General features: G+C 41.1%; 12 protein-coding genes, 12 long non-coding RNA genes and 5 pseudogenes across 35 annotated transcripts; 20 read left to right on the top strand and 9 right to left on the bottom strand.

Annotated features, from left to right (window-relative positions):
• Positions 1-581, top strand: part of LOC123470703 — a 697-nt pseudogene extending 116 nt beyond the window's left edge.
• A 3,003-nt stretch (positions 582-3,584) lies between these two features.
• On the top strand, positions 3,585-6,958 carry LOC123470702 (annotated as a pseudogene).
• A 30,347-nt stretch (positions 6,959-37,305) lies between these two features.
• Positions 37,306-38,002, top strand: LOC123470701 (annotated as a pseudogene).
• Positions 38,003-40,203: 2,201 nt separating this feature from the next.
• LOC116934770 lies at positions 40,204-43,378 on the top strand (annotated as a pseudogene).
• Positions 43,379-53,075: 9,697 nt separating this feature from the next.
• On the top strand, positions 53,076-54,510 carry LOC123470353. The gene is made up of 6 exons (XM_045170566.1): positions 53,076-53,223; positions 53,300-53,422; positions 53,487-53,721; positions 53,789-53,976; positions 54,034-54,216; positions 54,280-54,510. The coding sequence occupies exons 1-6, from the start codon at positions 53,146-53,148 to the stop codon at positions 54,418-54,420; spliced, it is 948 nt and encodes a 315-aa protein (XP_045026501.1). The 5' UTR covers positions 53,076-53,145; the 3' UTR covers positions 54,421-54,510.
• Positions 53,966-54,964, bottom strand: LOC123470356. Its single transcript, XR_006644010.1, has 4 exons — positions 54,826-54,964; positions 54,645-54,756; positions 54,269-54,357; positions 53,966-54,180 (listed from the first exon to the last, which is right to left on the bottom strand). It is a non-coding gene; the product is annotated as an uncharacterized LOC123470356 (long non-coding RNA).
• A 2,492-nt stretch (positions 54,965-57,456) lies between these two features.
• Positions 57,457-58,213, bottom strand: LOC123470354. 2 transcript variants are annotated; one of them, XR_006644007.1, is made up of 4 exons: positions 58,066-58,213; positions 57,902-58,003; positions 57,759-57,846; positions 57,457-57,693 (listed from the first exon to the last, which is right to left on the bottom strand). It is a non-coding gene; the product is annotated as an uncharacterized LOC123470354 (long non-coding RNA). The 2 variants fall into 2 exon arrangements; XR_006644006.1 differs by having other exon boundaries at positions 57,457-57,846.
• Positions 58,214-58,281: 68 nt separating this feature from the next.
• Positions 58,282-59,031, bottom strand: LOC123470700 (annotated as a pseudogene).
• Positions 59,032-59,974: 943 nt separating this feature from the next.
• LOC123470355 lies at positions 59,975-64,246 on the top strand. Of its 2 annotated transcripts, XR_006644009.1 has the most exons (3): positions 62,346-62,645; positions 62,750-62,865; positions 62,939-64,246. It is a non-coding gene; the product is annotated as an uncharacterized LOC123470355 (long non-coding RNA). The 2 variants fall into 2 exon arrangements; XR_006644008.1 differs by having other exon boundaries at positions 59,975-62,645; positions 62,750-64,246.
• Positions 64,247-64,908: 662 nt separating this feature from the next.
• On the top strand, positions 64,909-76,806 carry LOC123470699 (extensin-2-like). The gene is made up of 3 exons (XM_045171256.1): positions 64,909-64,936; positions 64,995-66,335; positions 76,661-76,806. The coding sequence occupies exons 1-3, from the start codon at positions 64,909-64,911 to the stop codon at positions 76,789-76,791; spliced, it is 1,500 nt and encodes a 499-aa protein (XP_045027191.1). The 3' UTR covers positions 76,792-76,806.
• LOC123470756 lies at positions 67,201-69,965 on the bottom strand. 5 transcript variants are annotated; one of them, XR_006644531.1, is made up of 3 exons: positions 69,592-69,965; positions 69,324-69,530; positions 67,201-68,915 (listed from the first exon to the last, which is right to left on the bottom strand). It is a non-coding gene; the product is annotated as an uncharacterized LOC123470756 (long non-coding RNA). The 5 variants fall into 5 exon arrangements; XR_006644532.1 differs by having other exon boundaries at positions 67,201-69,530; positions 69,592-69,724; positions 69,821-69,965; XR_006644530.1 differs by having other exon boundaries at positions 67,201-69,530.
• On the top strand, positions 68,093-69,067 carry LOC123470753. Its single transcript, XR_006644524.1, has 4 exons — positions 68,093-68,235; positions 68,310-68,471; positions 68,548-68,718; positions 68,784-69,067. It is a non-coding gene; the product is annotated as an uncharacterized LOC123470753 (long non-coding RNA).
• Positions 69,969-71,066, top strand: LOC123470757. The gene is made up of 2 exons (XR_006644534.1): positions 69,969-70,756; positions 70,817-71,066. It is a non-coding gene; the product is annotated as an uncharacterized LOC123470757 (long non-coding RNA).
• LOC123470755 lies at positions 71,095-73,899 on the top strand. Of its 2 annotated transcripts, XR_006644528.1 has the most exons (3): positions 72,004-72,298; positions 72,404-72,519; positions 72,593-73,899. It is a non-coding gene; the product is annotated as an uncharacterized LOC123470755 (long non-coding RNA). The 2 variants fall into 2 exon arrangements; XR_006644527.1 differs by having other exon boundaries at positions 71,095-72,298; positions 72,404-73,899.
• Positions 76,807-77,464: 658 nt separating the features above from the next.
• LOC123470752 (claspin-like) lies at positions 77,465-78,536 on the top strand. Its single transcript, XM_045171504.1, has 4 exons — positions 77,465-77,861; positions 77,936-78,097; positions 78,174-78,344; positions 78,410-78,536. Exons 1-4 carry the CDS (start codon positions 77,511-77,513, stop codon positions 78,500-78,502), a joined length of 777 nt encoding a protein of 258 aa, XP_045027439.1. The 5' UTR covers positions 77,465-77,510; the 3' UTR covers positions 78,503-78,536.
• Positions 78,537-81,431: 2,895 nt separating this feature from the next.
• Positions 81,432-83,525, top strand: LOC123470754. 2 transcript variants are annotated; one of them, XR_006644526.1, is made up of 3 exons: positions 81,515-81,925; positions 82,031-82,146; positions 82,220-83,525. It is a non-coding gene; the product is annotated as an uncharacterized LOC123470754 (long non-coding RNA). The 2 variants fall into 2 exon arrangements; XR_006644525.1 differs by having other exon boundaries at positions 81,432-81,925; positions 82,031-83,525.
• Positions 83,526-84,316: 791 nt separating this feature from the next.
• Positions 84,317-85,647, top strand: LOC123470698 (extensin-2-like). The gene is made up of 2 exons (XM_045171255.1): positions 84,317-84,468; positions 84,523-85,647. Exon 2 carries the CDS (start codon positions 84,532-84,534, stop codon positions 85,645-85,647), a length of 1,116 nt encoding a protein of 371 aa, XP_045027190.1. The 5' UTR covers positions 84,317-84,468; positions 84,523-84,531.
• A 2,622-nt stretch (positions 85,648-88,269) lies between these two features.
• Positions 88,270-89,341, top strand: LOC116922015 (claspin). Its single transcript, XM_032928399.2, has 4 exons — positions 88,270-88,666; positions 88,741-88,902; positions 88,979-89,149; positions 89,215-89,341. Exons 1-4 carry the CDS (start codon positions 88,316-88,318, stop codon positions 89,305-89,307), a joined length of 777 nt encoding a protein of 258 aa, XP_032784290.1. The 5' UTR covers positions 88,270-88,315; the 3' UTR covers positions 89,308-89,341.
• A 1,509-nt stretch (positions 89,342-90,850) lies between these two features.
• On the top strand, positions 90,851-92,606 carry LOC116920610 (nicotinamide N-methyltransferase). Its single transcript, XM_045171511.1, is given in 5 exon segments — positions 90,851-91,001; positions 91,391-91,730; positions 91,894-92,140; positions 92,236-92,256; positions 92,258-92,606. Coding segments are annotated over 5 exon segments (942 nt in total). The 3' UTR covers positions 92,441-92,606.
• Positions 92,539-94,831, bottom strand: LOC116921964. 3 transcript variants are annotated; one of them, XR_006644539.1, is made up of 6 exons: positions 94,727-94,831; positions 93,851-93,998; positions 93,620-93,777; positions 93,350-93,490; positions 93,154-93,269; positions 92,539-92,908 (listed from the first exon to the last, which is right to left on the bottom strand). It is a non-coding gene; the product is annotated as an uncharacterized LOC116921964 (long non-coding RNA). The 3 variants fall into 3 exon arrangements; XR_006644541.1 differs by lacking the exon at positions 94,727-94,831 and adding an exon at positions 94,097-94,112; XR_006644540.1 differs by lacking the exon at positions 94,727-94,831 and adding an exon at positions 94,092-94,108.
• Positions 93,666-95,057, top strand: LOC123470759 (28S ribosomal protein S7, mitochondrial-like). Its single transcript, XM_045171512.1, has 4 exons — positions 93,666-93,808; positions 93,868-94,056; positions 94,117-94,180; positions 94,255-95,057. The coding sequence occupies exons 1-4, from the start codon at positions 93,747-93,749 to the stop codon at positions 94,642-94,644; spliced, it is 705 nt and encodes a 234-aa protein (XP_045027447.1). The 5' UTR covers positions 93,666-93,746; the 3' UTR covers positions 94,645-95,057.
• A 30-nt stretch (positions 95,058-95,087) lies between these two features.
• Positions 95,088-95,981, top strand: LOC116921963 (DNA-3-methyladenine glycosylase). The gene is made up of 2 exons (XM_032928328.2): positions 95,088-95,747; positions 95,839-95,981. The coding sequence occupies exon 1, from the start codon at positions 95,094-95,096 to the stop codon at positions 95,733-95,735; it is 642 nt and encodes a 213-aa protein (XP_032784219.1). The 5' UTR covers positions 95,088-95,093; the 3' UTR covers positions 95,736-95,747; positions 95,839-95,981.
• A 68-nt stretch (positions 95,982-96,049) lies between these two features.
• Positions 96,050-101,268, top strand: LOC116921961. The gene is made up of 14 exons (XM_045171510.1): positions 96,050-96,214; positions 96,275-96,433; positions 96,494-96,614; positions 96,678-96,853; positions 96,931-97,030; positions 97,149-97,244; positions 97,312-98,111; positions 98,170-98,773; positions 98,851-99,065; positions 99,127-99,913; positions 99,967-100,140; positions 100,198-100,630; positions 100,717-100,867; positions 100,975-101,268. The coding sequence occupies exons 1-14, from the start codon at positions 96,050-96,052 to the stop codon at positions 101,104-101,106; spliced, it is 4,113 nt and encodes a 1,370-aa protein (XP_045027445.1). The 3' UTR covers positions 101,107-101,268.
• A 90-nt stretch (positions 101,269-101,358) lies between these two features.
• Positions 101,359-101,929, bottom strand: LOC123470760. The gene is made up of 2 exons (XR_006644538.1): positions 101,786-101,929; positions 101,359-101,685 (listed from the first exon to the last, which is right to left on the bottom strand). It is a non-coding gene; the product is annotated as an uncharacterized LOC123470760 (long non-coding RNA).
• A 628-nt stretch (positions 101,930-102,557) lies between these two features.
• On the bottom strand, positions 102,558-104,509 carry LOC116935804. The gene is made up of 3 exons (XR_004401444.2): positions 104,376-104,509; positions 104,266-104,308; positions 102,558-103,754 (listed from the first exon to the last, which is right to left on the bottom strand). It is a non-coding gene; the product is annotated as an uncharacterized LOC116935804 (long non-coding RNA).
• Positions 104,510-118,973: 14,464 nt separating this feature from the next.
• Positions 118,974-120,529, bottom strand: LOC116935806 (protein obstructor-E). The gene is made up of 4 exons (XM_045171500.1): positions 120,334-120,529; positions 119,924-120,106; positions 119,550-119,740; positions 118,974-119,481 (listed from the first exon to the last, which is right to left on the bottom strand). Exons 1-4 carry the CDS (start codon positions 120,383-120,385, stop codon positions 119,194-119,196), a joined length of 714 nt encoding a protein of 237 aa, XP_045027435.1. The 5' UTR covers positions 120,386-120,529; the 3' UTR covers positions 118,974-119,193.
• A 1,155-nt stretch (positions 120,530-121,684) lies between these two features.
• On the top strand, positions 121,685-136,165 carry LOC123470749. Its single transcript, XR_006644521.1, has 3 exons — positions 121,685-121,928; positions 127,863-135,752; positions 135,833-136,165. It is a non-coding gene; the product is annotated as an uncharacterized LOC123470749 (long non-coding RNA).
• Positions 125,680-133,569, bottom strand: LOC123470748 (endoribonuclease Dcr-1-like). 2 transcript variants are annotated; one of them, XM_045171498.1, is made up of 19 exons: positions 133,427-133,569; positions 133,198-133,313; positions 132,988-133,140; positions 132,594-132,923; positions 132,289-132,521; positions 131,976-132,102; positions 131,493-131,913; positions 130,920-131,428; positions 130,346-130,856; positions 129,608-130,293; positions 129,385-129,534; positions 129,164-129,267; positions 128,802-129,062; positions 127,398-128,734; positions 126,760-127,300; positions 126,473-126,693; positions 126,264-126,411; positions 126,123-126,198; positions 125,680-126,038 (listed from the first exon to the last, which is right to left on the bottom strand). In XM_045171498.1, exons 1-19 carry the CDS (start codon positions 133,487-133,489, stop codon positions 125,867-125,869), a joined length of 6,159 nt encoding a protein of 2,052 aa, XP_045027433.1. In that variant the 5' UTR covers positions 133,490-133,569; the 3' UTR covers positions 125,680-125,866. The 2 variants fall into 2 exon arrangements, with proteins under 2 accessions (XP_045027433.1, XP_045027434.1); XM_045171499.1 differs by lacking the exons at positions 132,594-132,923; positions 132,988-133,140; positions 133,198-133,313; positions 133,427-133,569 and having other exon boundaries at positions 131,976-132,154; positions 132,289-132,430.
• Positions 136,166-139,026: 2,861 nt separating the features above from the next.
• On the top strand, positions 139,027-139,683 carry LOC116928317 (uncharacterized mitochondrial protein AtMg00860-like). The gene has a single exon (XM_032935407.2). It carries the CDS (start codon positions 139,027-139,029, stop codon positions 139,681-139,683), a length of 657 nt encoding a protein of 218 aa, XP_032791298.1.
• The last annotated feature ends 730 nt before the right edge of the window (positions 139,684-140,413 follow it).

The following is a 140,413-nucleotide window of genomic DNA, read 5'->3' as shown; positions in this document are numbered from 1 at the left end:
CGACAATAAATGTGCCTGGCCCATAAAAGATGCACAAAACCGCGCTGAAAGGGAGGAAGTTTTCAGCACGTGGTGGCCACGCTACAACGCTAAAGTGATTCCATCGCACGGTAAGTTTTACATTATACAATTGTTTTACTTAATTTTCAAATTTGTTTTTAGATCCGCATAATCCGATCATTGGGGGGAAATGATCTGGGGAAAGTTTTAAGAACGGCATGGCGTTACTTTATGTCCGACAAACTATTGAATCAGTTAACGTGGAAAGGACAGCATAAAACCAATAGAAAAAAACCAAAGGACATTAAAGGCTTGCAAACCTACCGGCTCCCTTCGGTTATTTATAGTAAATATCAATTTATGAATCCGTATATCCAATCGATATTTTATGTATTGTTTGGCGTTACAAATGTGATGTAATATTTCTAAAAATGTTACAGATGCAATTAAAGAAGAAGGTGGAATTTACGCCAACGTTTTGTTTGAGTGATCTCAACAAACTCAGCGCAGAATTTGTCACGAAGGCAGGTACTCGCTTGGCTGCTAAGCAGAAAAAGTTGGTGGAAAACAAAGATATGTAGTTTGTCTTTATTATTGCTGTAACCGCCAGGAAAAACTGCCTATCTTTGATATTGTTGTATGTTAATACAAAATATGCAACATCGTATTCATGTATACCTTGTTTTCATTATATGTATATATATAATATCTATATATATATATATATATGTATACTATATAAAATTCATAAATATATACTATATAAAATACACATATATATGTATATATATATAGTACATGTATATCTTGTAGGTAACGTTAGGTTATCTACAGTACGTATTCTTAGTAAAGTATCGTTCAGACTACAGCTCTTTTCTACGTATAACGTATAACGTATAACGTTAAAAGTTTACGTTTGTACTTCGTAAATTTCGCTGCGTTTTTTACGGAGCCATATTTACGTAAATGTGTTCGTAGACTGTTCAGACTACACTGTCAAATTTACGTAGAGTAGGCTAGATTCTGCGGAGATTCTAGCGTCTGCTGTAGATTTTTGTACCTGTTGTAGCTCTTTGTTATATTTATTGATAAAAGTTCTGAGGACGAAACGTTCTTCTTCTGACCAATTTCTTGAAGACCTAAAATAGAATAAGCAATAAACAAAAATAGTTGCAAAAGATTTCATGACAAAATATTTACTTTTTGATTTTCTTTATCGGTGATTTTTTGGGGGGCGACTTGAATTTGTTAGGGGAATTCTTTTTGGCAACTTTAGTAGGCCCCATATTTATTTTTAAAATTAAAATTAAAAAAATTAATTATTAAATTTACAATTCTACACCTGACATATCCCAGAATGAATAAACAGGAGAGAAAACCTGAAAAAACAAAAGAATGTAGACAAGCGTAATAGATTTTGGCTACGTAGTGCGTAGAACGTCCCAAAAACTTATGTAAAAATGAGATCAATCTCATTTTTACGTACGCTCAGTTTTGACTTCGTTTTGACTACGTTTTGAGTTTACGTATTACGTACTACGTAGAGCGTTGTGTCTGAACACTCTTCCGTTCCCAGCTACGTAACTCGGAGCGTAAAAACGTTATACGTAGTACGTAAAACGCTCAAAAAGGCTGTAGTCTGAACGTGGCTTAACATGTTTATAAATAAGGAAACTTTAAGATAACGTTTTGCTAAGATTTGTACAAGAAAGCTATGATGTTTATTCTTAAAAATGAACATTAGACAAAAAAATCTATGGGACAAACGTACTTTTAAAAATCTTTTTATATGATTTGCCCGGACATTTTTTAACACAATAGACTGACTTTAAGATATAAGCAAGTTATATAAAGTACAAACTTTTTTTTACAACTTTACATCTGTTTCACAAAAAAAAAGATATCTTTGTGCCGTGTGGGTTGTCCATAAGAACCCTTACAGGACATCTTAAAGACATCTTTATATTGTCCTTAATTACTTTCTTCATAAGTGTCCCCTACAGGACATCTTAAATACATCTCTTTATAGTCCTAAATTGCTTTGTTTAGAAGTGTCCCCTGCAGGATATCTTAAAGACATCTCTATATAGTCCTAAATTTCTTTGTCCATAACTATCCCTTGAAGGATATCTTAAAAACATCTTCATATTGTCCTTAATTGCTTTTTCCATAAGCAGAGTTGCCACTTTAGCAGAATGGTCAAATTCTAGTCGTTTTCCCTGACTTCCAGTACCAAATTTAATCGATTTCCAGAATTGTTTCCGGAGCCCTCTAACACTACGTTGAAAACAATACAAGCGCTTGCACTCATACGACCTGGTTTAATGAACTGACTTAGTCTTTCTTGTCTCAAAAGGATATCACAACCAACAACTGATTGCGACCAATATGGGAAATAACACGGGAATAAATATTTTTTCTTGAAAAGGTTACTTTCGTTGAAAAAATTGTGAAAAAATGGGGGCTGATCAGTAATTTCTTAACTCTATTTGGAGCTCTCTTTTTCTTCGTTTTAATGCGGAATGATCTTCCGCTGCGCGGTGAGTTAGTTCGTTCAATTCTTCTGTTACGCTTTCAAGCAACAATTCAAGTTTTTTTTGCCGCTTTTTCCTCAGACTCCTTACAATCATTACTTATCTTTTTGGCTTCTTCCAAAAAATCTTGTATCTCGAAGATGAACGGCGGGTTTCTTGAATCATTTCTTGAGAAATTTTGACCTTAAGTGAGCCTCCACACTCTTGGATACTGTTATATACGATCCTTTGACTTACTAATGATTGGTCACTGAGATTTTCAACCAAAAGGTTTTTGTTGATTGAAAAACCTGATTCAACAGCTGCGTTTCCGAAAATTCAAACAGTCCATGCGAAATGCTTCTATATTTTTATCATCAGCAAAAGGTGAACTTGGTCCTTTTTGCTCAGAAATCTTCTTCTTTCCGGCTTCCGCTTTCTTTAAAGCTTCCAGTTGATCAAACGTAGCCATTCCGATGGCAACACGTTTGGGAGGCAGACAAATTTCTGAATCATCTAAATTGTATAGCGGAACCCATTCCGCTCTACCCTAAGGGTGTAGACTCATTTATTTTAGCCTTTTAAAGATTTTGAAGGCCACCTTGCCCTCTTCCCCCGTACAACGCCTCTTTTATCTCAGACTAATTTTTGATTTCGCTTAGGAAACAACGCTCAGACATAATGTCAAGGATCAGTAGAAACCGACCACCGCCGAGTAAATTTTTTTACTGTCGGGTTTTCGATCCACGTGCCGGTGGCTTCGAGCAGCGGAACGTCGATCGATAGAGAGTCCGTGAGCGTCAATTTCGAATCGACTCACATCGTGGACATCCTAGACTCCACGAGAGAGATAGATCGCCGATTGCTTCGCCACGTTACGTGCCGCAGTGGGCTAACAGAGATTGTGGATATTCCGAGCACGAAGGTTTTGCTTCGGAATTTAACTCAGATTTCCACAACAACCGATCTTACGACCGGTTCGACCAATTTTTTGAACGTGACGGTCGTGGCGATTGGGAAAGACATTTTGGCAAAGCAAACGATCGCAGGTGATCCTGGCAGTCGTCCGCAATGCGCGATGACCAGGGCGAGGCACGTGAGTACCGTTGCGGCGAGGACGGTTTTTATCTGTATAGATACGATGGGATTTGCTACGACGACGAAGGATTCTCTTATCGTTTTGGTGAAGACGGTTTCTACTACGATACTGAGGAGGGCCGCCCTTACGATTCAGGAGGGTTTTGTTGCGACGAAAACGGTGTGCGATTAGAATACGCCGAAGGGCCCCAACCGAACGAAAGTTTTAATTTAGATGAGCACTCTTTCGTACCTGGAACGCCTCGTGTCATGAGTGCCAGAAAATCCCCACTTCAAAAACGTGTGAACGTCGTCGATTTAGCTGACACTGAACCAGAAGAGATACGACGCCCATTGCATTTTCGCGCATCCGTTAGTTCAAGGCCGGAAGATAGTGAAGTAGTAGAAGCTGCGGAATCGGCCGACGACACAATTCCGACACCACTTGTAGGAGGTCTAAGTCTGCCAGGCAATTCGGTCGCTCAGCCTCTGGCCGTCTCGAAAGCCATCTCCGGTGAGATTTCATGCTGGATGACAAACGGTATTTCGACTGAGGCCTCCAAGGCAATATCGAAAGAATTTCCGCTTGAGTATGTGGACCCAGAATTTGCGATCAAACCACCTATACTGGACGGATGGATCGGCCAGCGGGCGAAGTTGAGACCCGACAAAGGTCTCCTTAAAACAATTAATGCGACGGAAGACTCTTTGATTAAAGCCTGATCGATCTCTATTCTCGTTTAAGTTCTTTGCCAGGTAGTGACGCAGCGAAAAGATCAGTACAGGCCGCGCTTCAGCAATGACCCCGTGAATTTTTTCATATCACACGAAAGCGTCACAGCACCGTAATAGCGTTCGCCGAACCCGCATCGGAATATTTGTTGCGTGATCCGGATGCGTTTGAAAGCGGAAAGGAGGCGCGTTCCTTCCTCTTCACAGAAAAATATCTGCAGGCAATGTTGACGGACGCTAGTCAGGACAATACTCTGGCTCAAGCAGCTAGAGTAGCGGCAGCAGCTGCAGCCGCTATTGAACCCAAAGCTCAGAATCCGAGGCGGTTTCGTTTTCCCCCAGAGCAGACGGTCGCATCGTTTCACCAGACCCCACGTTTCGACGGCATTCAAGTCAGCCGAGGCGGAAGAGGTGGCCGGGGCAGAAGGAGCGGCAGAAGCAGAAGTCAACGCCACAATACGTGGCTGCAAGGGGGCCGAAGGTATGTTTATTTAAATCCTGATCCTTTGGCGTCTCGCAAAGATCACTCTAAACCCCGTTCCAAATCAGTCAGTAAACCAGCGAGTATGTTTCATTCCAGTCTTTACGGGGGAAGTACGACTCCGATGGGCGTCGCGTCAAGACTAAAGAATTTTTCTTCCCATTGGACGTCGGTTACGGATGATCTTTGGGTCCTTAAGACAGTTAGCGAAGGTTTGCGTCTAGAGTTTACTGCCGAGCCTGTTCAAAAATTTCTCCCGTCTGAAATTACTATGTCAGAAGAGATGACGGCCATTTGTGACAAACAAGTTAACGAACTTTTATCCAAACAAGCGATAACTGAGGTCATGGACGGCTCCGACGGCTTCGTGTGCTCGTTTTTCTGCATTAAGAAAAAGCAGGCGGGAAAATTTCGACCGATAGTTAATTTGAAACCGCTCAATCGTTTCATTAAATATCAGCATTTTAAAATGGAGAAACTTGACTCGGTCCATTTTTTAATCAGGGAAGGTGATTGGATGGTCAAAGTAGACCTGCAAGATGCCTACTTTACAGTTGAGATCCTTCATTCTCATTAAAAATTTTTACGGTTTAGGTGGAGGACGTGCATATTCGAATTTAAATGTATGCCGTTCGGACTTTCTTCGGCTCCAAGAGTCTTTACTAAAATCTTGAAGGTAGTCATGGCGTTTCTGCGTAGGTGAGCCATCCGGATAATTATTTATCTCGATGATATTTTGATCCTGAACGGTTCAGCAGAAGGGCTCCTAGCAGACCTTAAGGTAGTGGTGGAATTACTACAAGCTTTGGGGTTCATAATTAATCAAGAGAAGTCCATTTTTACTCCCTCTCAGGTGATAGAATATTTGGGACTCGTCGTCAGTTCGATAGACTTATCATTCGCGTTACCCACATCAAAGGCAGAAGCAGTAAAGAAAATGTGCGAGTTGGCCCTAGCCGAGGGAACGGTATCGTTGCGGACGCTAGCTTCCATCCAAGGAAATTTTTGCTGGGCTATACCGGCGATACCCTTCGCTCAATCGCACTACCGTAGCCTACAGCGATTTTATATTTCAAACGCGCAACGGGCCAACTCCGAGTTCAACACTAAGGTGCGGCTATCCCCCTGCGCCCAACTGGATCTCAAGTGGTGGATAGCCAACATCGAAAAATGTAGCGGCAAAACGTTTTTCCCGAGGGATGCGGACATAGAAATTTTCTCTGATGCGTCGTTATCAGGATGGGGGGCCGCATGCAACGGTGTCACTACACGGGGCCCTTGGACACTAAGCGACAGAGAGAAGCACATAAACGAGCTTGAGTTACTAGGAGGTTTATTCGCGATTCAGGCCTTCGGGGCAAATTCCAGCAACGTAGCGATCAGCATCTTTTTGAATAATTCAACCGCAGTTAGTTACGTAAACAAATGCGGTGGCACCAGATCAAGAGCTCTTACGGCCACGGCTAAAACTATGATGGACTGGTGCGAGATGCACAACATCTCACTAGAGGCAGTACATCTGGCGGGCGAGCTGAATGTTGTCGCCGATCGAGAATCCAGTGCGGAAGCTGACGCCAGCGATTGGCGGCTGAGCCCTTCGGCTTTTATCGAAATCCGGAAGGTTTGGGATATAAACACAGATTTATTTACCGCTCCGTGGAACGCCCAATTGTCGAAATTTGTGTCATGGAAGCCACAACCCGGTGCAATGGCCGTAAACACGTTTTCAGATAGCTGGGATCGAGTTAAAGGCTATGCGTTTCCCCCCTTTTCATTAATTTGTAGATGATGTATTGAAAAGCTGTGGTGGGAGAAAGCGACAATCGTTTTAATTTGTCCAATTCAGCAAGGCCAACCGTGGTTTCCGGTGCTACTGGAACACGCTTGCGATATCCCTCGCCTAATGTTACCATCGGAGAGCCTCGTAACGTCGGTACACGGCACACCTCACCCATTACTCCAATCAGGTGCGCTCAAGCTGGCCGCTTGAAGACTCTCCGGAGTTCCCACAGCCAGCAAGGGTTTTCGGAGCCAGCTATCGAGCTTCTCTTGGAAGGAGGCCGCGCCAACACCAACGCAGCGTATGAATCGGCATGGAACAGTTGGTGCGATTTGTGTGTTTTGCGGGATAAAAATCCCCTTTCTAGCAATGTAAATTCAATTTCAGATTATCTGGCCCATTTGCAAACGACCTGCAAATCGTACAGCTTGATCAATATTCACCGGTCCATGCTTTCCGTTACCCTACAACCAATCGACGAGTGCCCAATTGGGCAGCCCCTGCTTATCATCAAATTATTAAAAGGGTGCCATAACCGTAACCAACCCAATCCCAAGTACAGGTAACATGGGACCCTACGCGTGTTTTTGATTTTAATACCTCCGTGGGCGATAACTGCGCACTCCCAATAGCCGCGCTGGTAGGAAAGTTGGCTACCTTGTTGGCCTTAGCTACTCTGCTTAGAGTGTCGGAGCTGGCCTCCATTCCGTTTTCATCAGTAAAATTTTCAGAAAATTCGGTTAAATTCGCCCTATCAAAACCCCGAAAAGCGCAGTGAAACGGGCCCTTGCAGTCATTTTCGCTGGCCACCTGCCCGGACTCGGACGTGGGCCCAGTAGCGACTTTACGGTCTTACATTGACCGTACAAGTACCAGCCGGCCAAAAAATATTGATGGAATGCTCTTTACTACTACCATTTAGACCTTCGGGCCAGTAAAGCCTCGCTTACACTAGAGGTTTTTCTTAAGCTTTTAGTTCCTTAATCTTTTAATAATATAATATACTTAAATAATATCTTATAATAAATAACATTACATATATAATATCTTATAATAATACCTTAACTTCTTAAAATTAAAAGCTTAAAAGCTTAAAAAAACCACTAGTATAAGCGAGGCTTAACGGGCAATACAGTTGGCCCTTGGATTAAAAACTTTGTGAAATCGGCGGGGATCGACACAACGATATTTAGCGCTCATTCGACTTGAAGTGCGGCATCCTCGTTGGCCGTCACGCGGGGACTTCATATAGATGTGATATTACAGGCCGGCCATTGGGCCAGCCAAACGACATTTAGTCGGTATTAAAATCGAGGAGTCGACGCAACATTTGCAACATCGGTCTTAAACGACGCGTAATCTTTAAAATCACCCTTAGGCTAGAGCGGAATGGGTTCCGCTATACAATTGAAATTACCGGAGTGATCGCGAAGCGATCACGAAGGGTAATTTAAATTGTATGAGGAAGAATGAGAGAGACCTTAAGGGTCTTCTAACCCATCCCTAAATCCTCCCGTCTCATTCAAACCCTCACATATTTTTTTCCTAAATGTTGCGTATTTGTCGCCACGGTCAGGATCGAACCGGAGAGACAGTCGAAGAGGGGTTGAGGAGCCAGCCAAACGGAATGAAGAATAATATCTCCAATCAATTTTTGTTCCCCTGTTTCATGAAGGCACCATATGCCAAACTTTACCTTTGTTCATAAGAAGCGGCTTTTTCTGGCAATGCCGGCCAGTTTTTTATGCCCATCTGTTTATGTTCCATTTTATTACAATGTTTGTTTATATGTTGTAACCCGTCTTGCGATGTTTTCCCCAAGAAAAATAAGTCTGAGAGAGAAGGGGCGTTGTACGGGGGAAGAGGGCAAGGTGGCCTTCAAAATCTTTTAAAGGCTAAAAGAATCGCTTCGCGATCACTCCGGTAATTTCCAATTAAGGCACGTTAGTTCTTCAGATGACAAGTTTTCCAGCTATCAGGTTTCAGAATTCTTTTTAATATGTTCCGAGTATTTTTCCAACTTCATTGTAGATGGATGGAGCTAGTGGCTTCTGTGATTGAAAACGGCGCAAAAAAAGCTCCACTTCGTTTGCGGCGCTGATGAAAAAGGCAGCTTTAGCGCGAAGAAAGCGATCCTTAAAGGAGCCCTGAAGTTTTTTCCAGCTTGGCAAACAACACAGTCTTCGTCTGTCCACGGAAACAGATCCGTTTAGATTGTCGGTTATAAACGGATCCTCCAAGTGGTGGGGAACGGAATTTTTTCCGATTAAAAAATTACCCTTCGTGATCGCTTCGCGATCACTCCAGTAATTTCCAATTAAGGCGCATTAGTTCTTCAGATGACAATTTTTCCAGCTATCAGGTTTCAGAATTTTTTTTAATATGTTCCGAGTATTTTTCCAACTTCATTGTAGATGGATGGAGCTAGTGGCTTCTGTGATTGAAAACGGCGCAAAAAAGGATCCACTTCGTTTGCAGCGCTGATGAAAAAGGCAGCTTTAGCGCGAAGAAAGCGATCCTTAAAGGAGCCCTAAAGTTTTTTCCAGCTTTGCAAACAACACAGTCTTCATCTGTCCACGGAAACAGATCCGTTTAGATTGTCGGTTATAAACGGATCCTCCAAGTGGTGGGGAACGGAATTTTTTCCGATTAAAAAATTACCCTTCGTGATCGCTTCGCGATTACTCCGGTAATTTCCAATTAAGGCGCGTTAGTTCTTCAGATGACAAGTTTTCCAGCTATCAGGTTTCAGAATTCTTTTTAATATGTTTCTGAGTATTTTTCCAACTTCATTGTAGATGGATGGAGCTAGTGGCTTCTGTGATTGAAAACGGCACAAAAAAGGCTCCACTTCGTTTGCAGCGCTGATGAAAAAGGCAGCTTTAGCGCAAAGAACGCGATCCTTAAAGGAGCCCTAAAGTTTTTTCCAGCTTGGCAAACAACACAGTCTTCATCTGTCCACGGAAACAGATCCGTTTAGATTGTCGGTCATAAACAGATCCTCCAAGTGGTGGGGAACGGAATTGTTTCCGATCACTCTGCGTACGGCTTATTCCGATTCGTTTTCGTTCAACATAGTCTCCGTGGCGGGCGTTCCAATTTTGTTTGATTGTTTAGCTATATTGTCATTATTTACGTTTATTGTTTTTTTTTTCTTTTGATTTGGTTTTAAAGTTTGTGTATTTGTGTTTGGATTTTAAAAATCTATATATATGTTCAAAAAGAATAAACTTTTTTTGTGAAAAAAAATTGCTGTATTTCATTTCTTTTAGAACCACGAAACAAATTTTACATTAGAACAGAAGTAAGAATTATTATTATTTGATAGGTAATATTAATTTTCACCGGCAAGATCCGATGAAACAGGTCGGAGTTGTTTTCATCTTAGCTTATCCGAAGACCGGTGTGACAACTTGCTGCAACACTTCATCGAGTTCGACACCTTCGGAACGAAGCCAAACGTCGTGAAGCCCATCAGTAGAGACGAGGAAAGAGCTTGGTAAATCCTGAGAGATACTACAAAAAAATGCCGCAACGGAATCCCAAACTTGTCTACAAATTAGACACTGACTGTCTTCTGTGTATTTGTGGGACCTTTTTGCATTCTTTGTTTGCTCATCAGTTTCTCGTTTGCAATATCGAATCGATTCAAACAGAGAATTAAAGTAAATTCGTAATAAGTGAAACCAATTGACCCCAATTATTGCGATGGAATCGGTACACTTCCTACGAGGAAGTACGTTCAGTGGCAGGACGCATTTTTGGCCGGAATACTCCACGTTGACAAAGCATTTTCCTTTCACCCCTGTTTTTCGTCCGTTGGGAGTGATATAAACCAATTTAATTTTTTCTAGCTTTGGTTTTCCTAAAGCTTTCCATACACTCCGACCGATAGCAGATATTTTGGTGCCACTATCTACAATCATTTCTATGCCCACACCTTCCACATTTACTTTGATGGTAAAATTTGGACTGTTGCATGACGTTTTTGATTCCAATGCTAACTTCTTCATACTTTCAGTTTCTTCTCAAAAATCTACACTGACTGGATTTATAACCTTGTTCCAGTCCACGTTTAGACTAGAGAGCCAGCATCACCCCATGACATTTGGGCATTCATATTTCGAAACGTTTGCTACTACCAGTGGCAAACGAGACATCCATTGGCCGTATTGTACATCAGCCATAAATTTGCCCATTAGCATGATTGTATGGCTACTAAAGGGGCCTATCACATCGAATTTGATAGGCTCCAAGCTAGGTTTCCCCAATTCCTTCCATTCATCTCTGGTTACAAATGAATGGTGAATACCAGAATGCATTTCCATGAGGAGGTCTACTCCATTAATCTTTAATACGAAAGATGGTCTTTTTTTTAAGATAACGGCTTCTGTTTGATTAACATTTAACATTGCGGGAACATTCTCTTTTCTGTCAAGTTTATCCTCTGGAATGAGTATAGGATCCCAAATATGTTCACATATTTGACACCTTTCTTTTGGATCTGGAAAAGGGGTTTTTTTATTAACTTTTCGTTTCTTTGCTTGCCGAATATCACTTCGTGTTTTGCAGTACTGAATCGTTCCAAAGATGGAATTTAAATCGAGGGGTAAAGCTTGAAACCAATCAACTCCAATTACCGCAATAGAATTGTAGTGCTTATTTCGCTCTAGTACAACCACTGGTAAGAGTCGCCTATGACCAGAATACTTGACGTCAACTAGACATTCTCCTTCGCTGGATTTGTAAAATTTTATGTGGGATAGTAGCTTAGGCTTTCCTAATTTTTCCCATACATCTTGACTGATATAAGATCGCATATACCAACTGTTTACTTCCATCTGGATTGGTGCACTATTCATACTAACGTTGATCCGATATGATTGGCTATTACAAGACGATTTCAATTCCTGAGTCAATTTCCTTTGAGCTTCAGTTTCTTCTCGGAGATATGTACTTTCCGGATTGAAATATCTATTCCAATCGAAGTTTATCGAACACAGCCATTTTCGTCCTAGGATAGGCATATTACAAAAATAACTTTGAGATTTGTAATATGAATTCGAGCCTCTTGTCACCAGCAGCGGTAGTTTAAACGTGTTTTTGCCGTACTGTACGTCAGCAATAAATTGTCCCTTAAACCTCATGACACTGCTTTCAAGGAGAAATCCCACGTAAAAGTTTTTGCGACGCTCTAGTTTTGGTTTTCCCATCATCGTCCAACTACGCTTGCTAATAAATGATTCATGAGCGCCGGAATCAACGAACATGTCCACTGGTAATCCATTGATCTTCAATCGTATTTGGTATGGATATAGGTGTAATAGGTTTGGGTATGGGTCGTATCGGTAGTTGGGGTTGGCTGGTGGCTCTTGAAACTCCCTATCAACTTTTGTCTCAGACAGATTTCCATTCAGGTTTTCAAGTTTTAATGACGCACTGTTGTTTGCACTCTCCAAATGCTTTGTTAAAAGTTTGTTTTGTTCAACAATCGTTGGACTAGCCATCACCGTATCCATAATCACTTCTGGTGCTGGTAATTTTGGGTCGTTCATATCTAGATTTTCATCATTACGAGAAGTAGTCCGGTGTTTAATGATCTTGGTGGGCTTCCACCATTTTTTCTTCTTCTGTACATCTCGCTGATGTCTGGTATCGTCAGAAATAGTTTTCGTTTTCTTGGTTTGGATGAAAAAATTTTCCACCATTTTTTCTTCTTCTGTCCATCTCGCTGCTGTCTGGTATCGCCAGAAATAGTTTTCGTTTTCTTGGTTTTGGATGACAAAATAAACCACCACTTTTTTCCCTCCGTTCTAGTAGGCTTTTCATTTTCAATATCAGCGACAGCATCTGGGTTGTTGTTTCCGTTTTCTCTGGTTTTTTCTGGTGGCTTTGATGTGCATGTTTCTGGTCCGGCCTTGTGAGATAGCTCCTCTGGTGTCTCTAAGCCATCTTTGGTGTCGTTAAAAACAGGTTTAACTTCCACCTTTTTGGATGAACTTAATTTCCACCATCTTTTTTCTTTTATTTTGGTGGCGTCTTGGTTTGGAGCATCATTGGCAACGTCTGTCTTGTTTTCTCTGGTATTTTCTGGTGGCTTTGGTGTGCATGTTTCTGGTCCGGCCTTGTGAGATAGCTCCTCTGGTGTCTCTAAGACATCTTCGATGTCGTTAAAAACAGGTTGGGCATTTAACGCAAAATGGCAAGGTTGGGCCAAAGCAATCGATCGCGAACTTGCCAAGTTTCCGTCTGAAGATAGGCTATCCCGCATTAACCCACACCGGAGTGGCTTATTTCGGACCAATAGAGGTCACCATTCTACGAAGAAGTGTTAAGAGATGGGGCTGCCTGTTCACATGCCTTACGTCTCGTTGTGTCCATCTAGAAATGGCATACAATTAAAGATAGCTCCTCCAACTGTTGTTGGTCTCTGTGTTAGTAGGCTGGGAGAATACCCTTCAGGACACTGGTACATGGCCAACGCCATACAGATTAAACCCACTATACATCCAATGGCAACCATTGTTGAACCTATGGCCAACAAAAGCTTCAGTTCCCTACTAAGGTGCATTTTATGTGAATGAATGATTCGAGTTTACACAATTTGTTTCTTTTTGCTTTTAGATTGTAACATAGGCATGACAACTCAGAAACAAATTTTTCCCATTTCATAAAAAAAAATAGTTGTTGAACATTAACGTTTTTGGCAGTTTCCAATTATTTGAGCTACAGTTAATGTTTTCACATATTTTTCATCTAAAATGTTTTTTAGAAAATCTAAAAAAAATTATGAAATCTTTGTTTTATTATGTCGATTCCTCTATGAACGCGACGAGTGGAGACGGAAGTTCGAACTGTAAAACGCAGTGTTGTCAAAATCAAATGATAAAAGGATTTAAATCAAAATCAAATCATTTCACCATAATAGCTAAAATCTAAATCTTAAATCAAATGAAATAATTTTCTAGAACTGATTTAAATCGTCATTTAAATCATAAATAAACTCATGAAAAAATTGATTTAAATTGCTATTTAAATCGATTTCGAAATCAAAATCAAAATCACTTCAACTCTTTTTCATTGAATATAACCATATGTTTGTTAGCAAAGCAATGGAAAATCTCTTCGTAATTTTCATTCACAAACTCATAATTATTTTTTGTAGTTTTTGTATTTTTTGGCAATTGATTGATAGCAACGGAAAAATTAGTGTAGGGTAGAATGGGTTCAAATGAAACACTTCATGTATTTTTGGTCCCCCAGACTAAAGTACTGATTTAATTCAGCAAAAAAGTATGTAATTGTGTAGGAAATTATTTATTCTTTAACTCATTTTTCAAAAATTTTGTCAGACGACAAGAGCTAGATTTTTGTTTCAATTGACCCCGCTTTTCAATTGGTCCCATCCTCCCTACAAAATCAGTACAAAACTTAAAGTATCAGGCACGATTCCCACAATGATCGTTATATTTTAGAAAGAATGATGAAGATTCTTTAATCTATATTAAAATTGATAAAAAACGGTGATTTTGATTTTTTTAAATGATTTATTTTCGCATAAATCAAATCAAAAATCACAAAATTTCAAAATGATTTAAATCAAAATCATAAAAAAATGATTTAAATCGCGATTTAAATCATTTGTGATTTAAATCGCAATAGATTTTGACAACACTGAAAATTTATAAAAAACGGTGATTTTGATTTTAAAAATGATTTATTTTCGCATTAATCAAATCAAAAATCGCAAAATTTAAAAATTATTTAAATCAAAATCAAAATCATAAAAGAATGATTTAAATCGCAATAGAATTTGACAACACTGAATTTCAGTTTATTTCTGTTTTACTTTCCTTCAAAGTTGGAATGTTTAAATAAAATCAAGTGAATTGCAGTGAACAATTTTTTCGATGTTTTTGCGGGACGATCGATCCAACAACGGCAGCATTCCCCGTTTAATGAAAAAAAAACTAGTATTTCAAAGTTGAGATCCGATAATCGAGTTCTTTTTGCTGTGAAAATAAAGCCAACAGTGCTAAAGACACGTTCGCATGCAGCCGACGATGGCAATGCACTATTATCAGAGTTGCCGCGATCGATTTAATGATCGAGATCGATTGATCGATCGATCGAGATTTTTGCGATCGAGATCAATCGATTGATCAAACCGATTTATCAGGATCGAGATCGATATCGAAAGGGGTTGAACGAAATCGATCTTGACTGTGGTGACACCTAGTGGCGGATGCAGAAAGTTTTTAAAACATTCATTAATCAGATGACATAAAACTTTTTAAAGAGTTCAGATAGTAGACGAACTTCACGTGTTGTTTTTTTTCTATTCCTAATTCTTGCTCATTTATACATTATTAATTTATATTTATGTTTCCATTAGGAAGTATAATAGTGGTCTACCTTCTTCAGCAGCTTGTGAGAGATTATTTAGTACGGCAGGCTTAATTTTCACTTCTAAGAGATGCAAGCTATCTAATTTGAATTTCAATATGTTGCTGTTTTTGAAGTTAAATGGGTCCTGCTGTCGTGAGTGGGAAAAAAATCCCTCAAAAACGTCTGGTAGCCCCACTAAATAATGCTGTTTATTGCTGTGTAATTGCTAGAAAGATTTAAACAGAAATACAATTTTAAAAAATTTAACGTGATCGATTCGATTTCGATCATCGATCGATCATTTCATTTTTGATCAATCGAAACGATCGAAACGATCAAAAATTTTTTTGATCGAGATCGAGATCAATCGATCGCGAACTAGTGATCGAACGGCAACTTTGTCTATTATAATGTGCAATATTCCCTAATAAGGAAAAAAATTTAGGACATTTGTAAACAATAAAAAAATATATATAAAAATATGTATTATCGACTTCAATTACCTACAATCAGTGATCAAAATTGATCACACCCTTTCAATCTCGATCTCGATCTCGATCTGGGTCGTGGATCTATCGCTCGCTCACGATCAGCAAAAAGTGATCGAACGATCAAATCGATCTCGATCAGAAATCGATCACCACAAGTCTGCATTGAAGAGATCGATTTGTTAATAAATAGTTGTTTCATTTTTAGTTTTGACAGAGCCATAGACCCCTGGCAGAGTCCTCCACTATGGCTATTTTCCTTCTCAGAAAAGGGGTACTCTCTTGCGGGTAAATCTATACAAAAAAAATGGGGTTTTGGGTCGGGTTTGTCGGGTCGAAAGAGTGATTTTCCGCCCGGTGGGAGCGTCTCTTGCGGGTGTGTTCGGGCCCGGGACGGGTCCAGCGAACAAAACATTTTGATTTCCGCGCGCCACACCAAGTGGAAGCTGCAGCTGGCTGCACCTTTATTATGAATTTGTTTTATACGAACTACCCATATTTTCAAGCAATTCCAGAAAGAAGTTTTCTCTATCACGGATTCAAGTTTAGGCTACGTTATTTGACAGAATTGAAAATATTTAAAGCTTGAATCTCAAATTGTTAAGTCAAAGTTCAAAATTAACTGCTAGATGGCGTTATGGATCACGAAGATTTAAAAAAAATAACAGCGATCATTTCTTTAGTTGAGCGCCGCCCATTTCAAAATATAAATGTGTAGAACACCGCATTTATATTTTTGCACCCATTAATGTTGCAAAACCTCGTAATTTTCACGGCCCAAATCACCTACAGCCCGATGCACCGCACAACCCGCACCGAAAAAGGTGAATGGGAACAGATCTACGTGCGTTATTCTTCTGCAGTGCGTAGTCTTCCAGTGCCCTGGGGTTGAAACTGTAACGGAAATGAAACTGCTCATACGTTGGATGATTCCATATGGAAACGACCAAAACCTGTGGCGACCATCTCACGGATTTGATCGCCACTAGGCTTTTTCGATTCATATAAATAAACAAAAAATGTCCTCGATAGATTTTGAAAAAAAATTGCGCGTTCGCTTGGCGCGAAGGTTTGAATTTTTAAAAAGCCCTCTTGACTGTATAATTCAAAAAAAATTTTAAGCACATTTGAATGAGTTGATTGGCTAATATATCATTAGGAACATGTTGTCATAAGGTTAAACTAATTTTTAAGACAAGGCGCGACAAAATTGAACTTTGCGCCACTTGGTGGCGCGCATTCAAAAAAGTATGAAAATGGTCAAATTGGACTCGATAAAAGATTAAATTTAAATGAACACAGGTTTATGAAATTTAGTGCAAATGTGAACAAGACCCCTGTCAATGTGTGGTCCAAATTTAAAATTCATAGCTTAAATTTAAATTATTATTTCTTAATTTTAAAAGTACAAAAAATGTGTTTTTTCTCGAAATTGACGTTTTTCAACTTAGAAAACGGGAATGACAAGCCAAAGGAATTTCTTTAAATTTTTTACAGTAGAATGCTTATTATGTGTTCTTTATCATTAAAAAAATTGAAATCATGTCATTTTTTGTTTTGGAAATATTTTACATTTCATACGAGTGGTTAAAAAAAATTTTTCTTCATAAAAAGGAATTCTTTTTGCAACAGATACGGTTTTCAGTTGCCTTTTAGTTTATTGACATACTCAGCTGGATCAAATTGAATTGGACGCCCAATATTCAGTGAAATCATTGTAAACATCGCAAACTTTCTCCTTTGTTGATGGCCTAAGGTAAAAAAATTTACTCCTAGCACTTTTTCTTTTCAAATCACTAGGGTTAATGACACAGATAATACGATCAACATTCAAGGTTAGTTCATCGCGCTCTTTAGGGAAATGAAAGCCAGCTGTTGATTCAGATCCGGTAGGATGATAAAATATAACGATTACTTCTTCAGTTTCATCAAAGATTTCTTCAAGTTTTCCCAACCACCAATCGCCGTCGTATTCTATAGCTTAACAATTATCAATTTCTAAATCAGGACAGGCAATAGGACGAAACCATGATGGGACTACAATAAAGGTTTCACGTAGAGTTTACTGAGTGTATCAGGCAGAGTTGATGCTATTATCACGTGGTCAATGACCACGTTATGTGATCCGGTATGCAATGCTACCGGACGTGTGACGTCAGTGTTTCCCCCCCATATATAGTCCCCCGTTGTCGTGTATCAAGCCCCCAGTCTTAGTCTTGTGAACCGTCAATACAACTTACTGTTACATGGTGGAGATGCAGAACCTCTGGTAAGTCTCTTTTTTTGGTTGTGTTTCTGTTCGATTCTGTGCTGCGGAGGCGGTGGCTGTCAGGGACCCCTGAGAGTCGACGACCCAACTGGTCTTAGCACCTTAAATTGTTGGGGTACGGGGTCACGGCTCCGACCGTAGGGCAATCGGGGGAAGCATAACGAAGGAGAGACGCCGGGGGGAAAACGGTGGAAAGGGCTAAGGCGGGGCAGACGGGTACATTGAGGGAACGTGGATAGCGGAAACCGTGAGCCGAAGTGGTCGGCAAGAATCAGGGCAGTGAACCGTGAGCCGAAGAATTCGGCAAGAAGCGGAGAAGTAACCGTGAGCCGAAGTATTCGGCAAGAATCGGGGCAGTGAACCGTGAGCCGAAGAGTTCGGCAAGAAGCGGAGAAGTGACCGTGAGCCGAAGTGTTCGGCAAGAATCGGGGAAGTGAACCGTGAGCCGAAGAGTTCGGCAAGAAGCGGAGAAGTAACCGTGAGCCGAAGTGTTCGGCAAGAATTGGGGAAGTAAACCGTGAGCCGAAGTTTACGGCAAGAATCGGGGAAGTGAACCGTGAGCCGAAGAGTTCGGCAAGAAGCGGAGAAGTAACCGGGAAGTAGATGATAGGAGAGGAGGACGTAAGGAGCGGGGAGAGAATCCGAGACGCTCGGGGACGGTTCGTGGCACGGGGTAGTTGGGGGATACCCGAGATCGGGAGTGCATCCCAGGGGCGGGCGAGGACGCGCAGTCGACCGCTGAGGGAAAGCGGAACGGAAGAGCGAGGAGAAATAGAGGAAGGGGCTAACGAACCCCAACAGGGGCAGCGACCGGCATCCGTTCGGCAGGAGTATCATCTCACATTCAGTGAGGAGGAAACTGAGCGGTGGGAGGACGCCGAAGAGGAAGAAGGATCGGGAGAACACGAAGAAGAGCAGCCAGAGTGGGATTTCACGGATTTGAGAAGAAGATCATCGAATATCAGAAGCTACATCCGGGGATTCAGAGCAGCTCAACAGCAAGTGGGCGCAAGGCATGCGATGGCCGCACAGATAAAATTCCAATCCCCACCCACCTTCGGGGGGAAGGACGGGGAAGACGTCGTGCAGTGGATGCATCGATACGAAAGAATCGGGAGATATAATCGATGGGGAGATGAAGAACTTCGCGACCACGTGGAGCTGTCGCTGTCCGGGGCAGCGCAGAAGTGGTACTCATACAAAGAGGCCGCGGGACAACTAGCAGCCGAATGGGAGGATGTTGCAGGACCGCCAATTGTACCCGGAGTTAAAACACAGCTGTTGGAGCAATTCAAGCCAGTCAATCAGAATCGATTCAATGAAGCGAATCTGAGAGAACGCAAACAAGGAATCGAGGAATCCACGATCGAGTATTTTTACGACATCCTGGATTTATGCCGCAGAGTAGACCCGAAAATGACCGAAGCTACGAAATTGGCGCACCTATGGAGAGGACTCAAGCCAAGTTTACTAGAGAAGCTCTGGAGTTTGAAACCCAACTCGTGTGACGAATTCCTTCAAGAAATTAAGCGGTATCAGGAAATGACGTCCCGAGCAAGACACGAGGAATGGGCGATGGGCGTGGTCGGAAAACAAACACCAACGACGGGAGATGAGAGAATGGATCGAATGGAAAAATTGCTAGAGGGACTAATGGGAGCCGTGGCATCAAGGAACGCATCAGGGGCAGCCGCACAGCAAGGAGAAAGAGCGGAGAGTCAACAGTATCGGTCGGATAACCGATCGATACTGAAATGGACTTCGGATGGGAAACCTATCTGCAGCAGATGTAAGACGGAGGGGCACATCGGGAGAGAGTGTCCAACAAGAGAAAACGGTCAGGGAGGCCTGAGGGGTCGGACGCAGGACGGAAAGGTCGTGTGCTACGGGTGTGAAGGGATAGGACACATACGTCGCGACTGCCCGAGCTCCCAGCGAGGAGGGGGGCACCACAACAAAAACAGCATCAGCAGGTGCGATTCGCTGGAGAGGGTTAGCAAGTAATTGGTCTAGTAGGGACAGAGCATGGAGACCCGGAGGTGCTAGCATGGCCAATTCTGAAGATCGACATCCAGAGGATGGTAGTACTGGATGTGTTGTGCTGGGGAAAACGGGTGGCTGCCGTGATAGACACAGGGGCGGTAGTGTCCGTGTGTTCGCCCAAATTAGTGAGGGAACTAGGGATAACAGTGACACCATGGCGCGCAAATCGTCTAGTATCAGTTGACGGCAAGGAGATTCAACCGGGAGGAGCCGCAAGGCTGTTAGTATCGGATGGGAAGATGACCGTCGAGGGGGAGGCTTTGGTTCTGGACGGCGACATCGACTTACTTCTGGGGAAGGACATGTTGGAGAAACTTGGAACGCGGATGAAGATTGGGGCGCTACCGGAGATCTTCATTGGAGACATTGCCCTCGGAGCACTGGGGGAGGAGATGATGGAGGAAGCACCGAAACTAGTAGTCCAGAAAGGATGCTGGGTCCCACCCCGATCGATGAAAGTGGTCGCAACTCAACCACTAGATTTGAAAGGGTTTGGCGAAAGTGCACTGGTGGAACCATCCCAAGCATTGCAGAGGACGAAAAGGGTGTCGACGGGAAAGGTCCTGGTTAGCGGCATGGGAACAATCGAACAGATGGCGATAACCAACTTATCGGATCACCAACAATGGATCGAAGAGGGGACGGTGTTAGGAATAATCGAGCCAGTGACCGAAATCAAGGAGGGAGACTCGCCAGTAGCCGTCGCGACAGCAGGGGCAGAGAAGAAAGCGTTTCGGGAGCACGAATTTGAAAGCAGGATTGGAGAAGGGGTAACGCCGACAGACAGAGAAAAGATCCGAGAAGTGTTAGTGGAATATGGCGACTGCTTTTCGTGGCCCGGAGACCAACTAGGACTGTGTACGGTAGCAGAGCATACAATAGATACCGGGCAAGCAAAACCAATTCGACAATCACCCCATGCGCGGGCATGGAAGGAGAGAATCATTATAGAAGCTCAGTGCAAGGAAATGGAGAAAGCAGGAGTTATCGAACCCTCGAACAGCCCATGGGGAGCGGCAGTGGTCCTGGTCAGAAAGAAGGACGGGACGCGGAGATTTTGTGTTGATTACCGGCGCCTAAATGCAGTGACGATAAGTGATGTGTATCCGCTGCCGAGGATAGAGGAGACTCTGGCACGATTGGAGGGTGCGGCGTTCTTTTCAACCATGGATTTGCAGTCAGGATACTGGCAAGTGCCCATTAAGGAAGGTGACCGTCCGAAAACGGCGTTCGTCACAGCGGATGGGCTATACCAATTTAAGGTGATGGCAATGGGGCTGTGTTCAGCACCCGGAACTTTTCAAAGAATGATGGACGTGGTATTAAGTGGTCTCAGATGGACAACGTGTCTAGTTTATCTGGACGATATTGTAGTGTACTCTCGGTCGTTGGACGAACACGTGCAAGGACTGCGCGGGGTACTGGGATGTCTGAGAGGGGCAAATCTAAAAGTGAAGTTGGAAAAATGTACGTTCGCCCAGCCACAACTACGGGCGTTGGGACATATCGTGGATAAAAATGGGGTGTTACCGGATCCGAAGCAAGTGCAGGCAGTGAGAGACTTCCCGCACCCATCGGTGGATGGTTCCAGAGCGGCAAAAGTGAAGAACATAAGGGCGTTCCTAGGCATGTGTTCGTACTATAGAAGATTTATCGACGGATTCGCGAAAATCGCCAGACCACTACACGATCTTGTGGGCGAAAAAAAAACATTTACCTGGGAAGCAGAGGCCATGGAAAGCTTCGAGGCTCTAAAGAACGCGCTAATGGGAGCTGCGCAGTTGGCGTACCCGGATAACACAAAGCCCTTCGAAATCCATCCCGACGCTTGCGAATACGGGATCGGGGCGGCCTTAGTACAGAAGGGGGAGACAGGGGAGAGGCCAGTTGCCTTTGCCAGCAGGCTATTATCCCGAACAGAGCGGAATTATTCCATTACGGAGAAGGAGTGCTTAGCCCTGGTTTGGGCGGTGAAGAAATTCCACAGCTACATCTGGGGGACAAAGGTGAAAGTGGTGACGGACCACCACGCCCTTTGTTGGTTAACAACAAAGAAAGAATTGGCGGGCAGATTGGCACGGTGGGCATTGTCCATACAGAACTATCAGCCCGAAATTGTGTATAAAAGTGGGCGGCTCCATGAGGACGCTGATGCACTATCTCGGTATCCGATGGATGGGATAGAAGACAATGACGACGAAGAGGACCTGCTACCGGTATACACGACAGCATGGGAGGAGGAGCGTCGTTGGACGAGAGAAATGCAAGGGGCAGTCCCGGGATGGGTGGAGGTACGCAGGCAACTGGAAAGGAGTACAGCCGTGGCCTACAAAAATTTCGTGCTGATTGATGGACTACTGCATCGCCGAACCTTGGGTAAACAAGGAATGAGGTTGCGTCTATGCGTACCCCCGGATCAACGGTTGGAGATTTTAGACGCGTACCATGGCGATCGTTGGGCTGCGCACTTAGGAGTGAAGAGGACGCTAGGGCGGATAGAGGAAAGATACTACTGGCCACGCTTAAAACAGCAGGTACTAAACTACGTGCGGGCATGTCCGCAGTGTCAGGCAAGAAAAAGTCCGCCAGTAGAACCTCAGGGACACATGGAAATCATCCGCGTGGAGAGACCTTTCGAAAAAGTTGGGATGGACATATTGGGGCCTTTTCCCGTGTCGGTGGGGGGCAAAAAGAATATCATCGTTGCGGTGGATTATCTCACCAAGTGGGCAGAGACGAGGGCTGTTCCAACTGCGACAGCCCGGGACGCAGCTGAGTTCTTCGTCGAGGAGATTGTCTTACGGCATGGGGCGCCGGAGGGTGTGGTTACCGACTGTGGAAAGTGTTTCGTCGCGGAGTTCACGAAGGAAGTCATGCGTCTAATGGAGGTGGACCATAGAACGACAACTCCTTATCATCCCCAGGCCAACGGCCTGGTAGAAAGACTAAACCACACGCTGGGGGACATGCTATCGATGTATATAAACAGCACACACACTAACTGGGATGACATTCTGCCCTATATTACATTCGCGTACAACTCTAGTGTTCAGGAATCGACCGGAAAGACACATTTTTACCTTCTCTACGGCAGAGAAGCGCGGTTGCCGGCGGATGTAGTGATGGGAGTACGCGCGACGCCTCTTGCAGAGGATCCTGATGCACTGGCCCGGAATTTGGAAGCCGCGAGAAAGATGGTGAAAGAACGATTGGTACAGGTACAAGAACGACAGAAGCGGTACTATGACGCGACTCAAAGAGCTACACCGCAATTCAGCCCAGGGGAAGAAGTACTGGTGTACAAGCCGTTCCGGAAGGTGGGGAGAGCCGAAAAGTTACTTCACCGGTGGCTGGGACCATTCGTGGTGGTACACCAGGCGTCGGCATTAAATTACGAAGTAAAGAGACCAAGTGGTCGACAGACAGAACTGGTGCACGTGGTGAAAATGAAAAAATTCGTCAGAGGGGCCGAATGGACAGTGGTGGACAAAGAAAGTACGGGAGCAGAACCGAGAAGAATAAAGCCGCAATGCAGCAACCTAATTGCCGGGGGAAAGGACATCCGTGACCGAGAGGCCGAAACTAGAGAGACTACACTCCGGGACGAGGAGGTGCAAGAAGCCCGAAATGAAAGGATTGACGATCAGGTGCGGCGATCGACACGAGCCCGGATGCCACCGGTACGATACGGACAAATGCCGCAGAAGGCAGTAGGGGCTCTTCTCCTTCTGCTAGGACTACTGGGACCGCTGATGGGGGTACAACCCAGTCAAGGACATTCCCAAGAGGCTTTTGTGAGGGATGGAGTAATATTCCAATTACAAGGGGAGGTCTTCTTTAGTGACTCGGAGTGGGTAGTAGTAACCGATGTCTCGTTCAGTCCCATAGAAAACGCCCTGAACAAACTGCACCTTTGGTTCACAGACTCGGCCAAGAAGAAAGAATCGCAGGCGGAGGAAACAAGATGGAGTGCACGGTTACGGGCGCAGATGGTGGAAAGGGCGACGGACGGGTTGGAGCTGTTGGGACTTGTACGTGAACGGTACGACACGCTGCGGGAGGCGGTGGTAGGAGGGCCCAGGAGGGCCAAGAGAGGTATTATCGACGTCGGCGGTACCGCACTGCACTGGCTGTTTGGGGTGGCGACAAGTCAAGATCTAGAAGGACTTAATGGACAGCTGCAGGCCTTGGGAGGAGAAACGTCGGGGATAGTGAGTGCGGTGGCTCATCATGCAACGTTAGTGAATGAGACATTACGATAACTCGGGGAACATGTACTGGCCATGCAGCAGCTGGACAGAGCGCACCAATCACTGGAGAAGGAATTCAACAAATGGAGACAGAATGTGGTGAGTGCCGTGAACGCCCTAGAAAGTCAAGTGATTATGACGGCGAGGATGGACGAAGCCTTTCGAGCTGCTCAGAGAGTTCTAGACTGGGCCAGAATGACATTGGAGGACATCGGCATTGGTCTCGCCCTGTTGGCAACCGGCAACTTACCCCCGGAACTTTTCCCACCTACTCAACTGCGATCGGTTCTTAAAGAAATTCGAGCTTCTTTGGCGAGGGGTTGGGCACTGACACCTGCTTTGCAGAATGGTGACCTGTGGAGGGCATACCAGGAAGCCCGGGTCGTCGTAGCGGCCACAACAAACGGGCTTCGGCTATTCATTCATCTGCCAATAATTGAGATTACTAAGACATTTGAGTTATATCGAACATTTGTGTTGCCAGTGTTTAGTGCTGCAGGTAACGTGGGTCTTCATTACGCACCCATTCCCGCATTTCTGGCGGTAGGGCGGGATCGGCAAACATTTATTGAACTGACGGAAGCCGAGGTACGCTCTTGCCAGGGAAAGGCGAGTTCGGTATGTCCGCCCAGTAAAGCTATCTACCGAAAAAATTTTAAGAAGACTTGTGTGATGGCGCTGTTCCTGCAGGACACTGACAAAAAGAAAACGGAGTGCGATCATGTTGTAGTAGAATGGAGAGGACCTGAAGCCATTTACCTGGGCCACCGGAGATGGGCAGTATCAATGAATAATCCACGCTCTCTGGTAATGGAGTGTCCCCAACAGACAGATTCGAGGGATTCCAGAGCTGCCGTTGGTCGGTATTGTCGAAATCCCGCACGGTTGCTCCATTCAAACTGATGAGTGGATTTTGCAGGCCAGTAGGCAACACTCGTTATCATCCACTAGGAAGGGGAACGACTTTGTGCCACGTCTGAAAGGGGTGAACTGGGCTGTAGCTACAGATGCCCAACAACAAGGAAGCATGACGAGCGGGAAATCTACGAACTCATCGCTGCAGGCTTCATTAGAAGCGTCCTTGAAACGGATCGGCGGCAGTCTGACGAACGCAGCTAGTTTTGGTAAAACTATCCGTGCTTTAGAAGTAGACGATTCGGAAAGGGGAAAACGAGCGGCGGAACATCATACATATCCATTCGAGTTATGGGGTGTGGGAGCAGCGTTGTTTATGGTCAGTGTGGCTGTGTGCAGCATCCAGTGGTGCCGAGGGAGAAAAGGAGACGTTAATATGGCCGACCTTCGGGAACGCCTACGAGTGGTGGAGGAGTTCGTCGAGGAAGAAGCTAAGAAGCGACGTGCGCGGCGGTGGAGTACCATGCATTGCCTTACGGAAATAGACAACCGTATGGCAGCGCATGAAGAGACTTGCTTGACGACGCAGCGCGAGCTGGAGTCGTCCATTGAGCATCTGGCATAGGGATGATGTTTTTTTTGGGGGGGGGGGGTGTCATGTGGACTGTATCATGTAGCAATGTTCCCGGTTTTCTTTCGGTCTATATTTTTTTTGTGTTGTTTGTTTTAGTAATGTATTCGGGGACGAATGCAGCTAGAGGGGGGGATGTCACGTGGTCAATGACCACGTTATGTGATCCGGTATGCAATTCTACCGGACGTGTGACGTCAGTGTTTCCCCCCCATATATAGTCCCCCGTTGTCGTGTATCAAGCCCCCAGTCTTAGTCGTGTGAACCGTCAATACAACTTACTGTTACACTATTAATTCGCCAGGAGTTGAAGTGGTTTCATAGCCATGAAATGAACGAGTACCGGAAATGGTAACTGCGCGTTTGATACTTCGTTCTAATTTCTTGCTCAACTCTTCAATTTCAGCAGCAGGGACGTAAATAAATTCGATGGCAGAAATAGCGGCTTTAGCCCAGTTGAACAAGTCTAATGGCGTCAACATTTGTTCAGTGACGTGACGTCGTTTGGCTTCTAGTCTGCCCAACTTTTTCACGGCTCCTCCAATACCGTCGGCAGAATTTTTGCCATGACCACTTGCCGAAAAAAACCACTTTGCATTCAGTCCATCAAAGTCCGCGGTAAAGAAGGAAAGGTTGGCGAAATTGTAACGATTTTTATAGTGAGCAGGACCACCATCACTGAAAAACAGGAACTTTTGGATCAGACGAGAAAGATCTTGTATCTTGGGAACCAGCGCTTGAATGAAGGAATGCACAGACTGTGCGTCATGGTTCAAATAGTCACTAATGAAACAAAAACTTTTGTGGCAAAGAGTGCCGCCAGCAGCATAGTACACAACCACATTGTGAAGCGTCGCCTGTTGACAACTCCAATGGTGTGACTGGACTTCATCTTGAATCATCAGTGAATAATTTTCAGCGAAATCAAGCAAAATTAAACATTCGTCCTCTTTCAGATTTTCCTTCAGGTTGTTAAAAAATTTTCCTTGTTTGTGTGAGACGAAATGATGTCTACAAAGTTGCTGCAGTTTCGACGAAAGTTGTTCAACAAAATCATCCGCTGTATCGATGGTTTTTTTCATAACAGTCTGGCCGTTCTCTGAAATCCATTCGGAATAAGTTACTTCATCCCCAGTGAGTTGTGACCGTAAAAATTCAGAGAGGACACTTGGATCAGTGCAGTTTCTGCAGCGAAGATTGGGATTATCTTGATAGTAGATGCAGTTCTCGTCATCGAGAGAACAGACGATCATTGAAAACATGTCCCTGTACTTGAGAGAAGGGTTCAAAGCTGCCAACATGAGTTTTGGATTTTGATGGTAAATGCAGACACACACGTTCAAAGTGTTTGTAGCTTTAGAAGTAACACACCATCTTGGCCGCAGGGAAAAAAATTTTGACTGGCCAATTTTGATTGCAGGATGTTCTTCTTTTAGACGAATGTACAGCTCTTTAATACTATCTATAATTAACATTTTGAACTTTGGGACCCGTTCGCCTTCCCTATTAATCATGATGACGTCTTTCATTCCCGGACTAGTCTTGCTGTTTTCTTCGTAAAATTGTATGATGGTGGACAGGTCTGAATCGCTTAGCCTTTTCCCCGAAAGTTTCGATTTAATTTTGGGTAAAATCCCAACTTCATTTCGAAGACTAATCGCTTCCTTCGCCAAAAAATCTGAACACTGCATTTCTTTTACTATTTTCTGACGGTTCCAGGAATTTGGGAGCAAAGCAAGTGATTCTACTTTTCCGTTTTGTCAGACAGGTTTAGTATTGCGCTGAACCACAAAAACGGGAAAGAAGAATCACTTTTTGAAAATTTTGGTTTTCCTTTTTTTGTATGATAAATTTTACACAATGGGATAGATCTTGTCGAGAGTATAGTAAGTATAGTAACTTTACATTTCTATAAGATATTTGAATTTACGACCAAGAATAAGGTCACAAAGAATTTTTTTGAATTTTTGCTTAAATTTCGGGGAAGGGGAAATGTGTCAAAACTTCGAAACTTTAGAATGCTCGTTTGAGCATTAAACATTACTAATCATGCCTAAGATTATCATTTATTCATACCTCGTGATCCAGTGCATCTAGTGGTGCATTGGGATCTATTTTTTAAAATGAAATGACTCTAAATATTTCTAAATTACTGAGAATCCCCATGAACCCACACAGCATACGAAATGTTATCAGAATTTAGTTAATGAAATGATAAAAGAACAAGGTGTAATATATTTCACTGCAATAATAAGAAGGGATATTAGTTCCATTTAGAAATGTACGTTTCTTGCATTCAATACAGACAAGAGATGGTAATAGAGAATTTTAATTTTAAAACGACGTGATACAATTGGCGGACAAATTTTGCTTTTATGGAATCGTAGCAGAAAGTGTATTTAATATGAGAATCTTAGCTACGTGTTGAGATGGAGTTCTGAAACATGATGCATTGCTATTAAATATGCCACATCTGTTTCCCCGACCTGTTCCTCGTTATCACTATTACTTCCGCATTCGCTCCCTTCCACCTCATCGTTACTTATTTCTTCCTGGTCGACATAATCGTCATAGGAGCTTTCGTCATCAGTTTTATTATAAATAAAGTAATCTGGCATGTTTTAAAACTATTTTTGAGTTTATTATACTTCAGCGGCTATTTCCTCAGCAGGCAACCAAATTGAATTAGGAGAATTCTTAGCATTTTCCCAAGTGAATTATAGATTTTTATTTATTTTACTCGAACATTGAAGCTTTTCCTAGTCTGCCCTTGAAACTCACGGATAGTTAGATATAACCATCTTGAGGCATGGAAGAATTTCTGACGATTTTCCTGTTCCTTTTCCTCTGGGCTGGTGTTCACGGCTAATCGAGTCACCGTTTTCAGCCATTTGAAAATCGCGTGATATTGTCTCTTCGACTTTTTTTAATTTCATCTAATCGACATAATTAATTAAGGAAATTGAAGAAAAACCACAAACATATCTTAAAAAAGAAATCCCAAACGTTTAGATGAGAATAGACACAGCGGTTTTTGCTGGGCCGGCTTTAACTTTAACTTACCAATTTCAGAATGCTAGTTCTAAATGTATGAACTGCCGACTCGGTTAAACTCTAGTGTATTATTATGACTGGCCTAACACCTAAGTGTCAGCGTATATTCGGTTCCATCTATTAGTCTTTCTTTTTCTAAATGTTGCTTGCAAATTCGATTGCTGAATTTGTGATGACCAATAACGGATGATTGTTAGTTTGAAACAATCTTTTCGCGTTTGTTGGATATCTTTGAAAGCTAATACCAGATTTGGATGGCTATGTAATAAAAGAATAACGAAAAATAAGGTTTCTTGATGCCACACATTCTTTGTTCAACGCGTGACAAGAGGCTTGTACAAATCCGATTCGATAACATTTGTTCAAGTAGAACGTAAGTTACTCAAAAATCAAAACTCCAGTCATGACGCATTATCTTTCCTTCATCTGAAAAAAAGAAAAGATTAAAATAGAGTCGACTGAAGAAAGGCAACTGGTGACTAAAAAAGTTAAGCCATCGGCTACCTGAGAGAGGTTTTCCCATTTTCAAATGCAATAAGCTTCTTGAATTAGAAACGCGATTACCATTGGCTGATTTGCTGCCAGATGTCACGATAGTTTTAAAAGGCAATGTGTCTCAGTCACGCGAAAAGAAATTGAAATTTCCATAATGACTAATTCGAACTTGACTGAATTTTTAGTCGTGCAGCCGGTTACGACGTCCCTAAGTCGGGTGGTAAAACTATCGCACGTGTGGCAGGTAAAATCATTCAGTGGATTGGTAAAGTCGCTAATATTTATACTTAAATTGATACAAAATGATTGCTTCTCTATTGTTCATTTCTTGGAAAATGAATTTTTTAAATTTGTTGAAACCATTTATGGAGCGACAACTATATGTAGTGAAGCAATGTAATCGTCTGAGACTCACCGCGAGAGTGAGCTCTTCCCTATTTCTTACCTAACTAAAGCCGTCGTCATTATAGCTAACTTCATGTGAAACCACCTCATTTGCTATTGCTACCGCATCAGCCTCTAATACATGACATTGTTTTCTATCAATACGAGTTTGATGCACTTACTCGCCGTTTCTTCAGTTCAGTTTTTCATCAATCCTAACCTCAATTTTAGCCTCGATTACGTCATAAAGGGTACTCCCCCTCGGCGGTGGGAATGTAACTTGTCCGAAAAAGCAGGCAAATATCCTGACGTCAATTCGTTTTCTTTCCATTAAATGGTGTGCCTTATTGGATATTAAGTTTGATTTACATGAGCATACACCACGACTAAACGTCACGTTGAAATTCGTGACTCTTTTTTCAAACAGAGGAACTCGTATTGGGTTGAGGACTTCTCGGAGTCTTTTTCCTTCACCAGCTATGTTGACGAAATTGTTTGTTTTATATTCCTCCATATATTTGGTATGGAAAAAATTGCCGTAAAGAACGGGGAAAGCAGGCTGGAAATTCCAGCTATGCAAACATATATGAATTACAGCCGCCACACAACGGACTATAGAAAACAAAAAGATGAATTTTTTAATTTTTACATTAGGCGAGGTCTTGATTTTCACACGGTAGCTGGGCAGAAGATAAAGGATGCTGGAACAGTCGGAACAGCAACAGCGAAAATTGCAGGTCAAGAAGGCTGGGCGAACGGACAACAAGTAGCAGCAAATGGCGAGGTGACAGCAAATACGAGCAACACGGAGAAATTAACTTGAACAAAAATAACTAAGAGGATACCGTAATGAAAGTCAACCAGGCTGGAAATCGTAAAAAATGAATGTGTGTTTTTAGAAAAAAGGAAAATGATAAAGCTTTTTGTTTTTCAATAACTTCTATGTATTTTTTAACTCTTTTTATTCATGTAGATACAGGGGATTTAAGCACTTCGTCCTCATCAGAGTTTATTTCTAACCCGTGTTCCCGAATAACACAGTGACGTTCCAGAGACGTCCCAAACACGTCATTTTGAGACGTCTGAGATACACTTGAAACACGAGAGATTCAGATTGTCTGACACTGGAAAAATGCGATTTCGAAGGACCATTTTTGGCCGTTCCATGAAAGAACAGATCGCCATGTATGGTTTGTCTGTATTCAAAGAATTATTAGTTTTGTTCATGACTTCTGTTTTTCATTTTCTTACTTCCATTGACTTCAGCATTTCGTTGTTCGTTATAGGTGAAAAGGGCTGTATGGCTCTCTTTTCCCGTTGAATCCTTCGATCAGCAGCTACTCGATATCTCCAAACTGGGCATCATGATTTTGAGCACCTGTTTGAGTATACAATCCATCTCGCATTGCAACTCTGCAAAAAAAAAATTATAAAACGTGCCACTGTGTCATTTTGCACTCCATAGGGCGAAGCGGTGTTCGGATATTTGATTACTAGCATGCTACTCACCTATGCTAATCTGGAAATTTTTACCCTTCACTAAGCTGACGATATGGCAGTTTACGCACAAGTAAAAGGTGTTTTCGGCGCAGAAAAAATACTCTAGCCCAAAAAATAATAGGTCTACAGGTTTCAGGAATTATCTTCCGAAGGGCCAGTTAACTGCCGGCGCAGATGGTCAGTCGGGTCTTACGGGGGTGAGCCTGCCGGATTGGTATGATCTTACGTGGTTAACTTTTATCTGGTGCCGTAGCACGTTTCAGGAGCCACAGCTTTCGCCTTGATCTGGCTACGGCTAGAGGTCCTTGGTATTTCCTTCGCCGTGTCAGGCTAGAGCAATGCCGAGAGTTCTGTTGGACCTTATCGGGCTCAATAGAGATTGCGGTCGCTAGAGTATTACTCTTCGCGGTGATGAATTGGACCCCGGGTCGGCTTCGGTCGTCTCAGGTCGCAGGCTGGCTCGGCAACTGGGCTGACGGCTGGACCGGCTTAAGAGAACGGCGGTGACAGAAATCCTCGACCTTAACTGTATAAATCAGGGGGTTAAGTGGAAGAAAGTCAACTTGACTCGAGAGTTCGGTGAAAAAAAGTGAGTGTATTTCCACGGTTGAACAGCCCCTTATATACATGGGAAAAACTAAACCGTTGTCTGATCTTCTTCGAGCGTCCGATCCTGGAATAGAGGGCACCAGTTGATGTGATGTTCCTTACCGGTTATCGATCGGTAACCTTCCCGATAACCCTGCGGAAACTAACCCAATATTCTGGCGGGAGCACTCTGCAGGCTCCGCCTCAATGAGTTCAACCTTCACGTCATTCCTTTCAGCCTCAACAGGTGTCTCCATATATATGGAAAAGCACTCAGGCAGTTCCGATGTCACTGTCTCGCGCTCCAGCCTCTTAACTTCGTCTCTTGCGAGCCGTAGACCGTCTTAAGTTGTTTGCTTCCACTCTTCGACTTCCCTTTCCTCGGTGGCGGGATTATTAAGGGTCACCACCCGGACGAGGGCTGTGAGCTTCGTCCGTCGGAATTTCCGACAACAAGTAGGGCAGTAAATACGATCACGAGTTTCTGGCGGAATAATCAGAACTCTCCTAAATTTTTTCACACAATTGCAAGATACCGACCAGTCCGCTACTTTTGATCCATGGTAGGCACATCCCACCGACCAACGGTGCGAAATTTATTGGCCTTACTTTCGACTAGGAGCTAACGTAGTTCGCCAACGTAAACGCAAATGGAATGGAATGCCTCAGAATGAGAAACCTCTTCAACGTCCTAACACCTAAAAAATACGGCCCCAACACCCATACCTTAGCGACCCTCTTTAAAGAAATCGTGCATACAAAAATGAACTACGTCATCATAGACTATGGCGTAACGAGCTCCACCAACTTTGCTAAAATTGACATCGCAAGCCACGAGATTGTTCTAAATCTTCTACGCTGATCTCGGCCTGGAAAAGACGAAAAGAAGAATGAAATGGCTTGCATCTGGCCATCTTATCAAGATGGGAAACATCAATCCCAACAACATGACCCCCCAAGAAGCATGTCCAATATCACCCCTGCACTCAGCGAGATAGCTGCCCTCGACTATCATCTATTCACAGCCAATCCTGATTATTCCGAACAAAGGAAAATCCTCCCGCCGTTGTCAACCCCTTCTCACTCCATCTTTTTCTTCGCCATGTCAAAATCAGACGCAACAAAAAACAAAAAAAAAGCCCATGCACTGTTTAATAGCTTTACCAAACAGCTCCAACAGACAACATTCGTAGCTTTCTCTGATAGATTCGTCACTTCTGCCTACATCTCGTGTGTCTACACCATACCAGACATAAAATCCGAAGAAACATGGTTCCTTAGACCTGGATCCAATATCCAAACCACCGAGCTACACGGCATCCTCTAAACCCTGGAAGCCTACTACCATTTAGAGCCAGGGGCCCCACAGCTTTACATTTTTTCAAACGCGCAAGCAGCACTGATGGCAATCAATGCTGCCCCCAAACAAAACCACAACCCAAGAATTAAGGAAATTTGGGACTTACTCAACAGTCTTAAAGATGGTGATACCCATACACACTCATCTCCTGGATCCCGAGTAATGTTAACATCCATAGGAATAAACAGGCATACAGGCAGGTCAATGAACAAGGCAATATACCGACAACAAACCTCATCGCTTATATCCTCGCTGCACCTAGGAAAATATAAAAGGAAATGGTTAGTCCATACACTCACTGAACTGAAAAACTCTGACAAACCCTGCTTATGTTTCAGAAACAAACTTGGCATCAGCGAGTGGTATCACCAACTGGTTAAAGTCTATTTTACCCGACCAAATATACTAAACTAAACTTAATTTACTTACCTATATTCAATTAACTAAGCTGGGCCAAGTGCGAGTGAAATGAGGCAATAACAGGGTTTTTAAGTGGATAAGGGTGAAATAAAGTTAACTGAACTGAATAGTATAGTAGAATGTAGTATTGGGATTATACATAGTCACATAAAAAAGTTACTTTGTTTAATAGCTAAAGTGACTTAGATTTCATTTGAATAAAGATTAAATTTTAAGATTAGCTAAAAAAAAATAATACAATAAAAAAAATCATCATTATTCTAAACAAGTTATTATTATCAGATATCTGAGTTCGAAGTGATCGTCAGAATAGCTGAGTTGCTAAAGCAGCTGATTCCGAATAGAAAATAAGAGAGAAGTAGGGTTTGATCCCAGGGGTAAGCTTTTCTTTTTTGTGGTTTTTCATTGCATGTATAATGAAGGATATCCAATGGACGTCTGTTTCAGGACGTCCAATGGATGGTCTAAAGAAAGTCTAAAAAATCGGACATTAGGATGTCCCTGTGACCTTCATTATACGTCGGATGGGATAACCCATTTGGTTCAAAAGGACGTAGCTGGGATATCCCTATGACGGCAGAATGCTAGTAAGTACTGAGCACCTGTCACGACGATCTCTTAACCAGCCACATGGAAATCACCAATACTTATAAAAAATTTGCAGAATGCTACTAGTGTAAAGCTTCCTGGAAATCAGTAAAATCACATGTGTCATCGAAAGAAATAAAAAACAAAATGCATAAGTTATAATGGCCTTCCTAAGCAAATAAGTAATCGCTGTTCCATGTCCTGAAGTCAAGACAAAGGGTGTTGTGTTTATTCTCAACCAAATAATTAATTAATTTGCTAACATGGGTTCATGAATAGAATCATCTTGGACCAAGGAAATGCATTCACTTGAGAGGACTTCATCACAGTGGGTACGCTATTCATTTCTTCATTTCCCAAACTTTTTTCTAGCCCTAATTCTATCTATTTTATTTTTATTTTATTGTTGTTTTTAATTGTCTCGTCTCTTCTAGCAAAAAATTTTTGTTTCCTGCAAGAATTTTGTCTGCTACAAAGGAATTGGGGCTAGAAAAAAAATTTTGGAAATGAAGAAATGAATAACATACCCACTGTAGCAAAGAAAAGGGGATAAATCTAAATTATAGTTACTGAAGCTTATTTTTTAACGTGAAGGAGCTGGTTCTCCATAAGACGCTGCAGACACAGCAGAACAACTTTAATTTTAAACGGTATTGTCTACATTGTTTGTAAGGAAAAATGAGCTGCGTTATTGTAAAAGGGTTTCATAATACACCACGGAATCACAAAGGAAAGTTGTAAACAATATCGTTTAACATTAAAATTTAGCGGTTTTCTAAAACTAAATACCCATGAATTTAATATTAAAATGGCAAATGTAGCTCGTTCACTTACCTTTCACACAAAATTATTGCTAGTATCATTCGGTAAATTGTAAACGTTTCACAAACATGTAACATGGGTTCATGAATAGAATCATGTTGGACCAAGGAAATGCATTCACTTGAGAGGACTTCATCACAGTGGGTACGCTATTCATTTCTTCATTTCCCAAACTTTTTTCTAGCCCTAATTCTATCTATTTTATTTTTATTTTATTGTTGTTTTTAATTGTCTCGTCTCTTCTAGCAAAAAAATTTGGTTTCCTGCAAGAATTTTGTCTGCTACAAAGGAATTGGGGCTAGAAAAAAAATTTTGGAAATGAAGAAATGAATAACATACCCACTGTAGTAAAGAAAAGGGGAGAAATCCAAATTATAGTTACTTAAGCTTATTTTTTAACGTGAAGGAGCTTGTTCTCCATAAGACGCTGCAGACACAGCAGAACAACTTTAATTTTAAACGGTATTGTCTACATTGTTTGTAAGGAAAAATGAGCTGCGTTATTGTAAAAGGGTGTCGATTGATCAACTTTATTCATAATAAAACTGATGGCGAAAGCTCCTATTACGGAGCGCCAGTGGGGTTTTGTATTTAGCATGCCTGGCATGCTGGTTGGTGTAAGTGATTGCCGACTTTTTCCCCTTGTGAAATACGTCCCACATAGCAACGGGTTATCTTTATGACATCCAAGGATGTCCGGATGTCCCGAGTGGGGATGTCCTAAGGATGTCTTCAAAATAATGTTTTAGACTCCTTCGTTTCGTCCAAATGTCCGGGAATAGTACTATATTTAAGACGTCTATCAAGACAGTTTGAGGACAACTTAATATCGTCAGTTTGATTCCTTAAAGATATTTTTTAATCTTAAGGACATCTCTTCTTAAAGACATCTTTATATTGTCCTTAATTGCTTTGTCCATAAGTGTCCCCTGCAGGACATCTTAAAGACATCTCTATATAGCCCTAAATTGCTTTGTCCGTAACTATCTCTTAAAAGACATCTTAAAAACATCTTCATATTGTCCTTAATTGCTTTCTCCATAAGTATCCCCTACAGGACATCTTCAAGACATCTCTATATAGTCCTAAATTGTTTTGTCCATAAGTATCCATTACAGGACATCTTAAAGACATCTTCCTATAGACATAAATTGCTTTGTCCATAAGCAACCCATACAGATCATCTTTAAAACACCTTTATATGGTCCTTAAATCCTTTTTCCATAAGTGTCCCCTACAGGACATCTTAAATACATCTCTTTATAGTCCTAAATGGCTTTGTTCATAAGTTTTCCCTGCAGGATATCTTAAAGACATCTCTATATAGTCCTAAATTGCTTTGTCCATAACTATCCCTTGAAAGATATCTTAAAAACATCTTCATATTGTCCTTTATTGCTTTTTCCGTAATTATCCCCTACAGGACATCTTAAAGACATCTCTATATTGTCATAAATTGCTTTGTCCATAACTATCCCTTAGAGGACATCTTAAAGACATCTCTATATAGTCCTAAATTGCCTTTTCAATAAGTCTCCCTTACAGGACATCTTAAAGACATCTTCATATAGTCATAAATTACTTTCCGACACGGCACAAAGATATCTTTTTTTTGTGATAACGATGTAAAGTCGTACTATATATATGAAATTATATCTTTTAGGATGTAAACGACATGGCTAAAGAAATGGCAATGATAACTATGCCATAAATAAGATGTCAATAAGGCATCAACGATATGAGAACTTTTTAGCATGACATCTTTAGCTTTAAAAAAGTTGTCTTAAAAATAACATTAATAAGAGTACCTTTTGCCAACATTTTAAGCTCTGTAAAAAAGTTGTTTTCAGGTGACATCTTTTTTACATAATATCAACTGCTTTAAATAGGTTGTCTTTACTGGAAGAAAATCTGGTCAACACTATCCAGCTAAAAATAAGATGTAAAAAGGATGACCTCAAAATTATCATATTATTATCATATTATTATATATTATATTATATTACATGATATATATACAGTCATGCTTGGAAGTTTCTTTAGCAGGCTAATCGGTCTATATCCTTCTATATCTTTTTGATGGAGGGGATACTTTGGTGCCTACCATACCCCTTTATGCTATTCCTATTTCTCTTTCTTTGCAACCCGCGAAAAAAGTGCAAAATTAAAAGTAGGAAAATTGACTGAAAGGTAGAGGAAGAGAAGAATGGAAAGAAAACGAGGGTATGGTAGGCACCATAGTATCCCTTCCGTCCAAACAAAATGAAAGGATATAGACCCATTTGCCTGCTAAAGAAACTTCAATTGTCAAACTAAGAAACAAGCATGACTGTATATATATGTAGATATGTATATTATTATATATTTATAATAAATGAAACGCAATTATGTTATTAAAATACTTATTTACTTTAAGTCTTACTTATTTATATAATTTTTTTGCTGTTGTTATCTATTTCACGCCCTTTAAATCAAATGCGTTATAAAGTATTGTCGCAACTCTGTATTTGTCTTTGTTACAAAAAAAGAGTTGTGGTAACCTAATTTCTCAATTGTAATTTTTCTTGCGTCAGTGGCATGCTTTTACCTCATGCAAAAGGATAGGTTAACAAAATATTTCGAGTGAAAAATGATGTTTTTTGTGGTAAAAATTATTGAATCTAACGAAATTGTTGTTGTGCCTGTGCATTGGTACCAGTTTAGCGACAATAAATGTGCCTGGCCCATAAAAGATGCACAAAACCGCGCTGAAAGGGAGGAAGTTTTCAGCACGTGGTGGCCACGCTACAACGCTCAAGTGATTCCATCGCACGGTAAGTTTTACATTATACAATTGTTTTACTTAATTTTCAAATTTGTTTTTAGATCCGCATAATCCGATCATTGGGGGGAAATGATCTGGGGAAAGTTTTAAGAACGGCATGGCGTTACTTTATGTCCGACAAACTATTGAATCAGTTAACGTGGAAAGGACAGCATAAAACCAATAGAAAAAAACCAAAGGACATTAAAGGCTTGCAAACCTACCGGCTCCCTTCGGTTATTTATAGTAAATATCAATTTATGAATCCGTATATCCAATCGATATTTTATGTATTGTTTGGCGTTACAAATGTGATGTAATATTTCTAAAAATGTTACAGATGCAATTAAAGAAGAAGGTGGAATTTACGCCAACGTTTTGTTTGAGTGATCTCAACAAACTCAGCGCAGAATTTGTCACAAAGGCAGGTACTCGCTTGGCTGCTAAGCAGAAAAAGTTGGTGGAAAACAAAGATATGTAGTTTGTCTTTATTATTGCTGTAACCGCCAGGAAAAACTGCCTATCTTTGATATTGTTGTATGTTAATACAAAATATGCAACATCGTATTCATGTATACCTTGTTTTCATTATATGTATATATATAATATCTATATATATATATATATATGTATACTGTATAAAATTCATAAATATATACTATATAAAATACACATATATATGTATATATATATAGTACATGTATATCTTGTAGGTAACGTTAGGTTATCTACAGTACGTATTCTTAGTAACATGTTTATAAATAAGGAAACTTTAAGATAACGTTTTGCTAAGATTTGTACAAGAAAGCTATGATGTTTATTCTTAAAGATGAACATTAGACAAAAAAATCTATGGGACAAACGTACTTTTAAAAATCTTTTTTATATGATTTGCCCGGACATTTTTTAACACAATAGACTGACTTTAAGATATAAGCAAGTTATATAAAGTACAAACTTTTTTTTACAACTTTACATCTGTTTCACAAAAAAAAAGATATCTTTGTGCCGTGTGGGTTGTCCATAAGAACCCTTACAGGACATCTTAAAGACATCTTTATATTGTCCTTAATTACTTTCTTCATAAGTGTCCCCTACAGGACATCTTAAATACATCTCTTTATAGTCCTAAATTGCTTTGTTTAGAAGTGTCCCCTGCAGGATATCTTAAAGACATCTCTATATAGTCCTAAATTTCTTTGTCCATAACTATCCCTTGAAGGATATCTTAAAAACATCTTCATATTGTCCTTAATTGCTTTTTCCATAAGCAGAGTTGCCACTTTAGCAGAATGGTCAAATTCTAGTCGTTTTCCCTGACTTCCAGTACCAAATTTAATCGATTTCCAGAATTGTTTCCGGAGCCCTCTAACACTACGTTGAAAACAATACAAGCGCTTGCACTCATACGACCTGGTTTAATGAACTGACTTAGTCTTTCTTGTCTCAAAAGGATATCACAACCAACAACTGATTGCGACCAATATGGGAAATAACACGGGAATAAATATTTTTTCTTGAAAAGGTTACTTTCGTTGAAAAAATTGTGAAAAAATGGGGGCTGATCAGTAATTTCTTAACTCTATTTGGAGCTCTCTTTTTCTTCGTTTTAATGCGGAATGATCTTCCGCTGCGCGGTGAGTTAGTTCGTTCAATTCTTCTGTTACGCTTTCAAGCAACAATTCAAGTTTTTTTTTGCCGCTTTTTCCTCAGACTCCTTACAATCATTACTTATCTTTTTGGCTTCTTCCAAAAAATCTTGTATCTCGAAGATGAACGGCGGGTTTCTTGAATCATTTCTTGAGAAATTTTGACCTTAAGTGAGCCTCCACACTCTTGGATACTGTTATATACGATCCTTTGACTTACTAATGATTGGTCACTGAGATTTTCAACCAAAAGGTTTTTGTTGATTGAAAAACCTGATTCAACAGCTGCGTTTCCGAAAATTCAAACAGTCTATGCGAAATGCTTCTATATCTTTATCATCAGCAAAAGGTGAACTTGGTCCTTTTTGCTCAGAAATCTTCTTCTTTCCGGCTTCCGCTTTCTTTAAAGCTTCCAGTTGATCAAACGTAGCCATTCCGATGGCAACACGTTTGGGAGGCAGACAAATTTCTGAATCATCTAAATTGTATAGCGGAACCCATTCCGCTCTACCCTAAGGGTGTAGACTCATTTATTTTAGCCTTTTAAAGATTTTGAAGGCCACCTTGCCCTCTTCCCCCGTACAACGCCTCTTTTATCTCAGACTCATTTTTGATTTCGCTTAGGAAACAACGCTCAGACATAATGTCAAGGATCAGTAGAAACCGACCACCGCCGAGTGAATTTTTTTACTGTCGGGTTTTCGATCCACGTGCCGGTGGCTTCGAGCAGCGGAACGTCGATCGATAGAGAGTCCGTGAGCGTCAATTTCGAATCGACTCACATCGTGGACATCCTAGACTCCACGAGAGAGATAGATCGCCGATTGCTTCGCCACGTTACGTGCCGCAGTGGGCTAACAGAGATCGTGGATATTCCGAGCACGAAGGTTTTGCTTCGGAATTTAACTCAGATTTCCACAACAACCGATCTTACGACCGGTTCGACCAATTTTTTTAACGTGACGGTCGTGGCGATCGGGAAAGACGTTTTGACGAAGCAAACGATCGCAGGTGATACTGGCAGTCGTCCGCAATGCGCGATGACCAGGGCGAGGCACGTGAGTACCGTTGCGGCGAGGACGGTTTTTATCTGTATAGATACGATGGGATTTGCTACGACGACGAAGGATTCTCTTATCGTTTTGGTGAAGACGGTTTCTACTACGATACTGAGGAGGGCCGCCCTTACGATTCAGGAGGGTTTTGTTGCGACGAAAACGGTGTGCGATTAGAATACGCCGAAGGGCCCCAACCGAACAAAAGTTTTAATTTAGATGAGCACTCTTTCGTACCTGGAACGCCTCGTGTCGTGAGTGCCAGAAAATCCCCACGGCCGTCTCGAAAGCCATCTCCGGTGAGATTTCATGCTGGATGACAAACGGTATTTCGACTGAGGCCTCCAAGGCAATATCGAAAGAATTTCCGCTTGAGTATGTGGACACAGAATTTGCGATCAAACCACCTATACTGGACGGATGGATCGGCCAGCGGGCGAAGTTGAGACCCGACAAAGGTCTCCTTAAAACAATTAATGCGACGGAAGACTCTTTGATTAAAGCCTGATCGATCTCTATTCTCGTTTAAGTTCTTTGCCAGGTAGTGACGCAGCGAAAAGATCAGTACAGGCCGCGCTTCAGCAATGACCCCGTGAATTTTTTCATATCACACGAAAGCGTCACAGCACCGTAATAGCGTTCGCCGAACCCGCATCGGAATATTTGTTGCGTGATCCGGATGCGTTTGAAAGCGGAAAGGAGGCGCGTTCCTTCCTCTTCACAGAAAAATATCTGCAGGCAATGTTGACGGACGCTAGTCAGGACAATACTCTGGCTCAAGCAGCTAGAGTAGCGGCAGCAGCTGCAGCCGCTATTGAACCCAAAGCTCAGAATCCGAGGCGGTTTCGTTTTCCCCCAGAGCAGACGGTCGCATCGTTTCACCAGACCCCACGTTTCGACGGCATTCAAGTCAGCCGAGGCGGAAGAGGTGGCCGGGGCAGAAGGAGCGGCAGAAGCAGAAGTCAACGCCACAATACGTGGCTGCAAGGGGGCCGAAGGTATGTTTATTTAAATCCTGATCCTTTGGCGTCTCGCAAAGATGACTCTAAACCCCGTTCCAAATCAGTCAGTAAACCAGCGAGTATGTTTCATTCCAGTCTTTACGGGGGAAGTACGACCCCGATGGGCGTCGCGTCCAGACTAAAGAATTTTGCTTCCCATTGGACGTCGGTTACGGATGATCTTTGGGTCCTTAAGACAGTTAGCGAAGGTTTGCGTCTAGAGTTTACTGCCGAGCCTGTTCAAAAATTTCTCCCGTCTGAAATTACTATGTCAGAAGAGATGACGGCCATTTGTGACAAACAAGTTAACGAACTTTTATCCAAACAAGCGATAAATGAGGTCATGGACGGCTCCGACGGCTTCGTGTGCTCGTTTTTCTGCATTAAGAAAAAGCAGGCGGGAAAATTTCGACCGATAGTTAATTTGAAACCGCTCAATCGTTTCATTAAATATCAGCATTTTAAAATGGAGAACCTTGACTCGGTCCATTTTTTAATCAGGGAAGGTGATTGGATGGTCAAAGTAGACCTGCAAGATGCCTACTTTACAGTTGAGATCCTTCATTCTCATTAAAAATTTTTACGGTTCAGGTGGAGGACGTGCATATTCGAATTTAAATGTATGCCGTTCGGACTTTCTTCGGCTCCAAGAGTCTTTACTAAAATCTTGAAGGTAGTCATGGCGTTTCTGCGTAGGTGAGCCATCCGGATAATTATTTATCTCGATGATATTTTGATCCTGAACGGTTCAGCAGAAGGGCTCCTAGCAGACCTTAAGGTAGTGGTGGAATTACTACAAGCTTTGGGGTTCATAATTAATCAAGAGAAGTCCATTTTTACTCCCTCTCAGGTGATAGAATATTTGGGACTCGTCGTCAGTTCGATAGACTTATCATTCGCGTTACCCACATCAAAGGCAGAAGCAGTAAAGAAAATGTGCGAGTTGGCCCTAGCCGAGGGAACGGTATCGTTGCGGACGCTGGCTTCCATCCAAGGAAATTTTTGCTGGGCTATACCGGCGATACCCTTCGCTCAATCGCACTACCGTAGCCTACAGCGATTTTATATTTCAAACGCGCAACGGGCCAACTCCGAGTTCAACACTAAGGTGCGGCTATCCCCCTGCGCCCAACTGGATCTCAAGTGGTGGATAGCCAACATCGAAAAATGTAGCGGCAAAACGTTTTTCCCGAGGGATGCGGACATAGAAATTTTCTCTGATGCGTCGTTATCAGGATGGGGGGCCGCATGCAATGGTGTCACTACACGGGGCCCTTGGACACTAAGCGACAGAGAGAAGCACATAAACGAGCTTGAGTTACTAGGAGCTTTATTCGCGATTCAGGCCTTCGGGGCAAATTCCAGCAACGTAGCGATCAGCATCTTTTTGAATAATCCAACCGCAGTTAGTTACGTAAACAAATGCGGTGGCACCAGATCAAGAGCTCTTACGGCCACGGCTAAAACTATGATGGACTGGTGCGAGATGCGCAACATCTCACTAGAGGCAGTACATCTGGCGGGCGAGCTGAATGTTGTCGCCAATCGAGAATCCAGGGCGGAAGCTGACGCCAGCGATTGGCGGCTGAGCCCTTCGGCTTTTATCGAAATCCGGAAGGTTTGGGATATGAACACAGATTTATTTACCGCTCCGTGGAACGCCCAATTGTCGAAATTTGTGTCATGGAAGCCACAACCCGGTGCAATGGCCGTAAACACGTTTTCAGTTAGCTGGGATCGAGTTAAAGGCTATGCGTTTCCCCCCTTTTCATTAATTTGTAGATGATGTATTGAAAAGCTGTGGTGGGAGAAAGCGACAATCGTTTTAATTTGTCCAATTCAGCAAGGCCAACCGTGGTTTCCGGTGCTACTGGAACACGCTTGCGATATCCCTCGCCTAATGTTACCATCGGAGAGCCTCGTAACGTCGGTACACGGCACACCTCACCCATTACTCCAATCAGGTGCGCTCAAGCTGGCCGCTTGGAGACTCTCCGGAGTTCCTACAGCCAGCAAGGGTTTTCGGAGCCAGCTATCGAGCTTCTCTTGGAAGGAGGCCGCGCCAACACCAACGCAGCGTATGAATCGGCATGGAACAGTTGGTGCGATTTGTGTGTTTTGCGGGATAAAAATCCCCTTTCTAGCAATGTAAATTCAATTTCAGATTATCTGGCCCATTTGCAAACGACCTGCAAATCGTACAGCTTGATCAATATTCATTGGTCCATGCTTTCCGTTACCCTACAACCAATCGACGAGTGCCCAATTGGGCAGCCCCTGCTTATCATCAAATTATTAAAAGGGTGCCATAACCGTAACCAACCCAATCCCAAGTACAGGTAACATGGGACCCTACGCGTGTTTTTGATTTTAATACCTCCGTGGGCGATAACTGCGCACTCCCAATAGCCGCGCTGGTAGGAAAGTTGGCTACCTTGTTGGCCTTAGCTACTCTGCTTAGAGTGTCGGAGCTGGCCTCCATTCCGTTTTCATCAGTAAAATTTTCAGAAAATTCGGTTAAATTCGCCCTATCAAAACCCCGAAAAGCGCAGTGAAACGGGCCCTTGCAGTCATTTTCGCTGGCCACCTGCCCGGACTCGGACGTGGGCCCAGTAGCGACTTTACGGTCTTACATTGACCGTACAAGTACCAGCCGGCCAAAAAATATTGATGGAATGCTCTTTACTACTACCATTTAGACCTTCGGGCCAGTAAAGCCTCGCTTACACTAGAGGTTTTTCTTAAGCTTTTAGTTCCTTAATCTTTTAATAATATAATATACTTAAATAATATCTTATAATAAATAACATTACATATATAATATCTTATAATAATACCTTAACTTCTTAAAATTAAAAGCTTAAAAGCTTAAAAAAACCACTAGTGTAAGCGAGGCTTAACGGGCAATACAGTTGGCCCTTGGATTAAAAACTTTGTGAAATCGGCGGGGATCGACACAACGATATTTAGCGCTCATTCGACTTGAAGTGCGGCATCCTCGTTGGCCGTCACGCGGGGACTTCATATAGATGTGATATTACAGGCCGGCCATTGGGCCAGCCAAACGACATTTAGTCGGTATTAAAATCGAGGAGTCGACGCAACATTTGCAACATCGGTCTTAAACGACGCGTAATCTTTAAAATCACCCTTAGGCTAGAGCGGAATGGGTTCCGCTATACAATTGGAAATTACCGGAGTGATCGCGAAGCGATCACGAAGGGTAATTTAAATTGTATGAGGAAGAATGAGAGAGACCTTAAGGGTCTTCTAACCCATCCCTAAATCCTCCCGTCTCATTCAAACCCTCACATATTTTTTTCCTAAATGTTGCGTATTTGTCGCCACGGTCAGGATCGAACCGGAGAGACAGTCGAAGAGGGGTTGAGGAGCCAGCCAAACGGAATGAAGAATAATATCTCCAATCAATTTTTGTTCCCCTGTTTCATGAAGGCAACATATGCCAAACTTTACCTTTGTTCATAAGAAGCGGCTTTTTCTGGCAATGCCGGCCAGTTTTTTATGCCCATCTGTTTATGTTCCATTTTATTACAATGTTTGTTTATATGTTGTAACCCGTCTTGCGATGTTTTCCCCAAGAAAAATAAGTCTGAGAGAGAAGGGGCGTTGTACGGGGGAAGAGGGCAAGGTGGCCTTCAAAATCTTTTAAAGGCTAAAAGAATCGCTTCGCGATCACTCCGGTAATTTCCAATTAAGGCACGTTAGTTCTTCAGATGACAAGTTTTCCAGCAATCAGGTTTCAGAATTCTTTTTAATATGTTCCGAGTATTTTTCCAACTTCATTGTAGATGGATGGAGCTAGTGGCTTCTGTGATTGAAAACGGCGCAAAAAAGGATCCACTTCGTTTGCAGCGCTGATGAAAAAGGCAGCTTTAGCGCGAAGAAAGCGATCCTTAAAGGAGCCCTAAAGTTTTTTCCAGCTTTGCAAACAACACAGTCTTCATCTGTCCACGGAAACAGATCCGTTTAGATTGTCGGTTATAAACGGATCCTCCAAGTGGTGGGGAACGGAATTTTTTCCGATTAAAAAATTTCCCTTCGTGATCGCTTCGCGATTACTCCGGTAATTTCCAATTAAGGCGCGTTAGTTCTTCAGATGACAAGTTTTCCAGCTATCAGGTTTCAGAATTCTTTTTAATATGTTTCTGAGTATTTTTCCAACTTCATTGTAGATGGATGGAGCTAGTGGCTTCTGTGATTGAAAACGGCACAAAAAAGGCTCCACTTCGTTTGCAGCGCTGATGAAAAAGGCAGCTTTAGCGCAAAGAACGCGATCCTTAAAGGAGCCCTAAAGTTTTTTCCAGCTTGGCAAACAACACAGTCTTCATCTGTCCACGGAAACAGATCCGTTTAGATTGTCGGTCATAAACAGATCCTCCAAGTGGTGGGGAACGGAATTGTTTCCGATCACTCTGCGTACGGCTTATTCCGATTCGTTTTCGTTCAACATAGTCTCCGTGGTGGGCGTTCCAATTTTGTTTGATTGTTTAGCTATATTGTCATTATTTACGTTTATTGTTTTTTTTTTCTTTTGATTTGGTTTTAAAGTTTGTGTATTTGTGTTTGGATTTTAAAAATCTATATATATGTTCAAAAAGAATAAACTTTTTTTGTGAAAAAAAATTGCTGTATTTCATTTCTTTTAGAACCACGAAACAAATTTTACATTAGAACAGAAGTAAGAATTATTATTATTTGATAGGTAATATTAATTTTCACCGGCAAGATCCGATGAAACAGGTCGGAGTTGTTTTCATCTTAGCTTATCCGAAGACCGGTGTGACAACTTGCTGCAACACTTCATCGAGTTCGACACCTTCGGAACGAAGCCAAACGTCGTGAAGCCCATCAGTAGAGACGAGGAAAGAGCTTGGTAAATCCTGAGAGATACTACAAAAAAATGCCGCAACGGAATCCCAAACTTGTCTACAAATTAGACACTGACTGTCTTCTGTGTATTTGTGGGACCTTTTTGCATTCTTTGTTTGCTCATCAGTTTCTCGTTTGCAATATCGAATCGATTCAAACAGAGAATTAAAGTAAATTCGTAATAAGTGAAACCAATTGACCCCAATTATTGCGATGGAATCGGTACACTTCCTACGAGGAAGTACGTTCAGTGGCAGGACGCATTTTTGGCCGGAATACTCCACGTTGACAAAGCATTTTCCTTTCACCCCTGTTTTTCGTCCGTTGGGAGTGATATAAACCAATTTAATTTTTTCTAGCTTTGGTTTTCCTAAAGCTTTCCATACACTCCGACCGATAGCAGATATTTTGGTGCCACTATCTACAATCATTTCTATGCCCACACCTTCCACATTTACTTTGATGGTAAAATTTGGACTGTTGCATGACGTTTTTGATTCCAATGCTAACTTCTTCATACTTTCAGTTTCTTCTCAAAAATCTACACTGACTGGATTTATAACCTTGTTCCAGTCCACGTTTAGACTAGAGAGCCAGCATCGCCCCATGACATTTGGGCATTCATATTTCGAAACGTTTGCTACTACCAGTGGCAAACGAGACATCCATTGGCCGTATTGTACATCAGCCATAAATTTGCCCATTAGCATGATTTTATGGCTACTAAAGGGGCCTATCACATCGAATTTGATAGGCTCCAAGCTAGGTTTCCCCAATTCCTTCCATTCATCTCTGGTTACAAATGAATGGTGAATACCAGAATGCATTTCCATGAGGAGGTCTACTCCATTAATCTTTAATACGAAAGATGGTCTTTTTTTTAAGATAACGGCTTCTGTTTGATTAACATTTAACATTGCGGGAACATTCTCTTTTCTGTCAAGTTTATCCTCTGGAATGAGTATAGGATCCCAAATATGTTCACATATTTGACACCTTTCTTTTGGATCTGGAAAAGGGGTTTTTTTATTAACTTTTCGTTTCTTTGCTTGCCGAATATCACTTCGTGTTTTGCAGTACTGAATCGTTCCAAAGATGGAATTTAAATCGAGGGGTAAAGCTTGAAACCAATCAACTCCAATTACCGCAATAGAATTGTAGTGCTTATTTCGCTCTAGTACAACCACTGGTAAGAGTCGCCTATGACCAGAATACTTGACGTCAACTAGACATTCTCCTTCGCTGGATTTGTAAAATTTTATGTCGGATAGTAGCTTAGGCTTTCCTAATTTTTCCCATACATCTTGACTGATATAAGATCGCATATACCAACTGTTTACTTCCATCTGGATTGGTGCACTATTCATACTAACGTTGATCCGATATGATTGGCTATTACAAGACGATTTCAATTCCTGAGTCAATTTCCTTTGAGCTTCAGTTTCTTCTCGGAGATATGTACTTTCCGGATTGAAATATCTATTCCAATCGAAGTTTATCGAACACAGCCATTTTCGTCCTAGGATAGGCATATTACAAAAATAACTTTGAGATTTGAAATATGAATTCGAGCCTCTTGTCACCAGCAGCGGTAGTTTAAACGTGTTTTTGCCGTACTGTTCGTCAGCAATAAATTGTCCCTTAAACCTCATGACACTCCTTTCAAGGAGAAATCCCACGTAAAAGTTTTTGCGACGCTCTAATTTTGGTTTCCCCATCATCGTCCAACTACGCTTGCTATTAAATGATTCATGAGCGCCGGAATCAACGAACATGTCCACTGGTAATCCATTGATCTTCAATCGTATTTGGTATGGATATAGGTGTAATAGGTTTGGGTATGGGTCGTATCGGTAGTTGGGGTTGGCTGGTGGCTCTTGAAACTCCCTATCAACTTTTGTCTCAGACAGATTTCCATACAGGTTTTCAAGTTTTAATGACGCACTGTTGTTTGCACTCTCCAAATGCTTTGTTAAAAGTTTGTTTTGTTCAACAATCGTTGGACTAGCGATCACCGTATCCATAATCACTTCTGGTGCTGGTAATTTTGGGTCGTTCATATCTAGATTTTCATCATTACGAGAAGTAGTCCGGTGTTTAATGAACTTGGTGGGCTTCCACCATTTTTTCTTCTTCTGTACATCTCGCTGATGTCTGGTATCGTCAGAAATAGTTTTCGTTTTCTTGGTTTGGATGAAAAAATTTTCCACCATTTTTTCTTCTTCTGTCCATCTCGCTGCTGTCTGGTATCGCCAGAAATAGTTTTCGTTTTCTTGGTTTTGGATGAAAAAGTAAACCACCACTTTTTTCCCTCCGTTCTAGTAGGCTTTTCATTTTCAATATCAGCGACAGCATCTGGGTTGTTGTTTCCGTTTTCTCTGGTTTTTTCTGGTGGCTTTGGTGTGCATGTTTCTGGTCCGGCCTTGTGAGATAGCTCCTCTGGTGTCTCTAAGCCATCTTTGGTGTCGTTAAAAACAGGTTTAACTTCCACATTTTTGGATGAACTTAATTTCCACCATCTTTTTTCTTTTATTTTGGTGGCGTCTTGGTTTGGAGCATCATTGGCAACGTCTGTCTTGTTTTCTCTGGTTTTTTCTGGTGGCTTTGGTGTGCATGTTTCTGGTCCGGCCTTGTGAGATAGCTCCTCTGGTGTCTCTAAGACATCTTCGATGTCGTTAAAAACAGGTTGGGCATTTAACGCAAAATGGCAAGGTTGGGCCAAAGCAATCGATCGCGAACTTGCCAAGTTTCCGTCTGAAGATAGGCTATCCCGCATTAACCCACACCGGAGTGGCTTATTTCGGACCAATAGAGGTCACCATTCTACGAAGAAGTGTTAAGAGATGGGGCTGCCTGTTCACATGCCTTACGTCTCGTTGTGTCCATCTAGAAATGGCATACAATTAAAGATAGCTCCTCCAACTGTTGTTGGTCTCTGTGTTAGTAGGCTGGGAGAATACCCTTCAGGACACTGGTACATGGCCAACGCCATACAGATTAAACCCACTATACATCCAAGGCAACCATTGTTGAACCTATGGCCAACAAAAGCTTCAGTTCCCTACTAAGGTGCATTTTATGTGAATGAATGATTCGAGTTTACACAATTTGTTTCTTTTTGCTTTTAGATTGTAACATAGGCATGAAAACTCAGAAACAAATTTTTCCCATTTCTTAAAAAAAATAGTTGTTGAACATTAACGTTTTTGGCAGTTTCCAATTATTTGAGCTACAGTTAATGTTTTCACATATTTTTCAACTAAAATAATTTTTAGAAAATCTAAAAAAAATTATGAAATCTTTGTTTTATTATGTCGATTCCTCTATGAACGCGACGAGTGGAGACGGAAGTTCGAACTGTAAAACGCAGTGTTGTCAAAATCAAATGATAAAAAGATTTAAATCAAAATCAAATCATTTCACCAAAATAGCTAAAATCTAAATCTTAAATCAAATGAAATCATTTTCTAGAACTGATTTAAATCGTCATTTAAATCATAAAAAAACTCATGAAAAAATTGATTTAAATTGCTATTTAAATCGATTTCGAAATCAAAATCAAAATCACTTTAACTCTTTTTCATTGAATATAACCATATGTTTGTTAGCAAAGCAATGGAAAATCTCTTCGTAATTTTCATCCACAAACTCATAATTATTTTTTGTAGTTTTTGTATTTTTTGGCAATTGATTGATAGCAACGGAAAAATTAGTGTAGGGTAGAATGGGTTCAAATGAAACACTTCGTGTATTTTTGGTCCCCCAGACTAAAGTACTGATTTAATTCAGAAAAAAAGTATTTAATTGTGTAGGAAATTATTTATTCTTTAACTCATTTTTCAAAATTTTTGTAAGACGACAAGAGCTAGATTTTTGTTTCAATTGACCCCGCTTTTCAATTGGTCCCATCCTCCCTACAAAATCGGTAGCCGGTGAAATAGGACTGAAACGTAATAGGACTGGAGAAATAGGACTGAAAATTTCCAGGCCTATTTTTAAAGGAGAAGTAGGACTGGAAAAATAGGACTGTGTTTTTTAAACTTTTAGTTCAGTCCTATTTCTCCATGGCATTAGTCCTATTTCTCCATGCCATTAGTCCTATTTCGTCAGATTTTCAGGGACATTGATCCACCAATCCAGTGGGCGAGAGGGGGAGGGATATTGAACATTGGAAAGGCGTCGGCTTATATACTTCCCTCATTGAAAAGAGCGATGATGTTAGATTACTTCTTAAATCGTTCGCAAAACATTTATTTTTTATCCTATTTAAATTTAAATTGTTGAGGAATATGCAACTTATTGTATACAATACAGTTCATTTAATAAAATGTATTTTTGATAAATGCTGAAATTTTTATTACGTTTATTTCCCTCTATTTCGTCATAATGATCAGATTTTACTTTTTTTACTTGTTCACACAGCTTTGGTGGTGGCTTTGAACCACCACTCAAAAATGTATTACCATTCGTGGGTCTGTGTTTATCATTTATTTGTTATTTATTTACTATTCCGCTATGTTTGGTAAAACAAATTATTTTTAAACAATGCGTTATGTGCAAAGCTATGTAGTTATGTAGTAACCCATACCACATTGTTATCGCCTTGCAGTGTGATACGAGTAATGGTGTGTTCGAATCACTGTGGCGTCTATAGTCCGAAGGTTTTTGATAAAATTCGTGTATTATAAAATCGTGTAAGTAGAAGAATGATGATAATGTATCTACACCAGTATGAAGACACATTCCTCACCAACAGCAAGAGGAAGTGTTGAGATGCAAGAAGACGCAAGAGAGAAAAGTTGGTAGACAGTAGTGGAAGGTAGAAGTAGAAATACAGATTACATTTTAACATTTTAACAATTCCTCAACTTCTTTACCAAGAAGAGGATTCTACCACCAAGTGGATGACTCACCACAGCATTGTGGTGAGTCATCCACAATGCTGAACAGCAGCTTAAGCAGCTTAAGTCTTTTTCTCCTTAATCCAAGGAAGTTGAAGATGACTGCCGGCGGCGAATCAAAATAAGAGATTTATGGAAGTAGAGGATCATCGCCTTAAGCAGCTTAAGACTTTTGTATTCTTAAGCCAAGGAAGTTGAAGATGGTTGCCGGCGGCAAATAGAAAGAAGAGATTTATGGAAGCAGAAGATCATCGCCTTAAGCAGCTTAAGAGTTATGGTGGCAAATGACCTTGCATCCTGGGAGCTGATGACTGCTGCCGGCGGCGAATTGAAACAAGAGATTTATGTAATTCCACGTGATCTTCACTCACCGCAAAAGCAAGAAGAAGTGCTTCCTTCCTATTCGCCAAGAAGAGTAATTAAGTCTGGCTCCTCCCCTTTTATGTTCCTCAACTTTGATGGATAAACTATATATGTCACAAAAATACGTCAAAAAACTTAATAGTTCGTCTTAGACTTTGCTCTATCACTTACCACTACCATGTCTTCAGCTCTCTCTCAGTGTTCGGGATGCAAATCCAGTATTGCTGGCCGGAAGCAATTCTGCGTTTGTGTTGTCTGCCAAGTTCCTGTCCATCGTCTTTGCTGTGGTGTTACCTTCCATAGGGGTATTTCGCCTTCATGGAAGGAGTTCAGCAGCTCTTATCGGTGCGCCATGTGTTCTGGCAGTGTAGTTTCTAGCAAAGATGTAGCTGATGGAGTGGATGCTGAGGATGCTGTAGCTGGGGGATCGACTGATGATGTTGCTTCTGTTGCAGTTGCTGTCTCCGATGGTGGCCGCCCCAAGAGGTTGCTGAAACCCAGAAGTATTTTCGACCCTTCACATGTTGGCAAGAAAAAGCCTCTAGCTACAGCTTCTCCACTTCGTCCCTAATCACCACGTCAGCGGTCAACACCTCGTACATCTCCTCAGACTCATTCTCCGCGTCGTCCATCTTCACCACCTTCCCCCCTCTCTCCGTTGACAATGTCACCCTTGGTGAGTCTTGTTGTGTCTCCTGTTCTTTTTTTGTTGTCTCCTCTTCTTAGATCGACTCCTCCAGTTCCACCACCACGACGAAGACGCAGAGCCCAACTTCAACTTCAGGAAGAGAGGATCGTCGATATTCTACCAGACCTGTCTCCAGCAACTGCAATCCCGAGGCGACCATACGAAAGCGATGGAAGAAGAGAAGAAGCATTTGCCGAACCCGACGAATCAGCCATGGAGGTAGATCCCTTTCTGTAATAACTATTTTCTTTATTTGCTTTATTTACTAAATGTTATCTGCAGCAATCATCGTTTGAGGAACCGACAGAGCCATCCTACAAGATTCATGAGGAGGGAACCAACAAGGGACTCCAGAAGCTTACTGATGGATTAGGTAATAGTTTTATATCGACATTTATTGACTAAGACTAAAAGTTTTAATTTCCTGTTGTAGGATTTTGCTTCAGCAAAAAAGCCATCAGTAAGAGTACCTATACATGGCGCTGTACCTCCAGACCATCTTTAAACCCATGCAAGGCGATCGTGAAGCAAAAGAAAAATCCTCTGTTAGACTGCTTGCTGAATTACAACAATGTTGACTTCACCTTTGTTCCCCACGACCAAGAAAACCCCCACAATCACCCGCCAGACTTTGGAAACCAGCACAGGGTATTTTTAAGAAAAAATTTATGTTTGTTTTCATATATATAATTTTGCAAATGAATACTTGATAGGTTGACATCTTCAGAGAAACCAAGAAAGCCTGCGTCGAGCAAAAATTTACGGACCCCAGGGAGATATTATTTGCTGAGCTGAAGAAACGGAAATCTCTAGAAGGAAGAGACATGCCGGATGTTGATTTGGCCACTCGTCGTCTGCGGTAAATTCTGTTCTTCTAATAAAAAGCCGGATTTATGTTAATCGCTAAGTTTATTTTACAGGTACAAAAGAGCAAAGGTAATGCCCGCCAATCCCAGGAAAGATGACCCTTTCTTTCCTGTACAGGAAAATTTTTTCCCACCGGATTGGTACCAGGGAGCCGTCTTTGCTGGAACGGCTGAAGACCGTGCCCGGCACCTTTTTTTCTTCACCCCTACCATGAAGCGCCAACTGGAAGACTGCAAAACATGGTTCATGGACGCAACCTTCTATTTTGTTGATGAACCCATCAAACAGGTATGTTTAATCAAAAATTGGTTAATTAAAAATTGAAATAATGGTAATTAACTGTAAACATTTTCTCTTCTCACAGCTCTTCACAATCAACGGATTCATCAAGAACGACAAAAACGAAATTAAACAAATCCCCTTATTGTTTTGTTGCATGACCAGGAGAAGGGCAGCCGACTACAGCGCTGTATTCCAGAAGATTAAGGTAATTCAAAATCTTTAAAGAATCATTAATATACTAATTAATACTAAATTTTATACTGTTATAGGAAATTATCCCACTGCCAAGAGTCCAGCGGATCGTGACCGATTTCGAACGCGCTATATTCACGGCTGTCCGCAAGCACTTTGTTGATTGCCAGCACTTTGGCTGCAATTTCCACTGGTGCCAAGCCGTTCTGAAAAAGGTCAGGGATCTTCACCTTGCCACCATATACAACAACAAGGGGCCGAATCCAGTTCGAGACTTTGTGTTTCGCCTGCTATGCCTCGCATATCTTCCTGGTAAATAACTAAAGCAAATTTTAATCGAATGGTCATAAATTAACTTGTTTTTTTGTTTTTTGTAAAGCTGGTAAAATTCCTGGAGTGTTCGACGCATTGAAGAGCTCGGCACCTAGCGAACTTACGGCACTAATGGATTATATGGAGCGGAATTGGATTCGGGGCAAGTTTTGGACTCCGGATAACTGGTCATGCTTCAACTTGTTAACGCGCACAAATAACGACTGTGAAGGAATGCACCACCAATGGAACAAGGTAATTTAATTTGTACAATCATACATATTGAATACATAATAATCACTATGTGTGTAGTTGGCAGGCGGATCAAATCTAAAATTCTACAAGATGACGATGGTATTGCGGAAACTGGCCGAAGACGTTTCCCTTACCAGCACGCTACTCTGCCATGACAAGATCAAAGCTCACCGGAAGAAGGACACCCAACTGAAGAATTCCATACTGTTCCAGATATGGGCCCGATACCAAAACAATGAGGTACGTTTCATAAATTAACATAAATTGCAAATTATCTAATAACTCAGTTTACTTTTGTTTCAGTTATCAACAATGGATCTCCTAGAAGAAATTGTAAAAGAGCTGAAGTCATCCTTTCCCTCCGTCGTATCCTCACACGCCCTTAATATTGCAAATAATAATTTTAATGATGAACTTGACATGTCTGTTAATGAATTACCTTAGTTTGTTTGCTTTCCCTATTACCTACCTTAGTGTATTTTATTTCTTTTGTTTCACTTTTTACTCTTTTTTTATTTTACCTTAGTGTTTTTGTTCTTTTGTTTTTAAATTGACATAATTTTAAATAAATTGACTGATTATCTAAATTGAAAATTTTATTTAAACTAAACTGAAATTTTACAAATAATATATCATACAAATAATATATAGATACAAACAAAGTATACTTGGCGTAACTGAGGTTTGAACACTGATTAACTGAGGTTCATGTAGCAATATATGGCTTCCTACCGATGGCTCCGGGCAAAATTTTTAACACTTCTTTTTCAGTTAATGGCCCTTTTAAATTAAATACAAATATAATTATTAGAATCAGCAAATAAGAAATTGCAGTTTACGGTTACTTACCACATGATACTAGATCACATATAAATCCTTTATAACCGGCACCATCTGCACTGTTTCACGGTAAAAATAATACTAAACTTCAGAAGGAAAAACGCCCCCCTACACTTCGTTTTGTGTGATATTGCCAGATTTCAATATGTAAATATATAAATCAATATGTAAAACACAAATCCCTTCCGGCTATTTAATCACTATATAAAAGGAAGCTAATTAACAAATATCAGCATATATTTGAAGATGGAAGAAAACAATCAATTAAAAAACAGACCAACATTTCTATTAGAGGTAATTTTTTTATAATTACATTAAACCTAATTTATTAATGATTAATTCTTAATTTAAATGTCATTATTTGAATTGTGTAGGGTGACTTCACCTCTCCAGGTGGGCCAATGACGGCATCCACCCCGATGGATGAATCCATTTACATGGATTCATTTGTCATGACGGATGAGTCCATTTATGTGGATTCATACGTTAAGACAGATGAATCCATTTACGTGGATTCATCCATCATGATGAATCCCTCTATGGATACGGATGCATCCACATTGCCGTCTTCCATATATGTGGATTCAGACAGTGGCGAACCGGCACAAGTTGAGGGCATTGATGCCTCAACACAAGTGTCGGTTTCGCCACTGTCCACACCAGATGTAAACTCCGGAGAGTGGGACACTACTGAACCATTGTCCCAGCCCCAAGCAACAATTGATGTGAGCTCCACAATAGACGTGAGCTTGTGAATGAAATTAAAATACATAGTTTTTTTGAATTTTTTGTATAAATCTTTTAATGAACTTTATTCAGTACATTAGACTGCGTAAGACTGTGCAAAAATTAATTAAATCGAAATACTATTACTGAAGTTACACGCAGTTAAAGCGTCGTCATTTTGTCAACGGTGTTTGGCAAACAATTTCCCATATAAGCCTGAGTTCATATAACAATTTTGACCCTACTCCCTCTGCGGAATAGGGTCACCCCCCCTTTTCGCCCACTGGATTGGTGGATCATTGTCCTTGAAAGTACGACGAAATAGGACTATTTCTATGGAGAAATAGGACTGACCTAAAAGTTTAAAAAACACAGTCCTATTTTTCCAGTCCTACTTCTCCTTTAGAAATAGGACTGGAAATTTTCAGTCCTATTTCTCCAGTCCTAATTCGTTTCAGTCCTATTTCACCGCCAATCCAAATAGGCCCCTACGAAATAGGCCCACTTTAAAAATATTTTTAAAGTGGGCCTATTTCTCCGTCAAAGTGGGCCTATTTCTTCCAATTATTTCTAAGTTCCATTAGGTACTCTGAAATATTTTCATAAAAAAATTCGACCTACTCTACATGAGCGAGAAGGCGGAATAATCTGCGAGAGATCCGCCACCGTATATATTCATTGCCGTAGCTCAAACCACGATGAGTGATTTCACACATTGCCGTTTCGTTTTTCACATGTTAGGCAGCTGATTCCCGTCTTTATTTTTTGATGAACGTATTCCCCTTGATCTCAACTGTAAAACTCATTTGTTCAAACGTCGTTTTCACTTATTAACTATCGCTAATTTAAAAAAATGAACAAATTTCCGTGTTTTCTTCGCCATTTATTTGTTCCGTAGCTCGATCCCCCCTTCAGCGGCTCAGCCTTGAACGCGTCTCTCCCCTTCAGCGGCTCAGCCTTGAACGCATCTCCCCCTCTACCTATGCCAATGCCAGTACTCAGGTGAAGTAGGAAATGAAAATGTTTGATGAAATAAATCTTATAAATCTTACGGATTGATTTCAAACATATCCATAACAATTTCATGTTTTTTAAAGCAACAAACGCATATCACTTTTAAGTTTCTTGTTTTATGGGGCTGACGCGAGGTGCTGCTCAAGCCGGCCAGAAGGGTGGTCGAGCGGGGGAGGCTGCACGCACTCATGGGAGAGGGGTGAGTGAAGGGGGGTTTACCTGGGCCATACCATACACTCCCATGTTTTCCCTTCTCCGTACATGTCAACGGGTGGTCTAGTGGTTAGCAACTCGGGGTAATAATCTCAAGTGCCGGTGTTCGAATCTCGGCCATGTCGGAATAGAATTTAATTTACAAAATATTTTAGAAAAATAAATAGCTCAACAGCATATAGCGGTGTGGAACTACCCTGGCGAAATTGATCGTTTTTGGTTTTTTTTTATTGATAAAGAAGAAAGAAATATACAGCACGAAAAGAAAATTTCTATTTTAGTTGAATACCAAATGTGGTTTTGAAGATTTCCATCTATCGGTGATAGTGGCGTCAGTAGCGTGGTTCAATAGCGTCATGAAGATGGCGTCATCTGCTCATCGTCAACTTCAGCGTTTAATTTACAAATAAGAAATAGAAATCTTATAAAAAAATAAAAATAGCTTCAACATGTGTATATTTTATTTTTAATCATTTTAAAATTTGAATTACAATTTTCGTTACATTTGATCTGTAAGAATTCAATTTTGAATCATTTTCATTTCAAATTGATTCACAGGCTCCCTAGGGAACCTGTGTTGAAAGCGGCAAAACTCGTCTGATGGTACCATCAAAGAGAGAAAAAGACAGGCCACCACGAAATCATAATTGAGGGAAATTTCAAAAAATAAAACAAGCGGTTAACAAATTGAATTTTAAAATATATCTATCTTATTTTTATTGACAAATCGAATCAAAACATATTTATCGACACTGTACACTGGTTCGGAGTGCTTGGTTAAGGTATGAATACACAACCCACGCTCAACGTCCCACAAAACGGTCGAGTCAAACGAAGCGCTAGCCAAAATCAGATTCATGTTTGGGTTTTTTGTTCCAAGGCCGGTAAGACTCCATTTTATGGTGTAGATTTCCTTGTTGTGTGCTTGCGAACCATGAACACAAGTGTCTTGTTACATGTACCACATAAAATGTATTGGCACTGGTTACCTGAATAGCATTCAGGTTCCCAATCTTTTGCCTTGTCAATTGTTTCCGTCTTTCTTTAAAACTTCTGTTCAGTTATCCCAGCAAATACCTTGAAATGAAATAAAATTAAAACAAATCGAATGAAATAGTAAAACCAAACTTACACTTCCGTCAAAAGCACTTGCTCCAACTTTATCGCCCCGAGAATTCCAGCAAACTTCAAAAATGCCTCTAGTTCCTTTGTAGCTGTGTAACAATTGCCCCGACTAAGAATAGTTGAATGAAGATGTAGTTTGTTTTTGTTTTAAACTTGGAAACTATTATATACCTGAGTAGACCAGCTGTGTACACATTAGTCAAAGCTACCAGATGCTAGGTATTGCCATCGGGAGAAAATGCGACACTGTACACAATATCGTGAGAACAGGAAGCCAAAAGATTACCCTGAGGATCCCACTTGATAGCGTTTACTTCATTCTAGAGAAACAACAAAAATATTTCTCTTTTAATCATTCACAAATTCGCAAGAGAAATTTGTATATTGTTACCGTATGTCCTTAGTACTATCACCAGAGCCAGAAGCCAATAAATCAGTTGTTGGGTTCAGGCGCAGATGAAAACTTCAGATTCATGGCCACGTAGTACAGTTGATTTGCTGGCAGGTATCTCTACTCCTGTTTCCTCTTCCCAGCCTTCATTAAATAGTTGAAGGGAAAATAAGTAAGTAGTTCAGGGGATCAAAGAAAAGTATTGACCATCTTACGATAGGAATGCATGGGTTCATCTCCATTGGAATTTGGTGGTTCTGTCTTTACCACTTGTGGTTTCTGATTGTTCTGTGTTTGCTGTTGACGACTTGCAACAACATCAGGCATCACAGCATCAATGAGTGATAAGCTTTCCATGGGTTGTTCCGAACCATCCTGAAAAACAAAAACATACACGAGTAAAAATTTGGTGGTAGATAAATTTCATCATATTAAAATTGTCACTCACATCTCCAACACTGATCTCAGACCCTTCTGGATGATGGAGAGAAGGGCTGCTGTTGCTACCAATTGATGTTGGATTGTGAAATATGTGACTCTATGCCAAAGGTGTAAGCAGAATGCTGAAAACCTATTTGAAAGGCAATCAGCAGCGATCATGACGCCATCAGGGTAGTCCAATCATGACGCTACCTATTCACACAAGTTGATAATTACAATAGTAGCAACTTAAGATTGAAAATAACATGATATAATTCTCTAACATACCCGAATTGAAGGTAAACAACTTACTCCAGCGATAGCATTGCACCATAGACCACGGTATTGATGACGCTTGATGTGTTGGCGTCTGCTATGTGTGTGAATCAATTTGAAATGAAAATGATTCAAAATTGAATTCTTACAGATCAAATGTAACGAAAATTGTAATTCAAATTTTAAAATGATTAAAAATAAAATGTACACATGTTGAAGCTATTTTTATTTTTTTATAAGATTTCTATTTCTTATTTGTAAATTAAACGCTGAAGTTGACGATGAGCAGATGACGCCATCTTCATGACGCTATTGAACCATGCTACTGACGCCACTATCACCGATAGATGGAAATCTTCAAAACCACATTTGGTATTCAACTATAATAGAAATTTTCTTTTCGTGCTGTATATTTCTTTCTTCTTTATCAATTAAAAAAACCAAAAACGATCAATTTCGCCAGGGTAGTTCCACACCGCTTTATGCTGTTGAGCTATTAATTTTTCTAAAATATTTTGTAAATTAAATTCTATTCCGACATGGCCGAGATTCGAACACCGGCACTTGAGATTATTACCCCGAGTTGCTAACCACTAGACCACCCGTTGATATTTACGGAGAAGGGAAAACATGGGACTGTATGGTATGGCCCAGGTAAACCCCCCTTCACTCACCCCTCTCCCATGAGTGCGTGCAGCCTCCCCCGCTCGACCACCCTTCTGGCCGGCTTGAGCAGCACCTCGCGTCAGCCCCATAAAACAAGAAACTTAAAAGTGATATGCGTTTGTTGCTTTAAAAAACATGAAATTGTTATGGATATGTTTGAAATCAATCCGTAAGATTTATAAGATTTATTTCATCAAACATTTTCATTTCCTACTTCACCTGAGTACTGGCATTGGCATAGGTAGAGGGGGGAGATGCGTTCAAGGCTGAGCCGCTGAAGGGGAGAGACGCGTTCAAGGCTGAGCCGCTGAAGGGGGGATCGAGCTACGGAACAAATCAATGGCGAAGAAAACACGGAAATTTGTTCATTTTTTTTAAATTAGCGATAGTTAATAAGTGAAAACGACGTTTGAACAAATGAGTTTTACAGTTGAGATCAAGGGGAATACGTTCATCAAAAAATAAAGACGGGAATCAGCTGCCTAACATGTGAAAAACGAAACGGCAATGTGTGAAATCACTCATCGTGGTTTGAGCTACGGCAATGAATATATACGGTGGCGGATCTCTCGCAGATTATTCCGCCTTCTCGCTCATGTAGAGTAGGTCGAATTTTTTTATGAAAATATTTCAGAGTACATAATGGAACTTAGAAATAATTGGGAGAAATAGGCCCACTTTGACGGAGAAATAGGCCCACTTTAAAAATATTTTTAAAGTGGGCCTATTTCGTAGGGGCCTATTTCGTCCAGGCCTATTTGCCGGGCCTATTTCGTCGGGGCCTATTTCGACCGGGCCTATATCTCCGCCAACCGACGGGGCTTGCAGAGGTCGGCTACTGCTGTAGTATTATATTAGCGAATAGAGTAAAAGTAAAGTACTAATAGAAAAAAAAGTACAGTACACTCAATATTCGAGGTAAATACTGATGTTGACAATCATCACAATCTATTCGCCGACATAAAGCAAATAGACACTTGCACCGCGCCCGAGCAGTTCAACTTTTCTATCTCTGTGATTTCGGTAGTTCCAGAGTGCACAGTCGAATATTGTGTGTTGTGCTTCTCGTTTTCAACAACAAGAATTGTGGATTTTTTCATTCTCGAGCTAAATTAAATTTGTGTAAATGATTGGCAACATGTAACTCTTGAATTTGTGAGAAAGTCCTTCTTTTTGAACCGCCATTTAATCAGTACTACCTGTTTCACCTGAAACTTACAGGATGCCGTCGGCTCCAGCTCATAATTATGAGGCAGATAGCATTTCAAAAATCTCATGAATCGTTAGGTCGTCGTAGTGTTTTGTATGACTATAAATTTACGTAAGCTGAAATTCAACATCCTCGATGACTTGATTTTGTGCGCCAGATCCCATACTACGCCAAATCATCTCACCTGCATTCCAGCAAGTGAAAAGCTTTGTTCTTGAGCTTTGTTCTTGATGCTTTGACCAGTTTCGACATGAACGGGTTGGTAGCAAATTATACCCTGACCTATTATTAAATCTTTATCGACCATATCACCAACAGCAGACTGGTTAAGACAAGAGTTCGTTCCTGCGTTGGGTAAACTTGTTATGCAAAAATGATCCACCAGGGTCGTTTCCAATCGCCTATGACCCTGTCTGAGAGAACCTTGAAATCGAAATTCCCCGCATTGCTGGGAACAGACCAATATCAAAGACTGCTATTTACCTGTCAACAGTTTCATTCTATACTGAACAGATGCATGCATGTGCGTGAATAAATATTCGGGTAAAGATTAAATAACGATCATTGTTACACATTATTTATCCTTGAATTGTTATTCACGCACATGCAGGCTTTATTTAAATGAGCTATATCTAAGAATGAATAAAAAAGTGGGATCATCGGTCAAATTACCGGCCACAGGCCAGCCATAGCCATAGGCATAGGTAATCCGTGTTGACTCCTAGCTTCCTCCATTAAGGGGTACAGCGTTCGAATCGCAATCGTGCAGCAATCGAGCCAAGGTGATTCAGACTACATATGGAACCCTACACAGTCTTGAAGCCCTTTTCGACCTGGAATTAGCGTCAGACAATCATCCAAATGGTCCGATCCAGGTCCTGATAAACTAGCCACTTCCACGACTCCACGACGACCTTATACCATTCGCACATTTCTGCACCTATGGTATTCCACAGTATATGTTATTTGATGGTTATATTGATCCTTACGATAGTCTTGAAGCCATTTTCGACCTGGAATTAGCGTCAGACAATCTCCAAATGGTCCGACAACGTCCATCACCATATAGCCACCATTTATCATATACTGTGGTATCCCACAGTAACGGTGCTAGCGAACCAACACCGTTACTATACTTGGAATGTTTTATCAAGTCTTTTATACTGTTAAATAGATGTTGGAAAACAGCTACTGTCCGTTTTGGCATCTGTTGGACCTTTATGTTGGATTTGGTAAATGAGATAGACTAAATTGACGAAAATAAAAAATGAACATTTTTCTTTCCTTATCGAATTATTTATTTAATAGGATTGAGTATATTTTAAAAAGAATATTATTCATGAAAAATGGCAAAATATAGGATTCGTATGATGTAAATCACCGTTCCTGAATGGAATGCTAAAAGCCTGGAATTTTCTGCCGCTAGGTGGCAGATGGATAGCTCATTCAGTTGTATCTAATTTTCAACACAACATGGTCTCCACGTACGTACGGAGAGGTCCGTACCAGAAAACGGCACCATTTCCAGGGTTTTTATTGGCTCAGTGGGATGGTCACGTGACCATCCTTTCAAGCCACGCAGTGGTGGATAGGCCCCGAAATTTCAGCAGCCGCCGTCGCATTTGAATCGGCAATTGTTTTTTTTTCCTCGTTTGTTGTCATTTTCGTTTTTAATGGCGGCCTGCTGTCATTTAAAATGAATAAATATATTACTTTTAGAAAAGGGCCGACCTCTCGTGAAGAGAACGATGGAATTTATAGATTCGGCTGGGAAACTTGTCGAGAAAGGTATAATTATATTCTTATATCATCATGTTCATCATGATCTCATATTCATATATTATGTTTCCCTCGTACAAAACGTGTTTTAAATACTCTTTTTACTTTTTCAGCTTTTTTGCTTTTTTAGATAAACTGACACGAGAGTTTGGTACCTTCTCAAACAGGCATAATTTCAATCTAATTAATTGTATCTGAGATTTTTTTACCAGATTTTTTTACTAACAGGGTTTGTACAACTTCAATCTGGATAAAAGTAGATTGAATTCTAATAGATTGAACTCCTTCTATATTTACTGCAGGAGCCCTCACTTTTGCCGTAGCAAAACTGTTGGCAACTGGTCTTGTAAATCTGAACAGGGTAGAAGTTCTTTAGCATCCTGTAACAAATCACCTGCTGGAAGTCATCATCCACACCCATACTGCCCTCTTCGCTTTATTGTTTTCGATGAGTGACAAAACAGAGACAAAAGAATGCTGCGTGAATGGATTCTGTCACTGTCCATGGTATAGGCTGTTGTATTCTCGTAATATAATTGAGGTGTTAATCGAACTGACCCCATGGGAATCTTTCAACCCCTAATGGATTCTTAAAAGGTTCGTCGTTTGCTCGTAAGCCAGTTTGAATGGCAGGTGAAGGCCAGTGTCAAAAAAAAAATAATCGACTAACTTTTCGTTTTTATGGCATAGCAGTCTTGGTCCTGGTCTTGGTCTTGGTTGGTTTTTTTTATCAGATAACGGAAATCCTCAGATTAATTATTTATTACCTCCATTGGCTGCTGCCATCGAGGATGCGTTCGTCAGATTGGCTGGTGATGGTGATATCAGCGTATTTGTTATCCTTGTTGTAGCTGGGAGTAGAGTAAGCTGGTGCAGGTTAGCTAGTAGTAGGGTACTTTGGTGCAGGGAAGTTTGGGGTAGTAGTGATATATCAAATCTATAAATATCTATAAATATCTCAACCCCTGTATATGCTGTACATGCAAAGTAACATGTGCAAATTCGAGCGCGTGTCCGTCCTGGTGTCGAAGACGTTTCATCATTTTTATGTATAGCTCGGGACAAAGATCGGCATTAACTCACGATTTCTTCATGTTGATTTATTCATATCAGCTCCTCGCGTATTTCATTCTTTTTTCATATTTGAATTGGTTAAACATAGCGGTAATCTCCTCCTATAAACCACTTTAAACGTTTAGCATTAATTGATGTTTTAAAGTTGATTTTTTTGGGCGTTATTGGCTAACATCGTTTTCTTTTGTTGTTGTGGCTCTCCCGCATCTATTCGGCCGATCCAAACTAATACACAACGCCAGTTTTATTTCGAAAGTGACGAGACCGATGTGCCTTGTGCCACATTTCACTCAACTTTTCTTTCTGGTTTTTCCAGCTGCGATAACTATATAATAGAGTCTGTGATTACTTAATGCGTCCGCGTTCTATATACCACAGCCGTTGGGCCGGTATTCGTCCAGCTCAACATCCATTTCAATTACAGCCAACAGGTGTGCGCCATTATCGATTTTTCATTATACACTTCATTAACAGATTTATTTGTGTTTCTATACACGCTCCAAGTTGGGTTAACCTAAATAAAAAATGTCATCGTATTACCCTCTTTTATTGTGTGTTTCTTCTGCTCTCAGCAGACGTTTATTTATGCAATAGCTTTCAGGGTATTTTATATAACGCGACTTCAGAAAGACGTATGACATGTCCCCACTGTTGTATTCGTCTGGCTGTGCGTAACACATGAGTCATCCCCGCAATAGAATATTATACACTCCCAGCACAAACTGTTTATATCTAACACGTGTGTGTACGTATTACTTGTCAGCTTTAGCACAGGGCCGAATATTGTTGTGGACTATACTCTCTATAGACACCATTGACGTAGTGGTTCGCTGATACGGCCTCATGTGTTGGAATAAAACCGATCAATACTCGTTCGGCCATTCTGTACAGTGGCGTGGACAACACAATAAAATTCACGATGGTCGTTCGGTTCATTTGTCGTGTTTAAACAAAACGTTATATTTAAAAGAGAACGACCAATCATTTCTTTCTTTAACACGGTTTCACTCCAATGAACAGGCAGTTGGCGGTCACGCGGTTGCATCGTTATTTCAAATTATGCATGACCAACTATAAAAAGAATGATTTAATGTGAATGTATACAAAATGCATATTTGCAGCTCTTGTTGTCCAGTTTTTTAGTTGATTGAGAAAAGCCTTTTTTGTTTGTGATCTCTTATGGCTAACGTTAGATTGGATGCTGTCTTATGATGTCGTAAAGCCAAGTACCCAAAATCCTGGTTATTCTTTTAAGGCCCCCCCCCCTTTTTTTTGGGTGAAAAGAAAAGACTTCCGAGTACGGTAGTTATTCATACCAGACGACCACTGCTGCGCCGTACTACACCACTGCTGCGCCGTACTACACCACTGCTGCGCCGTACTACACCACTGCTGCGCCGTACTACACCACTGCTGCGCCGTACTACACCACGACGTATGCGGCCCCCACTTACTACACTACAAAGGCGCCCGAGTACTACCCCACAACATATGCGGCCCCCACTTACTACACCGAGGCTCCCATGTACTATGGGACAAAGGCTCCTGAATACTACACCACCACGTATGCAGCTCCCACTTACTATATGGAGGAACCAAAATACTACTCCGCACCGAGCTATTACACGGAAGCGCCAGTATATTATACCACTCCAAGCTACTACACCGAGGCTCCCACTTACTATACCACAAAGGCTCCTGAGTATTACACCACAACTTACGCTTCACCAGTTTACTACACCGAGGCCCCGAAATATGACTCTGCTCCAAGCTACACTACAACCGTGTCGTACTACACAACTACAGAGGCGCCTAAGTATTACGTAGCACCAACCTACTACACTGAAGCCGCGCCATCTTATTACTCCGAGCCGACCTACTACACTGAAGCCCCGAAGTACTACGCTGCCCCAAGTTACTACACCACGACTGCTCCTTCGTACTACGTCGAACCTACTTACTACACCACAACTTATGCTGCTCCGTCTTACTATACTGAGGCTGCTGAATACTACACAACTAAAGCCCCAGAGTACTACACAAAGAAAGCTGAATACTACACCACCACTTACGCCGCTCCAGCTTATTACACTGAGGCTCCCAAATATTCGGCTCCACAATACACTACAACATATGCGGCTCCAAGCTATTATACAGAAGCCCCGAAGTACTACACTACAACATATGCCGCTCCGGTTTACTACACCGAAGCTCCTCAATACTATACCACAAAGGCAACTGAATACTACACAACTGCCGCCCCGGAGTATTACACGAAGAAAGCTGAGTACTACACCACAACATACGCTGCTCCAGCTTACTACACTGAGTCTCCCAAGTATTACCAGACAGAGGCACCGCAATATTATACTACAAAGGCCCCCGAATACACCACAACGTACGGTGCCCCAAGCTACTACGCTGAGGCGCCCAAGTACTACACCACCACCTACGCTGCTCCGGCTTACTACACTGAGGCTGCTGAATACTACACCACAAAGGCTGCTGAATACTACACAACCACTTACGCTGCTCCAGCTTACTACACTGAGGCCCCTAAATATTACCAGACTGAGGCTCCAAGATATTATACTACAAAGGCCCCCGAGTATACCACAGCATATGCTACTCCTAGCTAAGGGTGCCAACGGTTCGCAAAAACCGACGGTTTTCCGAACCGTAACCGTACCACGGATCGAAAATCAAGGATCCGAACCGAACCGAACTGAACCGAACCGAGCCGAACTGAACCGTCCCAGAACGGTACAAGCGTGGTTTCGGAGCAAACAAAAACAATGCGCTTCCGCGCTTTCCGCAATTTATCCATAAGTTTAACACTAATAGTCGCACAATAAGTATGAATCGAATAGATCGTCTAGTAACGCGCAGGACTGTAAATCCTGACGTCAAGCGTTCAAGCCTCTTACCGGGAGTACTTAAATGTGTTACGTATAGTGGGATGTGATATCAACATTGAAAGGTTTTATTCTTCACAATACCCAAAGAAAATTCGACTAAAACAAAAAAGACCGTTTGTGACCAATGGTATAGCGTATAATTTGCCTCTTAAGGCGAAATTAAAAGTATTAATAACTATTATAATAATAATAATTAATTATTTAAATAACGTTGAACTTATTTATAATAGAGATTTTTTAATATTGTGGGGTCCCACAACATTCAATTCCTGTTCGGTTCGGGTCCAGACGGTTTTACTTCGATCTAACCGCCAAAGAACCGTACCGATCGAGTTTCGTTCCGATAAAGACACGAACCGATGACGGTTCGGTTCCGGTTCGGTTAGTTCCGAACCGTTGGCACCCTTACTCCTAGCTACTACACCGAGGCACCGAAGTACTACACAACAACCTATGCAACCCCATCCCTATCTACTACACTGAGGCTCCCAAGTACTATTATTCGTGAAAATTGCGTTGTCCATCAAGCTCGATGATGGAATATTCAGATTTGGTTTTATCATTTACAGTCCTCGTTCCAAGTATTTCCATTAATGCATTCAGTAGTCGTTCCATACAAATGTTTCCAAATGAATTGTTGAATCTATACTCTATAAAAATATAAGGAAAAATGTGGGAGGAGTTTTGGGTCTCTTGGATGTGCTCATCCTGTGATTGGCTGTAAGTTGCCGCTGGCGTTGGGAGGAATTGGTGGGAGAGGACTTTGGAAGACTAGATGCGTAAAAGGTGGACGAAATCGTGGAAATTGACAATTTTTCAGTCCATGGGCATTTAGTAGGACGGGTGGACGAGACAGCTTGTGAGCCGACGGACAGGGGCAATAAATAGGTTGACGGCCAACTAAAACGGACATTTTGTTGGGCAGTAAGTGGGTTGACGGGCAGATACTGTGAGGAGGATGATAAAAAGAGGCAACGATATGGTCGACGGGCCTCCTACAGTGGTTATTTTTGCTGATCGATTGTTGATCGACGGGCAAAGAGGGGGTTGACGGGCAGAGAGGGGGTCGACGGGCAAAGACTGTTAGGGATTAGATAGCCAGAGGCAATATATAAGTTGACGGGCAACTTCATTGGGCATTTTTGTGGGCAGCGAGTGGGACGACGGGCAGAGACTGAGTGATTCGACGGGCAAATACAGCGGAAAAAAAACTGTCCGGTTCCGAAGTTGGCAGCGGTGACGAACGAGAAGACGAAATGGATGACTGGGAGGAGGAGGAAGGCGATAAGGAGGATATTGATGAAAACGAAGTTCGTGAGCAAGTTGGAAGAGCCCATATGAAGACAATGCTTGATCAAGACCAGCGTGAAGTTCGACTTTTTCAAGAGCTTTTTCTCGAAGATGGAGATTTGCATTCTGATGGCGGTGGAAGGTAAAGACAATTTCGGTGGAAACAGGCTGATGGTGAAAATACTGAGGGAGACGGTGCCCGTCCAAAAAATCAAGAAGATGAAGAAGATGAAGCTGCTGAAGAACAGGATGATCTCACATGGAGAAAAATTCACAGTGATAGAGAAAAATGGCTCCTGCAACAAAAGTCGCAACAGGTGATCGTCCAACGACGTAAAATGTTTTCAGTTTACTAATCAACCATTTTTGCCGCCAAACATTTGGTGTACAGGAAACGAATAAAGAAGTGCCATTGGTTATGAGCCGGCAAACTAAAATGGTGAAAATCAACACTGCTTCCAAAACCATTAATCAAATTACAGAAGGCGATTCCTCCGCTGCTACTGCCAACGCCAAGCAGTCAACGCATTCTAAGGCGAACATTGTGACCACTGTAGGTTACTTTTACAAAGTGCTTAACACATTGTAGAGATCAGCGCTTATATACTTTCCTACTTTTCATTTGATAGGTGAGATGCGGATCTTTTTTACGCAGAAGTGAAAAAGATTTATCAGAAATTGCATCGTTGATGAAATCCGTGTTACCTGTTCAGGCACCAAGGGTCGGTTCCAATTTTGTATTTGCATCCATTACTCCGGAGAGGCCAGTCGCCGAGCAAAATAGGAAACATAAACAAGATGTAATACCAAAACTTAATCTGTTGTGTTCTTTTGCTTCCGATGGTATTTATTTTTATAAATATAGGGACGTCACCGTCCTCCCTATAGTTGGACGGTTGCCTCTCAGCTTGGCTTCCAAATCACGGACTTTATTGCTCAGCGATTCGCTGCCTTCTGATGCGCCACCTCCACGAGCTCCTGGTTTGCCAGTTCGATCCTGTAGGTATAGGAAAAAAAAGTTAAAGATAAGAACAATCGATCAAACAAACACTCGATCCGGCAATGTCAAATGCTGAGAACATATCCAATGCAAACAAACACAACCGCAGACGCAAAACAAAGATAAATAAAAGGGTGCGCCACTCGTAAGTTAGTATTCATACTGAGCATGCTCGCTATGGGGGGTAGGAGAGTTATTTTCAATTCACACGTCTGAATATGGATGAGTTAGATGCATGTCTAGAATCAGAAATCCATCGTCCCGTCAACAATACAACTGCCAATCACGTGGAGCCAGAGGGGGTGTTATGAAAAGATTGCAGCACCAGCCCATTCTTCAAGTTTGTGTCTCATGCTTTTTAATTCCAGGTAGGTTGCATGTGGATGCACTGCCTTCGAGGCTTACGATAGGGTTGAAACCGGACAGCATCTTTTCCAGTCGGCACCTCTTATCCTCAAAATCCGACTCGAGACGATAAATGAATAAAGAAATATCCTGCAGGTCGCGATCAAAGAGTGTGACTCTTCGGATTCCCTCCCCAAACACGAATTAAAGAACAGCACACGACCAACCAAGACGATCTACCTCGAGCTACTGTTATTATCAATCGTCCTTTTTTAATAATATAACAGATATATAAAATTCCAAAAAATATTTCAGAGTACATTCTTACCTAGAGTTGAAGAGATCACAGGATACAACAACAATTGATTACACGCACAGACGTAGTGGTGAAAGGCAGAAGAAAACTATGACGAAACCGGTATTCTTGTTGTCGATAAAAATAACATGTTCAAAAAGAAAACCTGAACGACAAAAAAGTTCGTAGGGTCTCTAAAACGAGAGCGGACCGATGGATGCCACAGATAGAAATAACAATAATAAAAGAAAACTTGACTGACGTCGTCCGCAGATATGGTGAAGATGAAGAAGTACGAGTTTTTTGTTTTTGTATTCTTGGATCCGAATGTACGGATGGCTTTTCTTCTTCCCTGTCGCTCGCAGTCTGTCTGCCTCTCTGTGCAGTGTTTGTCACACAACTCCCGCGAGGGGGAGGGGCTCCCAAGTTGCCGCTACGTCTTCCCTGCGCTTTATCAGTACTGTAGTACGAGACTTCTTTTTTTTTTCTTTTGGTGGAGGGGAAAGGTTTATTTATTCAAGAGCCAGAGTTGAGTAATGCTAGATGACGGGGCTTGCAGAGGTCGGCTACTGCTGTAGTATTATATTAGCGAATAGAGTAAAAGTAAAGTACTAATAGAAAAAAAAGTACAGTACACTCAATATTCGAGGTAAATACTGATGTTGACAATCATCACAATCTATTCGCCGACATAAAGCAAATAGACACTTGCACCGCGCCCGAGCAGTTCAACTTTTCTATCTCTGTGATTTCGGTAGTTCCAGAGTGCACAGTCGAATATTGTGTGTTGTGCTTCTCGTTTTCAACAACAAGAATTGTGGATTTTTTCATTCTCGAGCTAAATTAAATTTGTGTAAATGATTGGCAACATGTAACTCTTGAATTTGTGAGAAAGTCCTTCTTTTGAACCGCCATTTAATCAGTACTACCTGTTTCACCTGAAACTTACAGGATGCCGTCGGCTCCAGCTCATAATTATGAGGCAGATAGCATTTCAAAAATCTCATGAATCGTTAGGTCGTCGTAGTGTTTTGTATGACTATAAATTTACGTAAGCTGAAATTCAACATCCTCGATGACTTGATTTTGTGCGCCAGATCCCATACTACGCCAAATCATCTCACCTGCATTCCAGCAAGTGAAAAGCTTTGTTCTTGAGCTTTGTTCTTGATGCTTTGACCAGTTTCGACATGAACGGGTTGGTAGCAAATTATACCCTGACCTATTATTAAATCTTTATCGACCATATCACCAACAGCAGACTGGTTAAGACAAGAGTTTCACGATCCTGCTCGTTCCTGCGTTGGGTAAACTTGTTATGCAAAAATGATCCACCAGGGTCGTTTCCAATCGCCTATGACCCTGTCTGAGAGAACCTTGAAATCGAAATTCCCCGCATTGCTGGGAACAGACCAATATCAAAGACTGCTATTTACCTGTCAACAGTTTCATTCTATACTGAACAGATGCATGCATGTGCGTGAATAAATATTCGGGTAAAGATTAAATAACGATCATTGTTACACATTATTTATCCTTGAATTGTTATTCACGCACAGCAGGCTTTATTTAAATGAGCTATATCTAAGAATGAATAAAAAAGTGGGATCATCGGTCAAATTACCGGCCACAGGCCAGCCATAGCCATAGGCATAGGTAATCCGTGTTGACTCCTAGCTTCCTCCATTAAGGGGTACAGCGTTCGAATCGCAATCGTGCAGCAATCGAGCCAAGGTGATTCAGACTACATATGGAACCCTACACAGTCTTGAAGCCCTTTTCGACCTGGAATTAGCGTCAGACAATCATCCAAATGGTCCGATCCAGGTCCTGATAAACTAGCCACTTCCACGACTCCACGACGACCTTATACCATTCGCACATTTCTGCACCTATGGTATTCCACAGTATATGTTATTTGATGGTTATATTGATCCTTACGATAGTCTTGAAGCCATTTTCGACCTGGAATTAGCGTCAGACAATCTCCAAATGGTCCGACAACGTCCATCACCATATAGCCACCATTTATTATATACTGTGGTATCCCACAGTAACGGTGCTAGCGAACCAACACCGTTACTATACTTGGAATGTTTTATCAAGTCTTTTATACTGTTAAATAGATGTTGGAAAACAGCTACTGTCCGTTTTGGCATCTGTTGGACCTTTATGTTGGATTTGGTAAATGAGATAGACTAAATTGACGAAAATAAAAAATGAACATTTTTCTTTCCTTATCGAATTATTTATTTAATAGGATTGAGTATATTTTAAAAAGAATATTATTCATGAAAAATGGCAAAATATAGGATTCGTATGATGTAAATCACCGTTCCTGAATGGAATGCTAAAAGCCTGGAATTTTCTGCCGCTAGGTGGCAGATGGATAGCTCATTCAGTTGTATCTAATTTTCAACACAACATGGTCTCCACGTACGTACGGAGAGGTCCGTACCAGAAAACGGCACCATTTCCAGGGTTTTTATTGGCTCAGTGGGATGGTCACGTGACCATCCTTTCAAGCCACGCAGTGGTGGATAGGCCCCGAAATTTCAGCAGCCGCCGTCGCATTTGAATCGGCAATTGTTTTTTTTTCCTCGTTTGTTGTCATTTTCGTTTTTAATGGCGGCCTGCTGTCATTTAAAATGAATAAATATATTACTTTTAGAAAAGGGCCGACCTCTCGTGAAGAGAACGATGGAATTTATAGATTCGGCTGGGAAACTTGTCGAGAAAGGTATAATTATATTCTTATATCATCATGTTCATCATGATCTCATATTCATATATTATGTTTCCCTCGTACAAAACGTGTTTTAAATACTCTTTTTTACTTTTTCAGCTTTTTTGCTTTTTTAGATAAACTGACACGAGAGTTTGGTACCTTCTCAAACAGGCATAATTTCAATCTAATTAATTGTATCTGAGATTTTTTTACCAGATTTTTTTACTAACAGGGTTTGTACAACTTCAATCTGGATAAAAGTAGATTGAATTCTAATAGATTGAACTCCTTCTATATTTACTGCAGGAGCCCTCACTTTTTGCCGTAGCAAAACTGTTGGCAACTGGTCTTGTAAATCTGAACAGGGTAGAAGTTCTTTAGCATCCTGTAACAAATCACCTGCTGGAAGTCATCATCCACACCCATACTGCCCTCTTCGCTTTATTGTTTTCGATGAGTGACAAAACAGAGAAAAAAGAATGCTGCGTGAATGGATTCTGTCACTGTCCATGGTATAGGCTGTTGTATTCTCGTAATATAATTGAGGTGTTAATCGAACTGACCCCATGGGAATCTTTCAACCCCTAATGGATTCTTAAAAGGTTCGTCGTTTGCTCGTAAGCCAGTTTGAATGGCAGGTGAAGGCCAGTGTCAAAAAAAAATAATCGACTAACTTTTCGTTTTTATGGCATAGCAGTCTTGGTCCTGGTCTTGGTCTTGGTTGGTTTTTTTATCAGATAACGGAAATCCTCAGATTAATTATTTATTACCTCCATTGGCTGCTGCCATCGAGGATGCGTTCGTCAGATTGGCTGGTGATGGTGATATCAGCGTATTTGTTATCCTTGTTGTAGCTGGGAGTAGAGTAAGCTGGTGCAGGTTAGCTAGTAGTAGGGTACTTTGGTGCAGGGAAGTTTGGGGTAGTAGTGATATATCAAATCTATAAATATCTATAAATATCTCAACCCCTGTATATGCTGTACATGCAAAGTAACATGTGCAAATTCGAGCGCGTGTCCGTCCTGGTGTCGAAGACGTTTCATCATTTTTATGTATAGCTCGGGACAAAGATCGGCATTAACTCACGATTTCTTCATGTTGATTTATTCATATCAGCTCCTCGCGTATTTCATTCTTTTTTCATATTTGAATTGGTTAAACATAGCGGTAATCTCCTCCTATAAACCACTTTAAACGTTTAGCATTAATTGATGTTTTAAAGTTGATTTTTTTGGGCGTTATTGGCTAACATCGTTTTCTTTTGTTGTTGTGGCTCTCCCGCATCTATTCGGCCGATCCAAACTAATACACAACGCCAGTTTTATTTCGAAAGTGACGAGACCGATGTGCCTTGTGCCACATTTCACTCAACTTTTCTTTCTGGTTTTTCCAGCTGCGATAACTATATAATAGAGTCTGTGATTACTTAATGCGTCCGCGTTCTATATACCACAGCCGTTGGGCCGGTATTCGTCCAGCTCAACATCCATTTCAATTACAGCCAACAGGTGTGCGCCATTATCGATTTTTCATTATACACTTCATTAACAGATTTATTTGTGTTTCTATACACGCTCCAAGTTGGGTTAACCTAAATAAAAAATGTCATCGTATTACCCTCTTTTATTGTGTGTTTCTTCTGCTCTCAGCAGACGTTTATTTATGCAATAGCTTTCAGGGTATTTTATATAACGCGACTTCAGAAAGACGTATGACATGTCCCCACTGTTGTATTCGTCTGGCTGTGCGTAACACATGAGTCATCCCCGCAATAGAATATTATACACTCCCAGCACAAACTGTTTATATCTAACACGTGTGTGTACGTATTACTTGTCAGCTTTAGCACAGGGCCGAATATTGTTGTGGACTATACTCTCTATAGACACCATTGACGTAGTGGTTCGCTGATACGGCCTCATGTGTTGGAATAAAACCGATCAATACTCGTTCGGCCATTCTGTACAGTGGCGTGGACAACACAATAAAATTCACGATGGTCGTTCGGTTCATTTGTCGTGTTTAAACAAAACGTTATATTTAAAAGAGAACGACCAATCATTTCTTTCTTTAACACGGTTTCACTCCAATGAACAGGCAGTTGGCGGTCACGCGGTTGCATCGTTATTTCAAATTATGCATGACCAACTATAAAAAGAATGATTTAATGTGAATGTATACAAAATGCATATTTGCAGCTCTCGTTGTCCAGTTTTTTAGTTGATTGAGAAAAGCCTTTTTTTGTTTGTGATCTCTTATGGCTAACGTTAGATTGGATGCTGTCTTATGATGTCGTAAAGCCAAGTACCCAAAATCCTGGTTATTCTTTTAAGGCCCCCCCTTTTTTGGGTGAAAACAAAAGACTTCCGAGTACGGTAGTTATTCATACCAGACGACCACTGCTGCGCCGTACTACACCACTGCTGCGCCGTACTACACCACTGCTGCGCCGTACTACACCACTGCTGCGCCGTACTACACCACGACGTATGCGGCCCCCACTTACTACACTACAAAGGCGCCCGAGTACTACCCCACAACATATGCGGCCCCCACTTACTACACCGAGGCTCCCATGTACTATGGGACAAAGGCTCCTGAATACTACACCACCACGTATGCAGCTCCCACTTACTATATGGAGGAACCAAAATACTACTCCGCACCGAGCTATTACACGGAAGCGCCAGTATATTATACCACTCCAAGCTACTACACCGAGGCTCCCACTTACTATACCACAAAGGCTCCTGAGTATTACACCACAACTTACGCTTCACCAGTTTACTACACCGAGGCCCCGAAATATGACTCTGCTCCAAGCTACACTACAACCGTGTCGTACTACACAACTACAGAGGCGCCTAAGTATTACGTAGCACCAACCTACTACACTGAAGCCGTGCCATCTTATTACTCCGAGCCGACCTACTACACTGAAGCCCCGAAGTACTACGCTGCCCCAAGTTACTACACCACGACTGCTCCTTCGTACTACGTCGAACCTACTTACTACACCACAACTTATGCTGCTCCGTCTTACTATACTGAGGCTGCTGAATACTACACAACTAAAGCCCCAGAGTACTACACAAAGAAAGCTGAATACTACACCACCACTTACGCCGCTCCAGCTTATTACACTGAGGCTCCCAAATATTCGGCTCCACAATACACTACAACATATGCGGCTCCAAGCTATTATACAGAAGCCCCGAAGTACTACACTACAACATATGCCGCTCCGGTTTACTACACCGAAGCTCCTCAATACTATACCACAAAGGCAACTGAATACTACACAACTGCCGCCCCGGAGTATTACACGAAGAAAGCTGAGTACTACACCACAACATACGCTGCTCCAGCTTACTACACTGAGTCTCCCAAGTATTACCAGACAGAGGCACCGCAATATTATACTACAAAGGCCCCCGAATACACCACAACGTACGGTGCCCCAAGCTACTACGCTGAGGCGCCCAAGTACTACACCACCACCTACGCTGCTCCGGCTTACTACACTGAGGCTGCTGAATACTACACCACAAAGGCTGCTGAATACTACACAACCACTTACGCTGCTCCAGCTTACTACACTGAGGCCCCTAAATATTACCAGACTGAGGCTCCAAGATATTATACTACAAAGGCCCCGAGTATACCACAGCATATGCTACTCCTAGCTAAGGGTGCCAACGGTTCGCAAAAACCGACGGTTTTCCGAACCGTAACCGTACCACGGATCGAAAATCAAGGATCCGAACCGAACCGAACTGAACCGAACCGAGCCGAACTGAACCGTCCCAGAACGGTACAAGCGTGGTTTCGGAGCAAACAAAAACAATGCGCTTCCGCGCTTTCCGCAATTTATCCATAAGTTTAACACTAATAGTCGCACAATAAGTATGAATCGAATAGATCGTCTAGTAACGCGCAGGACTGTAAATCCTGACGTCAAGCGTTCAAGCCTCTTACCGGGAGTACTTAAATGTGTTACGTATAGTGGGATGTGATATCAACATTGAAAGGTTTTATTCTTCACAATACCCAAAGAAAATTCGACTAAAACAAAAAAGACCGTTTGTGACCAATGGTATAGCGTATAATTTGCCTCTTAAGGCGAAATTAAAAGTATTAATAACTATTATAATAATAATAATTAATTATTTAAATAACGTTGAACTTATTTATAATAGAGATTTTTTAATATTGTGGGGTCCCACAACATTCAATTCCTGTTCGGTTCGGGTCCAGACGGTTTTACTTCGATCTAACCGCCAAAGAACCGTACCGATCGAGTTTCGTTCCGATAAAGACACGAACCGATGACGGTTCGGTTCCGGTTCGGTTAGTTCCGAACCGTTGGCACCCTTACTCCTAGCTACTACACCGAGGCACCGAAGTACTACACAACAACCTATGCAACCCCATCCCTATCTACTACACTGAGGCTCCCAAGTACTATTATTCGTGAAAATTGCGTTGTCCATCAAGCTCGATGATGGAATATTCAGATTTGGTTTTATCATTTACAGTCCTCGTTCCAAGTATTTCCATTAATGCATTCAGTAGTCGTTCCATACAAATGTTTCCAAATGAATTGTTGAATCTATACTCTATAAAAATATAAGGAAAAATGTGGGAGGAGTTTTGGGTCTCTTGGATGTGCTCATCCTGTGATTGGCTGTAAGTTGCCGCTGGCGTTGGGAGGAATTGGTGGGAGAGGACTTTGGAAGACTAGATGCGTAAAAGGTGGACGAAATCGTGGAAATTGACAATTTTTCAGTCCATGGGCATTTAGTAGGACGGGTGGACGAGACAGCTTGTGAGCCGACGGACAGGGGCAATAAATAGGTTGACGGCCAACTAAAACGGACATTTTGTTGGGCAGTAAGTGGGTTGACGGGCAGATACTGTGAGGAGGATGATAAAAAGAGGCAACGATATGGTCGACGGGCCTCCTACAGTGGTTATTTTTGCTGATCGATTGTTGATCGACGGGCAAAGAGGGGGTTGACGGGCAGAGAGGGGGTCGACGGGCAAAGACTGTTAGGGATTAGATAGCCAGAGGCAATATATAAGTTGACGGGCAACTTCATTGGGCATTTTTGTGGGCAGCGAGTGGGACGACGGGCAGAGACTGAGTGATTCGACGGGCAAATACAGCGGAAAAAAACTGTCCGGTTCCGAAGTTGGCAGCGGTGACGAACGAGAAGACGAAATGGATGACTGGGAGGAGGAGGAAGGCGATAAGGAGGATATTGATGAAAACGAAGTTCGTGAGCAAGTTGGAAGAGCCCATATGAAGACAATGCTTGATCAAGACCAGCGTGAAGTTCGACTTTTTCAAGAGCTTTTTCTCGAAGATGGAGATTTGCATTCTGATGGCGGTGGAAGGCAAAGACAATTTCGGTGGAAACAGGCTGATGGTGAAAATACTGAGGGAGACGGTGCCCGTCCAAAAAATCAAGAAGATGAAGAAGATGAAGCTGCTGAAGAACAGGATGATCTCACATGGAGAAAAATTCACAGTGATAGAGAAAAATGGCTCCTGCAACAAAAGTCGCAACAGGTGATCGTCCAACGACGTAAAATGTTTTCAGTTTACTAATCAACCATTTTTGCCGCCAAACATTTGGTGTACAGGAAACGAATAAAGAAGTGCCATTGGTTATGAGCCGGCAAACTAAAATGGTGAAAATCAACACTGCTTCCAAAACCATTAATCAAATTACAGAAGGCGATTCCTCCGCTGCTACTGCCAACGCCAAGCAGTCAACGCATTCTAAGGCGAACATTGTGACCACTGTAGGTTACTTTTACAAAGTGCTTAACACATTGTAGAGATCAGCGCTTATATACTTTCCTACTTTTCATTTGATAGGTGAGATGCGGATCTTTTTTACGCAGAAGTGAAAAAGATTTATCAGAAATTGCATCGTTGATGAAATCCGTGTTACCTGTTCAGGCACCAAGGGTCGGTTCCAATTTTGTATTTGCATCCATTACTCCGGAGAGGCCAGTCGCCGAGCAAAATAGGAAACATAAACAAGATGTAATACCAAAACTTAATCTGTTGTGATCTTTTGCTTCCGATGGTATTTATTTTTATAAATATAGGGACGTCACCGTCCTCCCTATAGTTGGACGGTTGCCTCTCAGCTTGGCTTCCAAATCACGGACTTTATTGCTCAGCGATTCGCTGCCTTCTGATGCGCCACCTCCACGAGCTCCTGGTTTGCCAGTTCGATCCTGTAGGTATAGGAAAAAAAGTTAAAGATAAGAACAATCGATCAAACAAACACTCGATCCGGCAATGTCAAATGCTGAGAACATATCCAATGCAAACAAACACAACCGCAGACGCAAAACAAAGATAAATAAAAGGGTGCGCCACTCGTAAGTTAGTATTCATACTGAGCATGCTCGCTATGGGGGGTAGGAGAGTTATTTTCAATTCACACGTCTGAATATGGATGAGTTAGATGCATGTCTAGAATCAGAAATCCATCGTCCCGTCAACAATACAACTGCCAATCACGTGGAGCCAGAGGGGGTGTTATGAAAAGATTGCAGCACCAGCCCATTCTTCAAGTTTGTGTCTCATGCTTTTTAATTCCAGGTAGGTTGCATGTGGATGCACTGCCTTCGAGGCTTACGATAGGGTTGAAACCGGACAGCATCTTTTCCAGTCGGCACCTCTTATCCTCAAAATCCGACTCGAGACGATAAATGAATAAAGAAATATCCTGCAGGTCGCGATCAAAGAGTGTGACTCTTCGGATTCCCTCCCCAAACACGAATTAAAGAACAGCACACGACCAACCAAGACGATCTACCTCGAGCTACTGTTATTATCAATCGTCCTTTTTTAATAATATAACAGATATATAAAATTCCAAAAAATATTTCAGAGTACATTCTTACCTAGAGTTGAAGAGATCACAGGATACAACAACAATTGATTACACGCACAGACGTAGTGGTGAAAGGCAGAAGAAAACTATGACGAAACCGGTATTCTTGTTGTCGATAAAAATAACATGTTCAAAAAGAAAACCTGAACGACAAAAAAGTTCGTAGGGTCTCTAAAACGAGAGCGGACCGATGGATGCCACAGATAGAAATAACAATAATAAAAGAAAACTTGACTGACGTCGTCCGCAGATATGGTGAAGATGAAGAAGTACGAGTTTTTTGTTTTTGTATTCTTGGATCCGAATGTACGGATGGCTTTTCTTCTTCCCTGTCGCTCGCAGTCTGTCTGCCTCTCTGTGCAGTGTTTGTCACACAACTCCCGCGAGGGAGGAGGGGCTCCCAAGTTGCCGCTACGTCTTCCCTGCGCTTTATCAGTACTGTAGTACGAGACTTCTTTTTTTTTTTCTTTTGGTGGAGGGGAAAGGTTTATTTATTCAAGAGCCAGAGTTGAGTAATGCTAGATGACGGTGCTTGCAGAGGTCGGCTACTGCTGTAGTATTATATTAGCGAATAGAGTAAAAGTAAAGTACTAAAAGAAAAAAAGTACAGTACACTCAATATTCGAGGTAAATACTGATGTTGACAATCATCACAATCTATTCGCCGACATAAAGCAAATAGACACTTGCACCGCGCCCGAGCAGTTCAACTTTTCTATCTCTGTGATTTCGGTAGTTCCAGAGTGCACAGTCGAATATTGTGTGTTGTGCTTCTCGTTTTCAACAACAAGAATTGTGGATTTTTTCATTCTCGAGCTAAATTAAATTTGTGTAAATGATTGGCAACATGTAACTCTTGAATTTGTGAGAAAGTCCTTCTTTTTGAACCGCCATTTAATCAGTACTACCTGTTTCACCTGAAACTTACAGGATGCCGTCGGCTCCAGCTCATAATTATGAGGCAGATAGCATTTCAAAAATCTCATGAATCGTTAGGTCGTCGTAGTGTTTTGTATGACTATAAATTTACGTAAGCTGAAATTCAACATCCTCGATGACTTGATTTTGTGCGCCAGATCCCATACTACGCCAAATCATCTCACCTGCATTCCAGCAAGTGAAAAGCTTTGTTCTTGAGCTTTGTTCTTGATGCTTTGACTAGTTTCGACATGAACGGGTTGGTAGCAAATTATACCCTGACCTATTATTAAATCTTTATCGACCATATCACCAACAGCAGACTGGTTAAGACAAGAGTTTCACGATCCTGCTCGTTCCTGCGTTGGGTAAACTTGTTATGCAAAAATGATCCACCAGGGTCGTTTCCAATCGCCTATGACCCTGTCTGAGAGAACCTTGAAATCGAAATTCCCCGCATTGCTGGGAACAGACCAATATCAAAGACTGCTATTTACCTGTCAACAGTTTCATTCTATACTGAACAGATGCATGCATGTGCGTGAATAAATATTCGGGTAAAGATTAAATAACGATCATTTTTACACATTATTTATCCTTGAATTGTTATTCACGCACATGCAGGCTTTATTTAAATGAGCTATATCTAAGAATGAATAAAAAAGTGGGATCATCGGTCAAATTACCGGCCACAGGCCAGCCATAGCCATAGGCATAGGTAATCCGTGTTGACTCCTAGCTTCCTCCATTAAGGGGTACAGCGTTCGAATCGCAATCGTGCAGCAATCGAGCCAAGGTGATTCAGACTACATATGGAACCCTACACAGTCTTGAAGCCCTTTTCGACCTGGAATTAGCGTCAGACAATCATCCAAATGGTCCGATCCAGGTCCTGATAAACTAGCCACTTCCACGACTCCACGACGACCTTATACCATTCGCACATTTCTGCACCTATGGTATTCCACAGTATATGTTATTTGATGGTTATATTGATCCTTACGATAGTCTTGAAGCCATTTTCGACCTGGAATTAGCGTCAGACAATCTCCAAATGGTCCGACAACGTCCATCACCATATAGCCACCATTTATCATATACTGTGGTATCCCACAGTAACGGTGCTAGCGAACCAACACCGTTACTATACTTGGAATGTTTTATCAAGTCTTTTATACTGTTAAATAGATGTTGGAAAACAGCTACTGTCCGTTTTGGCATCTGTTGGACCTTTATGTTGGATTTGGTAAATGAGATAGACTAAATTGACGAAAAAAAAAAATGAACATTTTTCTTTCCTTATCGAATTATTTATTTAATAGGATTGAGTATATTTTAAAAAGAATATTATTCATGAAAAATGGCAAAATATAGGATTCGTATGATGTAAATCACCGTTCCTGAATGGAATGCTAAAAGCCTGGAATTTTCTGCCGCTAGGTGGCAGATGGATAGCTCATTCAGTTGTATCTAATTTTCAACCAACATGGTCTCCACGTACGTACGGAGAGGTCCGTACCAGAAAACGGCACCATTTCCAGGGTTTTTATTGGCTCAGTGGGATGGTCACGTGACCATCCTTTCAAGCCACGCAGTGGTGGATAGGCCCCGAAATTTCAGCAGCCGCCGTCGCATTTGAATCGGCAATTGTTTTTTTTTCCTCGTTTGTTGTCATTTTCGTTTTTAATGGCGGCCTGCTGTCATTTAAAATGAATAAATATATTACTTTTAGAAAAGGGCCGACCTCTCGTGAAGAGAACGATGGAATTTATAGATTCGGCTGGGAAACTTGTCGAGAAAGGTATAATTATATTCTTATATCATCATGTTCATCATGATCTCATATTCATATATTATGTTTCCCTCGTACAAAACGTGTTTTAAATACTCTTTTTTACTTTTTCAGCTTTTTTGCTTTTTTAGATAAACTGACACGAGAGTTTGGTACCTTCTCAAACAGGCATAATTTCAATCTAATTAATTGTATCTGAGATTTTTTTACCAGATTTTTTTACTAACAGGGTTTGTACAACTTCAATCTGGATAAAAGTAGATTGAATTCTAATAGATTGAACTCCTTCTATATTTACTGCAGGAGCCCTCACTTTTTGCCGTAGCAAAACTGTTGGCAACTGGTCTTGTAAATCTGAACAGGGTAGAAGTTCTTTAGCATCCTGTAACAAATCACCTGCTGGAAGTCATCATCCACACCCATACTGCCCTCTTCGCTTTATTGTTTTCGATGAGTGACAAAACAGAGAAAAAGAATGCTGCGTGAATGGATTCTGTCACTGTCCATGGTATAGGCTGTTGTATTCTCGTAATATAATTGAGGTGTTAATCGAACTGACCCCATGGGAATCTTTCAACCCCTAATGGATTCTTAAAAGGTTCGTCGTTTGCTCGTAAGCCAGTTTGAATGGCAGGTGAAGGCCAGTGTCAAAAAAAAATAATCGACTAACTTTTCGTTTTTATGGCATAGCAGTCTTGGTCCTGGTCTTGGTCTTGGTTGGTTTTTTTATCAGATAACGGAAATCCTCAGATTAATTATTTATTACCTCCATTGGCTGCTGCCATCGAGGATGCGTTCGTCAGATTGGCTGGTGATGGTGATATCAGCGTATTTGTTATCCTTGTTGTAGCTGGGAGTAGAGTAAGCTGGTGCAGGTTAGCTAGTAGTAGGGTACTTTGGTGCAGGGAAGTTTGGGGTAGTAGTGATATATCAAATCTATAAATATCTATAAATATCTCAACCCCTGTATATGCTGTACATGCAAAGTAACATGTGCAAATTCGAGCGCGTGTCCGTCCTGGTGTCGAAGACGTTTCATCATTTTTATGTATAGCTCGGGACAAAGATCGGCATTAACTCACGATTTCTTCATGTTGATTTATTCATATCAGCTCCTCGCGTATTTCATTCTTTTTTCATATTTGAATTGGTTAAACATAGCGGTAATCTCCTCCTATAAACCACTTTAAACGTTTAGCATTAATTGATGTTTTAAAGTTGATTTTTTTGGGCGTTATTGGCTAACATCGTTTTCTTTTGTTGTTGTGGCTCTCCCGCATCTATTCGGCCGATCCAAACTAATACACAACGCCAGTTTTATTTCGAAAGTGACGAGACCGATGTGCCTTGTGCCACATTTCACTCAACTTTTCTTTCTGGTTTTTCCAGCTGCGATAACTATATAATAGAGTCTGTGATTACTTAATGCGTCCGCGTTCTATATACCACAGCCGTTGGGCCGGTATTCGTCCAGCTCAACATCCATTTCAATTACAGCCAACAGGTGTGCGCCATTATCGATTTTTCATTATACACTTCATTAACAGATTTATTTGTGTTTCTATACACGCTCCAAGTTGGGTTAACCTAAATAAAAAATGTCATCGTATTACCCTCTTTTATTGTGTGTTTCTTCTGCTCTCAGCAGACGTTTATTTATGCAATAGCTTTCAGGGTATTTTATATAACGCGACTTCAGAAAGACGTATGACATGTCCCCACTGTTGTATTCGTCTGGCTGTGCGTAACACATGAGTCATCCCCGCAATAGAATATTATACACTCCCAGCACAAACTGTTTATATCTAACACGTGTGTGTACGTATTACTTGTCAGCTTTAGCACAGGGCCGAATATTGTTGTGGACTATACTCTCTATAGACACCATTGACGTAGTGGTTCGCTGATACGGCCTCATGTGTTGGAATAAAACCGATCAATACTCGTTCGGCCATTCTGTACAGTGGCGTGGACAACACAATAAAATTCACGATGGTCGTTCGGTTCATTTGTCGTGTTTAAACAAAACGTTATATTTAAAAGAGAACGACCAATCATTTCTTTCTTTAACACGGTTTCACTCCAATGAACAGGCAGTTGGCGGTCACGCGGTTGCATCGTTATTTCAAATTATGCATGACCAACTATAAAAAGAATGATTTAATGTGAATGTATACAAAATGCATATTTGCAGCTCTTGTTGTCCAGTTTTTTAGTTGATTGAGAAAAGCCTTTTTTTGTTTGTGATCTCTTATGGCTAACGTTAGATTGGATGCTGTCTTATGATGTCGTAAAGCCAAGTACCCAAAATCCTGGTTATTCTTTTAAGGCCCCCCCTTTTTTTTGGGTGAAAACAAAAGACTTCCGAGTACGGTAGTTATTCATACCAGACGACCACTGCTGCGCCGTACTACACCACTGCTGCGCCGTACTACACCACTGCTGCGCCGTACTACACCACTGCTGCGCCGTACTACACCACTGCTGCGCCGTACTACACCACTGCTGCGCCGTACTACACCACGACGTATGCGGCCCCCACTTACTACACTACAAAGGCGCCCGAGTACTACCCCACAACATATGCGGCCCCCACTTACTACACCGAGGCTCCCATGTACTATGGGACAAAGGCTCCTGAATACTACACCACCACGTATGCAGCTCCCACTTACTATATGGAGGAACCAAAATACTACTCCGCACCGAGCTATTACACGGAAGCGCCAGTATATTATACCACTCCAAGCTACTACACCGAGGCTCCCACTTACTATACCACAAAGGCTCCTGAGTATTACACCACAACTTACGCTTCACCAGTTTACTACACCGAGGCCCCGAAATATGACTCTGCTCCAAGCTACACTACAACCGTGTCGTACTACACAACTACAGAGGCGCCTAAGTATTACGTAGCACCAACCTACTACACTGAAGCCGTGCCATCTTATTACTCCGAGCCGACCTACTACACTGAAGCCCCGAAGTACTACGCTGCCCCAAGTTACTACACCACGACTGCTCCTTCGTACTACGTCGAACCTACTTACTACACCACAACTTATGCTGCTCCGTCTTACTATACTGAGGCTGCTGAATACTACACAACTAAAGCCCCAGAGTACTACACAAAGAAAGCTGAATACTACACCACCACTTACGCCGCTCCAGCTTATTACACTGAGGCTCCCAAATATTCGGCTCCACAATACACTACAACATATGCGGCTCCAAGCTATTATACAGAAGCCCCGAAGTACTACACTACAACATATGCCGCTCCGGTTTACTACACCGAAGCTCCTCAATACTATACCACAAAGGCAACTGAATACTACACAACTGCCGCCCCGGAGTATTACACGAAGAAAGCTGAGTACTACACCACAACATACGCTGCTCCAGCTTACTACACTGAGTCTCCCAAGTATTACCAGACAGAGGCACCGCAATATTATACTACAAAGGCCCCCGAATACACCACAACGTACGGTGCCCCAAGCTACTACGCTGAGGCGCCCAAGTACTACACCACCACCTACGCTGCTCCGGCTTACTACACTGAGGCTGCTGAATACTACACCACAAAGGCTGCTGAATACTACACAACCACTTACGCTGCTCCAGCTTACTACACTGAGGCCCCTAAATATTACCAGACTGAGGCTCCAAGATATTATACTACAAAGGCCCCCGAGTATACCACAGCATATGCTACTCCTAGCTAAGGGTGCCAACGGTTCGCAAAAACCGACGGTTTTCCGAACCGTAACCGTACCACGGATCGAAAATCAAGGATCCGAACCGAACCGAACTGAACCGAACCGAGCCGAACTGAACCGTCCCAGAACGGTACAAGCGTGGTTTCGGAGCAAACAAAAACAATGCGCTTCCGCGCTTTCCGCAATTTATCCATAAGTTTAACACTAATAGTCGCACAATAAGTATGAATCGAATAGATCGTCTAGTAACGCGCAGGACTGTAAATCCTGACGTCAAGCGTTCAAGCCTCTTACCGGGAGTACTTAAATGTGTTACGTATAGTGGGATGTGATATCAACATTGAAAGGTTTTATTCTTCACAATACCCAAAGAAAATTCGACTAAAACAAAAAAGACCGTTTGTGACCAATGGTATAGCGTATAATTTGCCTCTTAAGGCGAAATTAAAAGTATTAATAACTATTATAATAATAATAATTAATTATTTAAATAACGTTGAACTTATTTATAATAGAGATTTTTTAATATTGTGGGGTCCCACAACATTCAATTCCTGTTCGGTTCGGGTCCAGACGGTTTTACTTCGATCTAACCGCCAAAGAACCGTACCGATCGAGTTTCGTTCCGATAAAGACACGAACCGATGACGGTTCGGTTCCGGTTCGGTTAGTTCCGAACCGTTGGCACCCTTACTCCTAGCTACTACACCGAGGCACCGAAGTACTACACAACAACCTATGCAACCCCATCCCTATCTACTACACTGAGGCTCCCAAGTACTATTATTCGTGAAAATTGCGTTGTCCATCAAGCTCGATGATGGAATATTCAGATTTGGTTTTATCATTTACAGTCCTCGTTCCAAGTATTTCCATTAATGCATTCAGTAGAACTTTTCATAGACTGTTCCTTTTTGCATCCCTCAAACAACCACCAATTCATTGAGTACTTACAACTAATTAAGAGACTGTTCCCTTTTGCAGCCCTCAAACAACCACCAATTCTTTGTCCTCAACAGCTCAATTGACTGTGTTTCAACACTATTAATAGACCGTTCCCTTTGTCATCCCTTAAACAACCACCTATTCTTTGTGTTCTCAAGAGATCCATTTACTGCACTCCAACATACTTGAGAGACCTTTTCCTTTTGCATCCCTCAAACAACCACCAATTCATTGAGTTCTTACAACTCCTTTAGAGATTGTTCTCTCTTGCATCCTTCAAACAAGCACCAATTCATGTTTTCTTAATATGTCTATTGACTTCGTTCCAACAACCTTTAGACACCATTTCCTTTTTTCATCCCTCAAAGAACCACCATTGCATTTTTTTTCTTAACATCTTAATTGACTGCGTTCCAACACCATTAAGAGATTGTTCCCTTTTGTTCCAGTGCGCGCGCTTCCATCGGTTCGATAGGGTTCACGTAACTTTTGTCTGCCTGGAAACAGGTCGACCACCTGAAAAGGGTTCGAACTGCCGCCGGTTAGTCTTAACCTTTTTCTTTCCAATTTTCGTGGACAGGGCGGGTAAAAGGACGGACTTGGGAAAACGGCCGGCAGGTGTAGACCTACGGGCAGGGCGGAAACAAAGAACAGGTTTGAAATGACGGGCAGGGCGGAAACAACGGACAGGTTGGAAACGACTGGCATTGGTAAGAAACTAAATCTGCAGGTAAAGGACCAAGTAAGGAGCAAGGCATGGCCTTGGGGGCAGTTTCAAAGTGCGCTTATTCGTGATTTGTTTTTCATCCATTGTTATTTACGTGTATGAGTACTACTTGACAAAACGTGGATTAATTTAAAGTTGTAAGTAGATTAGGGCTTTACGTGGATTCAGCGCTAAAACATGAATTAAGAGGCTTAAAGTGGATTAAGCGGCTTTAGGTAGATTAAGAGGATTAATGTGTATTAAGGGGCTTTAGATGGATTAATGGGCTATTAAAGGATTAAGGGGCTTTAGGTGGATTCAGGGATTTAAGAACAGGTCCGACCTTCCACACCAACACTAAATACTAGACTTCACCTATTACCGTCCTGGGACGGGCCGCCGTATACTAGTCTATACTCTATAAAAATATAAGGAAAAATGTGGGAGGAGTTTTGGGTCTCTTGGATGTGCTCATCCTGTGATTGGCTGTAAGTTGCCGCTGGCGTTGGGAGGAATTGGTGGGAGAGGACTTTGGAAGACTAGATGCGTAAAAGGTGGACGAAATCGTGGAAATTGACAATTTTTCAGTCCATGGGCATTTAGTAGGACGGGTGGACGAGACAGCATGTGAGCCGACGGACAGGGGCAATAAATAGGTTGACGGCCAACTAAAACGGACATTTTGTTGGGCAGTAAGTGGGTTGACGGGCAGATACTGTGAGGAGGATGATAAAAAGAGGCAACGATATGGTCGACGGGCCTCCTACAGTGGTTATTTTTGCTGATCGATTGTTGATCGACGGGCAAAGAGGGGGTTGACGGGCAGAGAGGGGGTCGACGGGCAAAGACTGTTAGGGATTAGATAGCCAGAGGCAATATATAAGTTGACGGGCAACTTCATTGGGCATTTTTGTGGGCAGCGAGTGGGACGACGGGCAGAGACTGAGTGATTCGACGGGCAAATACAGCGGAAAAAAACTGTCCGGTTCCGAAGTTGGCAGCGGTGACGAACGAGAAGACGAAATGGATGACTGGGAGGAGGAGGAAGGCGATAAGGAGGATATTGATGAAAACGAAGTTCGTGAGCAAGTTGGAAGAGCCCATATGAAGACAATGCTTGATCAAGACCAGCGTGAAGTTCGACTTTTTCAAGAGCTTTTTCTCGAAGATGGAGATTTGCATTCTGATGGCGGTGGAAGGCAAAGACAATTTCGGTGGAAACAGGCTGATGGTGAAAATACTGAGGGAGACGGTGCCCGTCCAAAAAATCAAGAAGATGAAGAAGATGAAGCTGCTGAAGAACAGGATGATCTCACATGGAGAAAAATTCACAGTGATAGAGAAAAATGGCTCCTGCAACAAAAGTCGCAACAGGTGATCGTCCAACGACGTAAAATGTTTTCAGTTTACTAATCAACCATTTTTGCCGCCAAACATTTGGTGTACAGGAAACGAATAAAGAAGTGCCATTGGTTATGAGCCGGCAAACTAAAATGGTGAAAATCAACACTGCTTCCAAAACCATTAATCAAATTACAGAAGGCGATTCCTCCGCTGCTACTGCCAACGCCAAGCAGTCAACGCATTCTAAGGCGAACATTGTGACCACTGTAGGTTACTTTTACAAAGTGCTTAACACATTGTAGAGATCAGCGCTTATATACTTTCCTACTTTTCATTTGATAGGTGAGATGCGGATCTTTTTTACGCAGAAGTGAAAAAGATTTATCAGAAATTGCATCGTTGATGAAATCCGTGTTACCTGTTCAGGCACCAAGGGTCGGTTCCAATTTTGTATTTGCATCCATTACTCCGGAGAGGCCAGTCGCCGAGCAAAATAGGAAACATAAACAAGATGTAATACCAAAACTTAATCTGTTGTGATCTTTTGCTTCCGATGGTATTTATTTTTATAAATATAGGGACGTCACCGTCCTCCCTATAGTTGGACGGTTGCCTCTCAGCTTGGCTTCCAAATCACGGACTTTATTGCTCAGCGATTCGCTGCCTTCTGATGCGCCACCTCCACGAGCTCCTGGTTTGCCAGTTCGATCCTGTAGGTATAGGAAAAAAAGTTAAAGATAAGAACAATCGATCAAACAAACACTCGATCCGGCAATGTCAAATGCTGAGAACATATCCAATGCAAACAAACACAACCGCAGACGCAAAACAAAGATAAATAAAAGGGTGCGCCACTCGTAAGTTAGTATTCATACTGAGCATGCTCGCTATGGGGGGTAGGAGAGTTATTTTCAATTCACACGTCTGAATATGGATGAGTTAGATGCATGTCTAGAATCAGAAATCCATCGTCCCGTCAACAATACAACTGCCAATCACGTGGAGCCAGAGGGGGTGTTATGAAAAGATTGCAGCACCAGCCCATTCTTCAAGTTTGTGTCTCATGCTTTTTAATTCCAGGTAGGTTGCATGTGGATGCACTGCCTTCGAGGCTTACGATAGGGTTGAAACCGGACAGCATCTTTTCCAGTCGGCACCTCTTATCCTCAAAATCCGACTCGAGACGATAAATGAATAAAGAAATATCCTGCAGGTCGCGATCAAAGAGTGTGACTCTTCGGATTCCCTCCCCAAACACGAATTAAAGAACAGCACACGACCAACCAAGACGATCTACCTCGAGCTACTGTTATTATCAATCGTCCTTTTTTAATAATATAACAGATATATAAAATTCCAAAAAATATTTCAGAGTACATTCTTACCTAGAGTTGAAGAGATCACAGGATACAACAACAATTGATTACACGCACAGACGTAGTGGTGAAAGGCAGAAGAAAACTATGACGAAACCGGTATTCTTGTTGTCGATAAAAATAACATGTTCAAAAAGAAAACCTGAACGACAAAAAAGTTCGTAGGGTCTCTAAAACGAGAGCGGACCGATGGATGCCACAGATAGAAATAACAATAATAAAAGAAAACTTGACTGACGTCGTCCGCAGATATGGTGAAGATGAAGAAGTACGAGTTTTTTGTTTTTGTATTCTTGGATCCGAATGTACGGATGGCTTTTCTTCTTCCCTGTCGCTCGCAGTCTGTCTGCCTCTCTGTGCAGTGTTTGTCACACAACTCCCGCGAGGGGAGGAGGGGCTCCCAAGTTGCCGCTACGTCTTCCCTGCGCTTTATCAGTACTGTAGTACGAGACTTCTTTTTTTTTTTTCTTTTGGTGGAGGGGAAAGGTTTATTTATTCAAGAGCCAGAGTTGAGTAATGCTAGATGACGGGGCTTGCAGAGGTCGGCTACTGCTGTAGTATTATATTAGCGAATAGAGTAAAAGTAAAGTACTAAAAGAAAAAAAAGTACAGTACACTCAATATTCGAGGCACAGTCGGAGATATACGATGCAGTCGTGGGAGCGATAACTCTTTGGTGTTTTTGGGATAGTATCCTAGTTATCAGCTCCCCTACATCTCGATCAAGTACATAATAATGAGGCCGGTACAGCCATAGGAATCATATAAATAGGCGGACATACATTACGGCCTTATTCATTACCGTCTACTCTCGTCATCAACGTGTTTTTTTTTTTTAATGACGATGGAGTCAAAACGGCTAGCACTCGAGAAATTGTATAAAGATCATTTTCAGCCGGAAGAATATCTTACTACGTATTACCGGAATCTGGATCCTGAAGTAGAGTTCTTTCTTCGCAATCTCCATCACTTCTTCTTCGTTTCAAACGGTACAAGACATTATTATCTTTAGTTGAATGTGTCACCGGTTTGGAAAAAAAAAAAAGTTCACATGCGTCTCCGCCTGCCTTTTTCGCCCCCCGTATGCGACAGATAATTATTCACGGACGGCTGGGCGTTGCACTGTATACACGTATTGATTTTCGTAGATTCTTTTTTTTTTTCTTTTTCTGCTGGTTGTCGCAGCAACGGGTGCACGAATAACGTGAAACCTAATTTGGCAATCGGTATCTACATGGATGAAATTTTTCAAACCTTGTTTTTTATCCAACTTCTTGTTTCATGTGTGAATTTAAATCTCTTGATTGAACTGACGACTTTATCCTGACTTGGTAACGCAACTTGTTTGACAAATTAGAAACTTCTTTTTCTTTTGTAGGAGGAGAAGAATCTTCCGCCACTACTAGCGACTTTGAAGGACTGGAAAAGCAGGTAGAACGAGAAGTGGATGAAGACGAAAAGGTGGCAAAGAAAAATGAAAAGAAGACGAAAGAAAAGAGGCGGGTCTTGGAAATCGGCTCAGGCCCCGTGCCCGTTTCAATGATCTCAGCCAGTAGTTGGAGTGAATGGATCGTTTGCAGCGATTTCTTGGAACAGAACAGACAAAACATCAAACACTGGCTGACAATGATGACGGCCGCAACACCAGCACCTGGACGGCACGAAGTTGAAACTTGGCTTCCATTCTTCCAATACGTCGCCGAACTGGAACGAGCCGAGTATTTTTCTTCATCCTCTTCTTTATGATAGTCTTCTTCGTTGCGTCACATTTGGAATTTTTTCTAGATAGATATTAGAATAACGAAGGTCATGAATAGAGTTGGGATATCCAACACCTTCCATTTTCTTTTCCTTCCTCTATTATTCGTTCATTCATTCAAGATCAGAGACGATTTTACTGGACCGAGTCCGTCACTCCGTTCGGGCTGTTGTACCGTGCAATGTCTTATTGACTGATCCTCTGATGGATAACAAAGATACCGCCTGTAATGCTGACGGCCATTCATTGTACGACGTGATTATCACTACACTCTGTCTCGAATTCGCTACGCTTACGGTTGAAGAGTATTCGACAGCAGTGGCCAATGTAACCAGGCTCTTACGTCCGGCAGGCTTTCTCGTCGTCCAGGTAAACATGCTTGAAAAAATGCTGCATTATTTTTCAGCCGCCTACACGCGCTCCATTGTTCTGACCTTTAAAAAATAATAAATACAATAAATTAGGGCGCCCTGGGAAACAGCCACACATTATTGGCACAATAATCATGAATTTCCGTCTGTTGTACTTAACCGTGCAATAGTTGAATCAGCTTTAGCGGATGCCGGATGTCAGACGGTCGAATGGAAAGAATTGGCAAGGTGTTGCCCTCAGCAAGAGAAGCCAGCTGATCATTCCGCCGTCTTCTATTGCCTAGCTCGGAAAATTTGATCTCAAGAGTTCACATTATCAATTTGTATCCAGCCGTAGGATCGGATAAGATATGTCTCTTGGTAACCTTAGTCGCTTTGTTTGGTTCTTCAAAAACGTCAATTGTCAATATTGTCTCGTATTGAAAATGGAATAACAAGTTATGGATACATAACAAACAAACCCATACCTATTGTGATTAATAATCTTTAAAAAAAAAACGAAAAAGAGAGGAAACAAAGAGTCCCCCACGTGTTTTGCATTTAAAATTTTTAAAAATGGATTAAGTAAAAAAAAACAAAAAAAAAAGGGGAAACTTTGTATGGTTGCGTTATCAATGATGTGGGAGAGTTGCAATTGTTATTGGTTTCCATGGATACTGGTGACGCCCTGGAAGACAGCTCTCCATCCTGATCCGGTGTTATTCGTTGAGGTGACGTAACGAATAGTAGCTCCATTGCTAGAGCCCACATAAGTCGATGGCCGATCCTGCGTGTTCAGTTAAACCCACAAAGCGTAGCGGACACGAAAGGAGACACCATCAGTCAAATAAAAATTCGATACGACGCAATGCGACGCAAAACAAACACTTAGAAATGGTGAGTACTACAAAACACCTCGAAACTGCTAGGCTAGCTTTAAAGCAACCTAACTGCCTGATTGCATTAGGTCACGCAGAAATAAGTATAATTGCCCTACAACTACATAAATCCTGGCATTAAAAATGGACTTACGTTTCCACAGTAGCGCGCTCTCCAAGCCTCTCCTAATGTCCCGTCTGGACTTGCACGAATATCTGATATTTCCACGTAATTATTCATGCAGTCATCAGATGGTCCGAATTGGAACACTGGGAGTATTTAAAAATGAAAAATAATAAGGATGGAATGGTTAAGCCTTTTACAATAAATATTTACTGGTACTACGTACTGGGAAAATCGATTTTGATAATCATTCCAATTGGAACAGATAACTCCCATCGGCAGTCGGTAGCACGAGAAACGTTGCCAGGGAAACCGGGGCTCGTTACAGAACCTCGGGTGTTAAACACAGCTCCTCCGCATCCAGAACCTGATGCAAATACATTTTTCAATAACATCGTCATACGAATAAGGGGCGTTATGAATTCATTAAATGAAATATTAAAAAGTGAACAAAACCCTACGAAGGACGAATCGATAATACTTAAGTAGTGCGTACCTTGTTGAGTGGAGGTAAAGGTAAGATCGTAACCTCTCTGTGGCAATAGGGATGGTCTGAACTGAAGCCACAACCTGTTGCTAGATGAAAAGATCGAGTTGGGTAGAGCCACAACATTTTCGGGAAAATGTCGTTGTCCGGCGTACTCCGGAAGTTACCTAGTTTTAATGCAATACATTGCCATATAAAGTAAGACAAGTTATATCCCTGAATAGGGTTAACTTTATTTACTGTTGTGTCCATTGTAGCTTTTTGGGCCGAATTGCTCGACAACAACCTTATAGCATGTATCAGCCATTCGTCAAAGAGCCAACATACAGCATCGAGAAACTGGACCAGTTGATTGAATCGGGAGAAGCGAAAAAACGCGAATTCGTTCCTGTAAAAGCGGCAAGAAGTGACCATAATGTTTCAGTTTTTCATGATGAATTAACAAGGTAAGACTTTTAAAGCAATAGTCTAGCATCAACACCTAACTTTTTGGTTTCGGTCCCCAGCAAATTCATCAATATGGTTATGGAAAAAGGCCATAAGGAAGTAGCAACAAAATTGGTTGAAACAGTAAAATACCATTAAAAATATATATTGGAAATATATTCTAATAAAGTTGATATATATGTATAAAACTTTTGTAGGCCTATATGAAAATCAAGCAGATGCAGCTCGCAAAATACTACAAAGCTACAACAGATGCAGAAAGAGCTGAAATTGAATTGAACCCTATTGTCATATTTCATAAAGCTTTAGAAAATTGCAAACCTGTACTTCAATTGACACCTATCAAACGAGGTGGTGCAACATATCAAGTTCCCATCCCCATCACGGAAAACCGTGCCCGGTTCCTTGCCATGAAATGGATGATTCTGGAATCCAGAGAAAAAGAAAGGACGGTACACTTTCCTGAAAGGCTTGCATATGAGCTACTAGAAGCTTTCAATAATACTGGCAAAGTGGTTAAGAGGAAACAAGATTTGCATAAACAATGTGAAACTAACAGGGCATATGCTCATTATCGTTGGAGATAACTAAAGCTAACAATTTTTCATATTACTTATTACTTGTAGTTGTTAATACACATTTTCAAGAAAAGGTTCTTTAGTGCCTTACCCTTCTTTTCTTGATTTTATAAGTTTATAGTTTCAGCGTGGCAGTGCCTCTGGGGGAAAAATGCTGCTGGCCTAGAGAGAAAGGGCTTGATGACTTGGCATAACAAGAATCAAAGTCAAGGAGACCAAATAAAAAATACAAAAAACAAAACAAGCGGGCATGTTTTCAGGTACTGAAAAAGCAAAAGCTTTTCGTTTATTACTAATCATTAATTCGAAAATGCAAATGTACTCATGTTTTCTAACATTCTGAATGAAAAGTGAAACATTTTTGAACTTTCAAGGTTCATGCCAGATGCATGTGGTAATATAAATTTTTACATTTCCTTCTAGTTTTTTCTCCTATTTGTACAATATCTTCGTGACACATGAGCATTACAACATTCCAGAAGATGAGTAATTCAAGTATTTACTTCAAGAAACTAAATGCTAAAGTTGGGGAGCCTCCAAGAAAAAGAAAATGTAAATCAGTTCCTCACCTGCTACCAGTTGTCTTACCTTCATCTCCACCATCTATCAAAACCCGATTGGGAAACGAATTTTTCCACCAAGAAAGCTCTCTCCTGGCAAATGCCTTACTGGGTAAAGTCCTTGTGAGGCAGATAAACGATGAGGAGCATATCTGTGGTAGAATAGTAGAAACTGAAGCATATTTGGGCATGGTGGATAAAGCTGCTCATTCAAGTTATAAACGTTCGGTGCGTACCGAGCCGATGTTTATGAAGCCTGGGACTGTATACGTCTTTTCTATCTATGGAATGTATCACTGTTTCAACATCTCGAGCGGAGGCGATGGGACAGCCGTTCTTTTACGTGCCATAGAACCCCTTTCTGGATTAGAACGAATGCAACAGATCCGCTCCAAGTCTCAAAAGAAGTCGTGCCATCGTCTACCGACACACCAATTATGCAACGGCCCTTCTAAATTGTGCCTTTCGTTCGGTATCACAAAGGAATTGAATAAGGTGGACCTAGCGGATCCCTCGTCTATAATCTGGATAGAAGACTAAGAAACGTTTTCGGTAATGTAACAATACAGATCCTATTGTCCGGCATACCAATAGCAAATTTTAAAATATCCGACTTCGTAATAACGCCGAGTTTTATTTCAAGAGGGAAACGTGGTACAAATTTAATAAACCGATGGCGGTTACGATGATTGTTAAATTTGAATGGTGTTCTACGGCCGTAGAACACCATCAGGATAGACGGCCATATTGAAGGGCGAGAACTCTGTCGAGGCAGTTGCATCTTCATCACGCTCTCCAACACTTGACGAAATCAAGCCAAAAAAACTCTTGTTTTGCAAGAAAAAAACTCAAACATGGCTAACACTGCTTCTCAGAAAGATTTGCTCGATACTATTTGGCATGCTACTCGTTGTTTTATCGGTCAAGAATTACTTTCAGAGAGAAAACTCGTACCAGTTCCCTACCTCTCGAATGCTGATGATTTCGGCCTCTTCTCAGTTTTCGTCAAGAGCAAACCGGTAACTACTTTATTTTCACAAACGGCCAATAAACCTCAAAATAAAAATGTTTGTCCCAAGGAAAACGTAAGTCAAAAGATTAAGCATTCGCTGGCGGGTGCTTGTTACCATGTAATTGGCCACGTTTCCAAAGTCACTGAGCTGGAAAAAACTGACCTTGATCGTTTGTTGAACAGCGCTAAACCACACACAGAGGACGTCGGCAATCAGTCCGTAAAGGTACATTAACAACTTTGTGCATTCTTCGTTTCATTTTAATATTATTTTCAACATGCTCAGTGGGAGAAGGACGTCGATTTGGGATGCAAGTCCGTACATTTGACCATCGAAGGGCTTCACAAATTTCTCATCCCGCTGAATTTGAGTGAAGGAGACCTTTGCCTGGAGCAAAATATTCCTGGTACGTAAACAGGCAGAACATTACGGAGGCATGTGGAGTAAATTAAGTTTTCATCGATTTTAGATCTGGTCGGCGCCAAAAGCGTGTACATCATTACAGATGTAATGAAGGCCAGTCGCGTTACAGCATGTGTTACAAGCCATGACGGCACGATGGAAAGAGTTTCTGCTGTTTCTGTTCCAATAGGATTTGGCTATTCGAAATTCCGATTGACTCCCGAGGGACTCGTTGCTGAACAGGTCTCATTTTGTTTGTTCTTACCCTCGAGGGCATCAAATAACGTTTTGTGCTTTTGAAAAAATACTTAATACCACAGATGAAATGCGAGCCTGCTATCCACGGCAAATGGGTTGTTGTGCTTAATCAACTCTCCGTAAGCCTGCACAGACCACCTAGAAAACAACCGGTTATTCCAGGTATGGATTCTTTATCTCGCTGTATGAATGATGACATAAGATATATGTCTTCAATATTTTTTTACCTAATTTCAATTGATTTTTATCAAGCAAAGATTTATTATAACGTTACTTATAGAAAAGCCAGTTACCCCGGAAGAAGTATTGCCTGCCAAAAATCTACCCGTTGTAGCTGAAAAACATTCTACCCATTTAGATTCACCAACACAAGGAGGTATATCCGAATATTATAATATCAACTTGAACTTCCTTTATTGAGCATTTTTCTTTTTTTTTTCTAGGCCCTGAGAAAGAATTTCTAGTACGCAACCAATACGAAGACAACGAGACCTCTTCTGCGTTAACAAATTCAAGACGCCCGTATTTGGACGATGTGAAACTAAAGTTGGATTGTAGAGTAGTTATCGAAGGATTGCCAAAACATTTCACAGTTTCTGGAACCAATGTCACTTGCAGCAAAACACACACGAAAAAGCGTGTGAAAGGCAAAAGTCGTCTGTTATGTATTTCGGACACTGAATCAGAAGGTGAAGAGATACTTGAGAACGACAATCATCACCCGAAAAATCCCCCTGTGAAAGCTGAGTCAAAAGGAAAACAGTTGAAAAATGTTATCAACCTGGAGGAGCCTACTTCGAGTCTCGATGACTACAGTGACGAGGATGGGGTCATAGAACCTCTTACTTTGAATAATCCTCCTAGAGGACGCTTGACCCTTGCAACTGCAGGCACGTCTGCAAGGAGAGAATCAGAAAACCAATCGGAGCCAGAAGAAACTGAAGATCAACGGAAGAAACCAGCCGTATCAAATGTTGTAACACCGCGTACAGCCAAGATAATACCAATCAGACCGCAGGTCTCCCGCAAGAAGAAACAAATAAGTAGTATTGCTTCACTTCGAGAGAAAATGTGTAAAGATCAGGGTATGGAGAGTTATGTGCGTTGTGTACATGACGCAACAAAGAAGACGGATGATAGGCCATCAACTAGTAGTCTACCAATTCAAGTATCGCGGAAGAAAATCTCGCGACCTAAACGTGTATCAAAAGTGCCAAAATCATCTACACTAAACTCAGTAAAGGTATTGTTGTTGAAACTATCTTCTTTGTCACTTATATTTTACTGTACGTTTATAATAGGCTAAAGTTACGAAAAAATCCCGGGGAGACATGTTTTTAAAGGACCTTGTCGGTGAAGAGCAAATGTCTAAAGAAGGTGCGAAGAAGGGGCCCACTTCTGCATTATCAGGCTTTTGCATACCAAAACTATCGAAATCAACGGTTGAATCGTCTTCCAATGGTCAAGAAGCATCATCTTCCTCAGGTTCATCGGCACAGAAAAGGAAGCATCCTGATCACGATGAAGATAGATTGAATCAAGCCGAAGCAAATGCTGTCGATGAGTCTACATCCGTCTCATATGCCTTCAAGAAGCCTCAAAAACGAGTAGCCCGACAAAATAATAGTTGTGATGATGACGATAGAAATGGTGGATCGTTATCCTCTAAGTTTCCAAACAGACGGCATGACAGACCTAGAGATGAAGCCCTGCCCCTTGGAAGGAACAAAAAGTGGGGTCCTCCTAATGGGATTAAAAACGTGCCCCGAGAAGATGTGGCATCAAGACATGCTGGTAATCGAGAACCTACACCACATTCAGGAGCGCAAGATAATCAACAGAGTAACCACGAAGAAGTTGGATCGTCAGCTCAACACGATGAAACTATTCAACTTCCTATGCCGGGTAAGTTTGGTTTTTCAATTACGTTTCCTGATATGCGATTCCTTAACTGTACTTAACATTAGTTGATGATGTTACAGATTGCGAAAAAATAATACGATCTCCAAGTCTGTCTGCATCAAAAAGGAGGAAAAAGGTATCGATTGTAGAAGAAAACAATAAAATTTACGAAATTGAGGCACGAGCACCAACTCCACCGCTTCCACTAAGAACACCTGTTCGTTCTATTGATCATACGGCGCTAACACACGATATACTGTACAGAATTTGTTGCTGGAACTATAATTGGATTGCGGTAAAAGATTTTCTCTTTATAAATGTTAACATTCAATCTAATTATGACATAAACTGAACAGCAACAAAAGCTCCAACAACAACAGAAGAATGATGAACCACCTCCGTTGCTGGCGGCAGCAAATAGGGAAAATGGCCAATCTCTACCTGCGTTGTCTTTACTTCCAGTAGTGTCAGCCTATGACAGTCTCGAGGCTTACTGCACCATCTTCCAATCACTCATGTTCCATGAGACATGGGCCATTCTTTGCAAAGACATGGAAAGCCGTCCATCAACTCCCATCAGAGTATTAGTTTGTTCCAAACCTAAATTTTGCAATGGTTTTGCGATTTTACAATGTGAAGCTTTTTCGGCAACGAGGATAAATGAGAAAGATCTCGTAGCCATAACCGTTCCTATCGCACCACAAAAGCCCCCAGCAAAATATTTTGGTGTTGTTGACCAGCTAGTGCTCAGGAACTGGCGGAAAGAAGACACTGATCCACGCTTGCTGGAACCATGCAAACCGCCGAATGACCCTTACATGAAAATGTCTTTTGTTCTTTTGGTGAAGTTTTCAAACGTTCCCAAGGAACTAGACAAAATCGACACTATCACAAAAATAACGTGCTTAAGCACCGTGCTGAAACAGTTCATTCTAAATGCTGATTTGTCTCGGTCACCACTGTGCGACGTTATTCTTCATCCAAGTGATTTCTCAGACGCTTTCAAGTTGGATACAGTTGATATTGAAGGAAAGAATGACTTGTTAAATCCAGTTCAGTATAAAGCTGTGGAATCAATTACAAAAACAATAGTTTGCGCATCAGACCGCGAACCCAAAGTTGCTCTTTTACAGAGTCCACCAGGTTAATAATTTCATCGTATTTATTATGGACTCAATTTAAAGTATGACTTACAGGTACCGGTAAATCGCACGTCATCGTCGAATTGATTTCCCGGATGTTAGATACACACTACGAGAAGACTAATAAGTATCCACGCATATTGGTTTGTGCCCCGTCAAACAACGCAGTTGATGAAATAGCTGCCCGCCTCATGCATGTTCGTGATGCAAGAAAAAGCAATTATCATAGTAAGTACTGGAATGTTGAAATAATAAAAGTAACTGGCTAAGTGTTGTTTTTCGTAGTTGTACGAGTCGGTGTTACAACGTCAATGCACCCAAGCGTTGCAAAAATCTCGTTGGAAGAATTAATAAAGAAACACCAACAAACAATTATGGAAACAAAGGAATCCCTGGAAAGCTGCAAACTTCGTACGTTGACAGAAGAACACAGTCTTCTAAAGAACAATAAGACATGCTTAATTGCTTCGATCGATGCCGCTAACAAAAACGGTCAATCTGATGAAGCGCGAATGTATGCAAGAAAGCTAGAGCAATTAGAAGGTCAAATCGAAGGAGTTGACCGGTCTTTAAACGAATGCATGAAGAATCACTACAACTATTTCAATACTGAAAGAATGCGTTCTGCTTTCAAAAAAGATGTTATTTCGGGGTCTCAAGTAATTTTTTCAACGTTAAACTCCTGTCGCAGCAGAGAAATGGAAAACTTGTTCGTCCAGTAATAAGTTCTTTTACTTATAATTCACTATGATTGGAGGGATTTAACTTTTTGTCCTTATTGAATTTTTCCAAATGATATTTTAGGAATCGAAGGGGGACAGCATTTCTTTGTTGTATAATAGACGAAGCGTCTCAGTGCACAGAACCCGAATCACTGACACCACTTGTATTTGGCATCAGCAAATTGGTTTTAATTGGGGATCCAGACCAACTACCAGCTACAGTTACATCTCCGGTATGTTCCTAAAAGTATCCAAGCGGGACGTTTTTACCAAAGATAGATTTTTTCGTTTTATTTATAATAAATATATATGAATTTTTCTAATGTTTTCTTTCAAACAGTACGCTGCACGAAATCGGTTTGATCAGTCTCTTTTCAACCGTTTTTATTCGTCGCGATTATCAACTAATTCGGAGGACGAAGAGGGTGTTCTTATGTTGGATACGCAATATCGGATGGCAGCGAAGTGTTAGAGAAATTGTTATTTTCGTCGCCAGTTTCGTAGCTTGATTTTCATCGTTTTGCTATTTAAAATTCCTACCTTTAATGTGATCTAAAAGATTCCAAAATACAAAATATGTAAAAAGCTCCTTCCCCATAGAGTGCGGCACGCACTGTCACACGCCGTCCCATTCGCAATATTTGTGTGTCCTATTCGAGTTCAATATTTTAATTACAAATACCTCACAATGTTTTGCAAACCTAAGAATACGTGTCATTTCCAATCTTTCTCTCTGGCATGTATACAGCATTTACCGGCAAAGGTATAGTGATATTTACAAACAAACAATTGTCGGGTATAACGAAGAACAGGTAAAATGGATTTACGGTTGTTTTTTTGGTTTTTCTTGCAAACTGTCATTTGGTGAGAACGGGGGCTTTGCGTTCAACCTGAGTTGAAGCTATTTGAAATATTTAAATTATTTAAGATTTGAAAAACAGGGATACTGTACGGCCTCGTAACGAAACAATTCATAACAGCAACTTGTTGACCACGATCAGGAGAATAATGGCAGTGAGTTGCTGGGGCCAGCATGGTAACAAAGGTAAACCTGCATCCAATGGCAACAGTTAAGTATCAACATACATTTGAGTTTGAATAGACAAAAAAGTATTGATAGTTTATTTTCGTGACAGTTTTGCATCAGTTACCTGAGTTACGGACTGTTGATTGGCGTCCAGTTGAATAAGAATTGTTGCTGATAAACTGAACCCGATTTCCTTGTTGCCACGTACTCGTGCTGGGTTTAGCAGTAGATCGAGGAATCACCGTCGTTTTCTGTGGCGTAGTCGGTGGTGATTCAACACTAGGAAAATCTATTCAATGACATATATAGGCGGTTGGATGGCGGCGAATGGCGATGATTGACACTGGCCGAATGACGGATGGCGATTTGCTTTTGACGAGAAGCCTCAACATCTTCGTTGCTAACGTTATAGAGACGCAGCAAATCTTCGACATAGGGCGACGTGGACGATGCAGCGGAAGCAGCCGTGGCCGTCTCGAAAAGCGGAAGACACTCAGTCACCGTCAGCGCTAACACGAAACATATCAAACATTGGGCCGCAACCCGTTCAGATGCAAAAGCAAACGTTTTCATTCTAACTGCTTTCGCCCTTCCGCGCTTGATGTTCAACATTCAGCCGAGAAATGAAGGAGGAACGCAAATTCGGGTAACGATCAAAGAGCTACGAAAATTGGTAGGCCTATTGGTTTAACAACAAAAAATTATTCGATCAAGGAAGACAAGTTGCTATTTTGTTTTGCTAGCGATGAATGAGCTTCCGATTTGAATCGAAAAGTCGAGATAGTTTTGAAGTGCGCACAAGTTTGGGACGAGCCGCGGAAACGGCGGGAGTCGGAGCGAGAGTGGCGAACGATAGCTAAAACCCGACGATAGAGACTACGAGACTGAAGGGGGGGAGAGGACGGGGAGGGGGGAGGGGGGAGGAGAGGACGGGGAGGCAGAGAATGGGGTGAGAGACACGGCGTGCGCTCGAGCGGAGGCGGAAGGACGGACTGAAGGCGGGTGTATATACATTCGGGCCGGTGCAAAGTCTTGAGGTGGTCCGGGATGGCCGAGAGAGACCAAGCCAAAAAAACACATAGGAGCTGAGAGGAAGAAACAGAGAGAGAGAGAGAGAGAGAGAAAGAGAGAGAGAAAGGGAGTGAGGAAAAGTCAGACAGAGAATAAAAAAAAAAAAAGGAGAAGGACAGACAGACGGAGAAGAAGAAGAGAAAAGAGACAAAGGCAGAGGGGGGACCAGAGAGAGAGAGAGAGAGAAAAGACTCTTTTGCCTAGATTTCATCAACTTATTCTGTGAGGAGGTTGGTTTTCTCGGTTTTGTTTGGTCGGTGGGTTGTGTGGGTGTGTGTGTGTGCGATGGTGAACGTGTCTGATGTGCGTGCGTGTGTCTGGTATGCACGTATACGCTCGCGTATTGTGGTATCGGTGCGTGGTAGAGCGCTAAAGATTCTCTCGCGTTCCAGAGCTTTGGCTCGGATGAGTGGATGGTGGAATACGAACCGGTGAAAAAGAAAAAAAGGGGAGAAACAGAAGCAGGATTTTCAAAAAAAGAAAAGAAAAACAAAATATATATATACGAAAGTAAAAAAAAAAAATATATATAAAATATAAAATAAAAATAAAATAAAACGGCTGGGATAAGATGGATACGGATGGGAGAAGAAAATAAAAGTTCTGTTCTTGGAAAGCCGAATAAAAAAATGAGTGAATGAAACAGGCTTGCCATCGAACGTTTCACTTTATATTACTTCTCCGAAGCCAAATATCAATCGGCAAATAAAAGAAAAGCCCATCGTCTGGAAACAAAAAGAAAGCACGATCTTCAAACGTAGACTATTTGGGATGGAAACAAATTCCAAAAAACAAAAACAAAAACAAAACAAAAAAACAAAAACAAAAACAAAAACGAAAACACAAACACAACAAAACAAAAGAAAACAAAAGAAAACAAAAAATGTTTGAAAATAAAAATAAGCAATGGATATGCAGTACGTGTATTTATAAATAAAATAGAAAAATAAATGAAAAAAGGACCGAGCCTGCCGCCAGCGTGGGATGGGATTTCAGCACTGTTGTTGGGAAAAACCAGCTGCCTAGAAACAAAATATAAAATGATCGGTAAGGATTTGCATCAGTTGCGTCAGCACAAGTCTCTTATTAGCCATAGCCTGGCCTGCTCCTATTTTTGGTTCTTTTCTGTGTTTTCAGCCATTGGCTCGCTTCGTATAGCTACGACGGGTGATAATAGTAGTAATAAAAATGCAAATTTGAAATTGATTCAAAAAGTTGGTTTGTCTTGATTCTTGAATCACCAGTCAATTATAGAATTGCGTTTCTAGCGAAGATACTCAATCAGATGACGCTACACATGTAACGGCATCAAAGCAAGAACCGGATTCGTCCACGAGTTTGCCACTAACCATTCATTCGTAACTTGTTTGGTTTTTTTTATTCTTTGTTTTTTGTAGGACACCAAATAAATCGATAAAGAGTTGGATCTAACCAAACATTAAAACACCATGACGAAACCGTCTATGTTAATTTTGTTTAACAAGTCTGCTTGCAGAATTATAACTAGAATACAGAACCAGTTGGCGGGTATACCTTGCTGCATTTTCCCCCATCGTTTCCCGGATCTCTTATAGTCCTGCAATTATATAATTTTTCTTTACCAACACATTCTAGTTTTGTATGATGCTGTCGAGGGATTTCACCTGCAGGCCGCAATAGGCTGAATCCATACCAACGTAGAGTACACACCGTTATATTCACACACATAACAACATCATCGTTACGTTTGATTCGGTGTATATCATCGATGTAGAACCATGTGCTGCCGACCGTCGCTTGTATCCTTTTAATTCAAGAATCTTTGGCTTCTTCAACGTTAGCCAGTGATTCAACATCTTGGTTGTGCGGTGACACACTGCACTTTACCGGCTTGATGCTCTTTTGTCGACGTAAATTCACTTGGCGCGACAGTCCGAATCAGACAGTTTTGGCTGGATACGGGTGGAATATAAGCAGCAACTTGTGACTCACTCAATAAATGTCATCTTTTTAATGTATAGGAGCCCATAAAAATGCTAATAACAAACAACTAGCCTTTAGAAGATGCCCTTGATAACGACAGAGTGCAAACTTCTTATTGCCGCTCGTGAAAAACCCCAAATCAAAATTAAAAACAATATCAACGTAAACGCGCTGGGATAATCACTGATGACAGTATAGCCTAATGATATAGGCTACAGGCGAATATTACGAAGAATAACGAAGAAAAACAACCTGTTCGTATTGGTTGTGTGTGTCTGAATTATGATTACAGCAGCAGCATTTTTGCCGTTTTCATGTTCCAGTAAACGAAGAAGTAAGTCATCAATTCAACCTATGATCTATAGTTTTTGGTATACATTGCGTACGGAAAATATCTTCAAAGCTTATCTGTATATCATGCAATATTGATGTAGACATTTGACGTCAATGCCAGTCTCATTTTTTGATGGCCGAGACCAAGAGGTGAGACGCGTAGGCAGTCCCTGCAAGTATGCATTGTGACAATGGCTGCCTAATTTGTCAGATAATGCCACAGACTTATAGACGACCAAAATAGCTTCATTTTAGCTTGTAGGTCTACCTAGAGATGAATGAATTTCATTTCTTATACCATCAACAACCTTTTACTTTTTGCAGCTTGCATTTCCCGGAGCCTGTCGTATTTTATACAAAATCCCCTTACATTTTACTTAGTTTTTAGTAGACAAGTTCAGAATGAATGAATAAATGAATGGAGGTACGAAAAACCAAAGGAAAAATAAAAAAACAACTAATGAATAAAGCAATTGGAAAAAAAAAAAATTAAATTAATAGAAAAAAGGGGGAATGGAAGACCACGTCACGTAGACAACATTGCATCAGCCCTCCACCTGCTGATTCCTAGATAGGGAAGTAAATGCCGCGTGTTGGTCAATCAGTGCAGGTCACGTCGCTGTCGGGCATCGTTAGGCATTCCACAAGTCAAGTATGGTATCACGTATAGTATTGCCAAAGCCGCAAACGTCCATTTATTATCTGTTAGCCAGTCGATTTCGTAGACAAAGGTGATCTAACATAGATCTATCTATTCTAATCTATTGCGCGCTCAGACTTCCAAATTGTAGAGAGGCCGACCTGAAAATGAATGGCTTCCGCGAGAAGGTGAGTGCGTGACTCATACAAGCGATTTCTCTTCATTTTTATCCGTTTCCAACTGCACGTGGAGTTGGTGACGGATCGGTACATTTGTGAACGTAATCGACCGATTCGCGTTCAAGCGCATTCAAATCCAATTATTTTAGCCAGGGAAATCGGACTAATAGCACAAACTATATGATGTATCATTTGGCTATGTCCTATAATGCATAGATCGGAAGAAGATTTCACTGCAATTTTGATGTAAATAAATGTTTTTCAACAGTTATAAATGTGGTATCGTGTTAAAGTTCAAATCGTTAAAAACGGGTCCAATAAGTTGAATGATGTTCTCAAAAACAACGCCAACCGGAAATCTGTTTCGTGAAATGGACCCAGCAGTCGGTTTGAAAGACATGCATTCTTTAATCAAATGTTGCCCTTTTTAATCAAATTCAGATTTAAATGTCATGTCAAATTTAATTTTTAAATATATTTAAAAATTAATATATATAGTCGGTTTGGCTTTGCATGCTTGCGGGGGCTGATGCATAACCTGCTTTCAGCTGATTTCCGCAGGCTGTGCTACCGTACATAGCCTTCAATCCGATAAAACGTTCATGATATCTTATTCCATCAACAATATACGGGTCGTAGCAGACGTCTATAGCAAACGAATGTGTTGCTTATCAATGCAGGCTGACTTCCGCTGCAGGCTTTAAGATATATTTGCATTAGTAATCACACAGAATACAGGCGTTGGCGAAAAAGATACAACTTTCACTCTTTTTTTCATTTTGACTTCCATAAGCCATTTTGTTTTGTTGTTTTTTTTTTGTATCCATTTTTGATTATCTGTGTTAATATTCATTCATGCACGTATCCCCCCCCCCCCACACACACCCTCCGGATAGTAATATTATCTTATTCTTTTCGGCGTCTACTATTTCGGAGGGGTAATAATCTACTATACGCACGTTTCCCTCCTAAAAATGCTTCGTCTTGCTTATATTCTGCTTCGAAATGTTGGGTAAAAATAGACGACCATCTACAGAGCTTTTGTACTTCTTTCAAAAGCAAAGGAAACTGGTTTCGGGTGGGAAAGCGATACAGTTCTAATGTTAGTGTGACCATTGCGGAGGCGATAACACAAGCCCCGTCACAGTGAACTAGATATATAGAGTACAGCCGATGCGGCTCTCTCATTTTGACTTGAAAGCGATTCGTGGGTACACGTGATTCGTGGGTGTTGTGTAACAACCATAGCAGGAAGCATGATGCAAGTCAATTTATTGAACTATACACAATTTCGTTTGGCTTTTGTCATGATGCTGCGTGGGCGTCTTGGCGCTTCTTTCGACTGTTTGGTAACACCAAAAGACGAACACTCAAAGAATAGAAAACAATCTGATTTCAAAGCTATATATCGGTTGGCTATATACAATGACTTAACAGTTGAAAGACAGTGAGGAATCGTGTTGCTATACACTGTTGCCTTCTGGCTGACATCGCCCTTCTTTTATAGCCTATATGGACTGTGAACCGTAGACTGGTGCTATATACTCAAATACAAGAGGCTCGACTTGCAGCTCGTTGCTGATAGTCTGGAGGCCTTATTTTTCAAGCTGGGAGTTCGTTTCCTGGAAGTTTGTTTCCTAGAAATTTCGGTTTCATCATGTAAACTGATACAAGTTATGGTTGTGACATGCAACAACAGGACAATGTACAAGAACCAAAAAGACAAACACATTTTTAATTTTTGTTTTTTTGTTTTTTTGGGTTTAAAATCCGACATTCAACAAGCAAGCCTCGTTCTATCAGCTGTTCCATGTCAATAATGCGCTTATACGTGTGACGAAAAAAGAAGACAGAAAGGAAGTTTGGAACAACCTGTACATATAAGTTGAAAAGAAAGAAGGGTGATAACGTCGCGTGTCGAGCATTAGTTTATTGGGTACGCGAAGAAAAGCTATAGTTTCAGAGGCGTTAAATTGTAAGTGCCTTTTGTCTGCAGGTGATGTATAATAAAAACATATTTTTAGTTCTTTTTGGTGTTTTGTTGCTTGGCCCGCTTTTGTTTGTTTGATGATAGTTGGCCAGGGCGTTGGGTACGTATGGCCATTTAGAATCAAAAAGATTATCGTTAACGGCTCTGTCGCTATCGAGTATATAAGGATATAACATCCAAAGGCAAACCGTTCTAGCGAAAACGACCAACAGCCTTACGAGCTTATATAGGCTGCACACTTAAATAAGGTGAAAGCAACAGCAATTGGCTGTATATATACTGCCGTTCGTGGTATAAGCCTGCTCGCAAGACTCATGAATCTACAATGAGGGAGGCCACTAACATTTCACGGCATCTCACAAAAATCGTTCCATTTTTACGACTTTTTTTTTTTTCTTGTTGTTTTGTTTTAGAATAAATTCGTTTTTATTTTCCTCTTCAAACGTCCGCTATAAAGCTGGCGTTTCTGAGCCTCTTATACTATTTTTGCTCGAGGACCATGCATTATGTGATTCATGCGTCCTTATGGTTGAAAAAAAAAGGTCATCGAGTCCCCATTGTTTTCGTATATACCTTGCAAAAGGCTTTCAGTATAATGATGTGCACATTCATTCAGACATTGTGTGTGTGTGTGCACTGATTTAGCATTTGACGAGACTACACACATTTGAAGCCTTCCCCTGTTTGAGTACGAACCCAAACTGATGACACTCGTGTTAATCACAGACTTCCGCGCCAATAATTAAATAACCAGCGTGTCGGCGAGCACTCAAACGGCTGTGATTCTTTCCCATATAAAAAAAATAGTAATAATTACTGGCCGAGATTAATGCCAGCTTATGCGATTCCATATTTGTAACTCATGACGTGCATCATCACATATCAGCGTTTAATGTCTAGAATAACGGGCGGAACGTGAAAGTTCTCGCGAAGGAATTAAATGCATCAAAGCTATATAAAGTCATCAATCACGTTGTTATGCAATTCAGTGCAGACAAAATTCCTAGGAAGTATCGTGATAATTTTATAATCGCATGCGACTGCTTTTCAGTGGAAATGTGACTGTTCAGACACAATCTATACAGGCAACAAAATAAGCTCCATTGGATTTTGTTACGGTAGCAAACTGAATCATTTCGAGTTTTTCAATGCTTTATACGTTAACCTAATTGTTTTCGAAATGAATCGGTTCTCAATTACTGGGTGAAACGATTTTTTTTTAGTTAGTCTTATTCAAACCAAAATATTCGATCCAATACTTATGTACGTAGGTCTATAATAGTATAATATAGCTTTGATCGGCAATTTGAATTGAACGACGGTCCACTAGGTCACATCCGTCAAGCCCTTAATCAACAATGCCGTCGTTGTTACGCGTATGAAAAGATGACGCACGTTCTTCCCACAATGTCTTTGCCCTGATCAGATATAGTTTCAAATAGACGTGCATGTTTTTACGTCACTTTCGACTGTAGAATGATTGGGGACGGTGCCGATTACCTTTGTTTTTCTTCCGCTTTATCAGAGCTCACGTACTCGCCAGTATTGACGGCATCGAAAAGTCTTGACGTTTTCTCTAGACTGCGCTACGCATAAGACTTCGTCATTGACAAGTAGGTCGTTGAAAAATGCCGAGTCATTTGATTATCCGACGAATCTAATGGGTAGCAACGAGCAAAACACATGTGGGTTTGTTTTCGTGAGCCATTTATCTTTAATAAAAAGGAAACTGATTTATTTTGTTATTGTATATAAATAATCAACTATTACGATTATTTTAAACTTTAAGAATTCCACAGACAGGAGGCAATTAAGCAAAGTTGCAGTTCTGCGAACAAAAGTAAACAATCAACCTCGTCTTTTCTTCAGAATGGCCCACCCCCCCCTTAAAAAAATTATTAATAAAAAAAAAAAACGAAGCCCAAAGGGGAGGTGGAGTTGCGGTTTGAAGGCACACTGATAATAAACAAACGTAAGGACAACAAAAAAAAAATTTGCATGAATTATTCACATGTCTCGATAATGTTTATTTTTATTTATTTTATTTTTTGATTTAAATGAAAACCATTTAATTGGAAGTGAAATATCCAGCTAGACGAATATCTAATTCGCTTGAATGGGAAGAATAATTATAAAATAGCTTCAAGTCAAAAGACTTTCTTTTATAGCGAAAAACCTTGGTACAACCTGTATTGAAAGTCAGCACAGCAAGAAAAACTGTTTCTGGAAAAAAAAATTTTATAAAATAAAATAAGAATACAAAAAAAATGTGTGGTGCAATTGTCCGGGAGGGATGAAGCAACACAATTTTTATTTTCCAGACAATTTTGCTTTGTAGCTGTCTTCGTCTATATACGTTTAAATAATGGGCACGACGCTCGTGACACGATACGAGGTTAAACGGAAGCCGCAATTCTGTAATGCGGGACCTCCCGGTTGGCTAACTTTCAATGGAACGCAATGATTTTCTTTTTTTTTTTTTGTCCATCGTGGAATGGCCGTGACGGAAATTGGGTTTATGCCATTGCCATTATATATACTTGTCCGGCACGTAGGCATTCTATATAAAAGCATGTCGACCATTGTTAAGTGTCAAATTTTCAAAGAGTGCCTTCGCAAAATCAAAGCTTTTGGTTTTCTTCGTTTTGCTGTACCGAATTCCAATTTTTCGAGTGTATTCCATAGCCACGAAGTTCATCGTGAGAGGCAAATTCCGGAAAAAATTTATATATTTTTTTTTAATTTTTTTTCAAATTTGATAGCAAAGCTTACAGTATTATTTTTGAGTATATAAACTACAGCATAACAATTAGCATGATATCAGCGCGAAGTATATAGTGCACAGCATTTAAACACAGAACAATATTTTAGTAAATTAGATTATCTTAGTACATTGAATTCATGTGATTTTCCGTTGAATATTGGTGCTGAGTGTTGGTGTTACAAAACAATTGCTTCATCCGTCACGTTGTGGCGTTGATTACCAATTAATCTTGTGTCTACAAATCTTCAAACTGTTATTATTATTATTATATTATTATTGTTGTTATTCTGCACGTTTGTCGAACGTTTTTATGTTATCATTTGTGTACAAATGAGTCGTCTAGCCGATGAAGCAACAAGCAGGTCCGTCGCAACAGGCGATATATCCGCCGATCGTGTCAGGTTTCATTCGCCGGATATGCATTCGTGACTCTCTATGGCTTAGAGCTGGAGTGCCTTTCTCTTTTTTACTACCCGCATTTGATACTCTCGCAGCCGTTAGACGTTCAACCCGTCCATGGACGCACGAGGTTATTTCGTTATGCACGCTGGGTGTTCAACCGAAGCGACTCGCCACTTTAATGAACCGTCCAAAGCCTTTGCTTGGCAAACAAAAATGATGCGCACGTATTGCTTTGTTTGTGTAACGTGTCTGTAGTTCCAAAGCAGAAAAAAAATATTTATATATAATAAAATTGTGCTACGCATCGATCCATTTTTCTTTTGCCCTATGCCGCATATTAAAGTTCATCGTCAACAAATAGAAAAGGTCACTGACGTCAATGCGCCTATCGACCTACGAATCCGAAAAAGCCCGCAGACGAAAATGATTTGCTGCCATATGAACGGACTGTTGTGTTGAAATCTTGCGCCAGTTATATAGTCGTCTGGCACGACAGTAGCCTACGTGACGGTTGCATTGCTGGGTAGGGTCGATGTCAAGTCTATTGGTCATGTCAAATGATTTGACTAAATCGGCCCTAGCCCAATGTTGTTTCTAAACCATTTAGGAACGCAATCCGGATATTCGACTCTAGTCAGCCAAAGTTCGTTTCGTTCTACCGATTAGGACGAACGGCCGTGTTTTGGGTTTTTAATCACGTATTAACTGACATTGCCCGACATCGCTAATACTTTGACACCAGAAAAAAAAAAAGGAATCAGATCGTTGTTCCTGTTCTAAACGCAGTTTGGGCGGGCTATAATTCACAATACACACCGCATCTTGTGTGGTACCACGTATAGCAGAACACGAGCGTTTTGGCCGAATGGATGATTAATATCGAATTTAAATTCAAGGTTAAAGATTTTGAGCTAGACAAACTGCTGAGTTGCCTATATGGAAGTTTTGAATTTTTCCCAGTTTGAATATAAGGAGGACATATGTGTCGATATCTGTAAAAGCGACTTGCACGCTTCACGACCTCCAAGTAGCCTAAAACGAAAGTTTAAAATCGTTTAAAGGATATCAAAATGATCATATTTCAAGTTCTAAATGAAATTGAATGAATCGGATTGGAGAGGCGTCTGGTACCACTTCACTACTTTGACAAAGACCCAATAACGTTTCAATTGCGTCCTTTCATTTCAAGTTAGTTTTTGGCCCGATGCAGTGAATACAGACGATTTGTCGAATGAAACAAAACTGCATGCAGTTTTAAAGAATTCGGTCAGAAAAGTAAAAATACGATGGGGCGGGACGAAACACGTGTCTTCTGATGTCCTTCGTGGCACCAATGGCACTCCTGCTCCTCTTGCCAGTCTATAATGGCCATATGATCGTGTGATTCTCTACGTCACGGAAATGCATCGACAAATTTATTACATGCACATTACACATACAGCGGGTTAGCACGCCTTCAAACCTTTTGCTTTTTTACGGGCAACCCCAGTAAAAAAATAAATTCAGTAAATAAATTATTATAAAAAGGAAAATAATAATAGCACCGTTAAAAGCTTAATAGACACTTGAATGACATGAAGTTATTTATGGATATTGCTTGTCATTTTACCGCCTGTTCTTCTGCTAACGTATACGAACGCCGAGCGCTGCGACCGGTTCGCCACTCATTAAAGTCATTATGCAAAGCGTTAAAACTTATATAGAATATAACAGGAAGAAAGGCAATCAAAGGAAATAATCTCATGTATGAGGTGAAAGGATAACCAGACGGTCGGAAGAGTGGCCAAGTTTCAAAGTATTTTCTTATAATGAGCGACCCAAGTAAGTAAAAGTTGAGACAAAAAAAAAATAATAATAATAAATGCAGTTCGGTCGTATTTCGGTGAAGATATGCAAGCAGTCGACGACCTCGTCGACCTCCTTGTCTTTCCGGTAAAATACTAGCAAGTCTGTTATGGGATTGCCTAATCGCTGTCTGTTTCTGTTGCAATTGCTTACATTATCGGAAATACGCTTGGGCACGAATAGCCACATGCAATACGCTTAACATTAATATTTACATACGTACACTCTATTTCATGTAGATGTCTAATGACGTATACGTTCTATCAAGTTCCCCATATATTTCAGACAGTATAAAACGTCTAATGTAAGTCATTCAAATGGGCTGTTCGAACTGAAGGAAGAAAAAATGAGTTCAAGCGGTATGAAAGATTCCTATAGTCTAGGCCTACGTTGCCTCTTTCCCCTGACTCTGTTACGTAACATGGCCCTTCTCGTCTTCAGCACACGAACAAATCTATTAAGTTATATACGATATATATAGCGCACACATCAATGCCGTCTTAGTTCATTCGATTCGTTCACCGCGTGTGTGCTGATAGCCTGCCAACCCCTTGCCAGTAAAATTCTTCACGGTCATCCGGTGCGGCTTGCGGCTCCATTAGACGATGAAAGGTTTTAATAGAAAGCTTGATGCAGCTGTAGCTATATCAGATCTTTCATTTATTTTTATTTTTTCTGCCCAACGAAACGAAGCGTAGGCGTTTATTCATTTTTTTAACAGGGCACATATTCATTTATTTGATTTCAAAATGTGAACTCCCTTGAATGAGCCACTTATAGTCCGCCTACGGTTAAATTGTAGCACGTCCTGTGAATGAAAAGGTATGGCGAAATATCGTTTTAATACGCGGGCACTTTTATAATCACAAGAAAGACATGCCTTTCAGCCGTGGAGAATTAAGATAATCGCGCCCAATGATAAGATTCATTTTCATGGGATCGTTGTTTTTGAATAAGCTAATTCACGAACATTATAGCTCTTGTTCCAGCGTAGGTTATTTCATATTACAGAGAATTTGTAAAATCTATTAATTTCGAGCCGCCCCCTATTCCCTTGAGCGAGTGCTTTTAAATCGTATACAACAGATTAAAGACAACAATATATGTACCAACCGCTAGAACCTATACAAATTCAACCGACCATTTAAGCGACATGCTATATTCTTCCATTACGAGACGCTAACTTCAATTCATTTGATAAATAATTGTCCGCTTTTTCTTCCGGTCCACTTTTATCCGCTGCCAGCTCGTTATAGTTCATCACGAGAGATGACGTCGTTCAGGTAAATGGAACGCAGCTTATCAAAACGAACCGATACGCACAAACGGGAAAGTTTTGAATTCGGTTGAGACGCCGAACGACCTCACGACGGACAACAGATCTGGGTATGTGTATATAGATTGTCTCTATTCTATACTCGTTGGTCCCGCCATCGTGTCTAGACTTGGTTCTCCCGCCGTTTTTTTTTTCTCTCTGTCAAGTCTGAACTCGCTTACGCGAGCGAAAGAAACCAAAGAGGAGTGATAGAAGGGGAGGGAGAGGGAGGTTTCGGTCAGTTCTTTCTGGTCAACCCGCAGGGTCGTAGCACTCGTCAAGTGACCAAAGTCTCCACTTTCCAGCCGTTCTGCTTTTTTCCCGTTTCCATTTGCTATACTCGTGCTTTCACGCTCTCATGCTTATATACGTATATACTGGTGCGCATTTGCCCGTTTGGCTTAGTGTTGAATTATGTTGGCGTCGCATCAGGCCGATTTGGGCATGTCCAGACCTTTGAGCTTGGTCTTGTTTCCTCTAGTATTAATAATAAACGAATGAACTGTCATAATTATTGTTTTTTATTTGGAGCCAGGGTTTCGCTCAGTTGCTCAATTTGCAATCACGTTCACAGAAGTTGTGACTTTACCTTCTTATTTTTTCCATGACATTCTTGCGACGCCGCCGCCGACGTCTGCAGGTTATTTAATTTCTAGAGACACTTGCCCAACTCTGTCAGGATACAAAGGAATTCCCGTCAAAATGTCAAACATGATGAAATCATACGTTACACTTAATGGATTGGACATGTATACAGTCAAACAAAGGCATCTCCATGTATGGTTGTATGGACATTTTAGAGAAAAAGGCAAAGTGCACGCAAAACGACGGTGTACCATTTCAGAAAAGAAAAATACTAATCACCGTACAGAATGTGAGAAGGTTAAACACGACCAAAAATTACGCAAAACTCAGACAGAGGATTGACCAATACATTGCAACAACCGCGACATATTTCTGATCAGACTTTCTTATGCTAAATTTGACTTGATTTTCTCAAATAGAGTTTGCCGACATCGTTTGAATTTCTCGACAATCAATGGAACCCTAATTGTTTTAACGAATTAAATAGCATAGAGCTGCTTTCTCGTCGTCCGTTTTGTTGCACCATCAACCGATTCTGCTCTATCATATAGGGAATCCTGTCGTGATCGGTTAAGAGAAAACATCATTCCCAAAGTCGTTTTGAGCAAAAGTAGTTTGTTTCAATTAATTCTGTTCTATTAAAACAACTATTATTGTTTTGGTCCTTTGTGTAACATCGGTCACCATGCAAATAACAGGCAGAAATTGGCGGTTTAATAAAGTCTAGACATTTCTTAGCCAAATAAGGAAATTGAAATTGTCACGTGAAATAAAAGACGACCAGTTCTGTACTTTGACCTGCATGAAACCGAATATCCGATTAATATGCAAGTATTTAGTTACAAATGATTCTATTATTATATTAAACTGCTGCGTGTATACATTAATCTATAGAACGTATTATAAGCTCGACGTCTCGGGTTTGAAGAGGATCTATTTAGACTATATGCAAAACTAATGCAGACCACCAAAGTGTTGCGATTAAGTAGCCAAAATGATCTAAAATGATCTACGAATTACGAGTTATTCAATTGATTTTAATGAATGTGGACATTGCACATTGCAATAACAGACCATGATACATAGTACATAACTTTTTTTTGCTTTTAGCTTAGTCCATGTGATAGGCGTGTCCACCTACACCAGACAGGCTAATATCATACATGTACTATATACTTTCGGAATGTATAGACAATCTCCAAACTGTGCCAGACATATAGTTGTGTTGTACAGTGAACGGAAACAATATGGAACAGACTCACGTTCACATTGTATACAGCACTCGAGACATGGTTGAAACATTGAGTCGAGACGCTTGAGACTTTTTTATTGGGTACTTCTCTTATTCGAACAATAAAAAAGCCTCGCGTGACCAGATAAGGGCGGAAGAATCATCCAAGGCAAAAACGTCGCTAGCCGGCCTCTCTTTATAGGGCATCTCCGACGGATGTCGAGCGTTTCGTTTCCTTCTTTGTACGCTGCCCTATTCAAATGAATGTTTGATTCCAGTTGCATTTTTTTTTTGTCTAGCTGAAGACGTCGCGCCGTCGGCTGGGAAGCCACCGCATGTATACGTAGAGCCACATTACTGGTAAATTGAACGGCAATGCATCATTGCTGTCGGCGATTAGGTGATTTAGTTTCTACTTTTGATCTATTCCCGATCCTCGGGCAAAATTACACATCCTGAAGGTCAGCTTCCAGCGTCCTTTTTCCTATCTAGTAGCATAACGAGCGACGGAGTGACGCCCCCGATTCAATCAATCTATCCATCTTCTCAGTCTTCCAACGGCTTACTTCATTTGCTATTATTATATACCAGTTTTGATAGTAAAAAAAAAAAAAAAATGAAAACTCAAGGCCCACTTTAAAGGATATTTAAATCTAATTAAAAGTAATAAACCTTTGCTTGCCAACACTTTATTTTAAAAAGCAAAAAAAAAAACAAAAAAAATTGAAATTTGATTATCTGGTGCAACTTGAAACGTGAACATGCCGTTCTATGACACAGCTGCAATATTCGTAACAGCCAGGTCGCCTAAGGCTGCGTCTCGGCCGAATATTTCCGTTTCACATTTCCAATGACGCTGCCTTATTATTCACATATCGTGCATCACTCTGTTGATAGACAGTTTTATACTGACACCAATGCCCCACAGTCTACGCAGCTCATGAACAGCCCCACCCCAATTCTTCTCTGTTTATTATAATTAAAATGGATTCTTTTTTTTTTTTACATTGAAACGCGGCCATGGACGATTGTAGCGCTACTAACGCTAAGGCATACATTTACGTAATAATAATATCGCGATAAGGAAACAAAACAAACAACTGGTTTGGGCCTTCTCATACCCGTTTGCCTAAAAATAGGCGCTTCAGAAAAGCTGGAAGAGCAGCTCGCCGAGTTGATGGGTAGGTTGAGTTTTTTTTTTTCCCAGTTGATGGCCCCATAAATTGTAAACGGACACACTCTCTAGTAGCGGTCGCTTTAAGAAGGTGGAATCCAATTCGTGGACTCTGGCCATTTTGTCATGTAACACATAACCCCGTAGCTCTGGAGAACGGAGAAAACTGATGCCGGAAAGAATATCAGAGCCGCCTGCATGGCAAGCTAGGGGATGTCGCCGTATGTAATGGCATAAGACGACATCAGATGATCGTTTTCCCAAATTGATTCGAAATCAGACTTTAAAAGGAAATTGCATCACCTGCGTTATCAACCGTGTCTCGGCACCAAATTCGTGGAATTTAACAGTTGTGTGCGCCACTTCATGATAGCGCACTTCTTATGACTGGGTAATATGCCACTCTCTTAATGATGGGATTGCTAGTCCAAGAGCCTGTAAGCAATTGCCACTCGAAACGTCTATAGTGTTGGTATGGTATCGGCCTTACCCAGTAAATTCAATGCAAGACTGAATAGAGAGGTAAGAGCTGTCAGTTGATGTCGCGATGGGGATCATATAGCTAAGCAATATGATCTGATCTCCTAGGGATGTTAGCGCAAAATTTTGAACATTAATTTGCTTGATTTAGGAATTGAAACCAGAAAAGTCCCATAATATAGCGCCGGTAATGCAGCAGTTTGACGGGACAATTTCTATTTATTGATGAACAATATTTTAATTCGATTAGCAGCTACTAAGATAATTATTTAAAGCTACACTGGGATTCTTTTAAGCTAAAAAATTGGTTTGACAAACAAACCAGCAGTTCCAAACAGATTTCCAATATGTGTACGGATGTGCCGTTTAATGCATCTCTGTCGACACAAACGTTATGAAGAGTGACGAAATGAATTCCAAGGCTACCCTTTTGGTATGTTTGGCTTGCCGTACCTCTAAATAACTGGATATAAGGCAATTGACGCATTCAAGCGCAATCATCTATTTATACTTGAAAATCGATTGGGTCTAGAAGCAGCCCTCATTCGTTCGAGCATCGTATCCCGTGTATCCTCTATATTTGTATATTAAACATGGTGAATAAGATAAGTTAGTAAGTATTGCTTTCTCAAGGCTGAGTGAAGCTTAACATTTCTAAATTTTAATGACAATAAATAAATCCTTTTTTTGCCTCCCACTTTTATTTTGAAATATTTTGTTCATTCCCACACGTAGTCGAAGGGTAAATTCAACGGAGCCTTATTTAATTCAGCAATATCTCGGTAAATTGTTAGCGTACTCTCTGTTTTTGTCTTTCACGAGCTGTTTATCCCACGCTTATTTAGCTGATAGTCAGTACTCAGCATTTGGGAGCCAATAAAAATGACGTAAAATAAATAAATAAAAAAAATTTAAAAAAAGGGAACCTTCTAGAGACTTATGGAAAGCTGGGGTATTGCATTTATTAGTTTGGAGAGGAAGGAAAACACGCAAAACAAAAAAAAGAAAACAGCTGCGTAATCATATATAGTTTATTATTTATTTTTTATTCGCGATTGTTGAATTACTTATTATCTTGGGGCGAAAGGGTCACTTGAACGTCGTGTCCACATGTAATAAATCATCTGCCCAATAACTCGGAACTGGCACTAGTTTCTAAATCATCCGAATTTCACTTGAATCCAAACAAACTTATTATAAGGTGCCATTTTTGCACGGTCAGCAAAGAACCATCAGCTTTATTTTTGAATGTCAATAATGAACGCTTGGAATGTTGATGTATATACCCATGATTTACATCTTCTCTCCAAAACAATAAAAACAAATACATTCGTTAAGCGATTATAGAAAGATGATGGATATATTGAAGTCAAACCATCAATTCAGAACTCAAAGAAGCGGTTTAAAAATAACGATTTGGTCAACTAGCTACAGTTAAAAAAACAATCGGCTACAAAAGAGGAAAAACATGATTTACATATAACTACAGACGAGATGTATAGGTAACGAGATGAAATGCTTGTTTTTTTGTTTTTTTTCTGCAGTACAATTTTATTCACCATCAGTCGTCTTCGCTGTAATATTTTTCGCAACCTCTGACGTTCTGAGGGCTATCGCAAAACCCATTAACCGGATTGAAGACGTTGCCGTGTTCGCATCCGCCCAGACGAGGATAGCCGTTCTTCAGACATTTGAAAAAATAGCGGCAATCATCTGGTTTGGGAAAGCGTAAGTGATCGCCGAACGTCAGCTGCGTAGCATTGGTAATTGGCGGGCAGGTGAAACCTAAAACTTCTTCTGGCATGCATCCTGGACGTTGAGCTTCATCGGGGAATTCACACACTCCCATCTGCAACTCACGACATGGAATTAAAGATACAAGATTCGAATGAATAAAATATGGCGAGTAGTGATTACCTTGGTGTCGTAGACTAGACCAGCAGGACAGGTGATGAGTAGAGGGATACCCATACGGCAGTAGTAGTATTGGTCGCAAAATTCGGTGTGAGGATAGAGCCCGTTAAGACGAGGACAGTTGCCCGAACCTTTTGGCGGTTGCAGACGCTCACGTCCGGCACAGTTAACTCGCTGGGGCATATCACAGAGATCTTTTTTGTTTGTTTGTTTAAATTCATGTTCAAAAAATCATCGAATTAGAATCAAAGCCTGTTTTAAAATGGGTCTGTTGCAACATTTTGTTTCATAATTGAAGTTAGAAAATAGGCGGATTGCGAAAGCGAAATATAATGTAGAAAACCTTACACTCTAAGAAGATCAAATTGCTGACTAACCTCCATACACAAGGCCGTCCTCGCACAGCTCGAAGCTCATCTGACCACCTTCACATCTAATATAAGCGTCGCATTGCCCGCTAGCAAAGTCCACCATAGTATAGGGACGCCGGCTCATTTCGCACTTGTTACTAGCACCGCTTGTTTCATCGGAGGGGTCCCTTAGTGTAAGAGATGCTCCGTCTAGAGAATGTAAATTATAATAAGACGACCAAAACAATGAAATTTCAACATGTCCGCCCCCCTAACCCTTAATTTAGCACAATCAACCAGGAGGCAAACAACACTATTAACACATGATTCTTCTTTTTCCCTCTCAGTCGACTGTTGTGCGTGCAGCATTGCACTAGCCCATGCTCAAACATGAATTTAAGAAAAAAATGCGATACAATAAAATAAAAATGACTTACAAATGGAAGACAAGACAGCGTAAAAAACGACCAAGGTAAATGAAGATGGCATGGGGATGAATCTCGGTCGATGCTACGTGATCAACTGATCTATCCTGATCGATGTTCCATTCCGTTTTATAGTAATAACTAATGCCACTGTCCTTTTACGCACCCCCTACTGATATCTTTGCTGCACAAGGCCGAAATGCATTTAATCCCTAGCAGGCTCAAGGTTTGCTTTTTGTTATTTACTCATTTTAATTATTATTATTATTATTATTTTGCCAAACACGCACGATATAACACTGTCAGTCCATAAAAGCGCGGTCAGCGAAAACTATTGAATATCTTCGCCCGTCTTAGTCATTAAGCCAAAATGATCCTTCAGCCTCACTGGAGCATTATTGCCTGTATAGGGGAGCATGATCAAGTATAGGCTTAATATTTAAGCCTTTTCTAGTGGCCTTTGATATTCCCTCGGAGAATTCTGATATATTCCATATAAAACTGCATGCGCAAATAATATTTCATTCTTGGTAGACGATACATTTTGACAGGGATCGTCTGAGCGAGTTATCTTAACATTTAACCTTATATTTTGATTTTCGAGCTAGGACGTTAGGGATTGCTTGGCCAAGTCATAAGATTTTTACGAACTCCCCTTTGCAATTCTTAGATTACCCCTTCTTCTTAGATTCCCACAGGATAACGTCGAACTATTGACAGAATAATAATGACGAACATAACCTTGAGCAATATAAAGCCTGCGAATAACAACCCAGTCGATTAATTTTGGTTTGATTTAATGATCTATCGTTCCAGTACATGGCACAATATTTCGTTTCTTGCGCTCATAACGAGCTCAAACTGGCTTGTTTATCGAGCGAGTTTTGTTTTCTTTTACGGTTTGACGTTTTGTGCGGTGGCCAGGGCACGTGACACTCGCGTGATTTAATGCGTGAATGATAAATAAACGGTCACGCAGCCATGCATAAGCACCACACTGTTAGCCTCGTTCGCGGTTTGTATAAGAAACGGCTATCGTGTCGAAAAATTTGTTTGGTCGCCACGTCACTGCGGGATGCACACGAAAAAACAAAACAAAACAAAAAAGACTGACACCTAGTGTCCCATGAAGTAGTCGATGTTCGAGGAAATGCGTCATTCGGGATTTGGGTTTCGATCTTATCTCAACTTGAATATACACTCAAACCAGACTGCAAGGCAAGTTCGAAAAAGTACAACGTACGACGGACGTAAAAAAGGAAATCTTAAAAGTAAAAATAGCCTCTACAAGGTATGAATAAACAAACGAAAGAAGGTGGCCAATGCTGCCCAAATATAGAATCCTCCGCTATTTATACAAAGGAGAAGCCTATAATTTGTAGCAGACGGCCCATTTATCCCCTTACCCATTCCTCTCAGTTCCCTGTTTGTACCCCGAGGCCCTGGCGTAGCCTCACTAGAGGGCGCAAGCGGCCCAAAAGGATTGTCTCTCAAGGGTGTGTAGTAGTTAGTTGTGTGTACTGACGTGTAGCTGAACGTCATCTCGTTTCACGTGTGTGAGATCGAAACCTAAGGAAGGGTTGCGGCGTATGCCTGGCCACTTCCGCGTAAGTGTCAATATATTTTGTCCCTAGTCATTTTTGTAGTCTTTTATTATTTAGCTAGCATAAGTCCCTTTTCCACATTCGGCTTGTTTAACTGAAACCGCTCGCCAGTCGACGAGCCGCTCCATTTACCATCAGAGAGGGACTGATTGCAACAAATTAAAGGTGCCTTGTTTAGAGAACTAAAAATATTCACGTAGCAGAATCGGATTTTGGATTAAATGGTCGATCCGTCTAGACAAGAACGGATCGTTTTTGGGAACACGAGCTTGTCAATTTTATAGGGACGTAAATCACATTTATGGCCTCCAATATTTAAGCGATCAATTGGTGTCTCGCTGAAGCCGATTAAAGCGGTAATTTGACTGCTGTGACTGCGCACAAACATATCAGTTTCGCGTGCATCGATGGTTTTTATCGATTTCTTCAGAACCATCAAATCAATAAATCAAAGATCAGAATTGGGCAGCAAATGTTTTGAATTAGAGTGCTTCCACGTCCGCTGGTATAAAATACAAACCGAAGAGTCGTTTACTCGTTACGAGGGATCAATTTCGAAGGTTTCTCCAATTGCTCCTTCCCCTCTCCGCCTCAAAATCGGCGCGAGACACAACAAATTAATGATACCCACGTCACGGTCGATAGTATTTATGCTGAATGCGATTCTTTTGTTGATGTTACTCGCTTACTCTACTGGACTTATCGACACAGCACGTTCAGGTCGTGTCCTTCATTGATAATTTGCTACCAGGACGGTTCCAGTCGAATTCATATTGGCGGAATGTCGCCCTCAAGTCTGATCCTGAGGGCGTCTTGAACGGTTGTGTCGAGAAAAACAAGAACAAAAAAAATCAAAATCAAACTGAGTAAGCAAAAGAAAAAATGTTGAAAAAAACTTAATAAATCAAAATAAAGAATAAATAAATGCCTGGCCAACTGCAGACTCGCCACGTTAAAAGACCTTTGAACGAGACGTAAACACTCGCGATGCCTCCTTCCCTTCTCTAATCGCCCAAGAGTTCAACAACATAAGCGATCTATTTTTGTCTGCGTACCCGGCCAAAATCGAAATCCTCAACATCAAATACCCTTGACCGAGTGGTCGCCTGGACGGAAGTGTCTGTCTCGACTGGCTGCGCACCAGCATTCCACACAATTACGTCAGGCGTGGCAGGCGTGTAATTATGATTTATTTTTCAATTTCATTACATCGCCACATCAATTCAAGACATCGTTTTCCATACCAGATTATACAGCCTACTACGCTTGATTATTCGTAGTGAAAAATCACGTACAGGCGATTCAACTACTATATGCCGTTAGAAGAATTGCTTATCGACCGTGCGTACAAGCGTTCCATACTCCGTCGAACGTGATTTGCGTCAGACCTTTCAACAGCGCACGAAAGTTCTCTCTTTCTCTTTGCAATGAATGGAAGTTTGTTTTTTTTAAATTCCATACCTGCGTCACAAGTACTGAAACCAATGTCGAACGTGATCTTTTCTCAACGCGCAACCTACCGTAAAATATGTGCGAAAGAAATTTGTTTTATAGATACTCTACTGCTCGCAGCCGTGTGGCCGTTAAATCGTAACGAATCGAAAGCAAGTAGCAGATGCTGAGAAATGATGAATGACACACTTATGCGCAGACTTGCCTGCCAAGACGTTCAACCAAAAAAAACATGAGGGCATTGCCTGATGTTTCACGTGAATGAAGGTTAACCCGCTGTATCGCAAGAGATCCCATTTTCTCTACGGTACTCATTTGCGCTTTTTATCGAGGTGCTTTTCAAGACTCGCATTGTAAAAATAGGGTTTGATAGCATGCTGCTGAATGAGCTACTTAGAACGATTAGGAGATTCGCATAATCCAGTTTAACGTGTTTACGGTAAAATTTTCTTACACATCTTCTAATTCCTATATTAAAACAAATGCAATCGTATTTGCATTGCCTCTATATTTACAGTGCCCTCAGATATTCACAAATATATATTTATGCCAACGGTCTTATTTAAAAATCAATCCGTCAGCTCGCGGTGAAATGGAGTTCAATTCCCCGTGAAATTTTTTTTCATTCGCTTTTTGTCGTAGTGGTTAAAACGGCGGTTCAAGGGAAGCAGCGAATAGTTTATTTTCTAACACGGGAGACGTGAGAAATTAACTAAGAAATACCAATTACTTATCGACAACCTTTTTCATCGAAATAAAATAAATACAGCCTTAAACGTAGTTCACATTAGAAAAAAAACTGTGAAAAGTAATAGATGCCGAGAAACTTGTCAAGAATAATTTTGGATCTTAAGCTAGATCTTTGAAAACTTAGCCTTTATTGTGGATATACTAATGAAAATCCTGTGTTGAACGACTTGTTGGGGGTCCCAAAGTTTCGCAATCTTTCATATTCGCTCGATCTTTTGGTAGTATCTCTAAGGAGGTCAAATGCATTGAGTGAAGTATATACTATACGATTGGTGGAGTATGGATCAAAGTTCTTGAGGCGCGCTCTCAGAAAAGAAGGCCGAGGATATCCTGCTTTATGTTAAAAAGAAAAAGTTGCGGCAATCCAGTTAATTCGTGTCGTAGATGGAACAAATATTTCCATCGAATAACACTTGTAAGATTTCGGACGCCGTGCATTTATGATTCTGACGCGCAATACAGCACGTTAAAGAGCTGACACTGCCATTACAGTACAAATGCGTTCAGTATGTGTACACACATTTTACTTTGATGTAAACGATGAGTCATTTTTCATTACTGATGTGCAAGTGACGGAGTGTGGCTAACACTACTTTCACTTGTGAGCGATTGTCCTCACCGCGAGGCATGAAGCAGTTGCTGTACTTTTACTTTCTGGTGACACATCACTATGCACAAGGCGGTGACTTGTTCTGACAAACTTCACGTGGACGGCTCCGGTTCGTTAAACTGTGCGTCGACGTAAAAACATTGACACCCTATCAACTTTCATTTCCAGTTAACTAATAATTTATTCTATTTCAAAAATCTAAAATTTTTGCGAAAATCATTTAAACTAATATCTCTATTGACAGATAATACGATGCAAGTTCAAATATTTACTGGGATGTGAAATCGCTAAAATGTAATTCGTTGCCGAGGCAAAGGTTTTGTGGCTCAGTGGAGCTGTTAACATTCTACCATATTTGACGAGAGTCGGAACGTCAACGTTGAAAACGTCCAGTTATAGCAATCACTTGGCCAAACACTTGGCTTCCTGGTAAAAAAAAAAAAAAAAAAGATCCAATTTCTGGGCCCATCTATAGTCAAGTTTACAGATTTTCCAACCAGAGGCTGCAGTCACCGAGAACCAGCTGACTGCTGATTCTCCAACAATCAATTATTTTAATTGGTGAGACTATACACAGGATTATTGAAATTGACCAGTAAACAGTTAATTGTTTTAACTATTGCGAGTAGTTATAGCGAATAGTTAAGCCATTAGCGTAAACAGCTAATATACTCCACATCGATTTCTTAATAAGGGTGTTCAAAAGTCTGTGTATGCCGGAGGCTCCCATTTGCAATGAGAAATCGCAAAACAAATAAAAAAAAAACGGCATCGCATATCAAAAAAATTCCCGCAGATTTTTAAGGCCACGTTGTTACAACGATTCTCAATTAAAGCTATTAATTCAAAAAGATTTTACATTCATCAATACTTAAAGAAGTCTCTCTAAGACTGTGTGTTAGTTCCGCAATGAAAATGGTAAAGTCGTAAGACACCATAACGTACGATTTGACATGTGTATTAGCTAATCACATGTCTTACTATAAGTAAACACCATACTTCTTTAATGTTCTGACAGTCGGTATGGGTCAACGTCAACTGCCAAATGCACCAAAGAAATTATGCTGTTTTGAAGTTTGAGACATTTTTGATTTAACACGTCACGCAAAGGCGACGCGCATTCATGGGTTCACTGTTCGCCGCGTTTCGTCAGCATTTTACGCTTTTCCAAAGTTCGTAAAGCATACTTGGCTGCCGTGCACTTTGCTATACGATAATTCCGACCTATTCCTTTGAAAGTTCCTTTCCCGATGACGTCAACGGTAACTCTTAGACGGCCGTCAGGGAGACGTTCAGCTTTCCTGTAATATCCAATTGTGAACATGTTAGTGGATATAAAAGAACTCGGAGCAAAGAGAAAGGTCAAGCTGCTCATCAATTCTTACCCAAATTTAACTCGATCGGTTTCTAGTTCCAGCAACTCTCTGATGGGTGACTTCGGAACATTTATACTGAACTCGTCTACAAATAAAAACAAAAACCCACGATGAGAAACCATTTTCTCTAATGATCCAAAATACAAATACCAATTTCTTTTTTCATCATATTGTAGTACACTCTCCAAACAGCATTGAGGGACATGTGCGAATCGAGGTATATTGCCCCTGCTACTGATTCAAATACATCGCCAAGAACTTTAGGCACTTCCACATCTTCAGCTTCAATCATATAATACTGTAAAACAGCAATACGATGTTATCTAGTGGGTAATTGAAAGAACTTTAGAAATTAATACCTCTTCATTGATGGAATGCCCATTTTCCTCTTGAGCTTTGACGAATTTGTCCAGAATTTGATTGAGAGTAGGAGACAGGTGCTTGAAATAACGATGGAATTCAAATCGCTCCGCCAAAACAGCAAACGTCGTGTTATTCACCAATGCCGAGCGCAAATCAGTTAGGGCGCCAGGCGGATGACGTGGTAGGTTTTCGTACAAATACCGCGTTATAAGGTAATCTATTGATACATCAGCAAAAAACCCATTTAATAAATACCAAGACATTTGATTTAAAAAACGTTTACCTAAGACGGCATCACCGAGGAATTCGAGTCTTTGATAGCAATCGGTCAATCTGTTGAGATAGTAGGAGGCGTGACTGAAGGCCTGCAGCAGGTAGGAGCGGTCGTTAAACTTGTAGCAGATTTTTTCTTCAAACGAATCAAATCCCGCTAGCATGTGATCAAGCATCACATGAACATGTAATGGCTGATCAACCAAAGGTGAGACAGGTGGAGTCCAGTAGCCATAAGCATCTTCGTCAAGGACAGGAAGCACCTTCAATCCCAGCCAGGACATGAAAAGCAGGGCCCCTCTTGGACCACAAGCTCTAAGGTAGGCTCCAATGAGCGCCTCTACACAATCGGCAATACTTTTATCGGGTATGCTATGTTGCGTTAGCAGGTTATAAGGAACGAAACGAGGTAAGTCTTGGGCATGGTAGATATTTCCTTCGACTACCATCTCCTCGACTGACGGAATTTTGCCACCAAATCGCAACATGATTTGCTCCGATTTCTCTTGAACCAAGGCTTTCACTTGTTCGCTTGACATATACTCCATTCCCTAGAATGCAATTTACAGAATCAATTCCTTTTTCACGAGTAACAAAGTGACAGTAAAGTCAAATGAATTTTTTTGAATACGTAAAAAAAAAAAATACCTGAAGATCCACGACATTCCAATAATTCAATGGGATTCCAGAGGAAATTAGTGCTTCTTCCAAGGCATCTGGGATTACATATCCGGGTGGCAACCAATTCTCGTGCGGATTGAATTTCGTTGCCACCATGCATCCACCAAACAGTTTTTTCTTGCCCAACTGATAAAGATGGAGATTGGAAACCTGACGCGAACGCAGATGGCTGAGTTCACCCTCGTGAATACTGCTATATTTGCAGTACAAATAAGTTGTGATAGAGTACTTTAAGAACGAATCGCCAATCGTTTCAAGTCGTTCTAAATTAATGCCATCATTGGCACTAGACATTGTAAATGCCTGCAGAATCACGCTCGGCGATGGTCCCGGATGGCTTTCTAAACCCTGTTGTTCGTCAAAACTGAAGGGGAAATCCAAACCAGGAACTGACATTTCTACCGCTGCTAATACAGGTTCTTCTTTTTTTAGTGGATGGACTATGTGGGGGAGTTGAGCGGATGGATCAGAAGATGGATCGCATTCGTCATGAATCTCACTGGTACACTGTTCTAGCAACAGGCGAGTAAGCTCTAGCATATGTGGGCTCTCAGATGCCAGTCGACGATTTGATTTTCCTGTTGTTGTGCCAGAGATATCGGAAAAGCTTTTCACATTTCCGGGAACTTCCGCCAAATTGTCTGGATGGTCTACTACCCGACCATGGAAAGGCGATATAATAGGAATCTCTTTGTCCACTGGCACGACGGATTCATCAACAATCACTGCTTTGTGTAATTTGAGCAAATCTTCACATCTGCGTTCCAAATCACTGTTCGTAAGATCAACGTTCCATCGATTTTTGATGCTGAGCAAATCTTCGACCTGTTCGTAAGGCTCTTCGTCATCCATCTGACCTTCTTCTAATTCTTCCTCCTCGGGACTTTTAAATTTTTTGGCTTTGAGGTTAATGGGTTCTTCGATCGCTTCTGCGGTGTCTCCTCTACAGACAAATTTGGGTCCAAATTCTTTCACTTTGCAAGCGTTTTCTTCTTCCTCTGAACCATCGTCCGTATCACTGTCATTCATGCTTTGATCACTATTATATGAGCCATCTGAAAAATTGCTTATCAATTCCGATGGTGACTTCGGCCGGTACTGGGAGAATTCCTTTGATTTTGGCTCATCCCAGGATCCAACGTAATCTTGTGTTCCCACGCCGAACTTAGGGAGGGATCCTTCAAGTCCAGAAATATCAACCACCGGTTTAGACCAGTCAAAATCTGCTCCATTATCATTGGTCAGCAGAGCTACTGCTTGAAGATCGCTATAGTCATAGTCTTCATCGACCGTTTCTCCCGTTCCTGTACGTCAAAATCAAAATAGTACTGATTATGACATCTAGCGATCCAACTTGCTATAACGTATTACCATTCTGGTTGTTGCCATCAATCGTATCCGGGTTCCATACTCCGATATCCAATAAAGAAGCTCCTGTGCTTTTTTTCGCTTCCTTATTTTCTCTTTTCTGCGGCTTTGAAGGCGATTTCGGTACGTTGTTGACTTCGGTTTCATCTTTTGGCTGATTAATTTCTTCAACGTTTTTAGCACTGACTGCCTTTTGAACTGGTGGTAATATGGGATCTGAGGATTTGCATTTCCAATCAAATCGTAAGGCGGGCCAGCGGAAATCTAAACAAAACAACAACAAAAAACAAATTAACAAAAAAAACAAACAAACAAACAAAGGATTACAAACACGAGCTAACTTAAATTAACCTATCACTACGAACCAGGGTCAAGCTGACTCTTTCCCAGAGAGATTTCCATCGCTACTTTGCAGCGGAGTTGTTCTGCCAGGAGGAGACCGTTCAAACGGTAAAGAATGCACGGTAAACTAAACATGGGCGCAAATAACCAGAAAAGATATGGAATTGTTTTTATCAAAACGTAAAGAAATTTTGTCTAAAGAAGAAATTAATAAAACGAATATTAAATAATTAACGACATTTACCAAACTGCTTGTCTCCACAGAGAGGCCGAAAAAGGATGGATACTGCACAATTCAGGCACCAGTATTTGCTTTTGTTGCAGGCTTTCTCTTTGGGTCTTTTTTGTATGCTCCGAACTAGTTGGAAGCATTACTCCTTTTCGGTTCACATACCTGTGTACGAATTACAAATATGCAAACAAATGTATAGAACATTGGTAACAACAAAGAAAAACCTCATACGCACCTTGGCGTTAAGAAGTTTAGTCTAGCTGAAGTGTGATCCACGTCCAAGAGCGGCTGCTTCAGATTCTGTATTTGGATCCCATATTTATGGCGGTAATATTTTTCGAATGTTGGATAGTTGTTATCAGGAAATTTAGACTGAGGGTTGAGTTCATAGAATATCTCAGCAACGTAGAAACATTGTGGATGTTCTTGATCACGGTACCATTTCATTACGACCGCATCAGCAAACAAGCGGGGATCAAAGACATAACCGGTTCTCTCTTCGTCTGCTACCAGCTGAGGTTTCGCGTCTCGAACGGATGAAATTAAATCGATGAATGCAAAATCCAGATTTAAGGGGGCGTTTTCCGCTAACGAATTTCTCTTTAAAGGCACGATTAGATAGGAACAGTCGGCGTGAAAAACATCTAACAACATTGGATCCTTTTCCAAGGAAAGCACGTTTCGGAAGATGTAGCGTTGAAAATCTGTTATTTGTTTTAATTGCTCCTCGGTCACATAGACTTCATCGGCGATTTTTACTATTTGCACTTCCACCTCGCCTGACCGAGTGAAAATAGGAAACGGACAAATTTGCGATAGCGGTTTACTATTCAAAATTCCCAAACTCTGCAGGGAGGTCTCAGGTTTGTAAATTTTTCTCCCACGCGTGTTTTGCTCCTCAGGTATAGGCTCACTTAATACCTAGTAAATTTTTTTTCATTAATGATCTATTACTTTAATGTAACACAAATACCATGGTGATCGCGTATAAGTAACAGGGTTGGTTGGGACGTGCAATACCATCGATAAACGGCTCGGCCACTTGCTTATAATAGTACTGCCTTCGTTTCGTAGTGCCCGGACGTGGCAGATTGTCGGGAACGATTTCGTCTTCCAAATCTGCGTTGTAATCCTCCTCCTCTTCCAGTCGAAGGTTTTCCTTCCCAGTGGGATAAAAGTTATCGTCCAGCTCTTTTAGCTGATGCAATAACCGACACGCTTCTAGTGCTGCGGATCGTTTGGCTATAACTTTCGATGGCATCGGAAGACCTGACACAGTTTGCCGCAGAGGAGAATTTATTGGTAGTTGTAATGAGCACACATACGCTACATCCATGCGCATTTTCCCGGCTGCATCGCTTTTCTGAAATAGTTCGGACCATTTGTCCCAAACAGATGGGTCAACGTATTCTCGCATTATTGTTCGTATTTTCCAAACAGGAATAAGGCGCGTGAAACAATCACTGGGCAACTTTGCGCAATATCTAAAAATATTTATCTTTCTGCAATTTACAGTCGTTTTCATTTCAAACCCATGTGCGCTATACCTGTTAATGATGGAAATGGCGTTTTGTAAAGACGCATATGATTTTGAAGCGTCACCAGGTGTGTACGGTTTCTCAATATTATTGAGCATATCTTCACTGTGATTGACGAACTCGGCCAAAGAGTTGTGATAGCCACTTTTACTTAGCAGAATTTGTTCAGTGGCATGGAAGTGAGAGAGATTCACCAGAAATTCATCCATGCGCTCCTTCTCGACCATCAGAATATAATGGGATTTTTTGGCGCGCGCTCGAGCCTTTGAATGAACATACGCACGGTAAGTTTGTGGCAAATCGTATCGGATAACCAGATGGCACGCTGGAATATCAATACCATCCTCTAGAACGCTCGTGGCTACGAGAATATTACAGTCGCGACTGCGAAAACGTTTCATAACGTCTTCTTGCTTTCGATCTTCACTTTCTATTTCCTTGACGGTCATGCCTTCGACCCGATCAACGGTATATAGAGGGCTTAGATACGCTAACTGAGGGTCGCATCGACTTGCATCCTAGACAACAATAAATTAAGATATTTCATCGAGTAAGGCCAATGTAACATCATCTTTTGTTTACCTTTAAAAGATGATAGAGTAGTTTGGCTGTGGTGCGCCTTTCAGTGAAAATCATTCCACATAGCTGATAAGCGTCTTCTCGAATACGGTGGTGACGAGCAGGGAAATCAGGACGCCTACGACGACTTACGTGACCCGACTGAGTTGTTGGCCGACGCACAAAGGACGGGCCATTCTCAGGTAACTCTACGGTCGGTAATGTTTCCGTGGACAATTTTTGAACTTGATCAGCGAGATCGTCGGCATGAACTAATACGGTGGAATCGGTTTGCTCTGTTGGATCATTGTTTCCAGGCAATTTTGAAGTTATTGGTGGTCGATATATACGGAGTATGTCCAACAGACGAAGAACTTTAGGGTGGCTAAACTTTTCTATACGTTCATATTCGGAATATCCCTGAAACTCTTCTTCGCACAATGACCTACAAAATGGAACATAAAGAATGAAAAAATACTTTGATATCAGTACCATTAGAAAGCCAACCGTATTTCAAGTAAAACTGTGAAGACTAAGCACAAAAGAAGATAGTGTCTTTCATAAACTGCTTTGGTTTTCAATTTCTCTAAATGAATGAGGTAAACCAGAGCAGCACGGTCTGCTCCCCAAGGACCTAAGATAACGAAATAGTTCTGAGTTGTAACCGAGATAGGGGTACATTCTTTCTATAAAAAAAAAAACGAATAAATACAAAGAAAGTAAAACAAAACCCTGCTACACAAACAAAACAATATTTGCAATAACTACAACCACTAGCAGTAACCGACATTGATTAATTAAGATATGCTCTATCTTTTACCAAAATTTTGAATGATTTGGATATACTCTTCAAGTAGATCAACAGGTTCAAGGCAGGGATCGGGAATTTCTTTAAGGTAGTCTTGCTCTCCATAATACTCTATGGGATCATACCGATGATCTCGAAGATAACTACTCAACTGCTGGACGCGATCCATGATTTCTAGCTCGAGCCGAGTGGCTTCAGGCTTTGAGGATATTTCACACACTAATTCTTTGGGGCGAGTTGAATGCCTATATTCGATCCACAATTTAAATAGAAGAGGATAGAAATCATAATTTTAAGTCTGTCATATGGTTCCTCACTGTAATGCTGATAAAACATTGTTTGATGTTGAAATAGCTGATTGCAATTTGTTTTCCAGAATAGTTATCAATTGGGATAGTTCCATTGGCTTGCATATGTTATTCACTATTGATGCAGTCAATCCCAGGATTCTTGGATGTAGACTGTTGGCTGACTTTTCATATAAAGCCAATATTTTTTTCAAAGCTTCATCATTCATAACATTATGGCAGTCATCCAATATCAACAAATTAAGCTTGCTCATTTCAAGGAAGTCTTTCTGGATAGCCTCAAGGAAAACCTGATAAGTCATAACAAGCACTTGGCTTTTTCCCAACTCATCTTTCCATCTAGAATAAGGAACAATGGATGTGGTATCAAAAATTTTCGAAATACTCATGTGCTTAGACATACCTCTGACAGCTCCATTTTATTACTCCTTTTTTCTCATGAAAAATTCCCACCTTCAAAGGAGTGTGATGACGTAAGTAGGCAGATCGCTGAAGTGCCAATTTAACTGTTGGCGTAATGTATACTGAGGAGAAACCTCCTAGTTGTAGTGGTGAACTGATTGAGATCATCAGGAACACATCTTAGAATATAGAGAATAATAAGAAAACATACCTGCAAACTTCAAAAGCTTTTTCACGAATTAACATTACAGCAACAAACATTTTTCCCAAATCTGCTTTTAAACATGCAATGGTGTTTTTGGATTTGGCAGATTCAAAAAGTTCCACCTGTAAAATTAGGGAACACAATTATAAATTTCATAAAATTTGACAGACAACTATGATTGTACTGTGGTTTAAAAGAGGAAAAACTATGTATTAAAGATTAGAAAATTTTAAACCTCAGAATCTCTTGGCGTAAAATTGTCACTTGTTGATAAATCCATCATTAATGGTAACATCATCCCTGTGTGTGTCGTTAAGTGAAATAACAATAGGTTTCAATTCACGTAGTGTGGGAAAGAGCTGAACCACTACGTTAAAAAGCTTTTGTTTACAGCGTAACAGCATGGCCTTTCGGCATGGGCTCTTGCGTTATGTAGACAAGCAGGGTTGGCGCTATTCCAACGACATTTTCTTTGCACAACTTCTGCAGTGTGCAGTGTGCACTTAAAAAGTTAAAAACAGGGCTCGGCCGGTCGGCCCCGCGTCAATCGGGTAGCTTTTTCGCCGATCAAAGATCGTTTTGTGTTTCGGGGTGACTTTTTTTTCCCTGTCAATGGGCATTTGGGTCGGCTTCCGGGTCTAACCTGGTGCAAAGAAAGAGCAAACGGGTTCCGATACGCGGTTACATACCCCGATCCATTTTTGGCAAAGATTTATCGATCAAACTTTTCGCCATCTAGCGGAAACATTTGTATTCGCATTTAAAGTTACCGTGTGCGGATGATCACTCCTGGTTTAATTTTTTTTCGCGGTTTTTGTTTCTTAAAGCCAGTATCAACTATCAAGGCTTTGTAAATGAAAGCAGGATTCCAAAAATCACGATCATTTGATAAGGGATAATCAAAACAAAGGTTGCTAGAGCAAAAAGGGAAGCACACACACATATATATATATATATATATATATATATTTAATTAGCACGCACGACGAACAGAATCCCCATCTATAAAGTTCTTGCAGCTTTTACGGCAGCCAGAACGATATTTTTCATGAGCATCACTACAGTCATAGGACCAACTCCGCCTGGTACTGGGGTAATCCAACTGGCTCTCTTTCTAGCTTGCTCAAAATCCACATCGCCCACAAGTCTAGACCCCGACTTTCTTGTTGCATCTGACGGGCGAATTTCAGTTAGCCAAGAAACAAGTAGAACGGGATATATGGCATTACCAGGAATAGAAGTTATACCGCAATCTATCACAACTGCTCCTTTTTTAATCCATTCACCCTTTATTAAATTAGGTTGACCAATGGCAACTACAAGTATGTCTGCATTAGCAACCTGTATCATCATAGTACACAAAACACGTTATTATCTCAACAAAAGCTTTTAAAGAACATTTCTGCTTACTACTTCATCCAAGTTTTTTGTTTTAGAATGGCAAGTTGTAACAGTTGCATTGTGCCATTTAAATAGTTCGGAAACTGGTGTTCCAACTATCCTGCTTCTACCGATTACTACGGTATGGCTTCCTTCGATCTTCGTGCCTGATCTGGATACCATTTAATCAATATATTGCCTTCCCCTACAAAACAAAAAAAGATACCTTTTAACTAATTCTAGGCATCCACTGGGAGTACAAGGGAGAAATCCAGTAGCCAGGTCACCTACAGCTACCTTGCCTTGGTTCCTTGAGTTCAGGCCATCAACATCTTTGTTGGGAAACACAGAATCTGTAATTAGATTAGAATTAATGGAGTTCACACAGTCCAATGGCATCTGGACAATAACTCCATGAACATGGGGATCTAAGTTTAGATGAGACAAGATCCCCAAAAGCTGTTAGAAAACCAATGACAATTTAGTGTGGTATAGAACATTTGCACAAATAAAGGGTTTTATGTATATGAACATAATTATGTATTACCTCAATCTCATTTGTAGAGGATGGAAGGACAATGTGTTTAGCTATGATCCCAATATTTTTAGCTGCTTTTAATTTCATCTTCACATAAACATTTGAATCTTCTCTGGCACCAACTTGAACAATGGCAAGCTGGGGTATTAAGCCAGAATTCTGCACTTTCAGTTTTTTTACTTCTTGGCTTAGGGTCAGAAGGATTTCTCTAAACTTAATTTTGATGAATAATCTTAAGATAATTAAATCAAATTTTAAATAATTTCACTTTGCAATGTCAGAACCAGACAGCAACCTTCCATATTCTTTTGTTTTGATGAGGAGTGAAGAAGACTGAGAGGAAAATTTATTTCCATTAATAATTTGCTGTAATATACAAAATTTGGTTGACAGTATATATAACTAGAATGGAAATGTATAAATAAATGTAAAAATAGCTTCTAAAATGTAATAGAAGAAAGAACCAAGATGGTTAACGAATGACTGATTCAGTTGCCTTATAATAACAACGAAGCCTGCGTTCTGCGAATCCAACTAACACCCTTGGCTGACAACAAGACAACATTTTCAGGACACTCCTCACTGTTGTTTCGTAGCTTTACGGTTTGAGGCGAGGAAAGAAGATTTCGTCTTATCTTTAATGGTAACGCAATAAATTATTAACTCAAAAATGAAAATTTTTCAAGTGATATTTTTCACCTTCGTTTCCTAAATCATCTTCAGGAATACAGGAAATTCTAATCTATGGAAATGGATCTCTGCAATGAAGCTAAAATGCTGAAAATGGAGTTGGTCTCCGCGAGACGGTCTCGAAGAGTCGAGACCGTCACCGCTACATCCCAGTGGGACTATCCCGGCCCTCTGATTGGCTCCCTCAACCGTTATACCCTTCCATGTATTTCTGCTTTCCGCTCCCACATTTTCCTGATACACACAGCGTGGTTTTCTGTGGGAGTGGAGTTCACGCTTTGATTTGTTTGTTTCTTTGTGTATTTATATTATTTACATTTATTGTTTGCTGTTTGTTAAGTTTTACAAATACAACATTTTTACTTACATCAATTGTTTTTTTCATTTTATATAATAGACTGAATTAAGTACCGGTGTGTTTTCTTAAATTAGTGTAAATTGGGCCATGGCACTTGGGCTGGCGGTTCCAAAACCCGATCAGGTAATGATAGGGAAAACCATAATTATAAAAATTTAAAAAATGATAGGAATGGATAAATCTTTATAAGATCTGTCCATTTTTTCAAAAATGATGCTTTTAAAAATACTTATTGGAAGAGCAGGTATCCGGTATCTCTAGAGCGCAAAAACTACAAAAAACGTCTTGTCCAAAATTTTTTTGTTTATGAAAATTATCTTAATTATTTTACAGAAATGGATAGCCCTTGTCAAGAGCTACCCATTTCTGTAAAATTTATTAATTTTCGTCTTATAATTTTCCCGCAAAAAATTATTTAAATTTCACGTATTATTGGGGTGGGGGTGGGGATTACCGGATACCCGCTTAACCGCACCGACCTACCTGAAAAATGGCAAATCGGTTTACTCTTCCAATCAGTAATTTTTAAGCAATATTTTTTCAGAAATGGATAGATCTTATCAAGATATGTCGATTCCTATAATTGTTAAAACTTTTGGACTTATAGTTTTCCCGATTCTCCCAAAATCGGGTTTTGAAACCGTTTTTCTCCGGTCCGCACCAACCCAGTTGCCCATGGGTGATAATTCACAATAAATCTAATTGAAACATACCGATGTTTAATTCATTCTTGTTTTATAAATTGAGAAGCGATTTAATAAAGGTATAAATAGTGTACTAGAATAAATTACAAACAATAAAAGTAAACATAAATAGTATAAATAAACACATGAAAAATAAACAAATGAAGGCGACAGCCCGACGAAAAACTCCACACATGCCCCACACACACCACACACCACAAGCAGAAGGGGGTGGAGGGGCTTTAGGGTGAGGAGAAGGAGATAGCCAATCAGAGGGCCGGAATAGTTCGAGACCGCCTCGTGGAGACCAAGTTGATATAATCAATCAGAGGGCCGGAATCCTTCGAGACCGTCTCATGGAGACCAAGTTGATATAAAGACTGAGGGCGTAACTAAAACTCGGGGGTCGGGGCTCGGGCTCGGGGCTCGGGGGTCGGGGCTCGGGGGTCGGGGGACTAAAACTCGGGGAATGGACTCGGGGGTCGCCATTTTCCCCGAGCTTTAGTGTGTTCAAACGGGGTGATGGGTAAACAAAAAAAGACCAAAACTCGGGCAATGCACTTCGCCAAAACCACCCTACCTCTCCTTAAAAAGGTAAACCATTAATATTTTCTACCCACAGATGGCTTTTTCAAAATAAATCGGTGTTCACCTCTTTGTGCAGGATATTGTACACCCCCGTTTTTTTAGTGCATTCTCATGGCGCTACGGGTCTCAGGAAAACTTAAATATCTTTTTACTGGTAAGGACTATTTTTTTTTCTTTTTGCGTCTATCAGAAGAGAAAGTGCTCTAAAAGTTATCTTAACATGAAAAAATTGTAGAAGTTACACCCAGGGCGCTAAAATATCGTTCACATGATTAGGTACACTACTTTTCTCCCCATAAACGCCATGTTAATACCGGCGTTTCCAAAAATATAAATAAAATACTTCAAAACATCCTTAAATTAATTTTTTCATGCCGAGCGACGCGTTTTCCTTTATTCTGTTAGAATATAGTGCACGTTTTTGAATTATTTGAACTAAAAAAATGCTTCCCTATACCCCAAAGTTGTTACACTCAGATGTTTTACAGAGAAAATTAAGATTTGTGCTTGCGCCACCAGGGGCACTGGGAGCAATTTCAAGTGCTCAGATTTTTTTTCTTTAAACACAGCTAAATTATTCATATTATTCATGTTATACAGATAACATTTCCATATGAAAAGGCCGTTGATCAGCTCTTGGTAATAGCAGCTCTAGAAGAAGAAGAAGTGATTGTGCAAAATAGGGAACAAAAATTGTGTATCCGATTACAAGAAAACAAAATGATTGACGCGTCGAGTGTTAAGTTCATCGAAGCCGGTACTCCTGGCAGAATCGATGGGCTATGGCTTATTGAAACTACGAGATCCACCCGACTAAATAAGGAATGGGTTACGCCGAGTTCTGTCGTTGAAAGTCACGATGGAAAAGTGTTCATTCCCGTTGTCAACCTTAGCAAAAGGACAATAAAGGTTCGTGGACCGTGGAAGGTTTCGGCAGTGACTACCGACCAGACCTTCTTAGTGAACGAAGAAGAACAGTCTACAATAGGAACAGTACAGCCCGAGAATGAATCAACCGGATGTGAGCAGGTATTGTTAAATGAAGCAGAAATTCTCATTGATCCGAACGTGACGGGAGAAAGAAGAAAAGAGTTGATGGAAGTGATCCGACGGCATTGGCGTTGCTTCTTAGCAAAGAAAGGGCTGACGCAACTAGTCGAACATCGAATTGAGACCGGAACAGCGAGTCCAGTCCATTCATACCCTTATCCAGTTAGCGAAGCGGAAAGAAAAGTGATTCAAAACCAAGTAAAAGAAATGAAGGAAGGTGGCATCGTCGCTTTATCAAGTAGTCCATGGAGCTAATCAGTCGTGCTGGTGAAAAAGAAAAATGGAGAGCTTTGGTTCTGCGTCGATTACCGACGTCTTAATGCTCTCACAGTGAAGGATGTCTGTCCTCTTCCGAGGATCGAAGACGTATTACATCGTCTCAGTGGTCTAAATGTTTCACCAGTCTAGATTTAGAGATCGGATTTTGGCAGGTGCCAATGGCGAAGGAGCATAGAGAGAAAACAGCGTTTGTAACTCCAGATGGCTTGTTTGAATTTTTGCGTCTCCCGTTTGGTTTGTGTGGTGCCCCGCCGACGTTTCAGCGCTTAATGGACCGAGTTCTCGACGGACTAAAGTGGACAGAGTGTCTTGTGCATATGGATGATATCCTCGTTTTCGGAAATTCGCTGGAACAACACAATGATCGACTTCACCGCGTCCTACAAGCAATCGAAAACGCCGGCCTAACTCTTAACGTGCGCAAGTGTGTATTCGGTGCACCAAGTGTGTCCTATCTAGGTCATCGAATTGACAGTCGAGGAATTTCGCCTGATCAAACGAAAGTTGAAGACGTACGGCTTTTCTCTAGGCCAGATACGCTCACAAAATTAAGGGCCTTCTTGGGAATGGCCTCGTTTTATCGTCGTTTCATCCCTAATTTTGCATCGATCGCTCGTCCTCTCCATATGTTACTGAAAAAAGGTGCTGATGTAACGAGAGATTGGACTCAAAGTCATGAAGTGGCGATGTTGGAACTAAAGGCGAAGTTGACTACTGCCCCTGTGCTTGTAAGTGACGACGGCATTTCAGGAGTCGAGCTTTTTACAGATGCCAGCATTAAGGGAATCGGTTCAATCTTGATGTTGAAAGGAGAGAATGGTCTCCAACCAGTAACGTTTATTAGTCGAAGACTCACGCCAGCCGAGGAAAAATATCACATCAATGAACTGGAATGTCTGGCCCTCGTCTGGTCTCTAAACAAGTAACGGCATCATGTGTACGGCCGTCCGCCGACAGTTAAAACAGACAGTTCGGTTTTACGCTGGTTATCTCAAAAGAAAGAGCTGAGTGGACGATTGGCGCGATGGATTATCACTCTTCAAGAATACTCGATCGATATCAAACATTTGAGCGGGACCGCTAATGTGTTAGCAGATGCGCTGTCTAGAGCCCCTGTAGGAGCTGCGGAATTAACCGACCCAGCAGATCAACTCTTATGTGGTATCCAAGCAGGGGAGTATTCCCCTAGACAACTGGCTCTCCTACAACATGCAGATCCCGATATTCGTCAGATCGTCCTCCTCCTGCAAGGTTACGGGGCTGAAAAGAGCATTCCAGTTACAAGGTCAGCTAACTTCATTCTGCACGAAGGAGTACTCCATATGAAAAATGTGAAATTGGGTCGCTGACACCTCTTGGTCCTACCCTCCATCTTACGTCGAGATCTCCTCTACGAGTGTCATGACTCTCCTAATGGAGGTCATCACGGAACTGAAAAAACTCTCGCGAAATTGTCTCAGCGGTATTGGTGGAAAAACATGAACAAAAGTGTCAAGTGTTATGTGAGTACTACTTGTGAATTTTGTCAGCCGTTCAAATCTCGTGTCGGATACCCGGCCGGAAAGCTATGTCCCATCCCCCTTCCTAAAGAAGTTTTTGAGATGGTGGCGGTCGACCATTTAGGCCCTTTCAAGAAAACAGCAAACGCAAATCAAC

The sequence above is a fragment of the Daphnia magna genome, linkage group LG3 (genome assembly GCF_020631705.1).
Source record: "Daphnia magna isolate NIES linkage group LG3, ASM2063170v1.1, whole genome shotgun sequence".
NCBI classification, from domain to species: Eukaryota; Metazoa; Arthropoda; class Branchiopoda; order Diplostraca; family Daphniidae; genus Daphnia; species Daphnia magna.
This window is presented reverse-complemented; position numbering and strand designations above follow the sequence as displayed.

Coding starts and splice junctions, on each gene's coding strand:
- LOC116921963 (XM_032928328.2), top strand. CDS start 95,094: ATGAGCATTACAACATTCCAGAAGATGAGTAATTCAAGTATTTACTTC.
- LOC123470698 (XM_045171255.1), top strand. CDS start 84,532: ATGTACTATGGGACAAAGGCTCCTGAATACTACACCACCACGTATGCA.
- LOC123470748 (XM_045171498.1), bottom strand. CDS start 133,489: ATGATGTTACCATTAATGATGGATTTATCAACAAGTGACAATTTTACG. Junction 133,314..133,426: donor TTACGCCAAGAGATTCTGAG/GTTTAAAATTTT, acceptor CTAATTTTACAG/GTGGAACTTTTTGAATCTGC. Junction 132,103..132,288: donor CCAAATCATTCAAAATTTTG/GTAAAAGATAGA, acceptor TCGTTATCTTAG/GTCCTTGGGGAGCAGACCGT.
- LOC123470699 (XM_045171256.1), top strand. CDS start 64,909: ATGCTGTCTTATGATGTCGTAAAGCCAA. Junction 64,937..64,994: donor TTATGATGTCGTAAAGCCAA/GTACCCAAAATC, acceptor TTGGGTGAAAAG/AAAAGACTTCCGAGTACGGT. Junction 66,336..76,660: donor CGAGTATACCACAGCATATG/CTACTCCTAGCT, acceptor CCGTTGGCACCC/TTACTCCTAGCTACTACACC.
- LOC116935806 (XM_045171500.1), bottom strand. CDS start 120,385: ATGCCATCTTCATTTACCTTGGTCGTTTTTTACGCTGTCTTGTCTTCC. Junction 120,107..120,333: donor CGCTGTCTTGTCTTCCATTT/GTAAGTCATTTT, acceptor TACATTCTCTAG/ACGGAGCATCTCTTACACTA. Junction 119,482..119,549: donor GTCTAGTCTACGACACCAAG/GTAATCACTACT, acceptor CGTGAGTTGCAG/ATGGGAGTGTGTGAATTCCC.
- LOC123470759 (XM_045171512.1), top strand. CDS start 93,747: ATGTCGTTGTCCGGCGTACTCCGGAAGTTACCTAGTTTTAATGCAATA. Junction 93,809..93,867: donor GCAATACATTGCCATATAAA/GTAAGACAAGTT, acceptor TGTCCATTGTAG/CTTTTTGGGCCGAATTGCTC. Junction 94,181..94,254: donor CAACAAAATTGGTTGAAACA/GTAAAATACCAT, acceptor AAACTTTTGTAG/GCCTATATGAAAATCAAGCA.
- LOC116921961 (XM_045171510.1), top strand. CDS start 96,050: ATGGCTAACACTGCTTCTCAGAAAGATTTGCTCGATACTATTTGGCAT. Junction 96,615..96,677: donor CCTGGAGCAAAATATTCCTG/GTACGTAAACAG, acceptor CATCGATTTTAG/ATCTGGTCGGCGCCAAAAGC. Junction 98,774..98,850: donor TATTCAACTTCCTATGCCGG/GTAAGTTTGGTT, acceptor ATGATGTTACAG/ATTGCGAAAAAATAATACGA.
- LOC123470752 (XM_045171504.1), top strand. CDS start 77,511: ATGGATGACTGGGAGGAGGAGGAAGGCGATAAGGAGGATATTGATGAA. Junction 78,098..78,173: donor AGGCGAACATTGTGACCACT/GTAGGTTACTTT, acceptor TTCATTTGATAG/GTGAGATGCGGATCTTTTTT. Junction 78,345..78,409: donor ATAGGAAACATAAACAAGAT/GTAATACCAAAA, acceptor TTATAAATATAG/GGACGTCACCGTCCTCCCTA.
- LOC123470353 (XM_045170566.1), top strand. CDS start 53,146: ATGAAGCGCCAACTGGAAGACTGCAAAACATGGTTCATGGACGCAACC. Junction 53,224..53,299: donor TTGATGAACCCATCAAACAG/GTATGTTTAATC, acceptor CTCTTCTCACAG/CTCTTCACAATCAACGGATT. Junction 54,217..54,279: donor CCCGATACCAAAACAATGAG/GTACGTTTCATA, acceptor CTTTTGTTTCAG/TTATCAACAATGGATCTCCT.
- LOC116922015 (XM_032928399.2), top strand. CDS start 88,316: ATGGATGACTGGGAGGAGGAGGAAGGCGATAAGGAGGATATTGATGAA. Junction 88,667..88,740: donor TGCAACAAAAGTCGCAACAG/GTGATCGTCCAA, acceptor TTTGGTGTACAG/GAAACGAATAAAGAAGTGCC. Junction 88,903..88,978: donor AGGCGAACATTGTGACCACT/GTAGGTTACTTT, acceptor TTCATTTGATAG/GTGAGATGCGGATCTTTTTT.
- LOC116928317 (XM_032935407.2), top strand. CDS start 139,027: ATGGACCGAGTTCTCGACGGACTAAAGTGGACAGAGTGTCTTGTGCAT.